This window comes from Euleptes europaea, chromosome 1 (assembly GCF_029931775.1).
Source record: "Euleptes europaea isolate rEulEur1 chromosome 1, rEulEur1.hap1, whole genome shotgun sequence".
In the NCBI taxonomy this organism is placed as follows: Eukaryota; Metazoa; Chordata; class Lepidosauria; order Squamata; family Sphaerodactylidae; genus Euleptes; species Euleptes europaea.
Window position 1 is genome coordinate 65,437,913 of NC_079312.1, and position 144,179 is coordinate 65,582,091.

Sequence of the window (144,179 nt, forward strand, 5' to 3'; positions counted from 1 at the left end):
AATGATAAAAGTAACATTATTGTATAATGTGGGATTGTTACAATTTAGCAATGAGAATGTGTTACAGCATTAATTATACTATTGAACACCATTGTATAGTAAGAAATGTAGTATAAAAACAATATAAATGTATTTTTTCTTTACAGAGGTTTCATACCTGAATAACACAACGTGGGCAATTTCCCACAAAGAATTCAGATAAATATCCAAAAGGAAAGCCAACTTACTGATGAAGCACACGAAACGAGCACCAACCTAGGGTGTCGTTGAGTTGGACTTTACGTTGTTCTATTTTGTGGTGTTCTTGACCGGGAGAACTCCGGTATGACTTTTTGTTTTGAACTTTGATGCTCACAAGCCATACAGAATCCCTGACTTTTGGCTGCAGGAAGGCAGCAGCAGCATGATTTATACCTTGGTTTGTTTTTGAATTTCATTTGGACTCTCTAGCAGTTTACCCTTGAGTAACGGACTCTTTAACAGTTTACACTTGAGTAACTGATTCTGAAATTGAATGGTGTGACTGAACACTTTGTATTATCTTGTTTAAATGTTCATTTTGATTTCAATGTATATAGTGTTACTTAAATAAGGGAAACTTGCAACTGGCAATTGGTGAATATAATCTTATGTTTAAAAGCAGAGCCCTTGTGCTGATTTTTTGGTATAACCTCCAGGTAGTGGCTGGATATCTCCCATAATTACAGCTGATCTCCAGGCGACAGAGATCAGTTCACCTGGAGAAAATGGCTGCTTTGGGAGGTAAACTCTATGGTATTATACCCCATCGAAGTCCCTCCCCTCCCTAAAACCGACCCTCCTCAGGTTCCACCCCCAAAGTCTCCAGGTATTTCCCAACCTGGAGCTGGTAACCCTACTTAAAACTCTGCATCTGGAGTGGAAATAACAGTTAGAAAGGACCTGGCAGAAGGAAAGCAGGAGGTAGGGAAAAGGTTAGATGCTCTTCTCCATACACCTTTTTTCAGTTTTAAATCATTCGCTGCCAAAGCTGCTTTTCATAAGAAGTAATTAGCAGAGTATGACACAGTACCATTTGGTTATACTATTCTAAGCCCATTGACTTAGAAGTATATACCTATTTACAATGGACTTTAAATATGTGTTAGTGTGTGTTATAGAGGTTGCCCCTTACTCCTTGAACAAATATAAGTAGTGCTTTCAACCATCTTGAAAATATGAAATATAAGGTAATGTATCAGACTATGTATGGGTGTGAAAGTTGTACAATGAAGAAAGCTGACAGGAAGAAATATGATTAGTTTGAAATGTGGTGTTGGAGGAGAATTTTACTGATACTGTGGACCACCAAAAAGACAAATCAGTGGGTTCTAGATCAAATCAAGCCTGAACCCTCTCTAGAAGCTAAAATGACCAAATTGAGGCTATCTTATGTAAGTCACATTATGAAAAGACAAGACTCACTGGAAAAGGCAATCATGCTAGGAAAAGGTGAAGGCAGCAGGAAAAAAGAAAGACCCAACATGAGATGGATTGACTCTATAAAGCACTGGTTCCCAACCAGGGGTCCGTGGACCCCCAGGGGTCCGCGAGAACTAAATTAAGGTCCGCGAAACAAAGTTATAAACCCATAATAAATTAATATTTTCAATTAAAAGTTCTCTATTATAAAAATATATATTCAAATATTATTCTAAGTTTAATGTTTAACTAACAGTTATGATTAAAGATTATTTTCAGATTCTCAGAATTTTAATTTTGAACCTTGGGGTCCCTGCACCGAACAAAAAAGTCCTAGTGGTCCCTGGTCAAAAAAAGGTTGGGAACCACTGCTATAAAGGAAGCCATGGCCCTCAGTCTGCAAGATCTGAGCAAGGCTGTTATCGATAGGATGCTTTGGAGGACATTAATTCATAGGATCGCCATAGGTCAGAAACAACTTGACAGCACTTCACACACACACACATGCGCACCAGACTAGGGCCATAAAACGGCCTAAATTCAGAAACAATTGGAAACATCTGTTCAGAAGTAAGGTCCATGTTATGTTCTAGTGGGGCATGCTCCCTGGAAAGTGCTCTGAGGATTACAGCTGTAGTGACTCAAGTCAACTGTAATGCCTGCATGTCTGAAATGATCCTCATTCTGTTTTCCTCCCTAAATTAAATGAATTACAAAACTGGGTGTCTTTTGCAAAATATAGGAAAATACGAATGTAACTGACAGTATCTAATTGTATGGAGAGAAAGCAGGAAGCTTAAATGTTAATGCTGAGCCACTAATGTTACATTCAGTATCTGTTAAATCCTGTCTAACAGTTACTTTCTTGTGAGTTGGTTTTTCACCAGCAATTATTTCTTAGGGTCCCTAAACCTTTCTTCTAGACCACAGTCAATACTAAACCCAGCCTGGCTTTTTCTCCATTAGTGCTGCTTTTACTCAGTAAGGAATTTAGATGTGCCAGGAAAACAGGTAAATTTTCAAGTGGAGCAGAGGCAGGTTTAAGTTGACTGTATAATAGCTTTTATAAAAGCAGGTGATACACCTGTGCACAGATTAGGCAAAAAAAAAAAAAAAAAAAAGGAAGACAAATATTTGGTGACAGATACTTCTCTACAAATTAAGAATTATATCAAAATTAAATAATCTGGCCTTGAACACTTTTGGGGAAATAATGGCTTACTTTAAGATACTAAACGGTCTGTTGGCTAAAACATATGCAATACTAACAGAACTAGTGTGTAGAGCAAAGTAGCAGTTACATCTGATAGAAGAAATGACAAATCAAATCTGGGAGAAATTTATAAGGCGATAGGAAGGTAGGTAGCTAGAGCTATATAATTTCAAGTACCTCTGTTAATGTTGGCATAACAAAATAGAGGTTGAAGCTGTTCTATAGGTGGTATTATACCTCAGACAGGATTTGTAGGATGTCTAAAAATTGTACTGCTAAATGTTGACACGGTTTACAAATAAAGGGATGTTCCTCACATACATGGTGGAGTTACCCAGTTGTAAAGCAATACTGGCAAAATGTATGTAAAACAATTAATAAAATTGTGGTGTGTCAAGTGCCATGTCGCCCAACTAATTCTGTTTGGACAGAAAATCAAGAAAACGTTGTGCATTTTTTATTTCTGGCACAGAGCACATGAAGTCAAATCTGCAATGCGTGGCTGCCACTGGCGTCTCCACATTAACTGTATACATCACGCGACTGATGATTTAAGTTCTGATGACTTAAGTTCTGAGAATGACAACAGAACACCTCTGGTTGTCACTTATAGCTCCCAACTAAAACCAGTCCAATGTATTATTAAGGACCTACAACCAATGCTGGATTGTGACACTTCCCTCGCTAAAGCACTGGGGGGGGGGGCGTCCCTTTCTTGCTTACAGACAGCCGGCTAACCTAAAACAACTTCTCACCCATGATGATAAACTACTTAACAGGAACATGGACTCTGGCACCAGGCCTGCAACAAACCAAGGTGCCAACTTTACCCTCATATAGATTCTAGGAACATCATCTCTGGACCCACCAATGTCAGCCATACTATCTCAGGTTCATACTCCTGCTCATCTTCTAATGTGATTTATGCCATCACATGCCAGCAATGCCCTTCCACAATCTACATTGGACAAACAGGTCCGTTTCTTAGACAAAGATTAAATGGACATAAGTCTGACACCAGAAACCACAATATTCAAAAACCAGTGGGAGAACATTTCAACCTTCCAGGACATTCTGTTGCAGATTTAAGAGTAGCAGTTCTCTTACAAAGGAATTTCAAAGGGAGATTGGAAAGAGAAACTGCTGAATTACAGTTGATATTCAAACTAAAGTCAATGCATTTACCTGGGCTGAATAAAGCCCTTGCATTCATGGCTCATTACCAATGCTGATTTCTCCACACCCATCTCTCCCCTGGACATCACAGACTCTTCTGCAGACCACACCTCATCCCACCACGCCTGCTATTCACATGTACATACTGTTAACATTTACATACTAATGCTTGTCTGAATTCACTCTCCTCTACTTAAAGACAGATAGATTCACATTCTAGCTGTATCTGACGAAGTGAGCTGTGGCTCACGAAAGCACATACCCTGCCAGAAAATATTTTTGTTAGTCTTTAAGGTGCTACTGGACTCTTGCTCTTTTCTACTACTGCAGACTAACACGGCTACCCACTGTGGATTAAGTTCTTTTTGTAATTGATCCGTTGAGAAAGCGCGGCAACTATACAAAAAAATAAAATAAAAAAATTGGCCAGGAGACGCTGCAAGCGGAAGGAGAACAGGGGAACTCTTGCTGTCACCCCTTCTTCACGCTTCCTCTCCTGGACTCAGCGGTAAAGCGAAAGAAGCCCGAAGCCGCTTCAATTAGCGGTGTTGAAACAAAACACACGTCAATGTGCTTCCCCAGGGAGGCGTCCAGTGTCCCCAGCCGCCGCCACGTGACATCAGCGGCGCACCTGCTGCTGCTTCTCTCCCCCGCCTGGGGCAAAAGGCCTTCCTTCCTTCCTTCCGTCCGTCCCCTGAGGAGCGCTCCTTCCACGCCCCCCCCCACGCCCCCCGGAGTCCAGCCCTCGGCAGGGTCTCCGTCTGCGTTTTGCCCGCGCGGTGACGTCCCTCGAATAGCAGCTCGAGGCGGGTGATTCTTGTGCCGCGGCTGGTGCAGGCGCGCTGCCCTCAGCTTCCCTTTCCTCTGGCTCAGGCGCCGCTCGGAACCGGGTCAGCGGCAGGGCACCCCCAGTCCCAGCCGGACCCTGACCCCTGGACCCTGCCTTAATTGCAGGGATGGCGGCAGCAGCAGCCGCCCCTCCTGCTCCCCAGGGGTTGTTTTGGCTGCTTCTTCTCCTGCCGGTTTCCGTGGCGCCTTCCAAGCTGAGCATCCCCAAAGTGCTGCTGCCGTTTACTCCAAGCACCACCATCAACTTCACCCTGAAAGCGAGCGAGGGCTGCTACCGCTGGTGAGTGCGGACCGTTTGGTACGCGGGGCGCCGCCGAGGCGCGTGGCGCAGGTGTGGCAGCGCGCGGTGGCTCTGCCGCCTGCAACCCGTAGGTCGGGAAGCCAGGATGGCGTCCTGACGAAGAAGCCTTCTCCTCTTGCCCGACACGAGTAGTTTATGGAGGGTTGCTCGCATAGCCTGGACAACTTCTTTTTTGGCCGCCCCTCCGCCCCCGGTTGTCTTTTCCACACGTGCTCGTGCCAGGCCATTTTGGAAACGGAAATGAACAGCCTGCAAGAAACGTGCCATACAGCCTATGCTGTGCAGAGTTAAATGCTGTTCCTAGGATCAGGTTCTTTTGTATGGACTGGACCTGAAAAGTCATCCTCTCCACTCAAGAATCCTGAATGAACTGTTAAGTTTTGTACCGTTCTCGCCGTTAGCCAAAGGCAATAATAGTACCATGCCAAGCAGCCTCGTATTGGTGGCAAACATCCCACTGATATCAGGGTGACAGTGGACATCGGTGTGTGTTTTAAATAAAATCCCACTTTGAGCAGTCCCTGAAGTTTCTTGGAAACAATCAGTTTTTCATAACCTGAGAGGAAAACTGAAGGTCCATGAGCAAAGAGGGACTTGGGAGTTGCAAAATAGTTGGCATCTGTTACCTTCCAATCCTTTTTTATAACTCTTCCTGTTGCATGGCCATGCTGTTGAATTTAGAGGCACAGGGCAAACCATGACAAGAGAACGTTAATATAAATTAGGTAGCAACAGGGTTGATTCTTCCTTGTGAATATTAACTTTTTAAGTAAAGTGTTTAAAAGCTTGAAATTTCAGTACAAACTTATTTATTTAGGAGACTTCTGTTACCTTTTATTATACATAGGGTATGCATTTAGTAATTAATCAAATTAATTATTAGAGAACACTCCTGATTATTTTATTGATTCTGCTCATACCCAATAAATGGAGACAATTTTATTTCCAAGTACCTATTGCTTGGAAATAAAACCAGTGGGAGAACATTTCAACCTTCCAGGACATTCTGTTGCAGATTTAAGAGTAGCAGTTCTCTTACAAAGGAATTTCAGAGATTTTTTTTATTATCTCTCTTTACCTCTTCACACTCACCCTCATTCTTGAAGCACACCAGTAATAGAACATATAATGACATTTCTAAACATTTGAATTTTTGCCTTCATAAAGTTTTAATTAACTTTTTTTACTATCATCTTTATCCTAAATGTATGAATATTCCATTGATTTCAATGGAGATTGCTTGGCATAAGTGTGCTCAGGGTAAAGCTGAATAGCACAGTTCTAAGCATGTATATTCAAACCATCCATTTAGTTCACAGGAACTTATTCCCTGTATATGAAAAATACTTTATTCCAAATCCAGACCACGCTTGGATCATGATTTCATCTAGCTCAGTATGGTCTACTCTGATTGGCAGTGGTTCTCTAGGGTACCAGGCAGATAGAGATTTTTCCTAGTATTTGCTACCTGAGACCATTTAACAGAAGAAACTGGGGATTGAGTCTGGGACCTTCTAAATGCAGAGCATATGTCCATACACTAAACTCCAGGTCCTCCTGTAATTTCCAGAGACATAGAATCTCCATAGGGAGGTCAAAGGCAATCTTGAACTCCAGACTCTGCATCAGAAGCCTTAAACTCCAAGCACTTGCTAGCTTGAAGGACTATTGTGTGTTTAGGATTACAGCAAATAATGAACCTGGCTGGGAAGTTCTGATAGCATGTCGACTGCACTTTGAGTGTAATTAGCAGACTTGTAATTTTAATTACCATTTGAAAATATAAAACTAGAGCATCAGTAGTTTACAGATACCACATGTGAAAAATGCAGGCATTATTTGAGGGCATATACATGTGTACATTATCGCATAATCCAGAATGTGCATGAGAACTGGGTATCTATAGCTACGTTCCTTCACCACATTTCTTTCTGTTTGTCATGAGAGGTGTATGAGGCAGGGATTTGGCCAATATGGTAATTGTGAGAAATTGTGATCATCTGTAAAAAGTAATGCATTTAGTAACCAGGCAATGGAAAAAAATTGCCCCCCCTTTTTTCTGGCTGCCCATAGGCCACAATGACTAATGGGTTATCGGTGGGCGGGCTATTAAAACATTTTGCTGGCTAATAACTTTGTGGACATATGTGGAAAGTGGTGTAATTGGCCTGGCTATGGGCCATTCCTTACAATCACAAGCTGGCGAAAAAATAACTTTGTTCTACAAAGTCACCATTTGATCATGTTTAGTGAGTACAGAAAGCATGAAATTAATTGATTTAAGACTAGTATTAAACTGTAATGATATGGCTATTTTAACTGGAGGGGGTAAAAATTATCCTAATATCATTCAGAGCGGGATCTAAAGGTGGAAGCCACTTCTGATCACACAAGGGGGTGGTCCGTGATTTCTGTGTGTGTGTGTAAAGTGCCTTCAAGTCGCAGCCGACTTACGGCGACCCCTTTTGGGGTTTTCATGGTAAGAGACTAACAGAGCTGGTTTGCTAGTGCCTTCCTCTGCACAGCAACCCTGGTATTCCTTGGTGGTCTCCCATCCAAATACTAACCAGGGCTGACCCTGCTTAGCTTCTGAGATCTGACGAGATCAGGCTAGCCTGGGCCATCCAGGTCAGGGCTACAGAGTTCCTATTCAAGCTTTAGCACCCCATTTCCTAATTGTATCCTTGAAGACTAGCTTTTTGGGTGATATGGGAGTCTTCAAACCAGAGGGGAGATGGGATAGATCTGTTCCACAAGTAGAACTTTATTTGTGGTTCTGTGGATCCAACTTAACCCTTACAGTATGCTCTAATATTTTGGTTCCCAAACTTTTTAATTTTTTTTCCATTTACAGCCTGTTAACATGGTTCAGCTGAGCCCTTCCCCAATAGCTTACATACAAATAACATACCAATCACGTAGTCCTAAACAGAGTATACTCTGCCAAATTCATTGAAGTCAGTGGACTTAAAAGAGTGTAACTCAGTTTAGGATTGCATTGTATAATGGCTTAAGGGAAGTTAAAGCATTGTATCCTAATAAAATTGTGAAAATTATGCAGGTAAGTACATGTAATATATCAATAAACTGAAGCTATCACATATTTCTATGTTATAGTTTTGCCTTGATGTTTGTTGCTTCTTGCTTTGGTATTTTGCTTATGAGTGTTTGATAGGATTTCCTAAAAGGCTTTTTAAAACAACTACATAGAAAAAACCAGGAAGCAGTATTGCATCAAATGTGTTTATTCTTGTACTATATGCAGAAAAGAAACAGGAAGTCGCTTTTTCAGTTAAAACTGAAATATTGTTGGTTACAGTTTCATCAAGAATGATTAAGGCAGCAAAAGTTGACTTCATTAATGTTTTTCTGTTATAATTTTGTTACGCAGTGTCTGGCAACAGACTTAGTTGAGCTAATAAGAGAATTTGCAACACACATCTCCAGTGGGACTGCATCCACTGTACATAAGACAAACTGATATGCTATTCATACCTACCTTAATGTATGTAGAGTACACGCTTACTTGAAAGTCACATTCCCCCTTCCTGATGCACATTTTCAGTTTGAACCTGGCATGCAGCCTCTCCGTTTCTGATGAGTACGTGAATTTGGCCCGTAATGTTGAACTTCACTCACATAGGCCCTATTTAAATATTACATTCAGTGCACTGATCAAAGGGGACACCAGATGGGTGAGAATGGGCAGCAGTGTGTTCCTGCTTCCTCATTGTGTACATATGCTACTCCTATTAATGATTGGAGTACAATGGAGATCTAATTCAACCTCTGTTCTGTTGGTTAGAAAATATAAGTTACCAAGTCACTGTTATCAGGCATCACAATCAAAGGTACTCTTCACTTGAACCATTGCTTCTGTTGTTGCTGCCAATAATCATTAAATTTATATTCAAAATTTAAGTTTGTTTATGGAGACTTTGACCTAGGTTAGTAAACATAGCCAGCAAGGTGTAGTGGTTAAGGGCAGCGGACTCCAATCTGGAGAACTGGGTTCAATTCCCCACTCTACATGAAGCCTGCTGGGTGACCTTTGGCCAGTCACAGTTCTCTCAGAACTCTCTCAGCCGAGGCAGAGGCAGGCAATGGCAAACCACCTCTTGAAAACCCTACGGGGTCTCTCACAAGTCAGTTGTGACTTGACTGCACTTTACACATACACAAACAGAATAAATATTATTTAATATTTTTACTGCTTGTGCTTTTTAGTATATGATAGTGTGCTTTCATCAACCCGGAGATGCCCACTGACCATAAGAATAAAATATAGACAGCACAAAGAGTGAATGTGTCAAAAAAGAGTTTAGAAGGATTTTACAAAGACATTTATAAGCACACCCAAGGGGGCTATTTGTGTGGTTGGCATCTTATTTATTTTTGGTACTTTGCTTGGCTAGTAAGAACTCATTTATATCAATGGACATTTTTGGTGATTCCCAAAATATCAGCAATTTATTTTATGCCCATTGCACCTGCATCTTTTCATTCTCAAATTAAGCAAACTAACACTTTGCAGTTCAGGGTTTAAAGTGCACTTTCAAATGGCAGTTTTGTTTTCAGCATTAGATTTGCTTTCTGAAACACAGACAGGATGTGTGAGTGGTACATCTTTTGGTATGTGAGAGAGTATTTGGAGGAAGTTGCAGTATTCTGTGTTTTGGCCTTCCTAATCTGGGTTTTAATCTGTGCTTTAATGTGTGTTTGCTCAAGAGCAAATTGAGCTGGCACATGAGTGAAGCAAATGTAGAGAGTCTGGGTAGTTAAACAGTGCAAGTTGCGTATATCTACACAACACCCTTAAAATCAGTTTTCTTTCCATTTAACTAGCATGTGTTCACTTATAGTAGACTGTGAACTATAGTTTCCATTTAACTAGCATGTGTTCACTTATAGTAGACTGTGAACTATAGTTTGGCAAAATGCTAAAAAAAATCTGTGTTGGGTGTCCCTTATCCACCCCTCACAAAGCAACAGTGTCACTTGTTTAAAACATGTAAATATATCAGTGTCTCATGCTTATTTATTTCCTACATTTTTTTCATCACAGAGGCCGAATGTACAGTGTTCTCTGGTCTCCTATTGAGGCATTAACCAGACCCACATCAGTTTAGCTTCAGCAAGTTTGGTGTGTCATGTTTCCTCATACTTTACTATGAAACAAAGAGAAGGTATAGATGTTGGCACGTGTAAGAGCATTCAGACAGTAGTATAGTCTATCACATTTCCATCTTGCTCTGTGTGGTTTTACAGGAGATTTATTGCTCTTGTATCTGACTATACCCTTTCAGTTGCTGACTTGTCTTTTACTGAATGCTGGGTAGAATCCACAGGTCATTAGTTACTGTGCAATTGAATTTTCCCATGAGGACAGGAGAATCCATGAAGTGAAGATTATGGTAGTACAATATCAAATGATGGGTGGATCTAGTCCTGGGGTCAGCTGCTGCTTTCAGAGCAGATCATAGGGCTTTGTGTCGAAATGTCTTTCAGCCAAGCCAGTGTAGCTTCAGGTATCTCCATGGGAAAGGGTCAGTTTGAAGATATGTATCTGAAATGCAAAGAAGGAAAGGGGTTTGAAGTTGTATAGGTGGTTTTCTTAAATGTTTTTTGAGATATTAAAATTTTAGCATGAAAATGCTTTACTAGGGATCATTGGCTTATGGTCCAATTCATGCTCATATGCTTAAGAAAAAGCTTGAATAGAACTCTGTTCCAATAGTCCAGAAGAGGGAAGATTTTGGGCAAATAGAAGATTTGATGCCGGGGGAAAGTCAATAGCATTCTCCTTTCCCATCCAGAGCAAGGGTGCAGAAGGAGGAGAAGAAGGAGAGGTGGATGGGAAAGGGAACTGATTCTGTCATGTTTGCATCCAGAGCGAAAATGCATTTATGAGCGTACCACTTTTACACAAAAGAAAAAGCTGCTGTAGTGGCTTTAAAGGGAAGGGTGAGAATGTGATTACTGGAGCACTGGGAAAGTAGCAGAGGTTGCTTGGAGAGATATCGTTCACTCCCAAGAGGCTATTGCTTACCACTGTCATAGTTCAGAAAAGGAAGATTGATTCAGAAGATAATCCAACAATGATCCTGATATTCAAGTGGTAACAATCTTACATTCTTTGCAAATGTAAGGTAGCCAGCAAAGGTTAACTTGTTACTGAGGTAAATATACATTTGTACTCACTGAGGGTGTCAGAAATCGTGTACACATGATGTTGTAGGCAATGCACATATACTTGGACTGAGCATGCTGACCCTATCTCCTGTCTACATCTGTTTAATGCACTGTGGGCATAACAGCTATGCTAATGCAGACTGTGCATGCTCAGAAAACAGCAGGAGAGGCTCTTAGTTCTGCTCCACTTCTAAACAATGTATTCTGTACCTGCATATTTTGTGTGTAAAGGGTTTGACAAACATTCTAAAATGTGATTAAAAGCGTTTGAACAAACGTTTGCTGAACAAATCTCTAGTAATTGATCAGGAAAAAGGATGTGTGCTTCTATTTATCCTGACCTTCACTGTGAATATATAAAGCAAGTCAGACCATTGATTCTTCATAGCCCTGCTACCTGAATATGCCAATAACCTCTGTGGATAAGCCTTAAATTCTGTAAGAAGCCACACAGGTGCTGGGGGCTTGAATCCCAAGGTTTGCATCTAGTGTTTCTGAACTGGACTTTTAACACAGGATCTGAGCTTGGAAGTTTAGTGAGGAAGGTCAAGGAGAAGGAGGAGAGAACCCTTGTAGTCTGAGTTTCCTGGATAAGGACATACAAGCTCTACATTGGCATGGAGGGCACTGTACCACATTATCTCTCTTGCTATGGAAAACTGCACAGATTCCAGTAAGTACCCAGTTTTAACCTTAAAACACCCTTTAAGCAACCAGTTATGAAGGTGGAAAGTCAGTAGAGGAGTGGGGCCTACCCATTGTTCTGTATGATTATTTGCCGACTGGGCAGAAATTGTGAGTGTGTGCTCAATGCATGAAACTTGTGGTTCTCAGGGAACAAGTTTGTTCTCTTGAGGTTAGGGTTGCTGACCTGGAGAAGCTGTATGAGAGAGAGAGGTAAGTGGACAAGATCTTCAGGGTCCTACTAGAACAGTCCCACTCCTGTGTTGACCACTCTTTTGCTGTCATGGAGATTGAGGGTCTTGAGGTTAAAGAACATCAGGTTGAGGAGGAGGGACATGATCCTTTAGATGGGACCTCTTCCTTGTATGATGGACTAATATCCTCTCATATTGAGGGTACCCCTCTAGGGTTAGGGCAAAGTGGGCTTTGGGTAGTGAATGATTCAGTAAGGATTAGAGATCCTGGTAACAATTGAGCTGTAGCATTCTGCACCAATTTGAGTCTCCAAGTTGACTTTGAGGAGAGTCCAATGCAGTGTGCATTATACTAGTCTCAATGTTACTGTGGCATGAATCCAGGTGGCCACATTGGCACAGTTAAGGTAGGGGGCCATGTTCTGGGCTAAAGTAAGTTGATATAAAGCATTTTTGCAGTTGTGTTAACTTGCTTCTTCAGCAGTAATGTTGGATCCAGTACAATTCCTAATCTTTTGAATCAACGAGGGTCAGATATTGCGAGCATATTGATGATAGCCAGCCCCAAAAGTATGAATGATTTGTCATAAGGGCTTTACACAGAGGTTGAATAGAATGGGGGATAGGACTGCAACTTGTGGAACCGCAAAGTCTTTACCAGCAGGTCCCACACAGATAACAGCTGGTCTCCAATTGCAGCCTTGTGAGTCCAGTCCATGAGGAATTTGAACCAGTCCAGAGCACGTACCCTGATACCTGCACCTCAACATGTAACAGTCCACTGTGTCAAAGGCTTCAGATAAGTCCAGTAGGATCAACAAAGAAGCATGGTCTTTATCTTCATTCAGACAGAGGTAATCTACCAAAGGCACCAGGGCTGTCTCTGTCCTATAGCCTGACCTGAAGGTAGACTGAAGGGGGCCTGGGGCAAATACGTTATCCAAGAAGACCTGGAGTTAGTTGGTCAGTTACTACTCTCTCAAAACTTTGCCCAGAAAAGGGCAGATTAAATACTGGGTGATAATTGGCCTCATCATTTTTTCTGTAGGGATGAAGTCTGAAGTAGTGAACAGGTAACAACCTCTTTGAGTAGCTGAAGGAATGTGCCCTGAGTTAGTGATTAATTCATGATGGACATCATGGACTTGTTGATGTGGTCCTTATATGAGTTTAGTGTCCAGGATGGGCAAAGGTCCAGTGCATAAGTAGGGGTCTTCATAGATCCCACGATCCTGTCACCATACATCATGGTAATTGGGTCAAAATGGTTCATAAACAGTCAGTTTATTATACATGATGAAATATAAGTCAAAGTAAATCTTCTAGATCAGGTCAAATTCCATTTAGGGCATTGGAACAATTTCCAGTTCATATTTTCCCAGAAAACTAATCCCTGGATTTTCAAGAACCAGTACTTTTGAGGCACCAAATATGGCAATGCTATCTCAAATAGTTCGACCTGGACAGCTTGCAGGACAATGGGACATTCAGGAATCATGTCTATTTTTCTACAAATCTAGTCTATTAACTCTTGAAGTCCTAACATTTACTAACTTCGCTTAGGGGGTAAAGAGATTTCTGGTGTGTTTTGAATTTTTACTAACTTTCCAGCAGTCAGCAGTCAAAGACTTTACCAGCAGTTTTTACTAAGTTTGGGAGCTCACATTCCTGAGCACCTTGTAAGAATTAGTTCAGCATTAAGACTGGTTTTGTACAATGGAGTGCTTCACTGGGTCAGAGAATTATTTGCTGTAGTAAAAATCCAGCACAGACCTATTTTCTACTTGGTAGGGTAGCTAATCAAAAGAAACAAGTACTGCAAAATTCTACATGGTACCAACGTGTTTGTAATAAGTAACAATGAAGCAATAACTAAAAATTGGTTGTCTTGAAAAAGATAGTAAAACTTTTATTTAAAATTAGCATTGCTGATAAGACAAACAACTTCTATTTATTATTTGCTAACCTGTAAAATTATTTCTGCAACACCTTACACATTTAAAGTTAATACTTGGAATAATATCAGGATTTTTTTATCAGCCAAAATACCTATATTTCCCATGCCTGTGTACATATTAGTATCCATATTAGGGAAATATGGGCATGATGTCTTTTAAAAGACTACTTCAGGGGTCATGGCAGAGATCTGCCACAGGAAGAAATAGCCTTTAAGCCAAGAAAGAAGATTATGAGCACTGTGTGTGCAGCTACCATAGCATTGTACAATTTGCCTCTTGTATGCAATCCTCTACACAATTCCCACTTTCTTTAAGTGAGCAGGCAAGTGGCAAATTGCAAGGATTTAACATTTCTCTCTACTTGGTTGTCTTCTCTATTTTATGCTCTTGCAAACCTGTGGGGTGGATTCAGTTATGAGACAATTAATTGTGCCAAGGTTACCCAGTGATCATCATTACAGAATAGGAACATGAACCCAGGTTTCACTAGTCTAAGTGCTTTCAGCTCACTGTACCGGTCTTCTATTAAATAACTTTTGAAAAAGTCACTGAGAATTAGGTGGACAGGGAACTGGCTAGAGAACCACACTGAAAGAGTAATTGCCAATGGCATTTCATCTGAATGGAGGGAGGTGTCCAGTGGTGTGCCACAGCGTTCGGCGCTGGGCCCGATACTTTTCAATATTTTTATAAATGATCTGGATGAGGATGTGGAGGGATTACTCATTAAATTTGCAGATGACACCAAATTGGGAGGAGCAGCGAACACGCCAGAAGACAGAGATACAATTCAACGAGACCTGAACACACTGGAAAAGTGGGTGGATGTGAACAAGATGCAATTCAACAAGGATAAGTGCTGAGTTCTACATCTGGGTAATAAAAATGAGAGATGTGCATACTGGATGGGGGATACACTTCTGGGTAGCAGCGTGTGTGGACAAGATCTTGGGTATGGGTGGACTGTAAGTTAAATATGAGCAGCCAATGTGATGCACTCCAAGATCGCACTAGCTTTTTTTATTACTGCATCAACAGAGGCATAACATCCAAGTCACAAGATGTCATAGTCCCGCGGTACACAGCATTGGTCAGGCCACACTTGAAGTATTGTGTGCAGTTCTGGAGTCCTCACTTCAAAAAGTATGTGGACAGAATGGAGCATGTGCAGAGGAGAGTGATGAGGATGATCAGGGGCCTGGTGACCAAGCCCTATGAGGAAAGGCTGAGGGAGTTAGGAATGTTTGGAGAAGAGGAGGTTGAGGGGGGACATGATTGCTCTCTAAGTATTTGAAGGGCTGTCACTTAGAGGAGGGCAGGAAGCTGTTCCTGTTGGCAGCAGAGGATAGGGCTTGCAATAATGGGTTTAATTTGCAGGCAGAGAGATACCGACTGGATATTAGGAAAACATTTTTTACAGGAAGAATTGTTTGACAATGGAATCAGCTACCTAGGAAGGTGGTAAGCTCCCCCTCAATGGCGGTCTTTAAGCAGAGGATGGACAAGCACTTGTCACGGATGCTCTAGTCTGTTCATGCATTAAGCAGGGGGTTGGACTAGATGGCCTGTATGGCCCCTTCCAACTCTATGATTCTATGTAAGGAAAATCCTCCTGGATCAGGCCCAAGGTTCTGTCTAGTCCAGTATCTTTTTATCACAATTGCCCTGTCAGATGTTTTTTTTAAGTCTGCAAACATCATATAAAGTCAATAGATCTTCCCAAATGTGGAATCTAAAAATCTCTGAATTTCCTCCATCTTGTTTTTTTCTGCTCTATATAATTCTTCGAAAAACTGCCTAAATTCTTCTACTCTTTGATAAGGAGGATATAACAGAAACCCTGTTTAATTTCCCCATTTTTGTCTTCTGAAAGGTGTGGCAAAACATTCCCGGCTAATTACCATATTTTAAATTATTTTGTTTCAAGTAAAGTAAGGATTTAGCTCTACGGTAGGTATAATTTAAGCTTGTCCTTGGTCTGTTCCATTTGTACTTGTAATTGCAAGGCCTATTGCTTCATGTTTCTCCTCATGCCTTGTGAGATCTTCTACTCACTTGTGAGATCTTCTTCTCCTTTCTTCTTTTAAAAATGAACCTGCTGAGATACAAAATATCCTCTGAAATTGTCTCTCAGAATACTGTGAATTGAACTTCTTGAGTGTAATTGATTAAAAAAATTCTTTATCTCCTTATTTGCTAAATCTACATTTTAATAGATTTATTATTTAATTTTCATCCTTGTCTCTGTGAAGCTTTCTTTAATTAGAAATCCAGTATCTAAGGAGAATGGTCTACACATTGGACGAATTATCATTGTCTCTAAAAATAATGAATCTCCAAAAATATAATCCTTGCAGTAAGGAGAACTGCAATATCTGTTTTTCTCTAGGGTAGTGTTTGTCATGTTGTTGTTGATATTTGTTTGTGTGCATGTGTTTTATTGCTAGGTTTTTATAAGCTGTCTTGATTCTCCTTTGGGGAGAAACCATGAAGTATGAATGTTTAAATTAGAAATTGACAAAACCTGTTTTAGATATGGTTCTTGGATATATTCTAAATAAGCCTGGGTTTGTTTTACTTCATGTATAGTCAGTATATACAAACATACAAGCTATAAATGAATATTGAGAGGACATACCCTTCCAAGTGAAAGCAGTCGGAACTTGTTCAAGCAGTTTCCAGTAGTAGAGTCCGTGGGATTCCAGAGCTGTAACCGTGGCATCCACATGAAGTGGATATTTATTTGCAAAGGGCTAACCAATGTGTCACAGTGGGCTATTGATGTGCCTATTCTTGAAGTGTCTTAACAACCTGAAATAGTTCTGTTGGATAGCAGTACATAGTTACAGCGTTAGCAGAGGAGTAATATTATTTACTGACTGCACTGGACTCTATTTTCTTGGATTTGGGACTCGACTTTTATTTCAGAATGATAGTAAAATTCAAAGTATAAGCTGTCTTCTAGAGGTATCTTAACCTGACACAGCTGTGTCAAATTGTATTGTATATATGCAGCATTGGCAGAGAAGGGACAAGGTAAAACCTTGTGTATAATCTGCAAGGGAATGAGAATTTAGCTGGTTGTTTAAAATCAGTTCAGTTTCAGCTCCTTCTCTCATCTCTCTCTTTAGCTTCTTTGCCTCTCTGCCATCTTCACAACCACAGATGTTCCCGGGTCCATGTGAAGTTTAGACATGAGAGATTTGCTGTGCTGATGATACAATATTTAAGTTTGATAGGATTTGTTACTATAAATTGAAACATCATATTGCTTTACTTAAAAAGAAGAAATCTTTCATTGGTATTTGCCATTACAGTTGAGTTATATTCTAGTAATTTTAAACATATTTTCTTTGAAAAATAGGTCTTCTACCAGACCAGAAGTCGCCAGCATAGAAGCTGTAGAACAAGACAGTCGGCAGTGTTCACAGAAGGCTATTGTCCAGGCACGGTCATCACAATCAGCACGTCTTACAAGTATTATTTTGGCTGAAGATGTTAGTAAGTATAATGTTAGGCTTTTTAAAGCCTTTTATTATGAATGAATTCTGGGTTTCTATAGGGTTGGTACACACAACCCTCTTCTCCACAAGACCCTTAATGAGTACATTGAGTGTAGTAATGCACTTTCTCGCTTGTCTCTTTCAAATTTGAAAACAGTGAGAGAAAGACCTAGAACAAATGGATTAGTACTGAAATTGGCACAGGTTCATCTATGCATCCTGCTTATTTCTGCTAGCATGCTCTACTTTCTACCGAGACTGAAAGACTTGGAATGATTTGAGGAGAGACATCTGTACCCATCTTGGCTTTCCTGCCATTTGATAGACAGAAATGCAAAATATTTGTAGTTGCAAGCACAGATTTCCCACAGATTAGACAAGACTGTGAATACTTCATATATGTGCATAGATGAGGGAAGGGAGCATGAAATAGCAAAGTGTATTTTTGGCTGTTGTAGAAAGAAACCTAGAAAGTAAGAAAAGGCAATAATAACAATAACAACAGCAACAATAATAATGGAACCAAATGCTTCCTTCCAAGGCCATGGCCTCATCTTGAGCCACTGCAAGGGAGCATGAATTAGCAAAGTATCTTTTTGGCTGTTGTAGGAAGAAACCTAGAAAGTAAGAAAAGGCAATGTGTTTTTAAGTCAAGAAAGAGGCAGAAGAAAAATAAAATGGAAAAATGTGTGATAGATTTGCCTTGGTTAAGTGTAAGATGTAAAACCATGTTGAGCTGATGATAGAACCTGGGCAGCGTGGATGTATTGATGGAGACAATATAAATATGAATAACTGTTAAATGCTAAACGTATGTTATTTGTGAGTATTCAGTTCTGGGAATGACATTCCAATCTTATGCTTATGCAGTAGTAAGTCCAACTGTATTCAGATTAAATTTATTGTAAGGTTGTATATGAATCACCACTTTTTAAAGAAATGGATACATGAAAATGGTGATCTCTTTTTCAGCCTTACAGTCATAAATACAAGAGACACACAAGAATGAAACATAGTGAAGCTAAGATAATATTTAGCAGTTACATAGCACTGATACATAGCATAGTCCACCATGAGGACACAGCATCATCTTAGAGCCATTTTTTAAATGTCTAAAAACAGCACAACAGCTTGATCCTGCTGGTGATCACAATGTGGGGAGAACGAGGAGCTCCTGTGTCCCCACGCACTGTTTTCCGTATCCAAAATGGCTGCCCATTTTGGCTCTTGAAAATGGTGCAGAAGAGAGAAAGAAGCCCTTCATCCCCCTGTGCCTCGGTCACCAGGACAATTGAGCCCTCCACCATTGTTTTTAACAGAAAAGGTGTAAAATGATGTCATGTCCCTGTAGTAGACTTGGAAAATATGGTATTGTCTAGTTTGGACCTAAGCCAGTACAGTGCAAATATAGAAAAGATGGTGCAATTTTCATGAAAGAAATTTCCTTGTGTGTCTATCTGTTTTACAACTTTGAGATGCTTTTATCAGAGTTAATAGTAATGAAAGAATTAAAGGGATCTTTCACCTCATCTCAACATTTCCTTGTTAAGATTAAGCAGGCAACTTCCCCTTTAATTATCCAATAAGAAACAATCATTTCTTTTACATGTCTATAATTGTAAGATGCTTACATTCATCCTTATGCTGGTATTTATACCTCTTCATTAAATATGTTAAATTACCTTTTCAATAGCAGTTGTACCAATAATATTTTAAACCTATATCAATATCTGCAACAGGGAGTTTACAGCTGTTAATAAAATGTAAATCTGTTTGTTGGAATACAAGGGTGTTCTTATACAAAAAATATGTGTTGTAAAGTTTTGAAAGTAATAAGCCTTAATTTATGCCAAATCTTAAAGTTCTGGAATATATGAGGTAAGAATAAGTGAAAATGCTTCTAAAATGGACATTTTCCTTCCTTCAAAGGAAATGGAAATGGGGGCAGAAAAGGAAACTGACTATGAGTGAAAGAAAGGGACATCCCACCCCTAAGATGTTGATTCCAGGCAAACTTCAGTCCCAGCATCTCCTTTTTTCTAGAACTAATATTTATTTAAATATTTGCATCCTGCCTTTTCTTGTGGCGCAAGATGAGGCCATGCCCTTGGAATGCAGCATATGGTTCCATTATTATTATTATTTATTAATAATAATATAGTTTTTATATGCTGACTTTCTGTACCACTTAAGGGAGAATCAAACTGGTTTACAGTCACCTTCCCCTCCCCACAACAGACACCCTGTGAGGTAGGTGGGGCTGAGAGAGCTATAAGAGCTGTGACTAGCTCAAGGTCACCCAGCTGGCTTCCTGTGTAGGAGTGGGGAAACCAACCTGGTTCACCAGATTAGTGTCCACCGCTTACGTGGAGGAGTGGGGAATCAAACCCGGTTCTCCAGTCCACCGATCCAAACTACTGCTCTTAACCACTACACCATGCTGGCTGTTTGCTGGGAAAATGTTGAGAGGGATCAACATGTCCTTTTCAGTTTTATATAATCAATATAACGGCATTTGTCCTCTTCTTGTCAAAAACATTTGTCCATATTGTTTGAGAGACTGGCTTGTTATTGCACAATGATTGCTTGCTGAGTGACCTTGGGCCAGCCACACACTCTTGGCCTAACTTATTGCACAGGGTTGTTGTGAGAATAACATGAGGAAGGGGAGAATATTGTATAGAAATTTGAATCCCCATTGGGGAATAAATTGGGGTATAAATGATGTATAACATCAGATTGAGTAACACTGTTTTCCCATATTTCATCAAGTGACTGGTCAGGTGCTTCGCTGTGATGCTATAGTTGACATAATTCATGATATTCACATTGTGTCCACAACCAAAGAACTGTATCTTGAAGATTCACCACTGCAACTGAAAATTCAAGCATTAGATTCTGAAGGTAAAAGTTTTTCGGTTATATGGCATTTCACCTTAGCTCTTTTGCTGTACCCATGGTTGTGAAGACTGCACTTTTGTTTCCAAATTTAGGGCTGCTGTTTTGTTTTTACTATGAAATTATGAAGGTTAGCATGAATGGAGCTTTAAAATATCTAATTTTCAGATATCAATTTCTGTACTTAGAAGCTGTGCTTTAAAGATTGAAGGGAAAATGAATTAAAGGAAGCCATGGTGTTGATTAATAGCATCAATATTGTCCTACATTAGATAGCAGTGATGCTTTCTCATAAATTGGCTTAATGCTCAAATGCTGGTGTAGGAGAGCGTTTCAATTTCCAGAGGCGTCAAACTGCCTGAGGCATATTGTTCTAATAATACATGGGCTATCACAGTTCTCTGGCCAGTGTCAGAACAGGAATTTCACTCTGCTGAATATCTGCAGCAAACACAGCTCCAACACTGTTCCATATTTTGACATCCAAAAAAACCCTATTTGATTTACTTTTGTGTTACATTTCATCAATATTAACCAAGGATTTGTCGAGGGGCAGCCCTTTCTGAGGGAAGGGGTTGTGCTGGTGGCTGGAAGCAGCGCCACTGCGCTGCCTCCGAAGGAGGATTCAGCCCCCCCCCCCATGAAGGAAAAATCCTGCCCTTACCTTTGAGGCTCGTGGAACCGCTCCATTGGGTACCATGGGGATACGCCACCTAAAAAGGCCCCTAAGAACCTAAAAAGGTGGCATATCTGGAGGTAAGGGCAAAGGGGCCGTTCCAGACCCAAAAGGGCTTAGGAGGCCACCTAAAGGCAGTTCCTCCCCTGGAGTGGCCCAGGAATGTCCCCCAGGAGGATGGTGTATGGAAATGCGCCATCAGGATGCCAGCATGAGGCTGTGCCAGTGTCCTTGGGCTGTGCTGCCATGATGTGCACATCCCAATGCTGGTGTCTGTGTCACTCTGAGCGGCGTAAGTGGCTCGGACGCTGGTGCAGGGAACCCAAATGCTGGCACGGGCCCCTATGCTCCTAAACACTTTCAGCCCTCAATGTGAGGAATGGGCTGTAAGTGTTATACTGTTAAAGCATGTATCTGTGTATTTTTATATATACTAACTTCAAGCACTTTGAATTTGATTGTATTTTTAAATAAACGTTTAAGATGGGAAGGCAGCATATGATATTCCATGTTCAGTTGTCATCACTCAGGATCCAAAGTAAAATACATTGTAGAATTCTTTGGTGCAAACTAGGTAAGACTAAAGGAAAGTTAAAGCAAATAAGTGGTTTAAATAGTGTCATGAGATTTTTAATTACAGGAATTTGGCAGTGAAATTGCAATATTTAACAATGAACACACAGGCAGAAAATATTTTTTAAAAATGGAAATAGACTAAAGTGATGGCTCAAAACCCAGATTTGTCAGATCGAGGGGAAAGAAACCCATTTCGAACTGGTGAATTTGTGTTAGGGATTAGTTGTAACAATCTGATTTCTGCCTTGGGAGTTAGTAAGAAAAAAGTATTAAAATTGTGTAGTAATAAATGTTGATATAAAAAGACTGTAAAAGAAATGGTTTATGAACAGTCACTAATAACCCAGTCCTAAACAAAGTTACACTTTTTCTGTATCGATTGAAGTCAGTGGGTTTAAAAGGGTTTAACTCTGCTGAGGATTGCACTGTAATAGTGTGGTTATATCACCCAGAATGTTTTCTTAGCTTTAGATTAATGTCTGGATGCCCTTTCCACTCTTCACATTTCACTAGTTTTGGCCACGTGATTAGCATTTATAGATGAAGAGCTACACAGCCACTCTATACTTCTTCTGACTGAAAGTTATAACATGATAAACTCAAGTATAAATGGCTTGATGGAGAGGGAGGAGTAAGCATCCATGGTTTCTTAAAAAAAATTATTTCCATCGCTGGGTGATGAGGTGTCAGTGTCATGAAGGGATGAGGAGCTGGCCTTGAATAATGATTAGAAATCACCTTTTCCCCAAACAGGCAGGGATTGATGTAATAGCTTCTAATGAATTATGTGCAACAGTAGTTCTTGAGATTTCAGATACTTGCAAATTCCTAAGGGTTACTGCGGTAACACAACTATTTGTGCAGCGAGGTCTGTGAACCAGTTCCAGTGTTACTTCCATTGGCTCATTTGGACAAACAGCTGCTCATGCAAGTGGTCTAATGCCATGAGCAATGTAACAGTTGGCAAAGATATCTTTTTAATTTGCAGTATTTGATTTGTTTCATCATAATTCATATGCATAGGCTAGGAAAATGGAACAACTTGAAGTAGTTACTTACTGACATACTGTCCACTTATCAGTGCTAGGAATCAGGACTAGATTTTCAAAAGCCAGATATATGGTGTGGAGCATGTGTGCATCAGACTTCTGGAGACTGTGAACTGCCTTGCAGTCAGATTGTAACTCTTCGTATGCAGTATTAAATGAAAAGAAAATGTACGTCTGAAAGATTAAATAATTTAAATTTAATCTCCTAAAAGTTAATTATACATTAGTGAAAACCAAGCCTTGATTCAGATTGCTTTTGCACCATTTCTAATTTCCCACAGCTTGCCTTATCAGTTTTTTTATTTTTTTTAAGTTAAGGTTACATTGTATATCATCCCATTTCTAATTTCCCACAGCTTGCCTTATCAGTTACTTATTTTGTTTAAAGTTAAGGTTACATTGTATATCATCTCAGCTGTACATCACAAAATGATTTGTATAATGCACTTGGCTTCTGTTAGTCAAGCGAAGGGTGCTGTGACCAAAATTACTCTCTCGGGAGCTCCTTAAATTTAAGCAATAGAAATTGTAAGTTAATTCTGCCACGGATGTAAGTATTCCACCTCTAAAATAAAATTGTGGTACTGAGTCTTTAAGGTTCCATTTCATTTACCATCTGTTTTCCTGCTTATTGTGCTTGTACAGATCATTTTCAGGGTGTGGGAACAGTGTTTTATTATTCTGGTTTTTGATGCTTAATTTCTTGATCTGTTCAAAGGGAACACTTTTAGCACTTTGGCAGGGCTTGCTTTTGAATGGACAATCATGAAAGATCCAGAAGCTAGTGGAGTCTCAGATTCCCATAATGCACTGCGGTAAGCATATTTGGTATTTGTTTTTATAGACCTTTTCAAGTAATTTTTGCATAGCTGTCTTTATGGATAAAGGTGGGCAATAGCTGAATGGCTGGATAATGAAAACCCTTGCGTACACTGTACCCAACATTGTCAAGAAAAGGGCATGTGGGTGGTGCATGCATCTGTGAGTACAGGTGGTGAGAAGGCTCACTGGGGATTGGGGAAGGATGCATGGGCACATAAGTTGGAAGGGAGGAAGCAGCAGAGATGATTGGAGGTTGGAAGAGGAGGGGGCCTTGGGCACTCCAAATCTGGAAGAATCCCTGCTAGTCATCCTCTTTTAAGTCCCTTAATGCCTACATCTTTCTCCTTTCCTAATCCACTCCAAACTGCCCCTCCACAATTCTTTTCTTGGTTGCTGCTTCCCCTTGCATAAGCTACCTTGAGTCCAAGGAGAAAGGTGGCATGTAAGCATTTTTAATTAATAAAATGTTAAATACTCTTTAGCTCCTTTCTTAGGCAACCCATTTTACCTTGTCAGAAGGCAACAAACAGAAGTAATGTGCTATTATCTCGTGCTCCCACTTTCCCCCCTTCTTTATTTTAATTCTGTTCTGCCAGTGCCTGCAACTACAGGCAAAATTTAACACACTACCTCATCAGGATGTTCATGGACCCTGTCCAAAACTGTGGGGAAAGTGTCCTGCTTCTCAAAGTCCTGCATTTCATATTACCCCTATATGCCATCATGATCTGTTTGCTGTCCCATTAAGCATTATCTTTTGCCTTTGTCCAACCACATCAGAAATTAGGGAACAAATGTTAGTTGATAGGCTAGGTGTTTTTTTAATACCAGCATGGGCTTTATTATGTTTACATCCTGCTTAGGATTGCTCTCTTTATTTTCTGTCCATTGTTGGCTAACTCAGATAGTTCAAGGGGAAATTACAGGTTCTGGAAAGTGAGCAGAAACATTGAGCTTGCATGTTGTAGCATAGTAAAAACTGCCATGTAGCATGCAAAAAGAATTATGTAGAAGTATGCCTCTTTTAGAGGAATCTGCAGTTAAAATGTTATTCCCTAATGCTAGATAACTTCAGTAATAATAAAAAATTTAAGGATCACTTCAATTTTATTTATTTTAAAAAATTATACCCTGCAGCTCTTTCCTTACAAGGGCCACGAAGGTAGCTAACAATTTAAAACATACATGATAAAATCACATTTTAAAACCATTAAAATCACCCTCCCACGAACATTGTTAAAACAAGTAAAATCAGAGTTAACATACACACAAACAGCAATCATAACATTGGTTAGGAAGGAGGGATCATTGAGAGAATGCCAAATGAAACACAAAAGTCTTCACCCACTGGCAAAAGACAGCAGCAGAAGGCGACAGACAAATCTCCCTCAGAAGAGAGTTCCAGTACTTTGGTGCCATGACTGTGAAGGTCCTTGCCCGGGTTGCCACCTGCCTAATCTCTGAAGGTGGGAGCACCTGAAGCAGAGCCTTCAAAGATGACCATAGTGGTCGGGCAGGTTCATAAGGGAGTAGGGGGCTCTTCAGGTGGTTCTTCAAGTACTCTGTAAAATAAAGGGGCATGAGTAATTATAACCAAATTACAAACAGCAAAAGGACCTGTTTATACTACAACAGACATTCAAAAGGAATTTGTATCTTTTTATACTAAACTTTACCAAAAAGAAGAAATATCAATTAGGAAGATGGAAAATTTTTTACATTCTACAAATATTAAAAAACTATCATTGGCCCAACAGAAACTTATAGATGAAACAATTTATTTAGAGGAACTAGAAGAAGCTTTTAATAAGCAAAAAACAGATAAAACTCCTGGACCAGATGGAATAACAGCTTTGTTTTACCGTACCTTTAAACAGCTTCTGCTAAATCCATTTTTGATGCTTTGTAATACAATAATGGAAACAGGAATGTCACCTGAAACATGGTTGCATGCTTTTATTTCATTAATTCACAAACCTGAAAAAGTAACTAATTATAGACCTATTTCATTGTTGAATGTGGATTACAAAATTTATGCCTCAATTTTATCAGCTAGAATCAAAAAGTTTATTGAAGATTTGATTCACGAAGACCAAGCAGGATTTCTACCGGGAAGGCAAATAAAGGGTAATGTCAGGATACTTTTAGATGCTCTGGAATACTATGAACAGAATATTCAATATAAAGCAGCTTTTGTCTTCCTAGATGCAGAGAAAGCTTTTGATATGGTCTCTTGGGACTACATGAAAAAGACTCTGGAAGTAATGAATTTTGGAGAAAATTTTAGAAGAGGTATAGATGGTATATACACTAAACAGCAAGCAAAAATACTGGTTAATGAATCAATGTCAGGAGAATGTAATATACAAAAAGGTACAAGACAAGGATGTCCACTTTCTCCTCTACTTTTTATTTTGGTTTTGGAATCTTTGTGTAGTAAAATCTGAGAATCGAAGGATGTAAACGGCTTGAAAATAAACAGGAATTTAAAATACGGGCATTTGCTGACGATCTATTATTGATTCTAGATGATCCCAATCAATCTGCATTCAAATTGAAAGAGGTACTGGATTCTTATAGTAATGTCTCAGGATTTAGAATTAACCAAGAAAAAACTCAAATGATTTTTAAGACTGTTTCAGGATTAGAACAACATCATTTTGTGGCTATGACAGGATGGCAGAAAGCAAAAAAAGTGAAATACTTGGGAATTTGGATTTCTATAAAAAATGTGGATCTGATTACGAACAATTATCTTAGATTATGGGAAAAAAATAAAGAAGGATATGATGATTTGGACCAACAAAAATCTGTCCTTGCTTGGCTGCATTTCAACAATACAAATGAATGTATTGCCAAGATTATTATTTTTGTTTCAGAATCTACCTATAATATCCCAAGTATTTTAATACTTGGAAGAAAGACTTATTGAACTTCAACTGGCAAGGTAAAAAACCAAGGATTGCATATAAATATTTGGTGGATTCAAAAGAAAGAGGAGGTCTTGCACTTCCTAATTTTAAACTATATGCTGAGGCGGCTACTTTAGTATGGCTGAAAGATTGGATGGACTTAAAAAATACACGTTTATTGGACTTGGAGGGTTTTTATAATAGAAGTGGTTGGCACGGTTATTTGTGGTATAATAAAGTTAAAACACATGCATCATTTCAACAACGTATGGTTAAATCATCCATTTATAGGATATGGATTAGATATAAGCATTTATTAGAAACAAAGACTCCGTTATGGATTTCTTCTCAAGAAATGTTGACACTACGTCCATTAAGACCAGCTCAATTTGTAATATATCAGGATCTTCTGAAATGGGAAGGTACAAAATGTTCACTAAAAGAATATGAAGAAGTTAAAGACTTATTATCTTGGTTCCAGTATCATCAAATAAACTCGGTTTTTTTACAGGATATAAAAACAGGATTTTCTAAAACTAAATCAACTTTATAGAAACTTTTGCTGGATACAAATGATCATCTTATTTCCAAGATGTATAAATTACTGTTAGAACTTTATTGTGAACAAGAATGAATAAAACCTACCATGATTGATTGGGCACAAATGTTGGGTCATGATATAATGCTACAAAAATCGGAAAGGCTTTGGATGAGAGACCTGAAACTTATATCTTCGCAACTACTAAGAGAAAATGTATATAAAATGATGTATAAATGGTATTTAACACCGAAGAAATTAGCAAAATCGTATGCTTCAATGTCACCGAACTGCTGGAAATGCAATAAAGAAATAGGATCCTTTCATCATATGTGGTGCACTTGTGAAAAAAGCTAAGAAATTTTGGGAGATGATATATAAAGAAATAAGGTTGATTTTACAACAAAATATTCCTAAAACACCTGAAATGATGCTATTGAATATGATACCGGATACCATTTTTACTCATAGAACTTTTTTGATTTATGCCACCACAGCTGCTCGATTGATATATGCAGCTAAAATGGAAGACAGTTGAGATACCAGACAAAAAAGACTGGATAAAAAAGATGCTGGAACTGACCGAGATGGCGAAGCTTACTGCTTTGATAAATCAGAATGATAATGAACAATTTTTGGGGGAATGGGAGGCTTGGAGAATGTACTGTGAAAAGTATTTGTCAACGGGACCATTTAAAGGATACTCATTGATCTAATCCCTTATTCACATTTTGTATGTACGACAAGAATAGATTAATTAAAATAATAGGGATTAGTTCCATTAGCAAAAGATACAATTTAATTTTAGACAGAAGAGGGAGAGGGGGAAGTCATTTGATTGTTAAATTAGAAAAATTATTCATCTTTTTTTACTATTAATATATTGTCTTTATGGATATATTAAATGACGAAAAATTTAAAAAATTTTTTAAAAAAAACAAAGATGACCATAGTGGTCGGGCAGGTTCATAAGGGAGTAGGGGGCTCTTCAGGTGGTTCTTCAAGTACTCTGTAAAATAAAGGGGCATGAGTAATTGCATTAATTTATTGGGCAATTGCCTCATTAATTTGTCTTCTTAATTTGGCCATAGAATAAATACTTAAGATACAGGATTGGAGCCACTAGAGGAGTTTATGGAAAGTGGTCAGGGAGTGGATTACTCTCCACCCTTCCTTTCTCCAGCAGCCTGACATTTGTTAGAAAACTCCGCTCCGATAATCAGCAGAGTCTTTCAAGTAAAGGTTGAGAGGGGGAATCAAGTAAGATCTCTTTATCACTTTTCTGCTTTCAATTGCATCAGCAGAAGAGCAGGAAAATGGCAGTTCTACTTGATTCCCCCTCATCACTACAGCCTCCCACCTATTGATGCAGATCTTCAGTGAAGCTGAATCACTTTGTATATCCCTATTCAGTTAGCATCCATCACCATAAATGAAACAGGTGATCCATTTGCTTAGTTTCTGTGGAGTTTCCAAAATACTGTTCTGTTATATTTTGGAATTTCTGACCATATTCAAGGAGTACTCAAAGCACTAAATCATTTTTTCTCCTGCTTCCACACATTAGAGCCAACAAGAATATTAAATTGATGCTCTTAATCAGGAAGCAAACATACAGTAAATTTATATTTCACTTCAGCATTGCCATTTATTAACAAATGAGCTTGGTGCAAGTGAAGTTGAACATGTTTGCTTTCAACAGGAAGATTAATCTTACACTTTACTTTCTTGTTAACTGCATTGGGATTTAGATGTGTTCAAGCTTAGTTGAGCCATTAAGAAATACTATGCCTTTCCACCAAAATTCAGACACCAAGATGACTTATTAACAGTTATTTAAAGCAGTACAACAATGTAAAATAGTTAAAATTAACCACAGAAATAAAAAAGCCCAATTTGAAGTCGCTCAATAAAGCAGGAGATAATTTTGTAGCCCATTGTAGCATGGTTACTCATCATTCACTTAATCCTCACAACAGCCCTGTGAGGTAGGTTAGGCTGAGAGGCTGATGGGCCTAAGGTCACCTGGCGGGCTTCCATGGTTGAGTGAGGGATTGCAACCTGGTTATCCCAGGTCCAGTGCCCTAACCAGTACATCACTTTACGCCACTACATCACACCCATATGCCCATTAAATATTACTGAAGTCTTGAAGTTCTTGGATAAGTTGATATGGGACCATGTGGTTCTTCACTGGAGCACCCCGGTCATAGGCCATTTCAGACTTCATAGGTCAAAACAGCAGTTTTAATTGCATCCAGAAGCAGACTTGATCCTCGCAATAACAACAATGAGGGTAGGTTAGGCTGAGAGATTGTGATGTGCCCAAGGTCACCTGGTGGGCTTCCATGGTTGAGTGAGGGATTGGAACCCGGTTACCCAGGCCCTAGTCCAAGGCTGTCACTATTACACCACACCAACATGCCCATTATATATTGCCAACTTAGCAGCAGTTTTAATTTTATTCGGAAGCAGATTGGCAACCAGTGCCAATTTTCAAACACTAGTATTATGCATTCAGCACAGTGAGTACAAGTTAGTAACCTCAGTGTTCTGAACCAGTTACGGTGGCCAAACATTTTTTCAAAGGCGGACCCATGTTTACATTGCAGTAGACCAAGGCATGATTTCTGTAGCTCACAGCTGTTTCACCGACTTTTTTAAAAAAACATTTGCCCCCAATGGGGACCCAGAGCAGCTTATATCATTTTCCTCTTCTCTGTTTTATGGTCATGACAACCCTGTGAGGTGGGTTAGGCTGAGAGGGTGCGACTTGTTCAAGGCCATGCTGCAAGGTTCCACGACAGAGTGCTCCTTAAAAACTTGGGTCTCCCAAATCCTCATCCGACATTCTAGCCATCGCACTATACTCTCAAAAACTAAATAAACACTGTATTGGCTGAATGGTGCGGTGAGCTACTAATGGCACTTTGGCATCCATAGCAAGTTTGAATCTAATAGCACCTAGGTACATACCTGATCTTTAAGCTGTGAATGAATTCGTGTCTGGAATAGGCTGGCTACTGTGTCTGCTCTTTGTATCTGATTACATATGTCTGCTCCAGTAACTGCTGCATGCTGTTATATCTGGAAGAGATTTGAGGCTCACTAGGGGATGCTTCGCATCTTACAGATTTTTCACATATTTGGCATGGTATATATGTGGTTGTGTTTCTTGTAGTTAAAAATATTCATAAATGTTAATATCTAACATTTATAGTATCCTGAAGTTCTCAGAATCAACATATACACCACCTTCCTATATACTGAAGATGGAAAAAGTTGCCAAACAAGGAGACATTGTTTTAGTGTCTGGCATGAAAACAGGAAGTTCAAAATTAAAAGCAAGAATACAGGAATCTGTTTATAAGGTAAGGTATCAGTGTGATCCATTTAGAACTGCATTATCCTAACAAGATACATTTTCTTTGTTCTAACTCAGGGGTGTCAAACATAAGGCCTGGGGGCTGGATCCGGCCCCTTGAGCGCTCTTATCTGGCCCGCGAGGCAGCCATCCTCCCAGTCCCTATCAAGTGACATTTGTGTCATATCCAGCCCTCGTAACAAATGAGTTTGACATCCCTGTTCTAACTATTGTCCAATGAAGTGGCATTAGTAAGCCTGGTATAATTTTAGATTTGTATGCAAAGTAAAATTTAACAGGAGGCCTGTAGTACCTTAAAAAGTAGGACATTTATTGTGTCATGAACTTTAGAAGAAGAGTTGGTTTTATATGCTGACTTTCTCTACCATTTAAGGAAGAATCAAACTGGTTTACAATCACCTTCCTTTCCCCTCCCCACAACAGACACCCTGTGAGGTAGGTGGGGCTGAGAGAGTGTGACTAACCGAAGGTCACCCAGCTGGCTTCATGTGTAGGAGTGGGGAAGCCAAAATGCATGTTCTATAGATACACATATATTGTGGAGGGAAGTGAGATTAGGAAGTGAGATTTTAGAGAGCTGTATCTTGATGTTTTTAATGTTCATCTAAATGTGTTACCACTAACTTGACTTTGTTCATATAATCTATATTTGAGCATTCAAAAAACTCAGTTGGGATTGTCAGTTGCATGTGAATATCAACTTTCACCAAATTCTGACTGTACAAGGTACTTTGTTGCTGATCTTCTGCCCCTTTCCTGTTCTTTGTTTTTCTTTTACCATATGCTTTTGCGCATTACCCATGTCTTTTGTGTTATTTGAGCTGCTTTTTTGCATAAACCTTTGGATTACCCCTCTCCGTTGATTTAATCTGTTAGCGGTTTGGGGAGTTTAAGAAGCTGAAATTGATACATCTCTGTCCATATCGTTGTAGTCATTTCTGGCTAGTTTTGTGAATCTGTTATTGATGTTCATTGATTTTAGCTTAGTAAAGGGTCTTGTGAATATAATATAACATTAAATAAGGAGATAATGGACTCCCTGCTCTTGAGTTCACAGGGATTAAAAATTGCAGAATAATGCACTGTTTTCTGAACATTACAGTTCCTCTGGGTATTCAGATGCCTGACAGATAAAAATATGTATCCATAATAAGTGTGGATTTTGCAGAGCCAACACCACTGTGGCAAAGTCAGCAGGATTCTATTCGGGTTGAACATTATCAGCAGAAATGTATATATTTGGAGGATTTGTTACTTTAAATCAGCAGCAAATAAACTCGGGCTCTCATAGAAAACCTGAAGTAATGAAATGAAAATGTACTCAATTCTCATTTAGTGAAAATCTGTAACACTAGTAGAGTTGCCAGCCATGGTTAGCATTTGGATAGGGGACCACCAAGGAATACCAGGGTTGCTATGCAGAGGAAGGCACTGGAAAACCACCTTTTGCCTTGAAAACCTCATAAGGGGTCACTATAAGTCGGTGGTGACTTGATGGCACTTTACACATGCACAGTTGAGTTGCAGATTTTTCTACTAGTGAATATGAGATGCTTCGGTACTTATACCCCAATTTGAAATGAATTTTCCTTTGGGATCTTTATTAAGTATTAACTGCATAACTGTTCAGTAGCATTCTAGTGTAATCAGCAAATGAATTTGAAATTACTATATCCACACAAATCCCAGGATATATTGCTGTCTTGCATTTATGTTTTTATACACAATTTTGTACCACACAAAACAGGCAAAAGCCTTTTGAGCAATAGCCCTGAACAGGTATCTTGCACTGATCTTTCTAGCCAGTTTCGAACCCTGACTTTTTCAATTTCAGCACCTTTTTTTGTTGTTGTTTAATGACAAATTTGTACCACTGCACTTAGGCTTTCACATATGGAAAAGCATATTGAGGCACCCACATATGGGGGATGTGCTGAGTTTTATCCTGCGTAACTCTTGTCCCACATTCCCAATCAATCATCACCCAACCCATATTAAAACATTAGCTACCACCATCTGTTGTTTCAAGCGACCAGAAAAGTTTTTTAAAAATCTTCCTATATAAGGATAAAAAGAATCCCAATATTATTGAGTTTTATTCTGGTAGTATGAACTAAAGTGAAATGTAGGTATGTAGAGAGTATTATGAAAAATCCTAGGCATTGAATTAAAACCAGAAAGTTAAAACAATGTATCACAGGAGTTATCAGCATGTATGACATTACATTAAAAGGTAAAAAAATCAGAAAACTCCTCTAAAAAATAGCAAAAGGCAATCTAAAGTTGATAGCAGATGTATTGCGATTACCATGCAGTTTGTACATGCAATTATAACAGGTTATCCAGACAACATTGTTATCAGTCTGGGAGCATATAGGGGCATGCCTATTATATTAGATGCTGTGAAACACAGGCAGGATGCAGCTGCAGTCGTCTTTTTGTGGGCTTCCTAGAGTCATCTGGTTGGTCACTGTCGGACTGCTGGACTTGATGGGCCTTGGTCTGATCCAGCATGGCTTTTCTTATTTTCTGTTCTCTTGTTCTTTCCCTGCCATGGCCCAATTTTTCTAGGAGCTGATTTGTTCTGCTTGTTTTGATTTTGCATGGAATAGAATCACACTCTCTGTGGTGTGGGGATTGGTTTGTGCACTGCTATTACACAATGTTCTCAGGATGATGTGTGTTTCGTACAACTTAGAAAATAGTACCAGCTGGCAGCCACCAAACTGATTGCTGCAGTCATCATTTTTAAAAACCTTTTTGGTAGTGCTGCTGAGTGCTGTGTGAAACAGCTATGCTGATTACTCCTATAATACATATAACCCTGTTATAAAGAACAGAGTGATATGAAGGTTACATTAGAGTAGCGGTGATAGCGATAATAGCAGTGAAGAGTTAGTTTTCAATTACCATGTCATAATTTAATTTGTAAACACTAGTAAGTTCTCAACAGTGTAAAAGGTTGAACTCTGTGCTGCCTTTCATCCTATGTGATAGTTGTAGAAAACAATAAGAGGAGCTCCCAGGAGGATGAACCAAAGTATGACTCAACTGGCATAGGAGCGAACAGACTGGCCCTATGGTAGCCAGAATACATTGCTCTCTTATTGGTACGGCTCTAGCAAGAATACATAGCTATCATTGGCTAAAGGCAGGCAGGCAGCTGTACTTTTCCATGTGGGTTTTTTTTTTTGTAATAAAAATGTACACACTAGATGAAGAACAGATTAACAAAACAGTTATACAGGAAGACAAAGCCAAACAAAATTATAAATAAAGGGAATTAACTGTATCTGAACACAAATACTTTTCTGCCACATCCATAATTTTTAATGCTTAAAAGTGAAGAAATCACAAGTTATGGTTCAGTAGAAGATTGTGGGTTAAGGAAGGGAATAAACTTTGAATTGCTCAAATGAAATTCTGTTTCCTGTCCCCAGCGCAGTATTCAGCTCTGGGGCTACATTATTAGTTTGCTTCTCACCTACCCAGGCTTAACTGTTCAGTCTTTCCACTCTCACCAGTTTTCTTTCTTGTGGTGGTGATGATCTGTAAAACCTAGGTGCTATTGGAACAACTGAAGTTTATTTACCCTGATTTCTGCACATTAAGAAGATATTGCAATGTTAGTTCTTAATCCCAAACTTTGAATAGACACTTGTCTATTTTTCCTCCTTTAAAATTTACCTCATGACTGGAGGATTTATCAACCCTTAATGGTTTCTTTCCTGTTAACACCAGCATGTATATGGGAATAATGTTATTCCTTCATTCCCCAGGTCTTCCTTTTTTAAATGTTTACCATCAGTGGTGGACAAATGAGCATAAATTTGCATGAAGTCACTTGAATGAATTCAAGTCAATTCACTTTTAAAATAAATTAATATTTATTTATTTTCTTTATTTAGTATTTTATCTTATTGTGAAAGGTAACAAACTTTACTAATTCTGCATTTTAACTGATTCTTCTTGTTAATCTTTTCCTGACTATACAGAGTGGATTAGAACTTCTTTAGAGATGTTCAGGCATCCCTTCTCTCTATGTTCCTCATAACCTTTGAGTGAGCTCAAAGAAAATTGAAAACTATTCTTCGGTCATCCACATGGCAATTATCATTGACAAGTTGACATCCGTCGTCTCCCAAACCTCTTGTTCTCAAGAAAATATAATTATACCCATAGAATTTAATAATATACATTCATTCTAAAAACTTCTGATTATAATAGTGTTTTTCAGCTGTTTAGATAGATAGCTTGATATAGTTTTTTTAAAAAAAATATGGACCAATTGATAAAACATGAAAACTGAAAATCGCCAATTGTTATAAAATTTAATAAACCAAAACAACTTTTTCTTCAACAGATTTAATCAACAATTGTGGATTTTTGTTACTTAGAGAGCAATAATGAGTAAACTTTGGGCTTTCTTATGTGTCCAGACATAGTTATGCTTCAGAATGGTGTTACATTGTGCAGATGGCATTTTTGATTTACCCATCAATGCATTGTGTTCTGTCTTTTGGCAAGGTCTTGGACTTTTATTTCACTGTTATAAGAAAATAAAACTTGCCAACGTTTGTAGGAAAATGGACATGTCAGGTCAGAGATCTAGTTTTACTTGCTCTTATACGAAGTCATGGAAGTTCAATGACACCTGCAAATTCATGCAAAACCAAAGTTCAGCTTGTATGGTTAATAGTCTCGTAGTTAATGTTTTTGAATAAAAGACATTTTTGTCACTTAAGGTTCATTGTTACAGAGGGTAGCCATGTTGTGGGTGAGAAGTTGTTTAAGTGTAGAAGGCTGCCTGTGGGCAAAAAAAGGTTTGCGTTCCAAAGCCTGTGAAAGAGGGGTATCATTTTCCAGCCTAGGTTGTAGGTCATTAAGGATGCCTTGAATCGCTGAGAGCTGTATGTGACCGCCAGTGGTGTTCTATTGTTGTTTTGTTTTGGCCTACCTTGTAGCAGGTTATCCTTTGGTGTCATTCTGGCTTTATTGATCTGTTTCCTTACTATATAAAGGTGGGTATTTCACAGTGGGTAGCCGTGTTAGTCTGTTTGCAGTAGTCAAAAAGGGCAAGAGTCCAGTAGCACCTTAAAGACTAACAAAAATATTTTCTGGTAGGGTATGAGCTTTCTGAAGAAGTATCTGAAGAAGTGAGCTGTGGCTCACGAAAGCTCATACCCTACCAGAAAATACTTTTGTTAGTCTTTAAGGTGCTACTGGACTCTTGCCCTTTTTGACTAAAGGTGGGTATTGTAATTCCAAAAATGTCTGTTGTAGATCCTGCAGGTGAGTATCTCTGTCTGAGGGACTGGAGCAGATGTGGCTGTTGCATAGAGCTTGGCAATAGGCAGTGGATTGTTTGGTATGTTAAAGATGGTGAATGGAGGCATGTATATATGTTCGTGAAAGTTCAAGAAGCTATTATTTCTTTGGAAATGTATTCCTTTGGAAAATGTATACTGAGATTTACTTAATTTATATCTATTTTTCTTTTTACCAACAGAATGTACCTGCTGCAGAAATCAGATTGTTTATTTTGGAAAACATCCTTCTAAATCCAGCTTATGATATCTACCTGCTGGTAGGAATGTCCATACAATACAAAGTTCAGAAAATAAGGCAAGGGAAGATTACAGGTTTGTATTTTTCCAAATTTGATGTTTTATATTCAATGTAAAAAAATATTCTAGAGGCTGAAACTCAAACCCACCCTATGTATTCACAGACTTGCTATATTGGTGGAGTCCAATTTACATCTATACCAGTACAGTCTTAAGCAGACTTACACCCTTTTAAGTGTGTAACTCTGTTTAGGATTGCACTGTAAGTCTGCAATAATGTTTAAAGTCTGCAAGTTGCTGCCTGTCACATTTTGATGTCTCTTTTAGTATTCACTCTGCTAGATATTTCAAAGGTTTTATTAAGCTCAGATCAACTTGAGTGCCATCCTGCTCTGTGTTGATATTATACTGCTCTGTGTTGATATTATAATAGGCAGTGTGGTTTGTCTGCACAAAAAAGTAACACTCCTCTTTCTTACCAGCAAGACTAATCTGTGTTGTATCTTGAAGTAGCAGGACTTGCCTTTACCACTAGCAGGTTGAGCAGTATATTTTGACATTGTGATTCTCTTTTAGTTAAAAATATTTGCATATTAAATTTACATAACCCCGATGGCTCAGGATTATTGACAACTCTTAAAACATTCCGAGCTTATTTTTTACATATTTAAATCCTATCCTTCCTTCAAATAGCTCAGGGTGGCATATCTGGGGGTCTCTCTAGAACGCTGGTTCCCAACCAGGGGTCCGTGGACCCCCAGGGGTCCGCGAGAACTAAATTAAGGTCCGGGAAACAAAGTTATAAACCCATAATAAATTAATATTTTCAATTAAAAGTTCTCTATTATAAAAATATATATTCAAATGTTATTCTAAGTTTAATGTTTAACTAACAGTTATGATTAAAGTTTATTTTCAGATTCTCAGAATTTTTATTTTGAACCTTGGGGTCCCTGCACCGAACAAAAAAGTCCTAGTGGTCCCTGGTCAAAAAAAGGTTGGGAACCACTGCTCTAGAACCTTTTAGAACCCTATGTTGGATGTAGGCTATGTTGTAGCCTGAAAGAGTCAGTAATCCCGAAGTCAGCCCTTGAGCTTCATAATCCTAGAACCAACCGTGGGTGTGACTGAAAGAGCAGAATCTAATTTTTTGAAACCAGGATCCCGAGAACTACTTTAGGGGTGTCCAAGGACTCATGTGTGCCTAGTGGGATTTATTTTTCTTTTTTTTTTGTTGATCAACAGACCACTGCCCATCCATATATAGTAAATCACAAATTGTACTTAAAATTATGTGCTTTCACTTCTTAAAGTTTGTCTGTGGGAGTGTGGCTGTGTCATACTGTTTTGGAAATAATGTGAGAATTTCTAGCACATTGTTTTACAAACAAAATCAGTTTTTCTGATTGTGTAACGTCTTTTTTTAATACCATTGAATCATTAGCATTTTTATTTGATACAGTTTCCTTGTTGAAAACATTGTTCCAATTACTCTCTTAGAAGACTGGAAAAATTTGCAAGAGTGATCCAGTGATTGAGAAAATAATTGTGGGAATTGGGTTATAATCCTGTAAATGTGAAAAGAGCTAAAACAAATATCCATAATCTAATTTATGGGACTGAGGCTTCCTGGCTGCCAAAAAGGGAGTTTTGGGTATGAGTTTATCTTTCCACTTGGTCATCTTTGGAGGCTCTGCTTCAAATGCCCCTGCCATCTGAGGCTAGATGGGTGGCAACCCAAGAAAGGGCCTTCTCAGTTGTGTCACCAAACCTCTGGAATTCTCTCCCAAGGGAGGTTTATCTGTCTCCCTCTATCATTGTCTTATGCCAGCAGGTGAACCCTTTTTTGTTTCATTTGGCATACCTCCAGTGACTCTTATTGGCCTTGGTTGTGTTCGTTTTGTATGTCTAGGTGAAGCAGTTAACTAAAAAAATTCGTATATTGTTTAAATGTTCTTAAATGTGTGCTAGGAGTACTAATTTATTAGTGGTTACGGTGTTATTGTTTGTGTCATCAGGATCCAAATAGTGATTCTTCATAGTTGTTATTGGTTCTCATGGTTCTCATGCCTTCTTGCTTTATGTACAGAATTAATGATGCCTTCTGATCAGTATGAACTGCAGCTTCAGAACAACACATTCAGCCCTGAGGGAGATACAGCCTGGCCCATTGCCAAGCTGGATCGTGCAACATCCACAGTTACTGCATTGCAGCGGGGACAGACTAACATTGTACTTGACCACAAAAATATCCTTCTGTGTGGTGTTATTCAGAACAACAGATTTCTGACCTCAGCCTAATAGCTGCATAAAGTTAATATTCTGATACATGCAATAGTCTGTGAATTGTGCATTCAGAGACCTCTAGGTGATTGTTGCAGCAACTGCCAAAAGGAATGACTATAAGCATCTGTAGTAAGCACCCATCTCAACACACCTAATATTCACCCAGTAGCATGCTGTCTAGTAACAACTGGTTTCTTCAGACAACAGAGTAACATTCAAGTCGCTGACTTCTTTATTCTTCTCTGCCATTAGAAGAAGCTAGGCAAGTCAATGTAACTGGCCTGTATCTAGCCTAAAGAGCCTTCATCCAGAGGCATAACCACATAAATTGGAGAAAGGCTCCTTAGGCTGGTAGAAGACTTCAGCCTTTGTTGAGCTTAGAAGTAGGATACAGGCCAGTGACATTAAGAGGGGCTGCAAGGGAACCCAGAGGACGCTTGTAATTACAAGTGTCACCGCTGCTGCTACAGTCACCTGGAGGCCTCTTCTCTGTGAATCAGACCACAGTGGCTATGAACAATTTGATACAGTATATGAAGCCACATATTACTGAATATTGCCATATCACTATTTCTTTGGTAGTTTCCTTCCTTCACCTTGAATGGAATGAAACAATGTCATGACTTTTATTTAAGCTTAGAGCAGATTTTTAAATAAAACCTCTGGGGCTTCGTTTCTTTGTTGGAATATTTGTTCCTTGACTGATTTCCAAGTATTAGTATGCAGGGTGCTTCTAAATTACCAAATGGTAGCGTTCATGTTGTGGACACAGGATACTTAGGTTGGTATTGCATGTTCAGTGTTAAACCTGTCAGTATATTCTTGTTTACTTTGGGAAAATATATTTAAATTTCATGTGTAATTTAGCTAACTTCATATATAAATTTATACAATAGTGAATTGAAATATCATATGCAGGGGTAGTCTTGAAATCTGCATGACCAAAATTGCATTCTCATACTTCAGACATTGGCAAGCCTAGAACCCTAAGAATTTCATTTTTAAATAAGTTTCTTTACTTCCCCATGCTCTGAAGTCCCTTTCCCCCTTTTGCAACTAGGGAGGAATATCAAATAAATGCACATGATTTGAATAACTAATTTTCATCATTTGAAAATTTGAAAATCTGCAGGATTTTCTTCCTATGCCAAAATCTAAGCAGTATATGAATGTTAGAAGCCCCTTTAAACAGTTTTCTCTTGGTATTCTAATGCTTGTTAATATGTGCTTCTCAATGCATTTCTGCTATTTAGGGTTTTCAATTCACCCTGGGGACAGATGGGTCCTGGAAACAGAAAGGCTGTATGAAATAACGATTGAAGTATATGATAAATCTAGTAATAAGGTGTATTTGTCTGATGTAAGTAAAATAATGGTATATGGTTTCTTATAAATGCTTTAAAGCATGTGTGATTAATAAAAATGTTGTACATTGAAGGATTTAATTTGGTTTACATTAGAATCAACACATTCTTTTTTTAAAATTGTCTTGTTAACTAAGTAGATGAGTATTCCCTTGTGTGTCAGACTGTTGTTTAAAGGAACAAGAACAGGGCAAGTAAAAAGATGCTGCCCTTGGTTGAAATGCAGTCAAGCCAAAATTCTGATTTATTACTGACTCTAAAGCGTTAAAAAATCAACCTCAAGTGTTAAGATTAAAACAGATTTGATTTCTTGAAATGTGTGCAGTCAAAATTAACTTTTTTATTTACATTTTAGTTATTAAGAAGTAGCCTAAGTTAAAACTGAAATTTATATATTAGAGAGTAAATTTATACAGGTCCCAATCATGCACTTTAAGAGGTGGCAGTGGATTAGCCAGAAAATATGATCCACTCTTGAGCAAGGGAGCTACACTCACAGACTGCTCTGGTTACCCTTGATGTGAATCTGGGAAGGTTTTTTGGTGTTCCAGTTTTCGTATCTGCCAGCAGGTTGCCATGATTTAACATTTCTTATAGTGCTTCTTCAAGCTGGAGCTCTTAATTGGCATCATAGTATGGGTACATTAGGAAGGAGTGAATAAATTCAGTTTGGCTGTTTGGTGTATGTTTATTGTTTTGTCAGTTAGGTGCAGATTTTTATCAGATGCAGTGTATATGTATGTGTGTGTAAAGTGCCCATCAAGTCGCAGCCGACTTATGGCGACCCCTTTTGGGGGTTTTCATGGCAAGAGACTAACAGAGGTGGTTTGCCAGTGCCTTCCTCTGCACAGCAACCCTGGTATTCCTTGGTGGTCTCCCATCCAAATACTAACCAGGGCTGAACCTGCTTAGCTTCTGAGATTTGATGAGATCAGGCTAGCCTGGGCCATCCAGGTCAGGGCTGCAGTGTATATATTATAAAAGTATAAAGGGGGGGAAAGCAAACTGATCGCTGGAAGTGTCAAAAGGGACCCATTCCAGGCTAGTTCTCCAGTTTAGCATAGTTTGCATGGGTTCCCTTCCACATTGTTTTCATTTGATGCTCAGTTGCTGCTAGTCATGTTCTTCAGCAATGTTGTGGCCAATTAGAATCTCATATGTTCCTTTGTACCAAAACAAGAATAATAATACATGATCTAAGAGTGACAGGAACACTATTTCAGATTGTTCCATATCACAGCATCAGAAATGCCATATATATCTATACACACACACACACACACACAGTAATCATATTTGCCTGTCTAATTTCAGAATCTCAGAATTGATACATACTTTGCAAAAGAATACTTCACAGTTCTGCAGTCCTCTCTAAATGGATCCTATCACCATGTGAAAGCAACAAGGGAAGGCCAAACTATTATCACTGCTTCATTAACATCTATTGTGGATCAGGTATGTCGGCTTAAAGAGAAACCCATTTCAGTAATGAAGCATTTTTTTCTGAATTAGAAAATGGAAAATACAGTAGTTTGTGGATCAAAGTTGATGCTAACAAAAGTTTGCTGACTTCAACAAAACTGTTCAATCATAAACACGTTTATTTCAATAAGATTTACTTCCAGGTAGTTGTCTTTACAAGTTTGTGACCCATTTGTAAATTACTTTGGAACTAATGGGACATTTTGAAGCCAGTGAATTTATGACCGATTTGTAAAGGTATTGCTCGGATCATCATGACATATTTCTAAGTGGTGTGTTCAGTATCAAGATGTTAAGCTTTTCTAGAACTGTATTGCTGCAGGCTGTACTAGAGATTGTATATCTGAAAGTTACATCACCAATAAAATAGAATAAAAATTCCACTGTTCGTGTAGAAAAATAACATATCTAGGAGAAAGGTAGGCTGACATGAAACAATAATAGTAATCTACAATATTGTTGTAAAGAACTGATGAAACATTAGGACAGCCCAGAGTTGAAGTGGGCTCCCATAGCCTGAGTGTGTAGGTTGGATCCAGGTTATGTTTTCCATCAGTGGAACAGAATTCACCGGTCTCCCCCATCTTACTGATCTCTACAAAATGCTGGGTGATAGGGGATCGTGAAGAACAACTTGAGGAGGGTCTACAGCAGGAAGGGGAATTAGTGAAAATTGTCAGTTTACTCTGGATCCAACTCATTGGTTCTCAAACATCTTGCTTACAATTTACCATGTGAAATAAAGCAATGCTTCAATGCTGAAGCTCTTGCCAGACAGGTCTAATCAATCCCAGATAGCTGACAGCTGATTTACTTGGACAGTGGTTAGGAACATTATTTCTTAGGAAGGAAGAAGACACTCTTAACATATAGCATAGGGAGTAATGTCTTGGTTTAGAAGAAAGTTGTTTTGTATAACAATATAATTTTCAATATGGAATTAATTAAAAATGCCACCTGTGGGGACAATGTAGCAGTCTTTTCTTGTAATATATGTATTCTTTGTGGTTTGAAGTTCAGTGACTATGACCCAATCACATGTGAAAAATAAGTAAATTAAAATAGCGCAGCAAAAGCTTGGGATTTGTTTTCATCCCTATTTACTGTAACTCTGAACAAACTGACTTTTATGGCCTTTGATTTGTATTAGTGTGAGACATTGCTTTGTCCAGGCCCACTTGTTGGTGTCAGCTCTATTTTGAGTGGGTTCCCCGGCGTGTGTGTGTGTGTGTGTGTGTGTGTGTGTGTGTGTGTGTGTGTTAAATTGCACCCCAATGCTCCTTACCCTAGATGGCCGAGCATGGAACCCTTCAGCTTGCTTCCTCCCCAGTCTTCTGGAAGCCCTCCTATTTAAACGGAAGTTGCTCCACCCTTTGTGTCCTGGGCCCCAATAGGGCAACCGAATTTCTGCTCTGCCCTCCCACTTCCTTCCCCTGCTGGCTGCAACTCCCACCATCAACCATGGGCAGGTGGGGTTTCCCCCAGCTGCTCTGCCTTTGACCGCGTGCTTCCTGCCATGCCTCTATCAGCCCTGGGACATGCCCTCTTGCTGGGAGTTGTCTCTGGCTTCTCCCCTGATCCATACTTGGGTGGATTAGCTCCTCCACCCCTTGCTGGCTCCCCTCTGCCGGCCTCTGACTTCTCTGGCCGCCCTATTCACAGCTCCATGTGAGGCACCTAGGTGGGCCCTTCCTGCAGCTGAGTGGAATTTACTTCTGATTAAGCATGCACAGGATTGCATTGTTCTTTTTCCAGCCTATTTCAAGCATCTCTAAAGGAAGAGGTCTTTTCAAATTCTACCAAGAGTGGTAAAAACAAAAAGTTTAGTCCTTATAGAAATGTCATTGTTTCTTTGACATTTAAGGGTTTTTTAATGTGTGGTTGCTCAGGCCTCTCCTGTTGCTCTCTATCCTCTTAGTAGAAGGAAAACCTTTTTGAATCAGATCTGCCGTGACAATTGTATATATCCAGAAACAAGTTCCTTTTTCTCCCCTGTAATTACCGTGTTAATTTCCAGTATCCTAGACTATCTCTTTTAAAATTTAGTGTGTAATTATTGTATTATTTTTATAGGATGGAGGTGTTCACACATTACCTGTTCCTGTACTAAACCAGCAAGAAATAGACATATATGTTCCCATTTCCCTTTCACCAAACATTTTGACGTTTCCATGGCAGCCAAGAGCAGGAGCCTATCAGTACACAATAAAGGTAAGTGTTGACTGTTTTCTGCATTTAGATGGCTTTTGATAGCTCTCAGGTACTTCATGATTCTCATTAACTCTTGAAGGTGCCACCCTATTTCTGTTAGAAACTGGAATTTTCTTACAGTTCTGCTGCAGTTTGGTGCCTGTTGGTTTAAAAGATGCATTTTGTTTTATGGCACATGCTTATGAATAAGGAGCCTTTCTCTAAATGGAGTATGATTTCAGAACATGACCTGTGCTAGCATAAATTGACAAATAAAAACAAATAAAATGCTTTTGGTTTACTGCATCCAAGTTCCATAAGTCAGCAGTTGCATTGACTGCCAAGAAAATGTTTGGGAAAGAATGAGCATCTCCCCCTAGAGCAATGCCATTGACATACTTCACTTCCTCTGTTTCATTCAGTAGAGCAATAACATTGTTATTGGAAGGCAAAGGCCTTCACATTATTTATGGTAGATCTTCCAACCATGACTTTTCTTCTGCACTTTTCATGCTTCCTTCATTTCCAAGGGATAAGGTTACCCAGAACCATCTTTTGATGAAACTTTCCTGAGGAAAAACAAACTGCTACAAAGGTTTTGTTGGTTTGTTATTGTTTTTTTACAGGTAACATGAAGTTGTTGAAACCTTTGATAGTGTTTATAAAAGTGTTCAGCTGTTTTTAAAAATATTTTTCACAAAAAGAGAAGTATGTAGTAAACATACCTTTACAATTAGAAAAAAGTACTTCAGTCTATGATCTTTTCTTCTCAAACTGTGCAGATAAAGTCTAAGAAAATAAAGCTAATGTACTTAAAAGGAATAATACTGTTTAAAATTTGAAGTTAATGTCATGCGTTCTTTTTCTCTTCCAACTTCAGTCCAAATTGATAGGATAGTTTCTTCTAAGTGGTTTCCCCAGATTTGTAGCGAAATTCTCCCCTATCCATACATACCTGCAGTTTCTGAATTTGAGGGCCTTGTTCAAAAATAGCTGTATTGATGTATAAGGAAAAAATCAGATGAGTTGGGGGTGTGTGACTCAACAGGTACAGCACATGCTTTTCATGCAGAACATCCCAGGTTCAATGGCCAGCATTTCCATTCAAAGGTATTAGGAGTTACAAAAGACTTTTCTCTGCCTGAGACCCTGTTGAGTCCTGCCACTAGACAACAGTACTGAACTCTATGTACTAATAGTCTGGCTGGTGATAAGGCAGATTCACTTGTTCATAAAGGTCCTGTGTGGTTCTTGAATTTACAAAGTTCACATAACCGTTCGTTGCCTACTATGGTTCATAATATACCTCTTTCATATCCTTTAGGACCATCTCAGTAGCAGTATTTTCCATGCTAAGTATTTATTTGAAATAATTGGCAAAATAAGGCTACAATCCTATGTTCACATACCTGAGAGCAAGCATCACTGAACACAGTGGAGCTTAATTCTGAGTAAAACATCCATAGGATTGTGCTGCATGCTGGACTGATTCCTTTGCAGAAAGTTAGCTGTGTATTTCTCTCTGCAAAAGTTTGCACAAGTGCTCTAAGTGTATCTTAGTGTCTAAGTGTCTCCCTCTGTCATCACCTTCCATCAGCAGGTGAAGGCTTTTTTGTTTGGTTTGGTATTCTTTAACTGTTATTGGCCACCTCCATTATTGCGTTATGATGCCTTGATGTTTTAATGTTGAAATGGTTTGATATTTGCCACCATGGTGACCCTGTTGGGGTGGAAACGTAGCATGGAAACATTTCACATCAATAAATAAATATTTATGTTTACTTATTCTGAAACAGTATTCAACCCATCTCTTGAATTAAAGCACTGTGTCTTGAGGTAAAAGTCACATTTTAAGTTCTGATCTCTTGAGCAGTCCTTTCCTAATGCTTTATTATAACAAATGCTTTGAAGAACCAAACAGGATTTTCTCCCCTTCAGAAAGTCTCCCACTCCCACTTGTATAGTTAGCAAGTGGCCATTGCTGCATCAAGAATGATGCCATGGTAATAACAAATAGAAAGTCAATTCTCTTGATCTACAGAAATAACATCCCTGTTTGTGGACTGAAATATGGATGTGGGCAGATCTGCTAATTCATTGAACCATAAAACTGAAGTATCTTTAAAATGTCTCTAACATTTTATATGATAAATATGAATCACACTGAAAAATCGGGCCATTTAATGCTGCTTTGCGTGAAATTGTGCAAGAGGAAATGAAGTAGCATCTTCTGTACTATTTATAATTGTGAAAGCTGTCTTTCATGCTCTTGACCTTAGCTGTATCTTGCTGCTGAATTTTTTTTGGTATATTGTTTTATTCCTCTGTAATAGTTGATTCACAAGCTAGCTGTAGAACCTTTATGTAATTGACAGCCTTGCTCAGGTCTTGCAAACTGAAGGCCATGGCTTTGTGTTTTCTGGATCTTTAAGCTACAGAAATTAGCTAATTCTAAATGAAGCAAATCTATTTCTGTAAAGCTTCCTGCATGTATGTAATGGTATGGCAGGGGCTGTGGCTCAGTGGCAGAACATCTGCTCGACATGCAGAAGATCCCAGGTTCAATCCCTGGCATCTCCAGTTTTAAAAAACCTGGCAGTAGGTGATGTGACAGACCTGTGCATAAGAGACCCTGGAGAGCTACTGCCAGTCATGAGTAGACAGTACTTACCTTGATGGACCAAGGGTCTTGTTCAGTGTAAGACAGCTTCATGTTTTCAACCATATTAATTTAGGATTTATTTAAGTTATTGGGTAGATCTGGTCTGGGAAATAAAGAGAAATATTTAATTTTAAAAGTTTTTTCCCCCTTCAGACCATTTCCCCCCTCTGCTTTCTTTAATATGCTAGGTTTAAAAATAGTTCTGTAGCAGATTTATGCCTTCTCTGTATATGCAGCTCTCCACAAGCAGAAAATATACCCAGGAGGAAATTTAGCATACAGGAGCACTGCAGAGAGAGTGGGTGGGTATGATTCAGAATTGTGCCATTAGTGTTTTTCTCTTCCCCATAATTAATTACACAGACTAGATTTACATTGCCAGTATGTTTCTTATGGGGTCAGGGAAGATGTATTTCAAGATTTTATGTGAATACAGAACTGAAGCAGATGATGTGCATCTTTGCTATCCAGGGTATACCAAGCTACCTTGCTGCTTGATGCATGAGGTCATTCATCATAGTCACATGCTATGGAAGTATACATTTCATCTTTGTGTTTAGCCCACAAAAATAAGGCTAAACTTCTAAAGATGTTCTTAAACATCTTCTGTAGTTCTGTAGCCTGACAAGTTTTGATTTCAGGAAAGACACATAAATTGAATCTTTAAAAAGTCTGACAAAGAATGTAATATGCAGAAGTGCACAGACCTCTGTGAGTCTTGTGGTAAATAGAAGTGCTTTTCATTGTTGTCAGTCCCTGACTTCTGATGAGTTTCTGGAGCCATGAATATATACTGCTAACCTCCCCTTAAGGCTAAAAATAAAGACACAATGACAGCAAGAAGTCAATTTTCACTCTTTTCTCTGCCCCCTTTTGCCATTTATACTTTATAGCAATTCCCATTGGTAGAACACACTTTCAGCAGTACACAGGTTAGCTGTACTGAGACTTAAAGTCATTCAGTTGTCTGTCTTTGGCTTTTAGTAACAGGAAATTAATCAAGAGTCCTAAAAATGCAGCAATTGTATAAGCTGAGCCTCTTGTGTGCTGACGTGTGAAATGATATGTTGACTACCGACACTATTAATCACTGAGATATGTCCATGAATCAATTTTTTTGCAAAAGAGGGACAAGCAGTGGGAGTGATGTGGGTGGAAGTTACAGTAACAAACAAAACGGCTATGTGCAAGGGAATGAGAGAATAAAATGCAGCGGAGGGTGGATAGTTGATGTTTCTGGTTTAACAGAATGCTTTCCTGATTCTGACTTGACTAGGGATGTCACAGATTTTGCAGAAAACCCACAGGTTTGTAGTTGAACATACCCTTTTCTACAATCACAGTCATACTGTGAACCAATCAAGGATATGTTCAGCTCTAATCAAGCAACTCAAACATCTGTTGAATAAGATGGCAGATGCCTATTGATCAGAGGCCAACTCCCAGCTGATCTGGGTATCAGCTGGGAGTTGGTTTCTGATCCTCTAGTGCTTCCCTAGCCTTGTTATGCTGGGACACAGGACGGTTTTGTGTGTGTGTGTGGGGGGGGGGGGAAGGCAGAATTAGAAGTCAGCTCACAGTTGATAGGGGATCAGCTAGAAATGGGCTTTTGATCCCCTTCCCATCAGAAAAATTGCTATACCATGATGTTAGAGATCAGAATTTTTTAGCTTCTGTTCTCCCATTGCAAGAGAGAGAAAAGAAGCAGATTGTTTCTCTACCCATCCTCTAAGAAACCAAAGCAATGTTTCAGAGCTCCCCATTGCAACAGAGAAAGAAGGAGATTGTTTGTCTTCCCTCTCCACCAAACTGAGTGGGAGGACATAAGCAAGCAATGCTTCTAATCTTCCCAGTTGTGGCCCAAGCCAACAGCTTGGGGTAGCAAAAAAGAAATGTGGTCTGTTTCTTGCATCCCAGCCCAATTGTGAAGGAAAGGAGTAATCCTTTCTCTACAGTACATGCTTGACAGCTAAAGATAAGGAACAGAGAATGAGAATCATCTGGGCCTCTGTTCAGCACCTCAGTTTGCTGCACCTCAGCAAGTCTGAGACACAGCAAAACTTAGAAGTTGGGAGATCAGAAATACCTAATTTCCAGCTGACTTCCATGAACAACTGGGAGCTAGTTCTGATCTCCCCCCCCCAAAAAAAAAAATTCCTGGTAAAAAGCAAAAGTTTCCTCAGCATGAGATCAGAAGACAACTCCTAGCTGATCCCTCATCAGGTGGAAGTTGGCTTTTAATGGTTGCGACTAGCTTGTTCCTGCAAATGGATGTGAACAGGTTGTGAACTGAACAGCACTGATAAATTGGCTAGCTAATTGCCTCTGGTGAACAGGATGCTAACTGAACTGGCAGGTGTTCAAGCAAACCGAGATTTAACAATTCCAGGCTAGGCTATTATATTATATACACTCAAGAAATATAAATTGTAATGTCTGATTGGAGTGTTTGCATGTCTCAAGGTATTTGTAATAAAATCATACGTTTTGGTTGATTTCTTTATCATTTATTGTCTTAGGCTCAAGGTGGAAGTGGCAATTTCACTTGGTCCACATCTAACCAAAATGTTGCTACAGTGACAGTTAAAGGACTAATGACAACTGAAAATGAGATTGGAGTCAGTGTGATACGTGCCAGTGATGTTCAGAATCCATTACACTATGGGGAAATGAAGGTAAACAGTATTTACTTTGTTCTTACTTGCAATAAGACCTTATCAGAAGCTGCAGAAAAAGGCTTCTGTAAGCTCAGCGAAGAACCAGAAGAGTTCTTAAACAATGAACCTTTTTTTGTTTAGGGCATTCCACTTGTGAGGTTCAGAGCAGACAGGAAATGCTGGACATTTTTTCTCTCCTCTTCCATGAGAGGGTCCTAGATGAATTATTGATGTTTCTTAAAGAGCAGCTGCCTGAACTAAGCACATTAACGCTAACTGAAAATATTGTGGAAGCAGTTTTGTATGGATGGTATTTTAATGAGCTATTATTACTTTCACATCCAGTTAGAGAATCTGGATTAAACAATTTTGAAAAGGTCTTTGCCTATTCAAACCATTTAGTGGCAGATTTCTCCAGGATCTGTCTATTAAAGGTTGTTTATCAACCTTTAAATCTGATAATACAAACAAATACGATGTGAGCTCTCTTCCTTGAACTATAACCAGCAAACTGGACCGAAAACCTTCAGAGACTTTTATCTTTTATTGAAAAAAGAAATAGTACCCTTTATTATGCAAGACAGTAAGATCTACAGGCATGTGAAAATTAAACCTAAGATTACTGTAAAAATAAGTGCTAAAATTATCAAAGTTCCTAACATTGTTTAATCATATCATAGTGGATAATATTTTTAAAAGCAAACCAGGTTACATGTTCACTTTATCAGCTGTGTGAATTGTATATTCCTAAGGCCAATCAATATATCTAATTCTTAATGTGTCCTCACCTGTGGATCCTTAAATCCAGAGACTGGAGCCATGAAAAGACATGGCACATCGTTCTACAAACCTGAGAAGCACCCCAAGTTTGCGGGAAAATCTGAAAAAGTGCATTGTAGGGAGGTTAAACACCCCAAAATCAGGGAAGCAGTGCCTGTGTGAGAAATGGATGCCCTCTGAGATTTCATAGGCCATTGTGGGGGTTGCCACAACAATATCACCACTTAACCTTGGTTCTTGTCACTAAAAAGCATAGGAGGAAGGGAGGAGCAGGGCTCTTTCCAGTGCTATTTTGGCCTCTCAGTTCACTTTTGCTTTTCTTCATGCTGCCCTAGAGGGAAGACTTATCATGGCCACGGCCAGCAGCAAGCACTGGACAACTTGCTGCCATGCAATCTGTTCAATTTACTGGGAAGCAGTGGTTGCTATGACTGAATGCCACACAACTCACTTGCGCAACTTGGCCAAGCCCAGCAGTAGCCACCACACAACTCACCTAAACAATTTGTCACCACACAATGTTTGCAACTTGCCCAGGTTTTTTCCCAGGGAGAGGCTGCCAGGGGAGGGGAAGATGAGAAAGAAGAGCCAGTGTTGTATAGTGGTTAAAGAATCAGACTATGATTTGGGAGAACCAGGTTAAAATCCCCACTCTGTCAAGGATACGTACTGGGTGCCCCTGGGCCAGTAACAAACTCTCAGCCTAACCTACTTCACAGGGTTGTTGTGAGGATAAAATGGAGGAGAGGAGAATGATGTAAGCTGCTTTGGGTTCCCACTGGGGAAAACAGGTGGCGTATAAATGAATTAAATAAATTATAAATAATGCTGAAGACGGAATGGAAAATAAAAGAAAGATAGGTTGGTGAGTGGGAAGGCTTCTGCAAGTATAGGGGGCCACCATTTGATCTTATTGCATGAAAACTCTGGAGGTAAAAAATCAGGACCAAAGGCTTCTCCTAATTTAAATGTATTGATCAGATTTACTATCTCTAGTGCAGTAAACCTGGGCCAAAACGGCAAACCTTGGACTCAAAATTATGATGGAACAATCATTGGGTGTGTTTGCGTAAAAATATTGAACCTGCTTTTGAGAAAAAATTGAGCTCCACATTGAGGGTTGATGATGCTCTTTAGATATCAGGGACCAAAATTATTTTGGGTCTTTTTTCGTAGAGGCATCAATAGAAGCATCAATAAGGCATCAAATCCCACTCTTTTTGGATATACTGCTTTTTTTAGTTTTATTAAGTTTCTGTATTTTCTTTTAAGCTGGAGTAACAATCTCAAATGCTCATAATTTCCAGAGGACCTAAAATTCCTGCCAGATCTTTGGATAGCCTTCCATAACTGATGGCATTCCCAGTCATACAAGTCGTGCGTTCCCTTAAATTGGGAGGGTTGCAAAGATCCTTCAAATAGTCGTTTAAAGACCTCCAAGAGGTCCTCAAATTATTTTAAAGCAATAAGTGGGTCAGAAGCATTAACTTTGTCTGGAATTAGCCTCTTAAATAAGTTTGAAGATAGTAGGGTATCAACCTCCATTCCATGCCAAAGAGTCCACTTTCTTGGTATTCTGGAGAAAGTTTCCTGATCTGCAGTCAGTTTGGACAGACTTGCTCTCTGGAGATTAGTTGATCATGGCAAAATGAGTAGTAGATGATCACTCATAAAAAAGGCTCAACCTATAATCTCCTAACCACTCAGACCAAATTAAAAGAGACTAAAAAATTATCAATTAAACTGCATCCATTTTGGGAAATAAAGGTGTATTCACCACATGCATCCATTCCTCTCCTACAATTCAAGATGATCAATTCATTATCTAATATAAAGGGTAACATAAATAAGCCAGCTTTGTTTATCTTACTATCCATAGTGGATCTATTATTTAAAAGGAATAAGGACTCATCAGTATAATCATTCCCCAACTTTCCACTGGCTAAAAGCCAGTGCATGTCATCCGCTCCAATATGAGCATTAAAATCTCCTGCTATGATTAAGAAAGCCTCAAGATACGTAGAAGACAGATTTCTCAGTTGTTCAGATAAGGATTTCAATTTCTCAAATGGAGGATGGAGGAAGATAAAAAGTAATAATTATCAATTTAACATCATTAAGATGTATAAAAGGCAGCAGGAAAAGAGGAAGACCCAACAAGAGATGGACTGACTCAATAAAGGAAGCCACAGCCCTCAGTTTGCAAGACCTGAGCAAGGCTGTCAAAGATAGGACTTTTTGGAGGACTTTCATTCATAGGGTCGCCATGAGTCGGAAGCGACTTGATGGCACTTAACACACACACACACAGAGATGTATAAAAACTGGCAAAGCCAAAGGTGAAGAATCTAACTGCTCTAATCTGTCAATTTTAAATTTGTCTAAGATCAAGCATGCAAGCCCCCCCTTGGGGCAGCCCCCCTTAACATTAATTTGGGCCCTAACAGAGAACCCCGTAAACCCTGTAAAAAGTGTTTCCCCTGTCACCCAAGTTTCCTGGAGGAGGACAATGTCTGCTTTATTCAGCAGATGTTGCATCTCTGGAAGGATCCTCTTAGAAGCCCACCCCGCCACATTCCAAGAGAGGATATGCAGATTATGAGGTCTGAGTCAGTCTTGATTAATTTTATCAGGAGCACTATCAGGTAGTAAAACATTCTCTTTTGGAGCTGGTCTGCATTTATTTACTACAACTACTTTTGGTTCTAAAGGGACAAGAGAACATGAAGCTGTAGGACTAATTCTTGAGGAGTTTGGACTTGGGTGTCTAGGAGTATAGAACACATCCTCAGTTGTACGTCTTGAGTTCTGGCCTTTTGTTGGATAGCAACCAGTTGTTGGAGGAACTGGAATCTTTGGGTTAAATTATTTTGCCGTATTTCTGGAAGTGTTGAAAAGGAAGAGAAAAGGTCTACCTCCACATTGCTCAACACCAGATCTTTCCCTGTTTTTGGAGGTGGTAACTCTTTGGGATACCTGGCGGCTGTTGGGATTGAGTGGGAAGAAGTAAAGGAATCAGGAAAAGAGAGATGACAGGGGACTACTAGATGGAGACAAAGATTAAATATTGTGGGCAAGGGTTACAAGCGAGAGAGAAAAGTACCCAATCTAGCAAGGATTTACCACATATGTAGAGTCAGGTGCTGTGTGTGTGTGTGTGTGTGTGTGTGTGTGTGTAAAGAATTTTTCATACAACGAGATCACAGATGTGCAGGCATGCACAGGTTGGTTGATGGACTGGATTAATTAGGGAAATGCAGCCACTCAAGGTAAAAGAAAACAAATGAGTTAAGTACCAGGCCAGAGGTCTGGGCAGGGGCAAAGAAGTCCTCAGAAATATATATTTCTGTGCCCCCCAGGATGTTTTTGCCTTTCCTTCCACAACCACGTACCCGGTGTTACATCGGAAGCTTTCCTGACTTCCCCTCATTGTTGAGAATGGCTTATTGTATGGATGTCTGTATAAATGTGTAGGTGGCCCAGAAGTGTTCCAGTGCACATGGAACTTGCTGCCCAGTCCATCATTTGCCAATTCTTTGTTGCATTTATATGCTTTCTGTCGTCCATTGGCATGTCTGGTATTTTCCATAGTAAAGTGACTGTTGTACTTTTTACTACATTCAAGTGCTTGTGTTGGATTATTGAAGGGCTTTCAGTGTTCTGCTTTTATAACCAAATTTAGTTCACATTAATTCCTCTAGAAGTTCAGCTCCTGATGTTTTCATATGGATTAAGAACAAGTCTTTTTTTAAAAAAAGCAGTGACTTTTTAATTCAAAACATTCCAACAAAACCTGACAGAGAGAAAAATCATTACTTTATATCTAACAGAATGAGCAAAAGATGACTACTGTGAGCAACCAGTAAATGGTGCTTTCACTTGAACACTCTGAGATGTTTGGAGTGCTCTCTTTCTCTCAATCCCTGGAGGCAGGAAGTAGGTGGTTCTTTTCCATCTCCTGTAGAGAGGAAATGCCCACCACCCTTAATTTTTCCTCTCAGCCTCCTTGCAAGCACAGGGCACCAAGTCAGAGCTCCATGATTTTCTTTCTTCTCGAACTCTCAGTCTGCTTTCTTTTTCTTTTGTGTTTCTCCCAAGTCTTCTGTCTCCAAACTATCAAAAAAAGCTTCTTTCTGTAATTTTTTTCTTGGTCCTTGTTGGGTCCTTGTTGGGTACTCTTTGTGGCAATTGCCTTCACCACCTCACTGGCAGAAGCTTCAGATGCAGCAGCATCCTTGTCTAGAGAGACAGATCAAGTCATCCCTGGCACAGTGGCCAGACGTCGACTCTGATGCAAACATCTCACTGCACCTCCATGCCTGCCTTTTGAGGAAGAACCACATGTTCAGGCCTAGAAGAAGATGAAGGCGGCCACATGAATTTTGGCACACACAAAAAAGCTAAGAGCATCCTGCAGAAGCCTGCAAATGGCAAGGGAAGTCTGCCAGGGCTTTAGATAATATGGAGCAGATGTCTTAGATGGGGAAGAGTGGTAAGCAGACAGGGGCTCCCTGCAATACAGCCAAATAGGGGGAATAGGATGTCTTCTATGTGCTCCCAGGTGACTCCCTTTCAAGAGCGGGATCAGTGCAGTCCTCAAGAGGCCATAATGTGGGAACGATAGAGATGCACCCAGCCCTATCACCGAATAGTGATGCTGAGATAAATAATCTGCAATGCCCCAATAATGGCTGTGTTTGTTCAGAACACGACAGGGCCCTAATTACAATATCTGAACTAGACTGACTAAATTTTAATACTAAAAAAAGGTGTAGAATTCAGGGTCAAGTTTGTCACTTTATATCTTGGAACATTGCTGGCTGGGGAAGCAAAAGCAGGGATCCTGACTTGCTAAACTTTTTGAAGGGTTTTGATATTATTTTTTTACAGGAGACCTGGTCTCTTACTAATATTTCTTATTATGGCTTTACTTCATATGCCCTCCCAGCTCATAAAACTAACATCAAGGGCCGCCCTAAAGCAGGCCTGTGTTGTTTGGTTAATAACTCCTGTAAATTTAAAGTTAGGCAACTAGATACTTGTCCCCCTTTCGCTCAGGCATTTCTCTTACCCACCAAGGAACTGTCAATTATATTAGTTAATATTTATATTCCCCCTTTTATTGACAGTACTGCATCCTCATCAGTTTGGAACACAATAAATGCCTATCTGAACAAACTTTTAGATTCAAGACCTGAAGCTGCCCTTTTACTTGCTGGGGATTTTAACGCCAGGTTGGGCCATAATAATATGCAGTTGATTAATTTTATGAAATGGGATGCTGAAGATTTCATACCATTCCCATTTTTAGCCCCTAGGTCGTCAAAAGACTCTGTTATAAATCAGAGTGGTCATCATTTGGTGGAACTTTGTGTGAATTTTAATCTATGTATACTGAATGGTTCTTTACAATATGATCCCTTTGGCCAGTACACTTATATCTCCCCGCGCGGTTGTAGTGTTGTTGATTTTGCAGTCCATTCAGCTGACCTAAGTGATCACATTGTCAATTATGTAGTTGGCAATCGATCAGAAAGTGATCATCTACCCTTGCTCCTGACTCTTAAGACTAGTTGTGAACCAGCCAAGCCCTTTTTGTCGAACCAGGATCAGGATCACACTGTCAGCAAGTATAAGAGGATTAAATGGTCTCCATCTACTGCGACCCAAATTCAGCAATGGATACATAGTGATACTGGGCAGCAGTTATTTAATGAACTACTAAATGCTGAAACCCCAATGGTGGCATTGTCAATATATAACAATATTGTTGACAGACTTGGCGACTTTGCTCAACCAATTAGTCATAGGTCCTCTAAATGCCTAAATAGCACCTGGTTTGATGTTGAATGCCTTGCTGCAAAGAAAGAGCTTCGCCATCTGTTTAAGTTGATGTGTTTAGGCCTGTTACCTTGGGTCCCTTCAGTGTACTGCGAAAAGAGAAAGGGGTACCAAATTTTGCTAGCCGGAAAAAAACATGCTTTTGCTATGGAGAAATGGTCGCAGTTATTCCAAGCATTTAATAGTAAAAATAGCAAAGCTTTCTGGTCACTAATTTCAGGACTTAATTATTCAGTTAGCGGCAACTCTGCAAGTTTAATTCATGCTCAGGCATGGTTTTTGCACTATTCTAATGTTTTTAATGTGAAGTCCCCAGGGGTTTCTATCAGAGAATCTTTTATAGCCCCTGATGTTCCAGAATGGCCTCCTGTCACTTGTGACGAGATAAGAGAACATATTATTAGCTTAAAATTGGGCAAAGCCCCGGGACCCGATGGTATTCTTGCAGAGCTCCTAAGGAGTAATTCCGATTGGTGGGCCCCGCCACTCGCACACCTCTTCACGCTTATAGACAAATTTGGTATCCTCCCAGATTCGTGGCTGAATTCTATCATAATACCATTGTTTAAGAAAGGTGATCCCAGCAAACCAGAAAATTACAGACCAATTAGTCTTTTGTCTATTATAGGAAAGCTCTATGCCAAGCATCTCCTCAAGAAATTATCTGAATGGATGGCCCTTCATAATCTCCCAGGGAAAGAGCAAATTGGATTTTTACCTAACCATTCTACAACAGATCATTGCACAGTTCTTGCATTTTTGGCAGAAAAATATCTTAAGTTCCCTAGAGGAAAGTTATATGTTGCTTTTATCGACCTTCAAAGAGTGTTTGACACAGTCAATAGACAGATTTTATGGGAGAAACTATGCCATATGGGCCTTGACCAACGCCTTTTGTTTTTATTACGTAACCTCCATACATCCAATACCTGTCAAGTTAGATTCGATGAGGGGAGCCTTTTAACCCAAAAAATCCCGGTGACAAAGGGCGTAAAGCAAGGCTGTGTACTGGCACCATCCTTATTTAATTTATTTATTTCAGATCTCCCTGCTTTTTTAGCTAATACTGATGGTCATGCACCTAAGCTAAGCTCTGAGAAAGTCCCTATTCTGTTATATGCGGATGACGCAGCAGTCCTATCCCTTTCAAAGATGGGTCTTAAACGTTTATTAGCTTCTTTTAACCTATTCTGTAAACGGAATTCTCTATCTATTAATTTTGATAAGACCAAGATCCTGATCTTTTCTAAGACTTGGAAGCAATCAGTTTGGAAAATTGAGGGAAGAGAAATCGAACAAGTGAAAACGTTTAAATATTTGGGGGTCTCTTTTCATTATAATTTAAAATGGATTGCACACCGTAATCAGTCCCTAACCTTGGCAAAAAATAAGATGGCTGCAATAACTCGTTTTTACTATAAGAAGGGTAACCATTTTGTTCCGGCCGCCTTACAGATTTTCCAAGCCACTGTGATCCCGCAACTTTTGTATGGAATCCCAGTTTGGATCCAGGGTTTTAATAAAGAAGTGGAGCGTCTCAGGGCAGTTTTTTTGAGACGCATCCTTGGCGTCACAAACTCTGTTTGTTATTTCTCTCTGTGCGCTGAGCTGGGACTGCACACGATAGAATCTGGTGCTTGGATCACTACAATCAAATACTGGTTACGCTCTCATTTTCGATCCCCCCCCAAGTAGTTTATTGGCAGCTTTACATACTGACTCAACTGTTTCTTGATGGTCTCGGCTTATCTTAAATAGGATCAGATCACTCGGGATTGATCTTGATTCCTTGTCCAATTCCAGTGAATTATATATTTTTAGGACAATCCAAAAAAGGATATGGGACAGTGATTCCCAAATAATAAAAGCCGGTGCTGAAGGTATCTGCTCCCCTCGTTTTTTAGGCCTTTCTTATCAAACAAATTCTATGGCCCAGTATTTTTTTAACTTAACTATACCCTCTCACCGTAGAGCATTTTTGTTGGCCAGATTTAATATATTCCCTTCAGCTGTTGTTAGTGGTAGATACAAGGGAATACCACGTGAAGCAAGATGTTGTAGGTGTCAATGCAAAGAACCTGACACAATACAACACATTCTCTTGTACTGTCCACTTTTCACACAGCTTCGATGCAGCTTAATTAGCTCCCTTCCTCAATTTACTATTGCAATGACTACTGGAAACATAGCCCATTTATTGGATGACAAAAGCTTTGAAGTTACCACTCAAGTAGCCGAGTTCCTGGCCAAGGTCCTAAAGGAGGGAGAAAGAAGGAGGGGAACCCTCATTTAATTGTTTATTATAATATTTGCCGATGAACTGTGTATTCATTCTTTTTGGATCCATGTCTAGCTGCTTTGCATGTTTGCTTTGTTAATGTTAATCCCAATAAAGATTCTGTTTTCTGTTTTCTGTTCTGTGCTCCCAGGTTTACAGACTTGTATGGAGCTGTTTGTTACTTGGCAGTGGGAGATTAAAGAGCAGCAGGCTTGTCAAATGACAAGAAAAACACCTCAGTAGACAGCCTGTTCCCCCTCCCTCCTGAGTTCCCCTAGGGATCCTCCCAAAGGACAATCTCTGCAAAGAGATTCCAAACAGTTCGTCTCTAGCTTATCTGGTCCTGCCAGGACTGCTAGAAAGCACTCCATAGTCCACCCTTGCCTGGAATCATCCAGAGACAGCAAAAGTGGTGCCATGATCCATAGATCCCATGAAGCAATGGCTGCATCTACAAAGGCTTCAGTAGCCACTTCCCTCATAGCCAGAGCTTCTGTCCTTTGGTAAAAATAATTGCTCAGGGATTTGAATCTCTCCACATCTCTCCACATCTGACAGATGGGCTCAAGAGCATCTCCCATGGATACTCAATTGAACTCATCTCAACCCCACAGGACAGATTCCTGAACTTCCTGCCTCTGAAGTCCATATGGACTTTGGAGGCAGCCCAGCATTCTCTCAATGTGCAGGTGGACTGGCTCAGTCACAGTCATTTGGGCCCTGTGGAGTGGGCACTAAACAGCCAGCTTTTTGAACACCTGGCAACAAAGTTTGGGCAGCCAACAACAGATCTGTTCTGAACAGCAGAGAATACTGAACTTCCACATTTTTGCTCTTCGTTCCACTGTCATATGGCAGAACAGATGGATTCCCTGACGGCATCATGGCTGCTGTATGCATTTCTCCCCATCCCATATCTCACCAAGGTCTTGAGAAAGCTATAACAAGAAGCAGCTGATCGGATCTGCATAGCCCTAGCATGGCACAGGAGACTGTGGGTCTCCAGTCTCTGTGCAATCTCCATGGATACTGCCAATTCACCAGACTGCTGACACAAGATCCAATTCCCCATCCTGATCCCGGATGGTTCAGTTTGACAGCTTGGAGATTGAGGAGGAAATCTTGCTGAAAGAAGGTTTCTGAACCCAGGTGACAAACCATCCTTGCTTCCAGTAGACACTATTACTTTATATGACTACACCAGCAAGGCTTATGTTAAGTGGTGTAGGAGGAAACATGTTGATCCAGGGACCTCTAACCTATAATGGCTGATCTCTTTTCTCCAAGGATGGGGACAGAGGGCAGCATTGGGAGAGAGAACGTCAACCTGGCACCCCTTTATATGCGGGGTGCCTCAGGGAGCTATTCTTTCCCTGACTGAAATTGAATCCATCAAAGGCGGAGGTTCTGTGGCTGGGCCAGGGAGGCCCAGGACAGGCAACCCAACTCCCTACTTTGGACGGGATACAGTGGATACCATCTTCCTTGGTTAGGAGTTTGGACACGACTTTGGATGTTTCTCTCTCCTTGGAGACCCAAGTCAACAATGTAGCCAAGGTGGCCTATTTCCATCAGGCCTGGCAACTCTTGCCCTACCTGTCCTGCAGGGACCTAGCCGAAGTAATCCATTCAGTGATCACCTCCAGACTTGATTGCTGTAACTCCTTTATGCAGGGTTACCCTTAAGGCTGCTCTGGAAGCTGCTTTTCCAGAATGCAGCTGCTTGGTCCTCACGAGGGCCCTCTGGAGAGCCCATGTACCAGTTCTCTGGCAGCTGCACTGGCTTCCAGTTGTTTTTTGGATCCAGGTCCAAGGCATTGGTACTTACCCTCAAGGCCCAAAATGGTCTAGGACCTTCATATCTTTGGGACCATCTTCTCCAATATACTCCTCAAAGAGCCCTTCATTCATCCAGTGGTAAATAATATGTTAGCCGTACTGTAAGTTGGCCCAGATTGTGAGACCCTCCTCCGCCATTTGCCACCCAGTCTCTCTGCCTTACCAGCTCTCCTGACTGTCATCTGGGCTGCCACTAGCTGCTGTAAACCCCCCACCCCCACCCCAGTTCTCTGTAGGGTCAACACCTGATATTTTAATCCGGAGTCTGTTGATTTTTGTGAAGTGCCCTCTGTCAGGCTTCAGCAAAACACAGCTTTTCAGGCAATAGACCTTCAATCCAGGCAGAGCAGCGATTCAAAGATTTATTTCAGTAAGGCAGTGATTTCAGTAAGAGACACGCAAGGCTGGAATACATGACTGGGGGGGAGTGGATACATTTATAGGGCTGATACAATAGGGTTACAGGAACAAAGAGACAATGTAGTCGTTTCCTGCCGGTAACGACTTAAGTAAAACTAAACCAGAAACAATCAAGAGCAATCAGTGGAGGAGATGGCCGAGCCCTCGGCTTTGTGCGCGGGACCCGATATCAAATCGGAGATTTACACGGGCGGGTCCCAATACAATTGTAAATCCCTGGCCGGAGCTTGTGTGCAAAACGAGGGGGGGGGAGGAGTGCACGGAGAGCTCCATTTTGTTTGCGGGGAAACCATCTTGTTTGAGCATGGAGCTGTCAGAAGCCCTATCTGACACCCTCTTAACATAGTTTTAGATGCAGTAACCTGAATTCACTTGTTGGGGTTTTAATAGTTTTAAATTCTACTGTTTTTATGTTTGTGTTTGTTGTTAGCCGCCTTGAACCCTGCTAGACGGGGGAGAGCGGGATACAAGTATGAACAATAAAAATATAATAAATAATCTACCCCAAATCTCATCCTTTCTATAAGATGGCACAGCTCAAGGACTCAGTTCCAACGTGCTACATATCATCCGTCCTGCCCCTATCAAAGGATTTATTATTTCAAACACCCTAGGCTGAAGTGCTTTTTGCTGCTTCTCTTACACATCTTGCAGCTGCATTGCATTCCCTATTCTGGAGACTACATGTAGTGTTGCAAATCCTCACTAAGGCTCTGTTTGAACCAAAAACAGAGGCTTCACTCAAGTTCCTCACTCTCAAGATGTTTGTTGTTCTTGGTAGTAGTTACGTCAACTAGAAGGTTGTCAGAATTGGGTGCACTTTCCAAAGCTAGGGGATTATGCATGTTTTATAAGGATAAGGTGGTTCTCTGTCATCTGCAAGGTGTCCACTTGGGCATCCGTGTCCACATTTGTTTGGCATTATGAAATTGACTCCATCACCTAGCTGTTGCAGCTTTTGAGCAGCAGGTCTTGCAACAGATTGTGGAACCCTAAGGGGAAAGGTTGGCTGGTTTTTCTCCCTCCCATTTTGGATGCACTACATCGTAAGATCTCAAAAGTCTCCAGAGTGTCCTCCTCTTTTCAAATGAAAACAGAACATTGGATTTACTGTGAAGGTGCCTTTTATCTGAAGTAGAGGAGGATACTCTGGAACTGCTCTTCTATAGGGGGACCATCCTTTGGATGAGGTTCTATGAGTTGTTCATGTTGGGGAGTGGGGAACAACTGTTCATTTTCAGTGTTTCTTCCACAACAGTTTACTGTTCTGTGGTTCCCCATTTTACCAGTTGAATAGTTTCTTTCTGGGTTAAAGGCCAGGGATTCTGGTCTCAGCCAGTCAATTGTTGAGCTACGAAAGTCTCCACCTGAAGGTAGCAGGCACTTCCTCCCACTGGAGACACAAAACAGCGCCTCACTTCCTGCCTCCAGGGATCATGGGAAGGAGAGTATTCCAAACATTTGCAGAGTATCCTCCTCTACTTCAGGTAAAAGGAATCTTCACAGTAAGCCCAATGTTCCATTTGGGATGACTGTTTCAATCCTCTTTGTGTACATAAGCTCATGGGGGGTGGGGTGGATTTTGCATCTGGACTAGCATTCTTTTCCCAAACAGGGACCATTTGCAATACTTTGTTCCAGGCTGGGTGGTGGTTATGTATCTCCTGCTTGTAATTCTAATTATACACTATTGGAAACTGCAAAGTTGTAGTGGTTTTTAAAAGTTGTTCTTTAAAGCTAATATGTGGTTCAGGGAAAACTTTGCTTTGTATAACCCATCTGCACTGTCTTTTGAAGCTTCATCAGCTTGCTTTCAGTCTATTACAATTATTATCCAAATGTAGCTTAAATGGAAATTAACATAGTGGGTAAATATTAACATGTAGTGTTCTCCTGCTTGTTAAACTAGTGTTAAAAGAAGAAAAGGGTTAGCTTGCAGTCTCGTACTGGTGCATAGACTTTACAGTATCTGTGTTCCCAAAATGGCATTTTTAGCAGATGACAGTTGCCTGCAGGAGACTCAGAAATGATGTTTTTAATTAAAACTTTATTTTCAGATTCATGATTCAGGGCACATAGCAATAGGAGTACATTTCAACCCATTTGAACTTGCAGCAGCAAGCATTAAATGAAATGAGCATCTTTATTTTAAATATTTTAACTGTGTCTGCTCAAGCTTTGTGTTTGAAGCAAACGTCTGTCTGCTGACCTTGGCTATCAGGTTATGCGAGTAGTCTATAAGTTCCATGAGGATTACAATTTTAACACTGTACCATATGGTCCAACAATTTAACCTGAAGCAGTAGGCAGATGGCTTAAAAAGTTAAACATGCCAAATGAAAAGCTGTGATCAGGCAGTTGTTATGAAATGTTGCTACCACATCTGCAATGGTTTAACATTAGAAAGAAATAAAATATAAACATGCAAATCAAGAATCCAATTATCCCCATGTCTGAGGTAGCATTTCTGTACCTTGTATGTCACTGGAAATATAGAAGATCAGTCTGCTTCATAATCTGTGGTGAGCTGTTAGACACACTTTCTTCTTTAGTTGATACAACTTCACTTTTTAGGTATTTTCATTGACAGCAGTTGTGAAGAAAGAACTCCAAACATTAAAATTTGCTGGGGGTTGGGGGAGAATAGGCACCCAGCATAGATTATATTAACAAAGATTTATTAAATGTTCAGCAGTGTGCATACAGTAGGACATGTTAATCCTAGTGTATGTATACAGAATTAAAATTTTAACAGGTTGCTAAAATTAGAGGCTCTTAACCTTCATGAAGGATCACTTCCACAAGTACAAAAACAAATTATTATAACCTGCTCAGTTATAACAAAGACCAAAAAATGGATCAAATAGAAAAGTCCTTTCTTCTCCCAGGTACAGGGTTAGCAGCACAATCCTTTGCGAAGTTACACCAGTCCGTGCCCATCAGTTTCTATAGGCGTACATTTTGAGTAAGTCTGAATAGGTTTGCACTACAAGTGGATCAGTGGGAAAAAAGGAAAAAGTATGGTTATGTGGGTCTTATGAGTAGTGTTAAGGTACACAAAGAAATGGCAACTCTACAAACTTTTAGAAAAAGCAGAGGCGTTCTGTTGATTCCCTAGCACCACTAGCATAACTGGGAAAATAGACAACTGCTTATGTTATACTGATTGAAGGTTAATGGGTAGATGAGGTAGATCCATTATCTGCTCTGTTTAAATCAGAACACAGAAATGAAATATGTAGATGATGATGATAAAAATATTCCCCCAGCATCTGCTTGCTCTTTTAAAGTGTCCTCACTGGCCTAAAGTCCTCACTGGCCTAAACCTTCCATGGTTCCCCAAAACATACACCAAACCACACAGATGGCTCTTACCAATATCTGTCTTTGGATTGCTTCCTAGGTTTCATTTATTTGACTGTGTTTGTAGGTGAATAACCACAAAATGTCCTGATGTTCATCTGTGCAATGCTTGAAAAGTCAGAGAACTGACTTTTGGAATGTTTACATTTTCTAGTTCAGGTTTTAATGCTTACCGTATTTTTTGCTCCATAAGATGCACCTAGTTTTTAGAGGAGGAAAACAAGAAAAAATGTATTCTGAATCAAATGGTGTACTGCCCCTGGAAGCCCGGCGGGGGGGGGGGATGTCCTTAAACTCCTCCGCGCTGCCATCCCAGGCAGCGCAGAGCACTTTCAAGACCCCCCACTTGCCTGGCTTCTACAGACTCCCTGAAAGCTCGGTGGGGGGTCTTTAAACTCCTCCACGCTGCCATCCCAGGCAGCGCAGAGCACTTTCAAGACACCCCCCCGCCCGACTTTTAGGGACTCCCTGGAAGCTCGGCGGGGGGTCTTTAAACTCCGTGCTGCCATCCCAGGCAGCACAGAGCACAGACCCACCGCCCCCCTTCCCGGGACTCCTGGGAAGGGGGGCGGTGGGGGTTTAAACTGCTCTGTGCTGCCTGGGCAGGCAGAGCAGTTTAACCTCCGCACCCCCCTCCCCCCCCCCCCCCCGGCGCTGAGCCTCGGTACCGGGAAGCACGGGGAGAGGCTAAACTGCTCTGCTCTGGTATCTCTTAATCGTCATCTCTTGTCTGGCTACTGTGTCTTATTTCATTATTGTTTCCTAGGTATATGTGACAGAACCGAATGACATGGAGTTCATACCGTGTCAAGTTGAGGCACGTGTGGGTCAAATTCTGGAGCTGCCTCTGAAGATTAATGGACTAATGAATGCAGAAACTAGTCAAATGGTTACCCTGAGTGACTGTTCACATTTTGATTTAGTTGTTGAGGTTGAAAACCATGGTGTTTTCAGTCCAATTCAAGGTAATAATTTTTTTATCCATTATTCACATACTGTGGTTTTAAGATTTTTAACAAACAGCACATGTTTATTAATGATTACCAGGGATCATAATAAGATTAGTGTCACAGTTTGTTTCTTGAATGCATACCTGGCCTGAGTACAAAAGGCCCTTCAGGTGATTTGCAGTGCATAAATGCATCACTTCCTCTACTAGCCTTTTTACATTGAGCTTTACCACTGTTTTTGAGCTGCTTCTTATATGATTTAATCCTTTAGTATTTTTACCATCACAGTTTCATATTTCTGCATTCATGCAGGTAGATTTAATTTTTGACAAAGCTAGGAGTAACAGAAGTCTATTCGGGGATACTTTGTGAGCTAGGTTTGCCTATCTGATAGTAGAGAAAAATATGCATTGCTTTAGCACAACCATCTTCAGTGGTGCTATCTCTGACTGCCATTCTTTGCTTCATATGCTTTCCCCACCCCAACATATCACCTTGGAACTGAAGCAGATAACATTCCTTTCCTCATTGTTTTCTAGAAATTTTTAAACACAGCATGGCAAGCATCTCATGGTAGTTTGGAAAGCCCTGTTGGGCATTGAGGATTTGTGTTTGGATGCTGGCAAGGAGGTGGTCATGCTGCTACCCACTTCACAAAATGTTGTGCTGTTTAATATCTGTATTAATGAAATTATCCAAAACTTTGGATTATATATATATATGGAGACGATGCTGGTTGTAAGGCATGTGCTCCCCACTTTATATGAGCCCCAGCTTTCTTTGAAAGCTACTCAGAGCTATGTGCATGTTTAGCTACAGTTTCAAGTTTCAGATTACACCCCCCTCAAATTACTAAATTAACTTCTAAGACCTCTTTAATTTAACATAGCACACTCTTAAACTGACATAGTTTAGGGATTATTTAGGGATTTTCAATTTGTCATGCTGAGTGTGCTACAGTAACCTCGAGGCTTGACTGTTGTAACACACATTACATGAGGCTTCTCTTAAACACTGCTCAGAATTGCAGTTAGTACAGAATGTGTTTGGCTGACTGTTAATTTGGAGCTAGCTGTGGGGAGCTTATTACTCTCACTTTACAGTTTCTTTTTAGTCTAAATCAATATGTTGATGCATACCTTTAAAGCAACATTTGTGAAGGATTGTCTTTCTCAGTATGAATGTTACCCCCAAAGTGGCTTTAAGACATCCTCACCTTCTCCATTTTATCCTCACAACAGCCCTGGGAGGTAAAGTAGGCTAAGAGTGTATGCCTGGCCCAAGCTCACCCAAAGGGCTTCCATGGCAGAGTGAGGAGTTGAACCTGATTTAAATCACCCAGATCCTAGTATAACAATCTAACCACTACACCACTCCAGCTGTTACACTTTTCTGGCTGTTTGATGCATCTTATTTTAATGCTTATGTTATTCTGCTTAATATTTATTTTTATTTGTGCTGATTGTTTTTGTTCTTGTTACCCACCTTGAGTCCCCGTTGCTGGGAGAATGGTGGATAGACAAGGGTTTCAAATAAATAAAGTTTACTTTCAAGAAAATCCATATTTAAAACTTAAACAGGAATGTTGATCACTTTCTTTCTCTTGCTATATCTATAGGAAAACTAAACCCAACTCCAGACTACTGCAGCGGAGTCAGAGTAAAAGCTGAATCACAAGGATACACAGCACTTGTAGTTAGCTATACACATGGTCATATTCACCTTCGTGCTAGTATCACCATAGCTGCCCATCTACCACTCAAAGTAAGTCTGCGGTTTTTCCTTTTTAGCTGACCTTTCTGGTAAATAGATGAATTAACCTAAAATAGGTTAGAGAAAGCTGTGCCCAGATTATTGCCAAATTCCCCACAATGATTCAGATACCATCTTAAGAAAAAAGAACAGAATTATCACATGTTGAAAGCATGTTTTAAGCCTAACGTATCAGAACTAAATACAGTTGCTTAATATAGCTCTTGTTAATTTTAGTGGAATGCATTCCAAAATGCTTGCTTAGAATCACAGCAATAATGTGAATTTAAACTACCAGTTTTTCTGATATGGGACAAAACAGATTTAAAGCTGTGGTGGCCCCAGACCCCAACACATATTGGTCTTTTCCCCTCATGGGCAGGTAACTTCAGTATAATCACAAAGTCTTGATTACGAATAGGAAAAATTATTAGATGCATGAATTACAAGAATAAAATTTCAGGTTTCCTAAAACAGACTCATTGAATGTGCACCAAAATGTTGGATCAGTTGCCTTATTGATTTACACTGCAAAAAATCTCACTGGGAACATAGAAAGTTAATCAGCGTAGATTTTGTTCCAGAGTTCCATTAGAGCTTCCCAATCTCAGTCCATTTTCTCTCAATATGACATGTGGGAGAAAAGATAAACTTGTGAGCCATAAATGGTATAAACCTTTGTGCTGGGACAGGTATGACAGGTATTAATTATGATGATTTGAGCTCTAGAATTTTACTATTCTATGTATTTACTATGGTGTTAAAATGTATTTGGCTTTCAGTTCCTAAAGAAGACAGGTAGATGTCAAAGGCTAAGCATAACAGCTAAGATGACATAATCATTTTTGTTTGTTAATATATTATGATAAGATTGATTTCAGCATCATGCCTGGGATTAGATGTCATGATCTGTCAGAAGAAAGCAGTCACCAGCCTTCCTGGTGTTCAGTAGCCGTTTCTGACCACAGAATAGTTTCTTCGCAGGGTGGGAGTTGCATGGAGTAATAGTCACTCAGACTGGAAAGCTGCAGTGGAGATGAGGCCAACATCACTCCCTCCTACTTCTTGTGCTAGTGGAGCTCCACTAACAAAACATGAAAAAAGGGAGCAATTTCTGCCCCCTCCCACTGTGGCTCAGCAATCCTTGCACGATTCTCACAATGTCCTTGCACTGGATCAATCCTATAGTTTGTAGTATTTAACCTGTATCTTTCCCCCCATAGACTATTGATCCTGCTTCTGTTGCATTGGTAACTTTGGGTTCCTCCAAAGATGTAATATTTGAAGGAGGACCAAGACCATGGGTTCAAGAACCATCCAAATTCTTCAGGAATGTCAGTGCTGCAGATCCAAATGACATTGGTTTATTCTTACTAGGACCACCTACAACTAGGAATCCCTTCCAGCACTGGGTTAGGGCATCTTGCAAAGCTTTGGGAGAACAAGTGAGTACAACATATAAATGTGATAAATCATCTTGGACTATAACTAACAGAGTAATCATGAAGAAGGGGGGTGAAAGGGGTTTGGAGCTGGCATGACCTTTGCACTGATGTTAGTGCCGCTTGCACCAGCTAAATTGGCATTAATATTTGCTTGTGTATTTTTACTTAACTACTTTACCCCGCTTTTCTCCTGCACTGGGGACTCAAACTGGCTTGCATAATCAAATGTGCAACAAAAATCCACAATTAATGAAATTTTTGCAACTTGAAAGGCCCTTAGTATGCTCTTGAAGATACTTCAAGGTTGTTATGGGCTGATGCTGGTTCCGCCATTATTGCTCAAGAGCCATGGCTCTTACTGTTTAGTTGGTACCTTTGGCAAGCTCAGACTTCAAACACCTGGAAAATGGGAGGGGAGATGTGCAGCCCAGGTCTTCTTCAGCTGGCTCAGGTGTTCCTGGTTTCTTCTGTATTTTAGTTCTTTCTTTGAATATGCAGAATTTTAATAGACGGCTAAGATTTTTCTGTTCCCTTTAAAACTCTCTACATTATTTATGCTTGCAGACCAAATGATAAAGTTACATTATGAGACAGCATTGCAATTATTGAAAGGGGTAGACTGGAATTTTGCTACTGCAAGTGTCACATAAGGATCAAAATCAGCTAACAATTTAGCTACAGTGTCCAAATCTGGGGCTGGGGTCCATTTTTGAACGTACATTGTGATTCACTTATCTTGAGCAGTGGCATATTTGTTGCAGTCAATAAAGAAATGCCAAATTGTGCCTAATATTCCAGATTTACAATAACAAAGCCTCTCAGAAAAAGGTACCCCTGCAAACCTGCCTAATAGTTCCTGTAGCAGCAGCACATTTAGGAATCATAGAGTTGGAAGGGGCCATGCAGGCCACTTAGTCCAACCCCCTGCATAATGCAGGATCAGCCTAGAGCATCCCTGACAAGGTGCAACCCTCTGGTCTCTGCAGCACTCTGCAGCATATGCTCTGTTTGTCAAAATGCAGTACACTAGATTTAATAAGTTTACATACAGAGGTATATTCCATTTGCTTAAGAGATTCAAGAGGAAAACCCTATTTCTGTAACTTACTATCAACCAACTCTGCTCTTTAAAACAGTAGTCACTTGCACATCTGTTTACATGAAGGTAATCTAGTGCCCAAACTCAGAGACTGCTGGGTATATTCAGAAACAATTTTTGTTTGTTGAAATATGTCTACCCCACTTTGAATCCGAATGCCCAAAGTATACAGCTTTATTTAAAAAGACTAACAAGCTGCAGTAAAACATCTCAACAGCAGTTAAAAGGTCTGTTTGCCCTCATCCATCCCATTATTGAAACCAGATACTGATTCAGAATGTACACAACCCCTACCTCAAAAGGGCCCCAATTATGGGGTCCTAACAAAACCAGTCAAAGATAGAAAAATGGGAGAAGGGACAGAGTCGTGCATCTGAGCAAAGGCGAACAGCTGAAACCTGAAAAGCCAAATACGTAATCGGCTTTTCAGGAATCACCTATTTGGCTTTGATCAGATTCCCAAGCCGAAATGGTTACTTTGGGGTTTATTTCAGTTCAGCTTTACTGATATGCACATCCCTATCATAGCACCATCTTTTGAAAGAGCTCATTCAGAAACCAAATTGCCAGAGGGGGAGCTTCAGTCGCCATGTACGCACTGAACTTCCACTCCACACAGTTGATGCAGAAAGATATCAGAGTTGAAAAACCATTGTGGAGTGGAGGAGAATCAGTCTCCTAACTGTCTTCTTCTTTCTTCTGTTATTAATAAATGGTTTGTGCTTAACATTCACCAGAAAAGAATTACTGGACTTCCAAAGATTATAAGATTTTGACACTATAATTCACAAACACATAGATTTTTTTTTTGTAAGTTCTGACCTTCTTTTAAGGCTTGATTTTACCTTCATAAAGGGACTGGTAAAGATAATCCCCCGTGCAAGCACCAGATTGTTACAGACCCATGGGGTGACATCACATCCCGACATTTACTAGGCAGACTGTGTTTACGGGGTGGTTTGCCATTGCCTTCCTCAGTTGTCTACATTTTACCCCCAGCAAGCTGGGTACTCATTTTACTGACCTCAGAAGGATGGAAGGTCAACCTTGAGCTGGCTACATGAAACCTACTTCTGTTGGGATCAAACTCAGGTTGTGAGAAGAGGTTTGACTGCAGTACTGCAGCTTACCACTCTGCACCACAGGGCTCTTTAAAGGGACTGACACATTGCTTAATTGCACCTCTCCTTGTCCCCAGTCCAGAAGAAATAAACTGGAGCACACAATTCCTCATTTCCTCAATATTACATAAAAGGCATGTTAAACAATAACAAGTATGACATCAGGCATCATCCATGACATAATCATTCTAGTGAGTCATACATTGATATCCTATGCAATCACCACTTACCGTATATACTCGGGTATAAGCCGACCCGAGTATAAGCCGACCCCCCAAATTAGAGGCCAGAAAAGGGAATTTCTTATTGACCCGCGTATAAGCCGAGGGGCAATAAGAAATTTCCTTTACCCGCAATGCTGCGCTCTAAAATGGCGGCCGTCATTTTAGAGCGCAGGGCCCCTGCCCCAGGTCGCCCTCCCGCCGCCTCCCAGGCCCTCCCGACCCACCCCGACCCCAGTACCATCCAAGGGGGGGAGGGGGAAAAGCCCCTGAACCCACTACTTACCTGGAGAGGCGGCGAAGCGGCGGAGGCGTGTCCTTCCTGGGCTGGCAGGAGTCCCCTCCAGGCCGCTGCTGGCCGGAGGAAGGCGCCCAGGCGCGTGGGCGGTAGCGGCGCGACGGGCAGGGGCCTCCCATGGCCCCTCCCGGCGGGGAAAATGCGGCGGGGGCCGGGGGGGCCGGGGAAGCTTCCCTGCGACTGCAGAGAGGCTGCCCAGGACCCCTCCCGGCAGGAGAAAATGGGGGCGGGGGCCGGGGGGGGCAGGGCAGTCTCTCTGCGGCTGCAGAGAGGCTGCCCAGGGCCCCTCCCGGCGGGGGAAAATGGCGGCGGGGGCCGGGGGGCCAGGGCAGCTTCCCTGCGACTGCAGAGAGGCTGCCCAGGGCCCCTCCCGGCGGGAGAAAATGGCGGCGGGGGCCAGGGGGGCCAGGGCAGCTTCCCTGCGGCTGCAGAGAGGCTGCCCAGGGCCCCTCCCGGTGGGGGAAAATGGCGGCGGGGGCCGGGGGGGCCAGGGCAGTCTCTCTGCGGCTGCAGAGAGGCTGCCCAAGACCCCTCCCGGCGGGAGAAAATGGCGGTGGCTCGGCGGCGGCGGTAAGTTCCCCCCTCCCTCCTCCCTCCTCCCCCCTTCTACCGTATTGACCCGTGTATAAGCCGAGGCCGGCTTTTTCAGCCCTTTTTTTGGGCTGAAAAACTCGGCTTATACCCGAGTATATACGGTAAGTTAACAGAGGCTATACAATAGCAATACTTGAAAAAATATGTATTATGTAAGATAGCTACCTCCATAGTGTACATAGAACCTACAATAATTTGCAATGTGCTGTGGGTTGATATTTTATAAGGATATCATTTATATTGTTTCTGATAGAAAATAAAAAGGTTTTGAGCATTAAACATAAATAAATGACTCCTGAAGCAGTCATGAGTGTGTCTGCATACCAGTTACCTTACTGGTTCCTTTTTCTTGAGAAAAGAGAGACAGAAATGTCTTCTGTTTTCAAAATATTGGAAGCATAATTTTTGTTTTGCAATGTAAAGTTGGATAAAATAGCAATAAAGTATGAGAATTTGTACTTTGATAATGGACTGGAATTGCTTCTGAAAATAAATGTAAAAATTACACATCTGTATTCGTCAGCAATGCAGGTTATTACTGGAGCATAGAGTCATGCTGGCTGAATGTTTCTCCTTTAGAAACTATGCAGTAAAAATATTGCATTAGACTATGTATAACTGTACAATTAGCACTCCTAAACATAGTTTTCTTTTTTTTACTTCTTGTGTCATATTTTAATGCAGGTAATTTCATTAATAATCGGAAACAAGCCTACGATTACTAATCCCTTTCCAATTGTTGAACCTGCAGTTATGAAATTGATTTGTGCCATTCCCTCCCGATTCATATTGGTACCTGTATATGCAGATCCTCAGCTCGGTCTCTCTTGTCCTTTGCTCCATCAAAACAAACAAGGGGTAAGTGTCAAGAAAGACAGAACACTCTCCTCAGATCGTGGCATGAGATCCTTTCTATATTACAGCAGCTGTGAGGTGTTAATTTAAATAATTTGCTAATTTTAAATACGTTTTGTTCAAAAATGGAGACTTAACTGGGCCAGTCTGGGGCCCAAAATTCAAAACTGTGTCTGACTACATGAAGCAGCAGTTTTATTTATTGATTGATTTTATTTACATTTACATTTATCACATTTATCACTCCTTATCTGGCAGGCCATTCTTCCAAGTGGATACCACAACAGAAAATGCTCAGGTTCAGGCAGCTACTGATTTTACCCATTTGGAGGGTGGTACCTTCAGCAGACTTTGCTTAGATGAACAGAGCTGTCACTGCAGAGCATATTGGGAGAAGAAGTCTTGCAGATGTATAAGCCCTAGGCTATGGCTTCTCTCTATGTTGCTGTACTGATTCAAAGCCCAGCACCAGGTGGAGATAATCCAATTTCTTGGGTCTTTTCTGTGCAATAATTTGCCCACAAGAAACACCCTCTGTCTGCTTTTGAGAGACTATTCAGACACATTATCTGATGGAAAATAAAAGTTGAATTAAAATGCACAAAAAATGGCTTATGTTTGATGACTTCATGCATAAATATTCTTCCAAAAATCCATTTTTCTTTTGCTTACAAACCAAATTATTTATCTTTCAGGTTCCTGTCTCAAATTATCGCAATCCAGTACTGGATTTGGAGGTTTATGACCAACAGGGACGTAAATTTGACAACTTTAGTTCCCTTAGTATCATATGGGAATCAAGAAAACATGCATTGGCTAGCATAGAATCCAATATGCCAATGGAGCTGTCTTTGAAAGATCATGGAAATGGTCAGAAGAAAATGCATGGTACAGTTTCCATTAAATTACTCATTCAGTTTGTTTGGGATTAGTTTCATACTTGATGACATTTGTATCATGTCCAAAACCTACTGGAGGTGAGGTGATGGTCAATAAAATCTACTTTGAATCACACAAAAAGTCTGTTTAAAAGTATAGCCGATTAAAGAAAAAAATGTGCACACGATTTAACTTTAAACTCTTACGTGCTGTTCATGTTGGTGACTATCAAATAGTAAATGCTACTCATTCAGTTTTGTCTGGGGTTTTTGTTTTGTTTTAGGTTTGCAAACTGTTCTAGTTCATGGTGAATCTGGAACAACAACTCTATCAGCTACTGCAACTGGATATCGGCATTCTCATCTCAAAGCTGCTAAAATAAATAATCTGGTAATGCAATTTTGCTCTGTTTCCCCCTAGACTGTCCTAATGAGGTATATTTACTGTAGTCATTTTCGTAGAATATCTTTGTACATTTCAGTAGCTTTTAAAAATAAATCATCATAATATATACTTTTATGGGCCTTTCCTGAAAACAGAACCACTCAGATACATTTTTAGCACCCGAAGTGCCCTTGGTCTCTCTAAATTAATGATATGGATTCTCTTAAAGTCTCGAAATACAGGATTGGCACAAAAGAAGTTCTGTGTTTTCACATATTAGAGAAATGGGCTTATGTCTTTCATATTAAATTTCATCGCTGCTGAAGCTGGCCCTGGACAAGATGATATTTATTATATATTGTGGAGGAATGTAAGTAATTCAACTTGTACAGTTCCAAATGTAATACTGTCCACAATCCACAGAGCTGTGATAGCCCAATGGAACTTTTACCTCGTTTTTATAGCAGCAGCCCTTATTCCCAACAAAATCAATGCCAAATTACAAATTCCCCTGAGTTTCTTAAGCTGATTCCCATTGGTTAAGTTACTACTACAATTATTTAAAAGATGAATTGTTTTAAATAAAGGAAAAGGAGGGTTAAAAGCATTCAGAATACAAGGAGCAAGGCAAGGACAATTGCGCCACAATTTAGTTTATATGTCCTCTTTTTTCTTTCTTTCTTTGTATAGCAAGCACACAAATTTGTCCTTGAATGTCAAGGATTTAGGTTTCTGTATGACTAAGCTGAAGTGTAGAATTTGCTTCCTGTTATAGTGTAGGATTGCAACTCTGAGCAATAGAATGTGTCTCTTATTGAATTCACAAATGGATTTCATCTTTACAGATAATTTGGCCATTCAGTCTAATACTGTCATAAGTACCTGCAGTGTAAAGCGGTACTGAAAGAAGCAGCATTTTTGAGCAGACTTTGCTAATTATTTGTTCAATAAAAGAAAACCAGAATTCATAGTATAACTGCTCTGTGACTCAATAACTGATCCTTCCTTCATGCAGAGCATGGATGTAAATTGGCTGCATTCAGTTATGGCTCATGCAAGCAACTTTTAAGAGGAAAATGGGCTCCCTATCGCAGAAGCCAGCAGGTTATCAGTTGGTCCAAAACACTTCACTCCAGCTACTATAAAAGTGCTTAGTTTATTTTTAGTGTATAAAACAACACTTACTCCCGACAATAGCTTCCCCACCACCAATACATTCAGCATATACTCCAACACTGAGCTTTACATTCTACTTACTTATATACATTTCTACCCCCAGATATCTATCAGGCCACCTGCTGTTACACCCACAGCGTTACATCATACTACTGGCCATATCTGGTTTACTCCAGTTCATACTGCTGCTTCCAGGCTCTTGCAGCCTCTTGCATCAGCCCAGATCCTGCTGATCTGACAGGTAGTTGACAGCTCTTACTGACCAGCTGTCTGTCACAATATTATGACATGCTTGTATTTCTGACAGGCCCCTGCCTTAGTTTTTTACCAGTAGGCAGCAAAGAATGAGAGGGAGGAAAGTAAGCAAATGAACTGATAATGTGTAACTAACATAAGGAAATAATGAAGTATAAATTTCTGTTAGAGCTCAGGTAGGAGACACGATCAGGTGTGAGATAAATATAGGTCTGAAAGTAAGATCAATGTAACTAATATCATTCCAACGTCAACTGAAAAGTGGGTTTGTTTTGCTGAGATGTACTGAAATAACGTTCCATGGCCATTAGGGAAATCCAGGGATGACAAGCTAGAATACCAAAGTAGCTGTCCCTGCGCTGATGTTTTAAAGGTAGGTGGGAGAAGGAAGAAGCAACAGGGCTGTGATTCTGTGATGTTCTGGAATGAGCAGAGGGGAGGGATGGAAGCCGAGGTTAAAAGGTTTTTAAAAAATTATTTCATTCACTTCCAACAGCTAGAAGAAGGCTGTTTGTAGCAGGAACTCTTACATTGACTTAACTCTAGTGTAATTGTGGGTTGTTTTATTATTTTAGAAGGGTTTCAAGGTTTTGCACTTTTACTTATTTTGCAAGTGACGATGGGGTTTACAGAAGGCAGGGCAGACATTTTCCAAATAAATTTGTACAGGGCATTTGGAACTTATCTCTAGATTGGGAAGGAAACCCAGTGTTTCCTACAGTTAAAATCTGTGCTGGCTACCTCATTCAAATTATGTATGGGGCAGAATTATAAGGTTTCAGTGATGTAGAACCTTTAGCAATAAGATAATTCTGGTTTTCTAAAACTATGCTTGGTCTCTCCACATGGTACTCCAGCTGCATTGTTATGTGCAGAAACTAACAACCAGTTCATAATGTGTTCCTGCTGCACTGGTTAAGGTTGCAAAAGAAAGCTGGAAAATCAGGACTCTAAGAAATGTCTGTAGAAACATGTTGCTTAGAAGAATTGTGCTTAGCAGGGTGAAAGCCAAATCTCCACAAATTTTCCAAGCTGGAGTTGGCAACTCTAACTCTCACACAAAAAAGATTACACAAATGAGTAAGAACGAGAAAGAAATATTTATAGGGACAAACTTATACTGTGTACCAGTCCTCAAAAAAACAAGCCTTTTTGTTATAACAAAAACTTTGTTTATTGCAAATTACTTAGGCCTCAAAGCCTGTCCTCTTTCAGTCAATTGGCCATTGATCCTCAGTTTGTGTAGCGGCCAAAGGGAAGGTGGGCTATAAATATTGTAATAAAATAAAAATATAATTTGTGTATAATGTCTTACTGGCCATTTAATTCTGCTGATTTTGTTGATGGTCTTTTATTTCAGTATGAATCTGTTACACCTGTGTCTGCAACTATTGAGCTGATACTTGTGGAAGATGTAAAAGTCAGTCCTGAAGGAGTGACACTCTATAATCACCCAGCTATCAAGGTAAGGAACGGAATTTGCATGTCCTATTTTAATTAAGAAAATAAGTGGCCTGTGTGAAAATGTAAATTACACAATACCTACTTTTGTTGGCAGGTTGAACTGCTCATTAAGGAGGGCTCTGGATATTTTTTCATTAATACAAGTGTTGTCGATGTTGTTAAAGTGACCTACGAAGAAGCCAAAGGTGTTGCTGCGGTGAGTACTATAATGCAAGCAGCTTCCTACTTGCCAGGCAAGGGAAGAGAAATAATTATTTCAATAGTTATTTTTGTAAAGCAAATTGGTTAGGCCCATAAATCACATTCATTAAAATGAAAACAGTAATCTCAACATTTCAACAGATAACACTACTATACCTTAATTGCCTGTAGTTCTCCAAGAATGTTTCCCATACAAATGCAACTGGAATGAATAGATGGTATGTAGTAACCCTTCTGGGCTTCATCTCACAAAGGCTTCTGTAAAAATGTTCCTAGGACTCTCTGTGCAGTGTATTAGTAGGGCTACCTTCTAGGACTTTTGGGAGTGAGGAGACAAACCTCAAATTGTCAGCCACTATGTTATGCCTGGGAAATATAGCATTTCCCCATCTTCCTTGAATTGGAGGACTGGATTTATACGGTCATGTATAAATCCATCCTCGGTCAATTTAAGTGCTATTCTAGCCAACAAAATCAAGAAAATGTCATTTATGAATACATCACTGATTGGAAAACAGAATGGTCAAGTAATCTCTTTGTAAATATAGAAAGACCATATTTTCAATAATGTTTTTTTTAACGTTTTATTCTGAAAATAGTAAATACAAGCAATATTTAATGTCCTCCAACCCAAGTATCAAAATATTGGATTCAGTTCAATTTAATACACTATAGAGTCCCGTGGCGCAGAGCGGTAAGCTGCAGTACTGCAGTCCAAGCTCTGCTCATGACCTGAGTTCGATCCCTCTGGAAGTCGGTTTCAGGTAGCCTGCTCAAGGTTGACTCAGCCTTCCATCCTTTCAAGGTCAGTAAAATGAGTACCCAGCTTGCTGGGAGTAAAGAGAAGATGACTGGGGAAGGCACTGGCAAACCACCCCGTAAACAAAGTCTGCCTAGGAAACGTCGGGATGTGATGTCACCCCATGGGTCAGGAATGACCCAGTACTTGCATAGGGGACCTTTACCTTTAATACACTATTTCTCTCTGGCTTTGGGGTAGAATTAGACTGAACTTTTTAGGAAGTGTTACCGGTATATTAAAGGTAATCCCCTATGCAAGCACCAGGTCATTACTGACCCATGGGGTGACGTCACATCACAGCGTTTCCTAGGCAGACTATGTTTACAGGGTGGTTTGCCACTGCCTTCCCCAGTCATCTACACTTTACCCCCAGGAAGCTGGGTATTCATTTTACTGACCTCAGAAGGATGGAAGGCTGAGTCAACCGACTTGCATCGGGATTGAACTTAGGTTGTGAGCAGAGCTTTGACTGCAGTGCTGCAGCTTATCATTCTGCACCACTGGACTCATATGAAGTGTTCTATTGCAGAATGATATATCTGATTTGGCCATTTATAAAAAAAATTGACTGTGCTGAAGTATTGTGGTAGCTGAAACCATAGAAATGGGTTGATGACATTACAGAAAAATATTACTTCATGTAAAAAATAATATTCTGATATTTTAAAATATTATATTACTTTTTTATGAAGGGGCCCTCAACTTATGCATAGTCATAAAGAGTAAAATGATCACTCTTCTGTTTTCATAGATAGATAATTCTGCCATAAGTTAAAATTCTGAACCGTAAAGTGCATGATTTACACACACATTTTGGCTTTTTATAAGTCCTCCTTTTAAAAAGTGTTATTTTCTCTGCATAATATGTGTTTTGTTTTTGTCTTGCTAATATCAGAGGGAGAATCCAGGTCTAGAAGAGAACCCACTGCATTCAGATCTATTCATGCAGTTTCTCCTTCTAGGTCTTTTGCACTAATTCCATAATATCATACTGTATCTTAAAGCTTTACTTGGAAGAGACAGTTCTCATTCAGTGGGAAAATCTTAGTGCAGTTCTGTTTTAGACTTAATGGTCTCCCTTTAAGTATAATAACTATCATTATAGGAAACTGTTAAATTGGGGAAAAGGGTTGATTTTAAAGGTTTTGTAATGAAATTTTATTAAATTGTTTTAAATTGTTGGCTGCCTTGGAAGCCCTTGGAAGGGCAAAAAGGTGGGATATAAATTTTGTAAAGAAATAAATAATAGAATAAATTAAGAATTAAATTTTTGTTTCTTCTTTTCTCATATTTAAGGTATATCCATTACTTCCAGGGTCATTGTCTGTAATGATTCAGGATTTGTGTCTTCCCTCTTCTATACTTGCTAAAGCTGAAGTACGTGTATCAGATATACATGAAGTATATGTTGGTGGTGTTGATAAGGTTAGTATTTATTTCCAAGTAACGTTTGATGAGCTGGAATGTCACCTAGCTTTTGTTCACACATACATTTTCAGGTTTTCTAAAAAGAGAATTATTGAGAGCTAATGTAACATAGTTCCACAGACTTAGGCTTACTAGGTAGGATTTTACCCACGTGGATATTTCTCAGTCTTTCATCTGAAGTAAGAGAATAGCAATACTGATTTCCCTTAAAGGTTTTTGGTAAACCTTTATTCTCCTGTGAAGCTCGTTCAGGCTGCAAGCCTAACAGCTCATACCTGAGCCTGGGGGCTGGATGGGCTTAGGAGGTGCCTAGACCCCTACAACGTCCATGCTGCTTGCACTGTGTAAACTGGCATGGATGCTGGCATAGTGCCACTTGCGCTGGCCCCCCAGGACTGCCATGGCAGCATGGCCCTAGGGTGCTGGCTCGGCCTCCCGCCGGTGTCCTGCCAGAACAAGTCCTTGCACCGGCGTTCCCAGGGTGTTCTGGGGGGTGGAGCTGCCAATAGGCAACTTCCTAGCCCCTTCCAGGGCAGGAATGCCCCCCTCCGCAACAGTGGTGCTGCACCAGCTTTTTGTTGGTGCAGCATCACTGTTTTCAGTGGGGCTATTTCCCCCATTTTTGGATTTTTAAATGCTACTTTTCAGCCTTGCAGCAGCCAGGAAACCTCTTTGGAGGTGGTGCAGCACACCTCAGACATGCCGTCCCCAGCTGCTGCAGGGATCAGTAATGAACTGTAAGAATGCTTTCTGGGAAGTAAGACGCACTGAATAAAATGGAGTTGGTGTCCAATTTAGACCTGTTTAAGATTACTCCCTGAGTGCCCTTGATCCAATCACTCTGTTATGGACTGAATCGATGGCAACAGCAAGCAGAAATGTATACTTTAAACTAGCACCAAACAAATTCAAGAAAATTTAAATTATGGATTGAAATGTGCCCAAGCATTCTTTTCAGAGGGAATTTGAATGTTTGTAAATAATGTATTGCAGGTAGAGATTGGCAAAACTGTTATAGCATATGTCAGAGTACTGGATGATTCCAAGAAATACTTTCTGGCTAAATACTTTACCTTTATGGATTTAAAGCTAAAGGCAGCATCTCAGATTATTTCCTTGAAGTAAGTACTTTTTTTTGTTACAAAACATACCACTAAACCATTAAACTGTAATAATAAATGCAGTCTAATTCTCAATAAAAAGTTAATTTGCCCATCATTTACACAGGACATCATTTACACAGGACAAGATTTATAAAATAGAATGTTCTTTATTTAATAGCTGAAACTACTTAGAGGAAGAATAATATTGGGGGCTCAATATTGGTGAAACTCTGAAAAAGTTACAGCTTCAGTCCTGAACTATTAAATTCTGGGGAGCAAAAAATAAAAAATTGAAGCAACTTGTCATGACTATCTAATGGAATCAAAACAACTTTATTGCCCATATTTGAAAAGAATAATAAATTTAGATTGAAAAGCCCTTTCATAATTTTTCTCCTCATCTGATATTGCTAAAACTTTAAAGCATATAAGAATTGTACATGCTTGTGCTGTCCCCAGTAAGGACTCCTTAAAACCTGTTCATTGAGTACATTATTATTGATGGTGTCAATCACTCACTATGACACCAATGCTTCATCCTTAATAAATCTATTTAAGATTCAGCCAATATCTGAGCCATTTTGCTTTTAAACTGAGATTGTGGTATATTGTGCTACTTAGTAAATAAACATTAGCAAAGTTCAAAAATATGAAAGACTATACCTCTTGTAGAGAAAGCCCACCTTTATCTCTCTCTCTGTATTTTTACATAAACCAACTTGTCTAATTAATGTATTTTCTTATTGCAGTCTTCTCAGTAATGCTCCTGATGAATACACTGCTGCTTTTCTAGTTCATGGCATGGCCATAGGTCAAACCAGTCTTACAGCTGTTGTCATTGACAAAGACGGAGAGAGAATCAATTCAGCTCCACAGCAAATTGAAGTAAACATTTTCACTGTGAACGAAGAATGCTTTCTTAATTGCTTACTACCATGGTGATGGTTGATGGAAATAACTAACATCTCAAGATAACTAAGATACTTTAAAACTAATGGTGAAATGTTAGTATTAAAGTAGGGTGGTGGTAGGTTTTTCTAGGTGCCCCGCTCAGCTTGCTACAGCCTAGGAATAGAATCAGAATCAGAAACATTTATTGCGGCATTGCGCCAACAAAAAACAAGAACACGACAGCAATATTACAGTGGATACATTGATATTGTTTAAAAGTTGTGTCATGTTAGTTTAAAAGAATATATATAAATTAAAATGTTTCACGATTTGGATAAGAAATAAACATTTTGACACAAATTCAAAAGAAGATTTTAAACTTTGTTATTTCTTTGACTTTTATTTTACTAAACTTTGACGAAGTTTGTAGATTGCTGCGCAGAATTTGGCGACCTAATTTGTAAGGGAATTTCATCTGAGAGGAGCTTCCTAACCTGAAGTTCTTCAGAATAACCTGAGATTTTCTCAAGCATGGCCTGGGACAGCTTACAGCAGGAATCCTTATAGAATGAGCATCTGAAAAACATGTGTTCCATTGTTTCTATTTCCCCAGAATTGCATGGACAAAATCTCTCTGATCTTGTTAAGCCTAGGAATATATTATTAATCATTTAGTAGTAATAGTCTGCTGGGCAGAACAAGGCGGTAACACAATCCCTGTGTAGTGATCATTTTAAAAATTTTTGATCATGGCACAAAGATAAAGGGAGAGACAGGATTTCATAAGAGAAATGGTAAGGATGGGGATGGAGCACAAAAAATCCAGGGAGTTGCTAGAGAAAGAGGCAGTGAAGATGCTGAGGGACTTTTGCTAAAAATGTTGATGCTTTGAATTTGTAACTGGCTGCATTCCTGAAGGGGGGGCATGACCCTGCGCCAGTGTAGGTGCCACCTTAACACGGAATAAAGTGGCACCTACGCCATCCCGGAGGCAAACCCACTCTGAGCCCGGCTTGCTGGGAATGAGGGCGGGATATAAATGCAACAAATAAATAAACATTCTAGCATCAGGGAGCTGCGGTGGCCCACACCACCAGCACAGAGACGTTAGTCAGCTTCCAAACCCCTTTCGCCCTGGGTACGCCCCTTTGAGCTGCAGCGTTGCTGCCCCACCTTTTTTAGTAGTGTAGCCTCACTTTGCTGTACGGGGGGCATTTTCACTTTTTTATTTTCTGTCCTATCGGCGCGGGTCTTATTCTTCCCCCTTCAGGAATGGGCTGTTCATGTAGAGGTTGGGACGGCAGACCACAACAAGAAAGAATTGACAACACTGTGATTCCACTTCAGAGGAGAAGATTAGGAAAGGATCAGGGAGTGGGGAGCCTGAAAAGCGGACCCTCTGCCCAAGTAGCAGTGAAAGAAGCAAATTAGTAAGCTAAGTGTCAGAATCTGAAGTATGTAGGAAGTGATGGGGGACTGTGACCAGGATGTTCAGTACACAGTATTACACGTACAGCAGAAGGAGACAATTCCTGACAAAAGAACAGTACAACAAAAGAAAATAATTTAGACAAGTAGAACAAAGACTAAAACAGAGATGAAAATGTTTTATGTTCACCACTTTTCAATACAAGTATTATCAAATTAGTTTACAGCTTAAAGCAATGAAAGATGGAAGAAGGAAATCCATACTTGGGTATGGGTTCAGAAGTGCCAAGCCATGTTCTGCCCTCTCCCTAAAGGTTCGCTCAACCTGAAAAGTTGGATTTTATTTTTAAAAAATTAATCTGTGTTCTTTAATTTCAGGTCTTCCCTCCATTTAGACTAATGCCAAGAAGAGTCACATTACTTAAAGGTGCAGTGATTCAAGTGAGTTATTTTTGACTTTTATGCCAAACTAGTTGTTTATAAACTATTGCAATAAATTTATAGATAGAAAGTGTGCTACTGGTGGTTCTCTAAATGGCATCACACATGGTCTGTCTCCTGTCATGAGCCGCACACTCCCTGGAGGGCATCTTCCACATGGTGCCCTTTATTTGGAACTGAGTGGATGTATGGAGGCGCTCCTTACAGTCACCAACTTTGGAACTCCTTTTGCCTTCAAATCCAAGCTTGAGAAACAATCAAAAACTTTTTGATTTTTTATTAGGGCAAGCATTTAGTTTCTATAGAATACTTTATCATTTATTGTAAGAGAAGAACTACCTAAAAAACGTATCTGCTAACCTCTTTGAGGGTAAAGTGGGTTAAAAATCAAAATCAGTAAAAATAAAATAAATTCACATATACTGAAACAAAGAGTTAGTTGCATGTGATTGGTAATTAACTTGTTTATACTTTTTAGAATAAAAAAACCCCTATTTAATGGCACTTAACACAGGACCTTGGATAAGTAAACATCTTTGTGGTTAAGATTTTAGTACTCATCTGCCCTAGTTGCTTACAAGAGCCTGCTTCTTTTCTTCAGTTTCCTATAACCCCAATAGCTGAAAGGAAGCTAGGATGCGTTTTGTGTCATTGATGGCTGAAAGAAATTAATTTTTGTGTTTGTTTGTTTTTTTAATAACTGAATGCAGATTATTTCTGAAGGAGGTCCCCAGCCTCAGTCCAACATAATCTTTTCAATGAGTGACACCAGAATTGCCTCGGTGAATAGCAGTGGCCTTGTAACAGGAGGAGTAGTTGGGAACACTACTGTAACAGGAATGGTTCAAGCTGTTGATGCAGAGACTGGCAAAGTGGTTGTGGTATCCCAGGTATGGATTATTAAAAGTAAATACCATTTATCACATTGCAAAAGATCAGCTCTGCATAACTACATGTATTATTTTTAGGGTTGGTACATTTACAAAAGTAATAGGGTATGTCACATTGTTAAATTGCAGATTTCTGTTGTTAGGTCAGCTCCATGCGGAATCAATGTACTTCACAGGAAAATCCCACTTGACATAGCTCTGGTTCCAAATCGTTATTGAGGCCTTCAAATTTCCAGGCTGCTGAGAAAAAAAATGAGCAACTGTCTTTTTCCTTTTGATTAAAAAAAAAAGTTGCTGAAAAGCAGTTACATTAAAATATATGAGATCTGTTTTTTCCCCAGAGTGCTACAAATAGATTTCCGAATGGAACAAAGGACATATCTAAAGACATGCTGCTCTTTGTAATACAAAGAACATTTTCTGTTAAGAAGCATAGTTGAGTTTGCGCTTAAAACTAATGAATGTGAGGACCTGAACAGCAAATTCCTGCAGTTTGAAACTTGGGGTCCCCTTTGGAATTAACAGGTCAAAAGAGGACAACTTCTGTACTACCAGCTCATTCTGTTACCAGCCATATCTCTAACCCTTCCTATTGCCAACCTGCTTTTTCCTTAGTTCACCCAAGTGAAGGCCGCAGGGAAAAGGAGATGCTGACAGCGTTGTAAGCTTAAGACTGGCATAGTTTTGTAAACATATATTCAAATTAGTGCCAGGAAGCATGCAAAATACAGTTCCTATACTTTGGTGACAGTAGATGGGTGAACGCATGAAGCTGCCTTATACTGAATCAGACCCTTGGTCCATCAAGATCAGTAGTGTCTACTCAGAATGGCAGCAGCTCTCCTGGGTCTTAGGTAGAAGTCTTTCACATCAACTGCTACCTGGTCCTTTTAACAAGAGTTGCTGGGGATTGAACCTGGGACCTTCTACATGCCGAGAAAATCCTCTACCACTGAGCCATAGCCCGTCCCCAAGAGTGCTGACAACAGGGTGGTGCTAATTGGGTACAACTGTGCATGCTCACTGGAGCAGTGGGTCTTGATTCAGTGGTGTGCTGTGGGACTTGATTCAGATTAAAACTGAATTACAATCTTAATTTTTTAAAGCTCATCAAGTATTCTTGAAAATAATTAATTTTACTTGAGCCCGCTCCAAACTGAGCTGGGTCTTCCTTGAAGCTGTTCCCTAGACCTACTGCTGCTTCATCCAGCCTATGAAGTTGCCTTGGGAGCAGTGCTCAAATATTCAGACACAACTTTGGATTTGGTAAGGTTTGGAAGTTAAACTGAAACATTTCAAAGTCCATAGCTATAAGTGCCCAATATTGTGAATTTTTTTTGTTTAGAGAGGTTATTACCATGCCCCCTCTGAGGGAATTTAATCCTTATATTGTCCTAGGGCATACAGAAGAGGAGTGCTCTTATCCTTATGCTATGCCCGCAAATCACAAATGATAAATCACCACTCAACATACTTAATTTAAATATGGACTAGGAGAAAAGGCAGAAAGAGAGACTAAAATCATAAGAACATAAGAAAGGTCCTGCTGGATCAGACCAAGGCCCATCAAGTCCAGCAGTCTGTTCACACAGTGGCCAACCAGGTGCCTTTAGGAAGCCACAAACAAGACGACTGCAGCAGCACCATCCTGCCTGTGTTCCACCGCACCCAAAATAATAGGCATGCTCCTCTGATACTAGAGAGAATAGGTATTCAGCATGACCAGTATCCATTCTAATTAATAACCATGAATACCCCTCTCCTCCATGAATATGTCCACTCCCCTCTTAAAGCCCTCCAAGCTGGCAGCAATCACCACATCCTGGGGCAGGGAGTTCCACAATTTAACTATGCGTTGTGTGAAAAAATATTTCCTTTTATCTGTTTTGAATCTCTCGCTCTCCAGCTTTAGCAGATGACCCCGTGTTTTAGTATTATGGGAGAGGGAGAAAAAACTTCTCCCTGTCCACTCTCTCCATAATCTATTATCACTGGTACGAATCAGTAAAAGTCTCTCTTTAGTAGTAGTAGTGGGAATTTTTTAAAAAGTAAAAATAATACAAAAAAATTAGGGAGGAGAGGACAGAGAAGTATGGCAGACAACAAGGAAAGCGGAAGACAACTGAGCAAAACTTAATAAACAAGGAATAAGAAGCAAAGAAATTTGAACAATAAAAACTCCCTGAACAATAAAAACTCCTTCCCCTGCCAGCTTTGCCTTCAACCACTTTCTTCCTCTCCAGTTTCCAGTACCCCCTTCGATTTCTCAGTCTTCCCCCTGTCTTCCTGTCTGTCCTACCTGACTTTTCACATGCTTCTCCATGTCTACAGTCTCTCTATCTCACCTTCCACATTCTTGTTCTCCTCCCCCATCACTGCCCCACCTCTCCTCACATCAGTTTTCATTCCCCATTCACCCCCCCGTCAGTTGTTGGGTACCGTTTCGGGTTGCTAGAGCCACCGACATGCTACATGCTACCAGATGTTCATCATCATGGCCCCTTTGCAGTCCCACATGGGAACTGTGCGTTCGCAAGCCAGCCGCAGAGCAGTTGGAAAGCTTCCTTTTAACCCAGCAACAAGGATTGCTCCCCCTCACCTCTGGCAACAGTCCTTCCCACCCTTTCGGATACGTGACGGAGGGGCAGGAAGCATCCTTCTCTTTCTGCCGCCGTGGTTAGAGGATGGTTTGGAGAGCTTCACTGTTCTTCAGAGGTTTTGATCAAGAAGGGAGGAAACTTGATATAATGGACAGAAAAAATTATTCTGCAGAAGCCCTGGGCCTTAGGGTTTCTAATTTCTCAGCCCTCATGGGGAGATACCAGATGTTCCTCTGGGACAGAGGATTGAACCTCCTTTCCTTCCTTTCCCAGGATAAGGCGCAGGAGGGGAAGGTCCTTCTGGCAGAGGGATCCAAGCTGGGCAAGTACCAGTTTTCTTCTGCCCGCCGTGTAGCGGATGCTGCCAGTTGACCAGTGGCGGCTAGTGTTGTGCTATGCCGGCACTCATTGCTACGGGCTTCCAACTTCTCGGGGATGCCAAAGCATCTGTAGAAGACATGCCCTTTGATGGGAAGGCTCTATTTAATGAGAATACTGACAAATGGCATGATAACATTAGCAAAGATAGGATCACGGCCAAGGCCGTTGGCATCACCTAACCTGCACAGGCCACTAGGGCTGTCGATTCAGTTCGTCCGAACCGAACAAACAGCCGAATTTCCCCCGATTCGGGGGTTTTCAGTTCGGATGGAACCGAACTCAAAAAAAGGCGGGAAAAGGGTGTGCCGAATTTGGTGAGTTCCGGCGATCGCTGAATAAATTTTGCAGGTTCGGCATTCCCCGAACCTGCCTTTTCCTGCCTTTAAAGACCTGGGCAGGCAGCGCGGAGCAGTTTAAACCCCCCGCCCCCTTCCTGGGACTCCCAGTCCCGGCCCCAAGGGCAACCGTGGGAGTGGGGGAAGCAGCCCCCCAACCCCCACTTACCGGGGAAGGGGTCTGGAGAGGCGCCACTGCCCCGCCGCCGGGCAAGCGCACCGGAAGCTGGCGAGCAGATAGGGCGGACCGGCCAGGCCACGGCCGACAAGCGGGGCGCAGCAGCAACCTCAGCCCCCGTCCCGGCCTGTCTTCCGCCTATCAGCTGGTCGTCGAGCTGGGCTGGGGGGTATAAACTGCTCCGCGCTGCCTGAGCAGTTTAAAGACCCCCCCCTTCCCGGGACTCCCCGCTTGTCAGCTGGGTAGTCCCACCACCCAGCTGACAAGCGGGGAGTCCAGGGGGGTCTTTAAACTGCTCCGTGCTGCCAGCCATGGCAGCGCAGAGCAGTTCAAAGAGCCACCCGCCCACTTTCCTGGGAATTCGGCCGAATTTTGTTCCCAAACTCAATACCCGTGCCGAATTCCATGGAACCGAAGTGGGGGAGTTCGGACTTCGGCATTTCCCGGATCAAAACGGGCCGGATTTTGCCAGATCCGAATTGTACCGAATTTTAAAAGTTACCAACCCAGACATGGGGGGGGGGAGAAGGGTGGCAGGTCCCCTGACTGCTCTTCCTACAACAAAAAACCTACTGTGTGATTGACCGATCTGCCTGTTTCTGTTAATGTTACCTTTTTTGAAATATTGAAATTGTTTGCTGTTAGCTGGGTTCTTTCCATTATTAAAAACGGTTACTTTTTGGAGTTTTACAAGGACCCTCTGTGTGGTTCTCCCCTCCCCACAACTGTGTGAGGAGGTATCTTCCCTCCTTCAGAAGGGTGCAATTGTTCGGGTGCCTCCTTCAGAGGTTCACCATGGTTTCTATTCCCGCTACTTCTCGGTGGACAAAAAGGATGGAGAAAAGAGACCCATCATGGATTTGAGGGCCTTGAACAAGTGCATAAGAGCTCACTCTTTCTGTATGCTGTCCATCCCAGAGATTCCTCCACTCCTCCAGCCAAATTCGTGGTTTGCAGTCATTAATCTCAAGGATGCTTACTTTCATATCTTGATACACCCGCAATATAGGAAATACCTATGTTTTTCCTGTAACAATGAGCACTACCAGTACACGGTGCTCCCCTTTGGCCTCTCCACAGCCCCATGGGTCTTTTCCAAATGTATATCAGAGGTGGTCGCTTTCTTGACCTTGCACGGGTGCACCATTTACCCTTATTTGGATGACTGGCTCCTGGTTGGCGACTCCCAACAAGGTTTGGCAGACCAAGTGGCCCTAGTCCTCAAGACTCTCCAATGGTTAGGTCTTGTAGTCAACCTGGTGAAGTCCAGACTTTCACCTATGCAATCCATTGAGTTTATAGGCTCTATATTGGACTCGGCCTTGGGTAAGGCCTTCCTACCCCAGACAAGGATCACGGCTGTTACCCATTTGGCTTCTCGCTTTATTGCTTGTAGGTACCAACCAGCTGTTAAAGTGCAGAAGCTGCTGGGGCTTATGGCCTCCACCACAGTGGTGGTGCCACTGGCCAGGTTCCATCTGAGCCCCCTTCAGAACTGGTTCATATGGATTCCACCTGTCCTAAGACATAGTGTTGCTCGTCTTTTATCCGGATCCCCAATCAGACAGGTCCGTGCACATGCTGGATATCCGACGAGCCTTATTATTTTACTTAGACTGCACACACCAATTTAGGCACGATACATCTTTGTTTTGTTTGTTTTGCGGGTTCCAACAAGGGAAAACAAGTCACCACACAGGCACTGTCACGGTGGGTGGTCTCGGCTATTAAGAGGACCTATGCAGAAGCCAGTAAGCCCTGTCCACTCCCAGTTCATGCTCACTCTACCAGGCTCAGGCCTCCTCAGCTGCCTTTGCCTCCCATGTGGATCTGCAAGACGTCTGTTGTGTTGCAACCTGGTCCATGCCTTCAACGTTTGTCTGGCACTACCTGTTGGATATCGACTCTGGAGTGGATGCTGCTGTGGGAAAAGCGGTGTTGAGTTTGATCCTATAGTGACCAGCTTCCACACCCACCTCCACAGTAAGTGAGTGTGCTAATCTCCCATGTGGGACTGCAAAGAGGCCACGGTGATGAAAACAGAGTTGCACTTACCTGTAACTGTTGCTCATCGAGTGGTCCTCTTTGCAGGCACACATCCCTCCCTCGTTCTCCACTGTGGCCTGGCTCACTGCCTGATGGGTCTGGGTACTGCGGTGGCAGAAGGAGAACTGAGGGAAGGATGCTCCCTGCCCCTCCGTCACATGTCCAAAAGGGCAGGAAGGACCGTTGCTGGAGGGGAGGAGGAGCAATCCTTGTTGCTGGGCTAAAACAAAGCTTTCCAAATAATCCGCAGCTGGCCTGCGCATGCGCATTTCCCATGTGTGCCTGCAAAGAGGACTACTCGATGAACAACAGTTGCAGGTAAATGCAACTCTGTTTTCTTAAATCTGCACATGTGCATACATTACTTTCTCCAGGTTTTGTAGAAATATCTACTGTAGTTCTGTGTGGTCCCCCCCAAATAGATTTTTTGATCCACAAGGGAGCATTGTACTTGGGTATTAGATATATGATGCCCTGGCCTTTTTAAGGTGTATCAAATATAGATAGAATAATGAGTGCTTAAGCCGCAAGGGAAAAACAAACACCCCTGCTTCTCCAGATGATGGTCAGACTAAGGCAGCAATTTATTGTCTCCGCAGCAGCTTCACATGGAATTGCTGGCTGTTCAGTAAACAGGGAAGAGCCCTATTTTCCTGTCTCTTGCAGGATGAAATACTAAAATGTCATCAAACAAAACTTGAAGAGGAACAAAAGAAGAATAGTACAGAGCATAATGAGAATGATATTATAATCACTACCATAAAGTGCCTTTATCTTCTGTCTTGTGACCTTTTTTCTCTAAAGGAGCACACTTTGTTTTTTTCTGATTTCTTTTCATTGGTGCCATTCACTTACGCTAAAGTCTTGAGCAGAGGCTGTTATGATTTAGTACCATAGTTATACAAAAACCCATGAACAAGCACGAAGAAGCCTCTCTCTTTGTGCACTTGTCATTTATTATATAAATTCACAATGCCACAATGAAATGTTATCATTTCTTTTGGGATGTGTTATAAACTATACGCATAGTGTGATGTGCACATTATTTTTAAAAATAACATACTAGCTACTGTTATCATTTTATAAAACGATATTCACATAAGGGATTTACAATCCTTATTTCATTCAACTCCAGAGCAACCTTGCACAACATGTTGTATTTATTCCTGTCTCAGATGGGGAACAGAGGTTGAGTGAAAAGTACTTAGAACAAGGTCATCCAGAACAATGTCTACAGCTATGCTGGAATTTGATCCAAGTTCAGCACTTGATTTATGAATTTGATATTGGTTTAAATTTAAGTTTCCGTCTGCATTCTCTTCTTTACCATCTGTCCTTTTTCTGTCTAATAAATACCTTTTTAATGGTAAGAACTAATTAAAATGCCCACACAAACCTGAGCTCTTGAATCTGACATACTGCCTTCCTAATACTGTAGAATTTAAATCCTATTCTGCTGATGTATGGCTTTCCTTGGATAGATTCTGATATGTCATTTATGGACACTTCAGCTGACTTTGATCTATCACTGAAGTTTTTAATAGTGTCACGTCTGTCTCTCTAACACCTATTATTTCATCCACGGTGTTGAATTTATCTCCAAACATATTTTCATAAAAAGAACATAAAATAATAACATGATGCACAATAAAAATATCTGATTCCTATATTTTCTATATTTTAAAAATTCTGTATTATAAATTTGAATTTTACATAATACAGAGTTCCTTCCTTAGTCCTTACAATTAGTTGTACATAAATTTTGAAACTGTTATGTTTCTGGCATGAGCAGGTACAGTTGACTTGACATGAAGTTTTAGTCTAATGTTTTGCTTTCGTCTCATTTTAGGGGATTGCATGTTTAATTTGTAATCTGTTTAGAGGATCTAACCCCTCCTCTCAGGAATGAGCTCCCCTAGGTCTAAAGCAGAACAGATGTTTGATTGAATGAGTAAATAGGCATGGCATGTATCCTTAAGTTAGCTGAGAATTACTGACATATCTGCATTTAACTTTGTATGTAAAGCAATTAATTCATTTAAATGCTACTAAAATTAAAATGTAGTTCTCTTTCTTTAGGCCAAAGTTGAAATTGAGGTAATTCAACTTCAAGCTGTTAGAATCCATGCACCTGTTACACGAATGAAAACTGGCACTAAGGTTAGTTGAATTACAGTTATTGTGGATTTCAGTCCCTCTCCTTTCAATACCGTATATTGACCAAATAAAATAGGACCTTGGTGACATAATGTAATTATTGGTGAGTGGATGTAATTTATTAATGGCATTTATTAATTTCTTTCATGCATATGAATGTGATATTAAAAAGATATCACTTTGTATTCCAAAGGAAGGAAGAAAAAAACAAACTCTCTTTTTCAGATGCCAGTATATGTGATGGGTATCACCAGTAATCAGACTCCTTTTTCATTTGGAAATGCAGTGCCTGGATTAACATTTCATTGGTCTGTCACTAAAAGGGATATTCTGGATGTAAAGGCAAGACACAGTGAGGTGAATTCGTAATTTACATATTGTGATTTATTTTGTAAGAAATTTCAAGGAACAAAGTCTGGAGAAGTGAGATTAGGGGGAAGTTCCTTTTTGTCCTTTAGTCAGGGCTGTATTTACTTTGATGTTCCAGATGTAATTGTTGCTTGTCTTTGCCTATCACCTCACCATGTTGCTCCTTCCCTTTTTTTCTTGTGCTTCTGATGGCCATATTTGTTGCCCAGAATATATTTGGTCCAAACACTTCCATTTCCTTTTATTTATTTGTTTAATGGTCCATATTCTACCTAGAATCATAGAATCAGAGTTGGAAGGGACCCCTAGGGTCATCTGGTCCAACCCCCTGCACAATGCAGGAAATTAACAACTACCTCCCCCCACATCCCCAGTGACCCCAACCCTCCCCCCCCCCCCGCAATGCAGGATCCCACAATCAAAGCACTCCCGACAGATGGCCATCCAGACTCTGCTTAAAGACCTCCAAAGATGGGGACTCCATCACCCTCCGAGGCAGTGCATTCCACCATCGAACAGCCCTCACCGTCAGGAAGTTCTTCCTAATGTTCAGGTGGAGTCACTTTTCTATTAGTTTAAATCCATTACTCCGTGTCCTAGTCTCTATAGTAACAGAGAACAAGCTAGTTCCCTCATCAACATGACATCCCTTCAAATATTTAAACATGGCTATCATGTCTCCCCTCAATCTTCTCTTCTCCAAACTAAACAAACCCAACTCCCTAAGTCTCTCCTCATAGGGCATGGATTCCAGACCTCTGACCATTCTGGTCTCCCTCCTTTGGACACGCTCCAGCTTGTCAACATCCTTCTGAAATTGTGGAGCCCAAAACTGGACACAGTATTCCAAGTGAGGTCTGACCAATGCAGAATACAATGGTAGTATTAGTTCCCTTGATCTAGACACAATACTCCTATTGATGCAGCCCAGAATTGCATTGGCCTTCTTAGCTGCCATATCACACTGTTGACTCATGTTCAGTTTGTGGTCCACTACTTTTCCTTGTAGGCAAAGCAGTTCACAACAAAATAAAATTACACTCCAATAAAAATGTAATTCAGGATTAAGCAACAGTTAAATTTCAATATCAAAACCTTTATTGGCATAAAATAAATATATACATATTTAGGTAAAAATAAGGTTTTAAAACTAAAGTGGGACTAACAGTTAAATTTACAAAAGCAGCTCCCTTCTCAGATGAAAACTCATTTAAAAAGAAAGGTCAAAACCTTTCAAAAACTAAATAGCAAAATTGCCTGCCTAACTTCTATGGGGAACTGATTCTTAAAAGTGGGTTTAACTGTTTCTCACAGTCGGTGGTTTTTTTCCTACTACCAAGGCAAAACCTCAAGAGATGGTTGTGGTAATCTTGAGGTGCACTTGGGCTCCAGGTATGTGGTGTGCAGCCCACAAAAGGCTTTAAAATTCAAGCTTTTAATTTTAAAAGGCTTTTAATTCAAGCAGATTGTTAACCATTGAAGCTGCTGTAACATGGATTGACTGTGATCCTGCTCCTCACCCCCATATAAAATGGGCATCTGCTTTCTGCACCTCTTGAAGCTTCAGAATGGTCTTAAAGGGTACCTCCCACAAAGCATAACACAGTGGCCAAGTCTGGAGGTTACTTGTCATGAAACAGAGTGTCAATGCAATAAGAAGATGGAAGAAAAGTATGTTTGAATGCCCACGTAGGGATCTTTATGTGCCAGCATGAGCCAATGACATGAGTCTTCACAGGAGTTTAGGACTATCTGGGGACACCCAGCCATCTCTAGCTTGATAATGGTAGGGCTTTGCTGCACCTACTGGATACTCCTTGGAATCCTTTAAGTCGCACAATATTTCTGAATTACAGTGGAGGAGGGGAATTGAAAACAACCCTAGTGGCTCTCTAAGAATTTACATTTTTTGGTGACAGTAAATTCTGTTGGTGGATTTGAAATCTGGATCTGAAAGACTGGGGATGGGAAGTCAGCTGCAAGATATGCGGTGGAAGTCCTTTATTTTCTTGGGTAATATTTTCTCTTTCAGGCTTCCCTTCAGCTTTCAGCTCAATATAACTTTGCCATGGATGTTTACAGTAGGGGAAGAGGAAGAACTGGCCTGAAGGTTATTGTGAAAGCCCTTGATCCTTCAGCAGAACAATTTTGTCACATGGCAAGAGAATTGTCAGACGAAATCCAAATACAGGTATTAATTGAATTATCTATGCTATCCAATTCTGAGATCCCCTAAAAAGAGCTGGGAATACCTCTTGCCCAAATGCTTCAGATTTCCACCAATTTTCTTAAATGTTTTTCTGTTGTTGTTTCTTTCCTTACAATTACGTATCTATGTCTGCGATTTAGACTGTATTCTGAGGCTGCCTGTTCCACCTAGTTGCAGTGATACTCAAAAATCTACAGTATTCAGTGATTCTGGTACCTCCGTTTTAATATATTAACTACAATGCAAGTACCATTGGTTTCACAGGATCTGACTTTGAAAGAAGAGTGCACAGTGTATGAAAATGAAAGTAATTACACTGAAAATAATTTTTTTACATAAACTGAAAGTTGGTTATAAGTGTAAATGTGGTCTGGATAAGTTAACTCGCCTTCAGTGACAACATACATTTATCAAGATTACTTTTGAATGTTGTAAGACTGCAATTTTCAATTGATTTAAGTTTAGGATTTTATATATGTGTGCATTAAACTTGCATATTTGTGCAAGCATATTTGCCTTTAAGTAAAAATAGGTCCCTTTAAAACATATGTGTGGAAATGCTATAAACATAAACCATATGAAGGCTGCAATTTTACTGTAGTACCGTAAACAAAAATTCTGATCAAGTTACTTTTTCAGTTGCATAGAAATAAAAACGGATGTAGCAGAGATTATCAAGGCAGCTAGGAACTGATTTCATTTATCTCTGATTATCAGTTGCATCTGCTTTTATCAGGTACTTTATTTAATGTTAACCAATAAATCTGGAAGCAAAGAAAAAATAGGAGTCAAAAGTATATATAGAGTAAGGGTCATATTAGTAAGCCTGGATTGTGCCTCAAAATAAGAGGACCATAAAACTCTCATGACTTATGGTACCTTGAGATTTTGCATATATAGCATTATACTCCCATTTTAAAATAACAGCTGACTACCTATTTCATAATGACCCCTTTTAAATTGCATTGTTAGGTCATGCTGATATTAATACATATCTAGGGGTCTTTTTACAATAGGCATTAGAGCTTGGGGATGGAAGTTTCATGATAAGCCCTAATTCTAAAAATATCATTTGCTACTTATATTCCATGTTAGCAACAATCTGGATACAAATAGTTTTAGGGCCTTGACAGTGCAAAGCAATGGAATGTAATAGTAATTTTTAAAGGATAAATTATTTAATGAGCAGCAAAAGGCTAGTTGTCTTCACAGTCTTTGCATAACAGTGTTCCCAAACTCTGCAAAGTGGAAACTATCATTAACAGAAATTATTATTCAGTGTGCTACATGGGACATTTTTCTCTTTTCAAATTCCTTTTAGCATGGTAGTGCACACTTCAGACAAGGGATTGCAGTAATTTAAGAATAAGTTAAGTATAGCTTGAGAGAGGAGGCTGGAAAGTGCTTTTATAATTGGTGCTTTCAACTGCCAGTACCCCGGAGAGGAGTTATTCAGTATCTCGTGTGACCCTTAGAATGCTATCACTACTGTACTGTGTACTTTATTAACTCTGCCTTGTTTTTTAAAACACGTTCACAAGTTATGCTAGAAGAAATGCTTTTGACTTTGTACTGCTTGCTAGAAATTATCAAATTATAGATTGTGGTCCTTTAATGTTCAGAGGATTTGCTTTTAGTAACAGAAAAACAATGTTTGCGGTCATCCTTCTGTTTCCTGTTGCTTTTTCTCCAAAATTTAAATGCCAAAATTAACAGACAATAAATTGGAGTCACATCCCTAGTGTTTTACTTTAAGCTGTCATGATCTTCTAGTTAAACATTTTATTCTGGCTAGATGTTGAACGTGTTGCTACTTCATAAAATAAGAGATAAAATTAATTTTTATTTTCTAGGTATTTGAGAAACTAGTGATTCTTAATATAGAAGCAGAACAGATCTTAATGTCACCAAACTCTTTTTTTAAAGTTCAAACAAACAGGTGAGTATCTTCTTTTAAATGTTCCATTTCTCAAATTGGGCTTATAAAAGATTTCTACTGTTCAGGCTATCAAAGGGAGCAGAAAAACAACCAGCCGCACCATTCTTCCTAGACCCCAGAGGACTATCACCCCTTTCTCCAGCTTCTGTTGTTTTGTGGTTTCCTGTTTTAATTGTGGTTTCCTGTTTTTCAATATATATTGCTTTGACAACCCTTTTGCAATGAATTAATTATAGAAGTAACTTGTTAATTGAACATAGAGCATGGAGCTCAGGACAGCACATATAGATATCTTCCTACCCATTGTATTTTCCACAACAGCCCATGTGAAATAGATTAGAGTGAGAGTTATCGATCCAAGGTCACCCTGTTAGCTTTATGGGTGAGTGGGGGTCTGAACCCAGGACTCCTTGATCCTAATCTCGTATTCTGATCACTAAACCACACTGGCTTTTTGTGGTGGCACCTACTTTATGGAATGCCTTATCTTTGGAGATCTGCCAGAGACCTCTTTGTCTTTCTTCCACCAGCAGGTAAAAACCTAGTTATTCCTACTCTCAAGATTTCACAACTATGTGTTTTTAACACAAACATATATAATATTTTTTATATTTTGTGCTTTTGTCAGAGTTTGATATTGTTCGCATTTTAATCTTTAAAGGATGTTTAGTTGTAACTTTATTCCTGTTTTGTTTGAAACTGATGTCACTTGGGTTATAGACCTATTAAAAAGGGATGGTTTCATCACAAATAATAATGGATCTGAACATGGTATCTTTTATCAGGTATTTTAACAATGCATTCAGAGTGCAGTGAGTGGTGCTCATATAAGCTGCAATTTGTTCATTGAGGACTACTTTTACTGTTCAAGAACAGGTTTTAAGAGAATGTCATTTTTAGAATAGTAAAAGCAGGTTTTGGAGCATTAGCAAGGAACAAAATTGCATATAGAAACTATGGAATAAAGATCTCAAACTACATTCCAGTCGAGAGTCACAGCATGCATGTGAGGTGAAATGGTCCTTGTAAAATAGTTATGGGTTCCAAAGAATTTTTTTCATTGCAATATTTAAGTACCCTGGGGAATCATTACTGCTGAGCCCATACATGCATTTAGGGTTTAGTGGTGGTGGAAAGGGCCATCAAGTCACAGCTGACTTGTGGTGACCCTGTAGGGTTTTCAAGACTAGATGTTCGGAGGTGGTTTGCCATTGCCTGCTGTGTGGGCTGAGAGAGTTCTGAGAGAACTGTGACTGGCCCAAGGTCACCCAGCAGGCTTAACGTGGAGGAGTGGGGAAACAAACCTGGTTCACCAGATTAGAGTCCACTGCTCTTGACCACGTGACACCACGCTGGCTCTCAGGGTTTAGACAAATATGCAAATCAAGTTCTAAAACTAACAGAAATAAATTTAAGTTCCAGCTGTTAAAGAGGAAGCTGTCAGAGATTCTCTAAACAACATTAAATTTCTATCTTTATTGGTTATTTAATCCCTTTCCAAATGACTTCCAGTGAACAATCTGACCAAGTTGTACTCTGAATTTCAGTCTGTTTTTAAGATACTTTTGTGCTTGGACAACTTTTGTGCTTGGACAACTTCTCCAAAGTGATCCAGACTCTTAGCAAACCATCTCTAAGTGCCAGAACCAGAATTTTTTCCCCTCCTGCAGACACTAAGTGGAAAAAATGGTGAAGGGGTGGGAGCAAAGGCAGGTTCTATCCAGGATCAGAGGAGCATTCCGAATATATTAGGTGCTGTGAAACACAAGCAGGATGGTGCTGTTGCACTTGTCTTGTTAGTGGGCTTCCTAGATGCACCTGGTTGGCCACTGTGTGAACTGACTGCAGGTCTTGATGGGCCTTGGTCTGATCCAGAATGACTTTTCTTATATATTTAAAGGGTGGTCCACTCCCTTGCATTCCATGGGATTTTGCTCTGTTGAAGTCTGCGAACTTTGATAGAAGATTTTTTGATTGAATCCTACAGAATGGAGAGGATTCACACCTTAAACAGGACAAAATGGCAGAAATCTGCTTATCCCTAGGAAATTATAATTGCTGAAAGAAAAGTTATTTTCAGTGGTGGTATCTCTGGAGACACTGCATGTGTAAGGCAGTAAGCACAAGGAGAAAGGGAATTACCATATTACCCCATCAACACTTGTTCACTCCAGTATGAGTGTACTCCCCATGCACATGCTAACTGTACACATGTAGCATCAAAAAAGCAACTTTCCTGATAATGCATGTGTAGAGGACCACACCCACAACAGAAAAGGCTAAGGATCCAATCCTTGGTTCAAATCTGGTTATTTGAAAATTAAACTGGTTCTTTGCTGCACCAAGGCTGTTCTCTGCTCTCTTACTTTGCCTGTGGTCATGGGCAGCATTGCAGTTTGGCCTCATCAGCCAGATCTTTTGCTTCACTCATTTATTTTGCTCCGATGAGATGAAGATTTGGTTGATGGTGAAGACCTTCTAAATTATGTGTTTTCTTTGACTATATAAACGGTGACTTCTAATAAAATAGAAGTACAAATGCAAATGCTCTTTTCTGTTGTTTGATTCAGCCCTAATTATTTTCTCATGCAATAACCCTAAAACTGAGTGATTCTGACCAGTATTTATTTAACTTATATTTATAAGTAATGTCTGTATTTCTGGCTGAATGGAAAGGCAAGTACTATTATATGCGATGTAGAATATATGTAAGTCATTCTGCTTTTCTTTCCTCTATTCATGTTTGTGTTTTATTAATACAGCAATGGCACGGAGAAACCTTATTTTAGAAATCCATCTTATATACAAACAATTTTCCAGGAAGCTACTGAGATATGCTTAGTCATGTCTCTGCCTGTATCTTTAATACCATCACTGACCCTGCCAGACTAATCCCACTCAGAAGACTCTTTATAGAAAATGCCTCTGAAGGCAGCATCCTGTAGTCTTGTCCATTAGTATCCTGAATCAAGTTTACATCAGTGAATAATGACACTGCAGGGCAGCAGTCAGCAAGTAGATTTGTAATATATGTAGAAGCACTGATAAGATGTTCTACAAACAGGCTTCAATGAAAATCTGAACACTTGAATCTTAAATAAAATTGTTTTGGGAGTATATAGTGGTGAGGCAGAAATGTGCTCTCAAATGGTAAAATATTCTATATGAAATAATGTTGTAAATATTATGTCTCTGCTATAAAGCTCTTGTGGTAGTTTTATTTATATTGTTCGTTTTTGCTTTATCAAGGGACCGGGTGGCATCTCTGAGTTACCATGTACTGGACGGTCAAGACAGGATTCCTGTTGTACAGATTGATGAGAGAGGCCTTCTTCAATCTGGATCCCTGATAGGACTGTCAACAATAGAAGTAATTTCGCAAGAGCCATTTGGAATCAACCAGACCCTTATTGTTGCTGTCAAGGTAGTATTTTTCAGGCTCTTTGCAATGAGATTAGAATGCCATCAAGGTTGAATGCCATTTGCTGGTGTTTAAAACTGTAATTTAACATTATTCCAACTGGGAAAGGTAACTGAATCTTCCACTGTTGAAAGCATAAAATAAGCTGAGTAATCAACGATTCTTTTTAACAGAATAGCAAAGTGTTCTAAAATTTTAACACAGTGCACTGAATTTTTCCAAACCTCTTACTGATGACCAATGTGGATACACACATGATGGAATGCTTTCTGATATTTGAATCTTTTTTTACTGCTCAGAAATCTGTCAACAATACCGAAAGTACACATGATACGTAAACATCATTTTGTGTATTGCATAATGGATAGGCCTTTCAGACCAAATGCAGTGGCATTTTTTTTTTTTTTTTTGGTCTTAAAGCTTTTGTGTTTGAAAATGCACATATATCTTTCTGGATTGACAGTGTGCTCAAGCTGGTGATTAATGGAGATAAAGAATGCACAGCACAGGACACAGCTCTAGTCTCTATAATATATTTTAACATTCTGTGCACTGCATTAGAACCTTCTTCTTTGGATTGATGATCCAGAGAGAGAGGATATGTCCACAAAAAGGCAATCCAGGGTTTCCCCCTTATTGGCCTTTTTTTCCAAGAAGGGGCTTTATTCTGGTCAACATGCAAGTCTGATAGCACCTTAGGACGCAACCATGGTTTCAGATGGAGAACTGCATATTTAGTGGTGCATTTTCTCAGGTTGAGATTATCACCCTGAAGCAATGGTTTCCAAAAATCTACAGTTGTTTGGATTTTGGCCAGTGGTTGCTTTGCTTGCTCTTGTGTCTTTGGCTATTCTTGGTGCTGGAGAAAGCATGGAATCCCCCCCTCCCAAAGAAACAATGGAGGAAGTCTGGGGTCACCTTGTTCAGGGGCCCCATAACTTGGGGGTTATTTAATGGACAAGCACCAGCAGCTCCCCTGTACTTTGCTGCCATTTACTCAAAAAACAGCCCTTCCAGTACTTTGGAAAGATTCCCCATTGGGAATAATGAAGCCAAATAGCATTGGAATCCAGAAAAATAAAACCCAGATCCGCATACCAAACCTGGATAACTAGGAATACCAATATTTTTGAGGTCTCTGATATCTGGATCTGAAATATACAGACCCCCCCCCCCCCCGAGATGCACATCTTTATAAGTAACTCTCTTTCGTGCTTCTCCAAAGAAATGCTTGGGTCTCTTCTGAAACATTCTAATAGCACATCCCTAGAACAGTAATTTCCAAACAGTGTGTAAGATACGCTCTTATTTGATGAGAAAACTGCTAGACTTTCACAATAATTAATTAATTAATCCAAAGTACCCTCTAACTGAGTAGTCTGCTCGGTGCCTCTGTATTCATTTACACTACAGCATTTAATGTCCGTTTACTATCATCCTCCTTCAGGGGAAGGAGAATTCTGCTCTATCTTTGCATTAACACCTATTGCAGGGAATGCAGAATTACCTGTCCATAGAAAATGCTGTTAAAATTCTGCATGAGTCATTGTTCTGTCCTGGGCTCCTTAATATTGGAAAGCAACCCCAGATCAGTTACTTTTGCAGAAACAGAGAAAATCAGTTCCTGAGAATTTCTTACTCTTGCATGCTTAAAAAATACATATCTTGGGCAGAAGTGTACATACAACTCCAATTCAGAAAATGTGTCCCTAAACTGTTAGACACTTGGAAACTCCTGATATAATATTTAGAACAACATACTGTCTACATCTCAGTAAGAGGCATATGCGATCTCTACCCCCAATTTGTTGAAAATGTGCTTGCTTTTTAAAGACATAAATGTGTAGTAACATAAGACTCATCTCTTGCTTGCTCTGGTTTTGAAACTTGCATTAACATGAAGAACCTGAAAATGCTGTAGAAATGGAACTATGTATCTCCTTAAGAAAGGAGATAGATACTAATAGCGCAGCTTGCAATATGTATGAGTAATTCAAAAAGCCATATACACCAATATTTAGCCACATTTTAGAGCTTCTAAAGATGTCGTATGCTTTAGGGCAAATCTATCCTTTCCTTTCAGAGTTTTGACATGTAACATAAAATTATATCAGACCCTCTTAGGGCAGAAAAAGGAAAAGACTTTGCTACAAGGTGGATTTAGAGGGCGGGAGAGAATTTACCATGCTGCTGTTGTAGCAATACTTTTTTTCTTTTTGTACCGTCTCTATTTTTTCAAACCAATATGAAATGGCTCAATTTCTCTTTCTCTGTTTTTGATAGTCTAGATAAGTGATCTTTGTTAATCTGTTGCATATTCATAGTGCTGCAGGCCCATGTTGGCTTTTTGAAAGGTAACCACTGAAGAAATGGAATACTGGACTAAAAGGAAGAAATATGAACTGGGTATATCAGGCCTGTGCTGCCTGACCCATAGAATCAAGTAGAGCCAACAGCAATGTACTGTCACTTACCATCTGCTTTTGCAGTCACAAGCAGACAGCAAAGCAAAAGATTTACTGAGCCCTGGTAGATTCCTTCAGGTCAGGCAATCAGAAGTTCAACAGAGGATGTCAATCCTGAGAAGGATGTCAATTTAAAATCAGTTCCCTGAAGGATTAATCTAGCCCTGTGTCTGAAATGTAAGGATTAAGGGGACCTATCCTTACAAGACAATAATGTATTAGAAGAAACTCCTATTTTCACATATCCTTGCGTAGACACTTGATAAATCACATCACAAGGAAATTTTGAACATTATTTAGCTAGCATGTGCATCTGCAGTTTACGCCTTTTAAATTGATTAATGACGTATTAGCTGAAATTTGTGCATAATGTACTATCCACAGTTTATAAACTTTGCTTTGATGTTATGATATGAGAATACAGGCTGCCCAACAAACTTGTGCTAAACTGGGGCTTTTCTGCATTTTATTTTCATCTGGTCCCATATGGCTTCAGTTTATCCTGATTTCCACACTCATTTTTGTGTCTTTAGTTTTTTGCTTATTTTTAAAAGGTCTTTTATGCATGTGCTGGATCTCCCTGCTTGGACCTGGGTTCATTGCACATTAAAGAAACCCGGGTTGGGGGAAATTGTATGCATTCACTTGAATGATCAGGGATGAAACTGAGTGCTAATCGAACCATGAATACAGAAAAGCAGTCTCCCAAGTTCAAATCAAGTCCCACCCCTTTAAATGCTGCTCTGTAATTGGCTTACCTCGCAGTGCTCCCCGTGAGAGAAGATTTCCTTCCCCCCCAAACCCAACTGCCGCATAAAAAAACATTTTAAGAACAAAAAAACGGAGCAATCTGTAAGAAGGGAAGGGAGAAATCCAAGCCTTGTTTTTAAAAAAGCCTTTCTTTTGCTCAGAAAGAGCTCCAAGCTAGCAGGAAGCACTTGAATCCCGGCCTCTTTACACACTGCTTTGTGATTGGCTGAGAGAGAATCCAACCTTCTGTTTTCCCCTGCATGCTGCTTTGAAGAGGGGGTTGGAAAAGGGTGGGGCGTGATGGTGTAGAGAAGCTCAACCCCCAGAACGGAGTATGCACGCTCTGTGACTCCGGAATGAACCAGGATGAACGGTTTAATTCAGGCCAGAAGAGGAACGGGAAAAGCCGGGTTCGTTTTGCGTCAAAACAGCATTGAGCTTCCAAGGAATAAGATATCTTGCATACCGAAAAATTTGATCCTGGCTGAAACAGGGAATAAATGAGGTTAGAGCGACCATGCATAAAACACCAAAATGTGTCCCCAGTTTTATTCTGGTTCTTTTGAGACCACTTTTACCGTGATCTTTTTCTAGAAGCTGATTTTGATTCACATTTTTCCTTGTGCATAATGTTTCTGTTGGCTTTCTTTGTACCACCTACTTCCAGCCACCTCCAGCCTACCTTTTGATGACTGGACTGTTGTCATCGTCAAACTGCTCTCTCTCCTCCCCCCTTGCCCCAAAGACGAGTGAATTTCTTTGATTTTTTTAAAGGCACTAAAATTTCACTATCTCAATATACAATTGTAATGATAGGTTAAGCATGTTCTCTGGATTCCCAGCTTCCATTTTTTTAATAAAAAGGTAAGTGTCTATTGCCTTCCCTTGTGGAAATATAAGGAAAAAGACGTATCTCCACAAAGGAAGAGGTTGGAGAGTTAGTTTGTTAGTTTGTTTGTTGAAAAGAGGCATTCCTGGCTGTTAATCCAGAGTTTGATTTGCCCCAGTCCAATTATGAATAAAACATGAGGCCAGTTTGGCTACAAGTCAAAAGCTGCCATCTAGTGGGAAGGATGGAGGGAGAAGCTTTTATTGCTGTTTTTCCCTCATGAAGCAGCTTTTGCACTTAGCTGACCTACGTCAGGGTCTACCCGATGTTATAGTTGGCAGGTGAAGCAAGAGGTGTTAAGCAAGGCTAACACCCTTGTTTGGCAGGGATAGGGTGGGTTGCTTATGGATTGGTGGGGAGCAGCGGTGAGCACCCTGAGCCATCGGGCATGGTGGAGGGCATGTTCTAAACAGACCATCACTTGCTTTATGGCAGGATGGGGCATTGGAAGGAGCATCTTTGGTGCTCAGCAACATCTGGTAGTGGCTTCACGGTGCATCAGGGAAGGGGGGTGGGAATGGGCACCTCTTCACACAGTATATGTACAAACAAGGCCGGCAGCAACTGCTGACCAAGTTTGGAGCCAGGGTGGATTTGCCAAAGCAAAAACCATCCAGTGTAGAAAAGAAAAAATACCCCAGATATTGAAATTATCAAATATTATTACACAATGCCTACAAGTTAACACATGTGTGTAAAGGAATACAAATAGTGATGGATGGAAGCTAAAATGATATAACTACTGAAGGGCTTTATGTACCAAATAACTGAGTTGCGTTTTGTTTTTTAAGGCACACTAGGAAACTAGAAATATTGTTTTAGATTTTGTTTTTTGTTGGTCATACCATACAGGTAGCTCCTGTTTCCTACCTTAGAATATCCACGAGTCCAGCTCTCCACACAAAAAACAACGAGGTATTAGTGCCCTTACCATTGGGTACAACCATTACTTTGAGTATCCACTTCCATGATATCTCTGGAGACATCTTCCACTCACAAAATTCTGTGATCAGCTTTGCAACAAACAGGTAATTGTCAGTAGCCGCAAGTATGTGCTTTTACACAAGATATAATGCCTCAACAAGTGGTGTCACTTTTGGGGCAGTTGCATTAGCAAAACTGAAAAACTGAAGGTTGTGGCATTTTTCTTAAGCACATTAAGTGCAGCTCCAGGCAGCAGAAAGTACAATAGTATGGAATTTAAATGAAGAAACTCCTTGAGTACATATGAGTAATAAGGATTCAATAAAATCTTGCCCTTTCTTTCGACTTTGTGGGCAATACTGGTGAATCAGTGTGCTTTGAAGTTCTTAACCATATGAAGTTTTTGGTGTGTGGGCCTCAACTATAAGTTGATTGAATATATTTGCTTTTGCCTGGTACTGGTCCAGGAGGAAAGAGAGTACAGCAGAAGCAAGTATGGTTTTTAAAGTGTGTTTTAAACATTTTTAAAGGATTCTTTGAATCAGAATTAGGACTCTGTCAGCAGGGAACCCACAAGGACTTGTGGAGGAAAGCATCTAATTTCCCCTCTTCCACTATTTCCTCTTTCCCTCCCCCGACAACTCCCATATCCTCACCTTTCCATTTATCTTTCTATGCTTCCCACCCACCAACCAATCTACTGTTTTCTGCCCCCATCTATTGCTTATTTACTTCATGTATACCTTACCTTCTTCCGCAGTGGGGACCCAAAATAGCTTACCATCATTATCCTCTCCTCCGTTATATCCTCAAAACAGACCTTTGATGTAGATTAAGCTGGGAATGGGTAAGTGGCCCAGGGTCACCCACATATTTTCAAACCTGGGTCTCCCAGATCCTAATCTGACACTCCACCATGCTAGCTTTCATGAGGAGGCTGCTGTTGAACAGTAGTAAGCAGCTGGTCCTGGTTGAATCATACAAGTTACATGTCAAGTATCTTATTTGATGCCAGGCCCGGCCATGATGAGTCATCCCTCAAAAGCCAGAACAGCCCTGGAAATGAGCCTGCCCCTTCCTTCTATTGACAGAAAGCAAGGCCTGAAGGCTGGTAATACTGTTGTGGTTGCTAAGCAATCCCCACAATGCCTGCTGAGAGGCCATTCATTTTTTTAGAAGTACAGGTATTTCTATTATTTTCATGTGAGTGAAACATCTCTTTCTGTATATGTGTAAGTGACACAGCCAATAATATTGCCCTACCATCTTTGATTTTTTGGGGCTAAGGGATAACACTAAGGGATAACATAAAATGCTCTATTGGTTCAACAATATCTCTATTTTGTAATTGTTTCCCACAGAGATGACTTTGTACAGGTTGGGAAAGGAGTGTCCAACAACACGCTGATAATCCGCACAATGAATGTAGGGCTAACGTTGCTAATGGTTTGGGATACAGAGCACAGCAATATTGCAGATTATGTGCCCCTTCTTGTTCAACACGTCATCTACCCTGAACTCAGAGACATTGTTGTAGGCGATGTCATTTGCTTCAGTTCTTCACTGGTAAACCAAGAAGGTGAGAAAGCAATGAATCAGAGCTAGCATTATGAAGAAGAGAAGGGACACTAAACAGTAAATTGCTATGGAGACATTGTTCTGTTGTATGTGTGACACATCTTCAAAACAACTGAATGCATTATTCATTATGTTACTCACTATCAAATGTCAGTCCCTATTCTTCTTAATGAGATAAACAGATTTAATCAGTTCTTCTGCCTTTAATGATATCAATTCACTATTTAATTTGTTCTGAATGGTATGGTTTCTATTAATCCTAAAAATAATGGATGGAATAAGTTACACGTAACTGTGTTTTATTAGTTATATATGAAAAAAAAACAGTTAGAAATGTTTTATACAAAGCAGGGTGTGAGACAAGTTGTTATTCCACTGATGTTTTGTCAGCCACACTGAAGTTGTTCTGTATTTTACATAAATGTGTTATAAAACATCATATACTGGTACTTGAGTTTGAGAACATGGCTTAAAAGCTGGCATGCTGCCGGTGGAGGTAATGGTATGGACCTAACACATTGTACATACTCCTGGGCCTAGCCGGCAATAGTGGAGACCAGGTAATGCACAGACTAAGATGTAGTATTATGCAACATGCCAAGTAGTTCCATGGCACCAGAAATAGGATCCATGGAAACAAAGTGACTAAAATATTCCCAGAAAATAACCTTCTTTTATATTGTGTGGGCGCGAAAAAGTTCTCAAACCAGTTAAAGAAAAATGGTGTGGTAAATGCATAATAAAAGAAAGAGAAGGAAGAGGCAATCAGAAAAGGAAAAGTCTGTGGCAGAGGCGCAGGACCATCCAAAAAGCAGGAATTCTCAAGTGAAAATTATCTGAAATGTGTGAATACCAGATAGGAGGATATGCCAAGATCTCAAGTACAAACTCAGGTTTTGATATCCTTCTGATATTTTCCTCAGATTCGATCAAGAATAAGGACCACACTCATACAAGCATGCAGTAGATGAAAACAATAACCTCTTGGTGGTTCATGGACGTGTGACAAAAGCAACAGAAGTCATACTAATACTAGACAAAAGCATAGTAATCTTACAGATGTGAAGGTGGAGAATCATAAAGTTTTAAATTGCTGTTACGAGTCATTTCCTGAGATTAAAATTGAAATCTGAGTATTAACTCCACCCCAAAATGAAGTTCCTGTCTTCACAATTAAGTTTGAACTGCAGAGTCAGTCATCAGGTTTCGTCCATCCTACGGGAACCATTTACATGACAAATTCTGTTGTGCTCAGTGGCTTAACACAGGATGTCTCTAAGAGTTCAATCCTTTTTTGTCAGATGATTGTACTGGTTTGGGGAACCACTCAAGGAGGTTAACCTGCACATGATGTCATTACTATGCCATAGCAGCCAGAGTATGGCACAATTTACAGTTCAGCCTAAGCAGAGTTACCCCATTCTGAGCCCATTGACTTTCTAGTGGACCTAGAAAGGTGCAACTGTGCTTACGTTTGCACAGTTATATCTGCACCTCTGTGACAGCCTTGCGATAAACTTAAGTAAACCAGTCCTGAACTAAGCCTGTCTGCTTTTTTCTGTGCCCAGTCAATATGAACGATGGTTGTGGCTTTGCTATCAATTTTCTGGAAATATATTGCGAATGCATTAACTTTCTTTCCACCGTGAATAGTAAAGAATGGAACTCTTCTCCATTTTCTTTGTTGCCCAGAAATCAATATGTCTATTCCCAGCTGAGTAGCAGCAGCAACAGTTTTAAAGCTGATGTTGATTAGAGTAATCGTGTAAAGGCTTTTGCCAAGTGTATGTTGCGATTGGACTAGATATAGAAATTCCAGCTGAAGAGGGGGAGGGGATAAACTGTTTTGCAGGATGAGATCCTTTTTTTATTATAAGCTTTTTGCTCAGCACTTGACAATCAAATATAGGGCTTGAGTGTTACCCAAATGGCCAACACATGTACAACTCACCACATTTGGAGTGTCCCCCTTGCATGTCAAGTGCAAAAATGTTTATCGAGGTAAAATTAAATTAGGAACCACTGCCTGTGTATACCAAGGGTCAGAATTTGGTAGTAGCACCTCACTATGGAAATATGGACATTCCTAGAAATTACTTCCCAGGTAGACTTATTCAGGCTGCTTCCCCTTTCTTAGAGTAGCCTTCAGGTTGAGAGGAATTCTCCTGGGGCCCCATCTTAATTTTACCAAAATATGGGGGTTCCCTCATGGATGTCAATATGCTCTAATATCAGTAGCTGTTTAAAATCTACCAGTGGACATAAAACAGATTTTTGCATAGTTTTTCTGAAAGTCCATTGTACTTCGCTGGAGAAGAGTCTGCCCTTGTTTACAAATTAAACTGGTGTATGTGAGGGAAATGTGACTCCATGCCAACATGTATGTATTTGTTCAGTTTGTATCAGACTTGGCTCATAATTCTTTCTTTTTTTAAAAAAAGTTTGATAATTATGTACTAAAGAACTTTACAATCTTTCTTATAGTTGGCAAGCTTATGTGTAAGCAGTAGAGGTACTCATGACATCCAGGTGATTGAACCATTGTGAGATCGTCTACTCCAGCCTGCTTAAATGGTTAGCTTTTTCTCCACAGGTTTGTCAGGGATATGGAGTTCTTCTTTAAATGGTGTTCTTCAGGTTGACCCAAAAACTGGAGTCGCTGTAGCAAGGAATTCTGGGACAGTTACAATATATTATGAGATCCCTGGGCTACTGAAGACATACAGAGAGGTGAGACATCTCTGAATTCTTTGTGCTGTTGAAATGCAGGGTGGAGACTTGCTGTGATCACAGATTATGGATATGTTTAGCCTGAAGAGGAGAAGACTGAGAGGGGATATGATAACCATGTTCAAGTACTTGAAGGGCTGTCATATAGAGGAGGGTGCTGAGTTGTTTTCTGTTGCCCAAGAAGGTCGGACCAGAACCAACGGGTTAAAATTAAATCAAAAGAGTTTCCGTCTAGACATTAGGAAGAATTTTCTAACAGTTAGAGCGGTTCCTCAGTGGAACAGGCTTCCTCGGGAGGTGGTAAGCTCTTTTTCCCTGGAGGTTTTTAAGAAGAGGTTAGATGGCCATCTGTCAGCAATGCTGATTCTGTGACCTTAGGCAGATGATGAGAGGGAGGGCATCTTGGCCATCTTCTGGTCACTACAGGTGTGGAGGGGGGAGGTAGTTGTGAATTTCTTTCATTGTGCAGGGGGTTGGACTTGATGGCCCTGGTGGTCCCTTCCAACTGTATGATTCTATTCTATGATTCTATTACTCATGCACTCCTTTCTGATCACAGCATCAGTGATGCCACAGAACCCTCAAACAATCATTTCTAAGTCCTCCAGGTTTGCAAAGAAATCTGAAATTTGCTATGAGAGTAGTTTAAGTGAAAGTTACCATTTCGTCATAAACACTGTTGTGTCCATTCAAATAGTTCTACAGAGAAATCTCACTGTGTTTTCAGTAACTTCACTGAAAGGGAAAAATCTCTCAAGAATGATGCTGGTGCAGGCCCAGCCTTCTGTATTCTAGCCATCATGTATGTAAACAAGCAGAATAAACATTTTAATTCTTTGGTTCTTTTATTCTTATATGGGAACTTTAATTCGTTTACATGGCTGAAGTACACTAGCTGGCCGTTGCGTGAATAATTAAAGCAGCAAAACCAAACCACCCAAAGAAAAGGTAAAAGTCCCTCAAGAACTCCCCAGGAAAAAAGGGAACGAGGAAGATCCAACATGAGATGGATTGGCTCTATTAATGTTAGGACATTTTGGAGGACATTAATTTATAGGGTCCCCATAGATTGGAAGCAACTTGAGAGCACAACACGCACACCAACACATTTTTAAATGACATTAATGCAATTTTTTTTGAGAGAGCCATTTTTATCATGTTGGAGAATATTCATCTTGCAGTTACTATGCATTCCGATTCTCTGCATGGACGCAAGTTGCAGTCAGTGGGTTTTGTATCCAAACAAGTGTACATAAGATTACAAGGAAAATCTTTCTGTGTAAATTAACTTTTGTTTTGCAGTCTTCAGTAAGTGATGCTGTGATCTCTTATTATTATTTAAGGTGTTGGTTAATGTACCACAGAGGATCACTGCAACACGTGTAAGTGGAATGAAAACGGGCTTGGAGGATATCTCATCTTCAAGAGTTATTGTCAAAATTGGGCACAGCAGCAAAAATATGAAAGGTATTATTGTTCTCTTTGCTTTACTGTTTAGTCCAAACTTTTAAAAACTTTTTAAAAAACCCACAAAAATGTTTTTGTTTATGTGTGCGTGTGTGTATGTATAAAAACATTTATTTCTGTCAATACTCCTTTTGTATAACTTACTGAATTCTGAGTTTTATTATAGAAAAGATTCTGAAGAATTATTTTAGTGTTTCAGCTAACTGAACTGATAAAGTGCATAGCCTTTAGTGGGAAACACATCTTTTGCAGAAGAACATAAAGTAATGTCAATACCGGGCCATTTATTCTAGAATGAGCATGTCTCTGCACTTGAACCATAATCCCACCTCAGCATTATTAAAGCAGGTCCTCTCCAAATGTTTTAATAGGAAGCAGAATATAAGCTTAATAAAGAAGTCAGTCAGCTTCACAATATATGGCTGGTTCAGATGCTCATCTCATTGAGGATCATTTTTCTGTTCCAAGCTGAGCACTTGGAATGTAGGCCACATGTATGGAAGCTAAACTGATTAAAGGGAGGGGGGAGATCTCCACAGTCGAGCCTGTGAACATGCAGGCTTATGTGTTGAGTTCCTGGTTTAGCAATGCCTTATGTTCAGTGGGAATGAATATATTCACCTGTTTTGTTTTCAGCACAGAGATATAGCTTTTGGCTGTGTGAGAGAGACTTGGTTCACTGCCTGCCAGGCTTCATATATATCAACCATATTTCTTTTCATTCCTTCCAAAGAAGTATTAATTCATTATTATGTTTGGTTAGGGAACTCATTTGTTTTAAAATTATCATCAGGAGTGGTTCAAACACATCATGAATAATATCAATCGCCATTTAACAAATATTTAATGACTAATAAGAAAGTGTGTCTTTAACAATGCATTGAATCGCGCTCAGCAGTTTCTGATATACTGAGTACATTTCCACAGAAACTAATGCCCCGTTTCAATCCAGTAAAAAAATGGCATAATTTATCTTCTTAACAACCTCTGGAAAACACATTAGCAAGGCTTCTATAATATACCAGACTTACAAGGTAACAAGGTCTTGTACCAAGATTTAAATGAAGAGAAGTTTCTGGTTGTTCAGTGTGGCATATCCCTGATAGCACTTTGTATCACATTCATTCTTAATTATTGTAAACTTTCTCAAGTTAAATGCTTTCAAATCACATGTGGGGAAAGTCAACTGTATAGATCTTCCTAATCAACATTTTTTGTTGAAATACTTGGAAAATATAAGACAAACTGCACTTCAACATGAAATAGTTTACAAGAGCTAATTATTAGATATGTTTTCCCCCCTGTTCTATTCCAACTTTTGTACACAATATTCTTTAGGGGAATGTTCACCTGCACAAATTGAAGTAATTGAAGAAATGAAGCCTCAGTCTAGTATCAGTTGCCATCTTCATTTCAACAATAATTTATTTGATTTCCAAGCCTCTGAAATGTTCAAAGCAGAGCCTGGGTTTGAAGCATTGACAGGTAAGATTAAATTGTTTTAAATTTACAATTTTGATTTCTAATTATGGTACCAAGAATTTTATGGGTGTAGTTAGACTGGGGTAGACTAACAGCGCATTCCTGACCAGAATGCCTGCGCCGGGCTTAGGGGGCAACTCACTGCCTCCTAAGGAGGTTTCAGCCCATCCGAAACCTACGACCGGTGCCAAAAACCTAAAAGGTGACGTATCTCGGCCAAAATAAAAGGGGGCATTCACGGGAATGGCTCCCGAGTCGCTGCCATGGCCTTTGCTGGCGTCTGGATGCCGGAAGCAGGCTTCGGTGGCATCTGGGCCCGGCGCTGCCATGGCAGCGGCCAGCGACCGGCGTCCAGGCCTGCACTCCTGCACTGGGGCCACAAACACCGGCTTGCACCTCCCGGACGCTGGCGCTGTGGGCCTATGCACCGGCGTGGATTGTCACCAGCCTCCAAAGGCCTTTGGGGCGGGGTTTCCAGCACAAGTCAGGAATGCGCTGTAAGATAGTGAATTTTAGAGTTTTCCCTCACAATTCATAGCACAGATTTGCAGGAGTAATGATAGCGGTGTACAATACATTTATATGTAATGGAATACTGTGGGTGTTGGGTATTTAATATAACTTGCATTGAATTTATTTATTGAGTTAGTTTTATATCTTAAAGGCTCAGGGAGAGTCATAATTGGTGATGGATTAATCCATTTATTATACTTCAGGGATAAAAGTGAACTAGTTTTCCAAAGCCAGGGGTGTCACCAGAAAGACAGGTGCCACTCTGCATTCATATACAATAATGGCCAGTGGCAGCTTTCAGATGAATACTGATGTTCACATTTTGTGTAATGCCATTCTTTTCCTATTTCTGTGAGCAACTATGGAAGTTTTTCCAGGCTCCATTCCATCCTGTTCAGCCAGGCCCTGACTAGGAGTTATTAACAGATGAAGTTTATTGCTCTACCTGGCACAAAGTCCCTTACAATAAAGGGCTTAAATTTACTGGAACTTGGGTCATGGCCTTTTTATTTGTCTCTGAGACTTCACCTTTTAGGCCATGTGCAAACAATACAAACACTTTAGTTAAACTTGGTTTTGAAGTGTTGCTGATGCTGTTCTCACTGTTTTGAGGACATTAGTGGATGGAGGCTATTGCGCATGTGTGGCTCGCCATGTACTTCAGTGAGGAAGTGAGGAAGAATAGGGAGGCTTGGGTCAGCCTGCTTTAATCAAAATGGAAGGGTCCCTGGGTTATGAACAGTTCATTCGTGAGCCTTGCGATGGCCAGGGACAACATTGCTGAGCTGCCACCGCCACACCTCTAAAGAGGTTCCCCAGCTGCCGCAAGATTTCAAAAAGCCTTTTTTCCCCCATAGAAGACAGCAGTGCTGTTGCTGGAGGGGGGTTCTCAGGCTGTGGGCGGGGGGGGAGGGCTTTGGAAGCTGACTACTATCAGCTCCGCCCCCCAAGAATGCCTTCCCCCACACCGGCGCTGCATATCTCTTCTGGAATTTAGGTCCCAGAGAGACTGGCGTCAGTGACCCCCGCTGCCTCCAGAGAACTTTCGCCCCCCCCACAACCTCAGGAATGCACTGTAAGGCTGAGAACCACTATTTGAAAGCTGTTTGGTCTGTCTTACACTCTTTCATATTTCATTGTCGACATAGCTCCACTTATTCTTAAGCAAGAGTCCAGGTAGTCTGACATTCTAACAGAAGCCAGCAAAACAGGGCTGTAAAGATATTTCTCCTGTGCACTACAGCAACTGATGTTCAGAGGTACACCGCCTCTGAACATTGAGTCCCATTAAACTGTCACTTCTAATAGCTGGTGGCCATCATCATATCTTTTATTACAAATCCCCTAAATTAATTATATATTGTATAAACAGTATTACTCTTTTGGCTGTACTGAGCATATGACACATTTTCATTGAGTGACTTCAGAATTAGGAAAGAGGGGGGAAACCTTCTCTCAAATCATCCTTTTCGCACCATTAACACAGGACACTGAGAATACATGTAAGTTTATTTGAAATAGACATGTTTTCAGTGTTTTTAAAAGGTTGTGAAGAATCAGCTTTTTTAACAATGTTTTCCAGTTGGTTCACTCTTCCTCTTTTCTGTTGTGGTTGTGCTCTGCTTTTCAACTGTATATAAACTGCAGTCATTGTACCTGAAATATCTCATTCCCATACCCAGATAATACACCCACCTAACATGTTTCAGGTTTATGTTCAATTTTATAACCTTCCCAGCAACTTTCATGTAATCCTCTTACATGCAACCTGTAAGTTTGTGTGTGTGTGTGTGTGTTTCAGGTATATATGGAAGTGAAAAATAGTTAAGGCTTATATGTATATGATAATCTTACCTAACAACTCTTCAGTTAATATTCTAGTTTAACATATTATTTATGCTACTAACATAATAGTGGGTATTGAAGATGAAAGAGTGAAAATAATAATCCAGTAGCTAAATAGTAATGAGCAACATAAGGATATAAAAGCACAAATATACCAGACAAGCATTAATAATGATGATGATCATTGGCTAGAATTACAGTGCTAAATGAAGAAATGATAGAGGGTGATAGGGTTTGATTTTCAGTGTCAGCAAACACACTCATGCCAGTGTTTGAAATGGCGAAAAAGTTGAACCTGACAATGTTCTTCCCTGTAGGCAATTTAAATTAAAAACACAGAACATTGTCTCAAACATCAGTTGCCAACTATAAATATGGTCCCATTTAACTGTAGTGGCTTTGTACAGACATTTTTCTGAATAAATAGTGCAGCACACTCAACAACAAAGTAATGTGGAAAGCCAGAAGGAAAAATAAATTTAAATTTATTAATAATCAAATTCTTATTGATTTTAGGACACTATACTTGTTCCATCATAATGCACAGACTTCCTGACAAACAACTAAAGCAACTTAGTACGAGCAACACTGTTCTGGCTGTAACTGCATCAGTCCAGAATGGCCATTTCTCTGCAGAGCAGATAAGTGCTGAAGTGCCATTCAATCCAGGATTTTATGCTAACGAGACTGAAATTATCTTGAGTAATCATTACCCAAGTTCTGATGTGAAAATTTTTGGAACCACTGAAATTCTTGAGAACCTTGAGGTAAGTCATGACAAATATTTACTGGTGACTTATGTAGGACTTTTGTAAAATGAAATATCCAAGCACACAAGATTTCAGACTCTAACAATAATTTGAATACAGTATCTCTATCAAATTGCTAGTCTTTGTACATTGAATGAACTTTTAGATACATTATAATCACTAGAGAGGTCATTGAAATAAAGTCAGGCATTTATTTCAGATTGTATAATATAACATTAATCGTCATGGCTTCTGTGCAGCATGGTGAGGAAGGGGGACTGCACAGGCGCAAGCCAGCCACAGGAGAATAATTTTCTAAGCTTTCTAGTAGATTTGCTCTGTTAGGAGAGTTTCCCCTCCCCTCAATCTCACAGCCAGCATTTTCCCACCAAAATCAACACGGGGGACTTCTCATTCTTTGCCTATGGATAGAAAGGGCAGAAAATGCACTCATTAGGCTGAAAGATATATACCTCAGGAGCTCTAGGGCAGTGATGGCGAACCTTTTAGAGACCGAGTGCCCAAACTGCAACCAAAAACCCACTTATTTATCGCCGAGTGCCAATGCGGCAATTTAACCTGAATACCACCCCCAGAGGGGGCCCAGAGGGAGAGGCTAGGGTTGCCAAGTTCCTCTTCGCCATGAGTGGGAGGTTTTTGGGGTGGCGCCTGAGAAGGGCGGGGTTTGGGGAAGGACTTCAGTGCCATAGAGTCCAATTGCCAAAGTGGCAATTTTTTCTAGGGGAACTGATCTCTATTGGTTGGAGATCACCTGTAATAGCAGATCTCCAGCTAGTACCTGGAGATTGGCAACTAGTTCCTTAGTGTTTTCTCTCTACATATCAAGACAAATGGAAAGGTGTTTGGAGGATAGCTTGTGGGCACTTCAAAGGTGGAATAGGACTGCACGCCCCTCCGCCCGCACAGACCCAGATGGTGCCGGAGAAGCCGCTGGAGGGAAAGAAGGAAGGAAAGAAGGGAAGGGAGGGGGAAAGGGAAGGAAGGGAGGGAGAGAAAGAAAGAAAAAGAGAGAGAAAGGGAGAAAGAAATGGAGCAAGGGAGAGAAAGAAAAGGACAGAGGGAGACAGAAAAAGAAAGAGGCCATTTATGCATGGGAGGTTTTGCCTTGGATTTGCCACTCGGTGGGGCGCGGCGGCAGGCTTGTGAGAGGCGAGCAGGGTGGGGCAGAGGGTGCCTCCTTCGCACCCACCGACCAGCCATGCCCCTCCGCCCGCACAGGCCCAGAGGGCGCCGGAGAAGCCGCCGGCCATGCCGAGTGTGAGCGCTCGGCTTCTGTTCCCCGCTCTCCCACCCGCCTGGCTGGCCACGCACGCTCCAGCGGCGGCAATGGCGGCAGCTTCTGTGGGAGAGTCCGGGGGCCACCGCCAATGATGTCGGAGGTTCCCCACCCCTCGGCTACAGCCTCCCCCATCCGGGGTGGGGCAGAGCCGGAAAGGCCAGCGGCTTGGAGGAACCGTGCGTGCCGGCAGAAAGGGCTACGCGTGCCGGAAGTGGCACCCGTGCCATAGGTTCGCCAACACGGCTCTAGGGATTAGAGTAGCTAATTTTACAGCAATTATGGGCTACCAAATGTTTTTGTGGGACAAAATGGCCCAATATATGGAGCACCTGCCTGATTATAAGAAACCGCTGGCAAAGTTGTTATTTGCCGATGGACACAAGTTAGGCAAACAGCAACTTAATGCAGCAAGACATGTTGCTAACTGTAGTAGCAGAGCCATAGGGTCGGGTATAACTCTTAGAATGCATGCATGGCTCAGATCTTCAGCCCTCCCTTTGGATACTAGGTCAAAGACTGAGGATCTTCTTTTTGAGGGGAAGGAATTATTTAATGATCAGATAGATTCTGTGTTAGGCTGAATTGGAAAGAATAAATTGACAGCCAAATTGCTGGGCATTGCTCCTCCAATGGGGACCCCATATAAATAGAGATATTTTCCAAGACACTATAACAAGTACCAACAGGGGAAAACATACAGGTATCAAGATTACAGGTTTCAGAACACACCATACCAACACAAACGTTTAGACCCTCCTATGTGCAGTTTCCTCAAGGGAGAAAGAATAATAAACAGAATATCAGTTTCTAGTATATTTAAATTATACACAGTGGGTAGCCGTGTTAGTCTGTCTGCAGGAGTAGAAAAGAGCAAGAGTCCAGTAGCACCTTAAGACTAACAAAAATATTTTCTGGCAGGGTATGAGCTTTCGTGAGCCACAGCTCACTTCTTCAGATACAGCTAGAATTATAGCTAGGTAAATTAAATTATAGCTAGGTAAATGACATTCTAACAGAGATATAATACTTCCAATGGCGCAACAACTGGATGGAAGCTGGGATGGAGAATAGACAAACAATCACTGACATACAGCTAAAATAAACAAAGATTAATACATTAAGCAACATTCATACGGATATTCTCATCAGCACAAAGCAGAATTTATACTGCTGTTAAAATAATTTGTGCTCAGGTACTTAAATATAACAAAAATGTTATCAATCATCCCCGTTCGTTGTCATACCCTGTTTGTATTAATTAATTTTATTTGTTTAACAAAGTTTATACCCCACCTTTCTGCTTTCACGAGAACTGCTGAGGCAGCTAACAATATATACATAATAAAATAACATCTTAAAAAACATCAAAAAAATAACTGGCCCCAGTTTTATGCTGGGGAACCCACATGGACTTTCAGTGGGGACCTCCCTTTCCCCTGTATCTCCCTGCCCACACTGTTTCCCCTTTTCCTTCTGGCAGCCCCCATATCATCATCTTCCCCTGCTTCCTATTCTCCTTCCTGCCAACCAACCAACCTTTTATCTGCCCATACCTTCCGCTATATTTGTTATTTATTTATTCTTTCTCTACAATGGGGACCCAAAGCATCTTTCATAATTCTAGACCCCTCCGTTTTATCCTGACAACAGCACTTTGAAGTTAGTTAGACTGAGAGTGTATGACTGACCCAATATCACTTGGTGAGCTTCCATGGGGCATTCTACCTGGGTCTCCCAGATCCTAGGCTGAAACTTTAACCACTACCCCACACTGGCTGATTCACAGACCTTTTGATTCAAGTTCAGTGTGATTCAGCTCAAAGGCAAATCACAGAAGGATTCCTCGGGAAGGTTAGTTACACCATGTATTCAGTAATAACCCACATGGCCATATGAACATGATATGGTCCCACTGGAAAAAACTAATGGAATCACAAAGTTTGAAGAAATAAGGGGTTAGCTACTTGGTCTTCACTACTATGAACCAAAATAGGACTTTAGTAAGATCAGTTTTAAAATACATGTGTAAAATTAAAGAGGAACGCACTTGTGGATTCCTCGGCAATTACTTTCCTATGATAATTATAGTCCTCTTACATTACAAGATACAGTATTTACACCAGTGTAAGACTAGGTTTTTTCACAGGTCTGCCATGAAAAAAGAAAAAAGAAAAAGAGGAGAGTCGTCTTATATTTACATAGGAGTTACAGTTATATCTCCAATTTTTGTGTCTGTGTATAACATTTTTAAGGGGGTTGTCTTATGTTCATGGTCATCTTCCTTTCAAAAAAAATATTGTAGTCCCTTGCTTCCTCCAAATTGAATGATAATTTTCCTCAATGTTTACTGAGAACCTATTCTGAAAAAAACTATTGAGTGTTTACTGTACAAAATACATTTTACCTTCCAGGTGAAATCAGGCTCACTTATGGTAGTGATCTCTGAGAAAGACAGATCTTACGGCTTGCCTAGTTATATAATTTACACTGTCCGATTATCAGATCCAAGACTGTCAAGCAAAGGTTCTTTATCTACCATGCTCACTATAACAAGCAGAGTGACTGACCAGTCTTTCACTATCCCGGTGACAATGATTTATGTATCTGACAGAACTATGTCAGTGAAATGTAAGTTTATATTTTCAGTATGTACAATTTATATTGTAATAAGTCTGCTTGATAACACTAAGCATTGTTGTAGACATATTCAGAACTAGAATGGTGCAAGTTTCTTATACCAGCCTGTGTGTAGTATTTAGAAATGCTGGCACAGTATTGTCACCATAGGTTTGTACAAATATTTCCCTTTCCTTTCGGTGTGAAGGCCAAAGAATCAGTTCCAGTCTTAATTGAATGTGGGATCGAAAGGCCTCATCTGTGGTCATCATAAGTCTGCCATTTGTACTACAACCCAGTGTGGTTCCCAAAGTTGGAGGACCTTCAAAGTAACAATCCTGCATCTGAAAAAGGCCACTGTGAAAGCCTGAAAACATGCACACATGTGCTTGGGTGCATATAAGAGAACTTGGGGCACAACAGCAGCACTGTTCTCATAGGAAACATAGCACTGTTACATTTAGAGCTACACTTAATGGTATATGGTTAAACATTTTCAAGAACAGTTTGTTGTGGGGTGGGGGGGCTTTGGAAACAGTAGATGTTGTTGATTCAGTATATTTTTGACCACACAATCATATTGAAAATTGAACATTGTATTGAAAATTCTTACTGAACTCAAATTCAGCCATGCTGTTTAAATGTATTTATTACTAATAATGTTGGGGTGGGGAACCAATTTCAGTAGCCACAGATTAGGAAGATACATTCATATTTACAACATTAATATCAGAATCTCTTTTTTAAATTGGTTCTACAGATGGAGCCAGCTTATTCCATCACTTCCTTGAGTCCTACCAGATCATTTTCTTCACACTTTTTGCACTGCTGGCAGGTACAGCTGTTATGATCATAGGTAAGAGAGTCATATTCTATTAAAATATTTTTATCTAACCTTTTCAGCATTTTCACTGTGATTTTAAATGATTGATTTCAATGCTGTCATTCATTTTGCAATGTCTTTCAGTTCATTATGCCATTTTTTCACCAAAAGAACAGACAACTCATCCAGCTTTTACTCCAACCAGAAGCCCCCAGCCCAGCCCAAATGGTAAGCAGACATTAATCAGTTAAAAATGAAATCTTAAACTTCAGCTGAACAGATATTATACCTAGACAAAGGGTTTATCTCACACTATAAAATGGGTGGCCTTCTTTGTCCAATGCATATTAATGTAAACAGTAGTTCTCTGGGCTTGAATAGTTGAAATCTTAGGGGTGTTACTCCTTTCTTTCAAGCGTGTAAACATGTGCCTCTTTGTACTTGATCTAGGTATTCTAGCACTAAAAAAATGAATTTCCTGCTTAACAAGGTCATGTTATCTTATGGAAGACAATATTGATTCTCATTAAAAGAAAACTGAATCCAGAAATTGGAGATGTTAAAATCATTTTCATCTCAGGGCTAAACAATATATGACTCACAATCAATTGTGTCTTTCCTCCCTTTAAAAAAACTGATAATCAGTAGACTTGTCGAGAGGGAAGAAGGTAAAGCCCCCCCCCCATTTGATTTTGTTCCTCACACCCACTTGTAGCCCACAGAGCAGCTTTTCATTAAAATCAAACCAACCGTTGACAAAAAGGATGTGTCCATATGCCACATCTTGTTTGGCCTTGTGTTACTCATCCTAGTCCTAATTCTCTCTGAAGAGGTGAACCTGTGTCTAGGCCGTACCAAAGTGGCAGGAACATTAGGGTTGCCAGGCTATCACCTATCACCCCGAGAGCTTTGGAGGTGACCCAAGGGGCAGAAATGATGTTGCATGATGCATCGATGTCACTTCCAGGTAAAACCCTGGATGTAAACCCAGCGCATTAGGCAACGCTCCCCACCTGTAATCTGAAGTGGTGAAGTCCAGACAAAACTTTACCACCTGGATGAGAATTAAGTATTACCTAAAAGCAATTGTTGAAAATAGTTGGTAGAAGAAGAAGAAATAATCATTTCTGTTATTTGTTGGTAGGTGTTGGATTTTCTGTTCCATCTGCAGTTGCTTTCAGCCCTATACCATCAAGCAGAGAAAACAACTCTCCTACCAGGCTATGGAGTCCCCGTTATGCTTCACAATAGAAAAAGCTATTTTCTACATAAGGATTTTTCTTTGGGTTTTAAGTCAGTGCCTTCGATAACATATGAAACCGTGTCAGGGTATTATTTACCTTAGTGCAAATTGTTTTTGTTAAGAGAACAATACAATCACTGTATGTTTTTAGTGCACCGTGCTGATAAAACATGTCTGGGTTGCTTTGAGTTTTACAACCTGTGTTCTTATACAGTCTGTCATTATGCTCAGTGATATTGGGAGGGGGTGGAGGTGGGATGACCAGTATTTGTTTTTAGCTAGCTTGCTTTCCCCCCTCACTTCTGCATGCTTCAGTTAATTTCAGTTTTACTTCTTAATTATCTGTACAGATGCACAGCCTTTATTCGCTTATTTCTCATGGATTCCATTTTTGTTTTGCAAAGAGACTTCATGCTATTAGAGTAGTGACATAACTAAAACATGAGCCAAACATATAACCAATGATTATACGGTTCTACAGAACTAAAGTTTTAGTTTCTCATTTTATAGTTTTATTTTATTTGAGACTCAGGTATGAATGTACTGCAGTGATATATTTTCTCCCTGTTTAGCCTTACAAATCTTTTTTAATTGGTCAGTCCAGAAAGCAGTTATGCTGTAATAACTGTGAAGAGTTTCTTCTGTGTAAGAATTTACCTACTAATGGTCAATTCCTCTAGTTGCTGCTGCAAATGTAATGAGCATTCAGCATTTCTTTGTGAACCAAATTGTTTACTAAAGCTACTTTATAACTATGCAGACTGTCTTAAAAATAAAGACAATTTATTTTAACCAGTTTTTTTTAAAAAAAGCTTTAATATAAAAGTGGAGGAAAAGAAATCTTCATTAGCACTGTTTGTACCTCAACAGAAGTGGGGCCTCCACGCACATCTGCTGACCTGCCACTATAAATTGAATTAGGAGTCTGATCTTTGAAGTGATGTACAGAAGCAAACACCACTGAAATTCAAGAAGAGTAGCTCAGCAATCAAAATCTGGAACATGCACCAGTATATTGTTTTGTGCTGCTTTCTTCAGTATTTACTATAGTACGACCCTGTCCATCTATTAATACCTTATCAGGGTATGATCATAGGCTAAAATGCTTGCCATAGCTTCAGCTTCCCCTGGTGTGAAACCATGGCAGTATTCAAGGCAATGCAAAGTTACTGCTTGCTTCAGGTGGAGTAGAATTGCTCCCATGCATTTCCATGATATAAAGGGTAAATATATCTGTTATTAATTATACATTACCAGGATAGTTAAACGGGTATTTACAGTGGAGTCCTAAGCAGAGTTGCTCCCTTCTAAAATAATTGTTTAATGGGCTTAGAAAGGTGTAACTCTGTATACTATTGCACTGTTATATACATATACATACATATATACATATATATACATATATATATATATATATACACACACACACCAAACCATACTATGTTTTCCAGCACAATATTATATATAGGATCAAGTTTAGGGCTGAATTTACTTTTAGAAGTGATAACAGTTTCATATGAGTTGTCCACATTTTGTTTTGCAGATTCCACACACACACACCCCAATTACTCCTTTTGGGGAATTCATGCTTCTATTTCCAGTGGCTGCAGCAACCATTAACTTTCTCAGATATTGTGGTAGTACGGAACTCATATTCAATTAAAGTAATTGCTTATAAGTTCTGATTCACTAGCTCACATCTTCATGAATGCACAGCTGTCACATATCTCAGAAGAGCTTTTTATTACACCCAGCAATAGGTCACTGTGTAAATGCAATCTCACTAACCTATCACGAAACAAGGTTGTCAGTAAAATGCATGAGGTTTTAGCTGAAAGAAAAATAATGTGGTGTTTACCAAAGGAATGTCCTTAAGTCTTGTTTTGGGATAAGCCTGTTTGTATTATAAGATGCTCTTTATCTTGGGAATTCTAGTAAAGCAAATTTTCTTGAGCCTTCAGGCTAAATGTTATAGGTCTTGGAGATTAGGAAGTCTTCTGTTCTAGTACTGTGAGAATTATGTCTGTGAATAATCTGCTAAATTGTGAATTCTTTAAAAAAAGTGTTAAAGAGAATAATATTTAATAGACTAAATGATGCACAAAAGTACTGTGACATAAAGCTGTATTCATAAAGTATTAATTAAACAATACAGTTTATGCTTGGATTTGTATAATCTGTGCAGTTTTGAGAAATAAAGATGTGCCTTAACTTGACAGAGTTGCCTGGAACTAATTGGATGGATGTTGATGTGAACATTTAATTTTTAAAAACATGGTTTTAAAGCATTTCCATAATAAAACTACAACTTTTAAAAAATGAGAATATGTTTACATTGAAGGAAATGGAAAACAGTACAAAAGGTGCCTTTACATTTCCTTAAACACTTTCCAAGTGCCTTTGTTTTTCTGCCCTAGTCTTCATTTTTGGTGATAGAAATGTGTTTTAGATGAAAGGCACAAATTATCTACTGACTTCATGGCAGGGGACGCCCTACTGTCCTAGGAGGATAATTATCATTTGAACAGAAAGTAAGGTATAAAAGAAATTCAAGGAGCGCTCATCCCCCCCCCTTTATTTAAAATGTTGTTTTTTGCTTTCTTCTCCAGTCCTAAAAGTGAGTAATTCGGGAAGGTGGAAAACAAAGAGAAGGCTTTTCTCCTGGTGAGAATTGTGCCAATTATTCCTCCTGTCCCCTGACCTGTACGTATCGTGCTTTCTAAGGCTGGCCAACTTTACATTACTAGCTTGCTTCCATTGAAAAGAAGATAAAAATCCATTTTGGCAGGCAGTAATGCAGCTGCCTCAAAGCTTTGTTGAATCCATATTTTGTCACCTAGACAACAACTGAAGAGATTATAGCTGCAAATTCCCCAGGGGAGTATCAGGTGAAAATTTTCACCTTCCTAGAATTTATGGTTGAAATACTAACAACCCTAGGTGAAAAACAAATGACTTTGGTTTGGCATCATTCATACCTTCAGCAGCTCTAATTGTCTTTTAACAAGGCCTGCCTCTCGGTCTTTTAAGGGACTTGTAATATTTTGGTTGGCCTACATCTATAGGTGGCATTTTTTTCTGTTCCCAAGAGGGTTTTTAAATTAAAGAGAGTCAGATGAGGCTGGAGTTCCCTGTGGCTTCTTTTAAAGTTTGCTGGTTTTTGTATGAAGTGTGGCAGGAAGTGCCCAAGAATAACCTATCAAATGGGGTTTGTGCCATTCTGGATGCTTTGAAATGGCCTGAAAATGAATGTTAGAAGACAGGCAACCAAGTCTGTAAGCACCTTGCCACACATGGGTGTGCAATGAAATCAAATGGCTGTGTGCTTTGTCTCTTGATTTTAAAAGCCATCCATTAATGGAGTCACTTTACATATTGAAAGTGGCAGAAGAAGAGCAGTGGACATGCACAGGCCTTGACATTTTGATGAGTGTTGGATATATGTACTACTGATGGTTTTCACAGCAAGCATTTGTTAGTTGTGGTTCACTGTAATTTATGTGCCATTCTGCAATCTCACATTCTCATGGTTTCCTTGCTAAGCTGCCTTGCTTGGCTGTTTCAAGTGTAAAAAGCTCTTTATCAGTGGTCACTCTCCACACCTTAACCAAGGCAAGTGCCCCAATAGGCTGCACTAGCATTTTAATGGTCAAGGATGAATGAAGCAGGTAAGGCTCAGTAGGTGATTGAAGTTCTCTGTGGGCTGAGGTACTACAATCAAGCCAGAGAAAATAAATGGCCAGACTCCTAATAGACATTAGGAAGAATTTTCTAACAGAGCTGTTCCTTAGTGGAACAGGCTTCCTCGGGAGGTGGTAAGCTCCCTTTCCCTGGAGGTTTTTAAGAAGAGGTTAGATGACCATCTGTCAGCAATGCTGATTCTGTGACCTTAGGCAGATGATGAGAGGGAGGGCATCTTGGCCATCTTTTGGTCACTAGGGGTGTGGAGGGGGGAGGTAGTTGTGAATTTCCTGCATTATGCAGGGGGTTGGACTTGATGGCTCTGGTGGTCCCTTCCAACTCTATGATTCTCTGACTCTGAAATACTAATGTGTTGAAATGGTTGTTTAATACTGAGCACTCTTCCATTACCACAACAGTCTCTGTTATCGGGTTTTAACTCCTATCTGGTCACTTCCGTAATTAAGCCAATATTGGTCAAAAAACTGGCAAAAGAGTACAATCGGATTTTGCCAATGGCTGCTAAGAAAAATTGTCAGCAACAATCTCAATTCCTAAACATGTTTGATCTTATTATGTTAACTTAGAAGTAAGTCTCACTGAATTCCACAGGTCTTAACTTTGAGCAAGTGTGCATAAAGTACTAGGAATGGGCAATGTGTGAGACTACTCAAAAGAAATTTTTAAAATCTAGTTTTTGAGAGCTAATAAGGGGGGAGGTTGGCTGCATCCTGCCTTGCTTTTTCAGGCATCCTCATATTTATTATTATTTTATATATGCTGCAGGAGTGAGAAGTCAGATGGGGAAAAGAAATAGAAGGCAAGTGAAGGTGACAGAGACAGTGAAAGGAAACGAAAAGAAGTGACAGAAGGAAAAGGACACGGAAGTGAGCAAAGTGGCACAGGAAATAGAGGTTGAAAGCAGGTGAGAGTAGGTACAAAGAAGGCAGTTGGCAGAAACAGAAGGTGATCGAGAGAGATGAGGTAAATAAATGAACCAAGGAGTGAGGAAAGACATTGCAGTGTACAAGAGTAAGTGAAAGAGGGTGACAGGAAAGAGAGGTTTCAAATGTGTTCAGGAGATTTCAATAATCAAGGAGTATTAGGAATACTTTCTTTAAATAATGAGGGAATGCATTATTAGGGTTGCCAACTGCCAGGTAGTAGCAGGAGATCTGCTAATTCAACTGATCTCCAGCCGATAGAGATCAGATCACCTGGAGAAAAATGGCTACTTTGGTAATTGGACTCTATGACATTGAAGTCCCTCCCCTCTGCAAACCCCGCCCTCCTCAGGCTCCGCCCCAAAAATCTCCTGCCTGTGGCGAAGCCGGACCTGGCAACCTTATGCATTATGGTAGTGATATCTCATCTTGCCTAACACCAAGCCCTGCTAAAAGGAGAAACTGCAGAAATCAAAGAGAAGAAATAGCAACTAGTGTTCTCAAGTCTGACCAACTACTCCACTGAAAAACTAGCCTGCCAATACCACATTGGCTCAGTTCAGACTTAATGTAAAACCCTACTTTGTGCAACCAGGATTCATCTCACTGACAATCACTGGTTTGTCTCAACAAATGCTAATTTCAATTCCCTCTCTCACTAGCCTGGAAAGGTACCTCCCAAAAAAGAAGCCAGGATTAAACTAGGATGACTGCATTCAGACATCACGTGAACCCACAGCTAACTGTGGGCAATAAACCATTCTGGCCTCCCAGGCCCTAACTAACCATAGTTAGTGAATTGGCCTACATTCAGACAATCACACTAACCATGGTTAGTTTAATTAAACCTTGGTTTTACATGATGTCTGAACAGATTGGACATCTGATGTGCTGAAATATGGCAATTTCAAGTTTGAAGTTGTACCAGATGTTGAAAAACTCAGCGATAAAAAAAAACAGTGGGGTATTCTTCACGGAGATTTGCTGCTGTTTCGACGCTGATTTGCGTCAGAGTCAAATTTTGGTTATTCACTGCAGATCCATGTTTCCCCCCCCCCCCCCTGAGCAAAATAAGCCGGGTTAAAAGAGAGGCAATCCAAACCACTTTTGAGACGATCTTCCCTGTGGATGCGTGTTTTGTTGTCCAAGAACGGTGATTGGCTGGGGGAGTTTTGCGCTCGGACAAGAATACCGCCCCTTTGGCTGCCTGCCTAGAATCCTGGCACTTCTCTCCCTCCGTCCCCGCACGCCTTCCCCGCCCGTCGCCCGGGATGGGCCTTGGAGCTGGGCCCACACCTCCAAGCCCAGGGGGACGTCGGACGGACGGCTCCAGGGGGAGACCGGTGGGGCCACGCCATGTGCTCCTCGCGCACTGGGGGGGGTGGCAGCTCAGTATAGGGCAGCTGGACCCATGGGGGGGATGTTCAAGGGAAGGGGCTGTTGGCCCCTCTGCCCCAGAGGGGAGGGGGGATTTTTGAGAAATCGGATGGGAAAAATGTGCATCCTGAGAGCGGAAAACCCAAGGCGAAACTCCCATCACTCTTATATCCCTCCTCTCTCTCGATGCACTGTGGCCGGATCATGGCCAGTGTGCAATCCAGGGGCCTCCTTTCCTCTCCCCTCCCCCCGCCATGCACACTGGCTGGATCGGGGCTGGTGCGCAAGCTAGGAGCCCTCCTGTCTCTCACGATGCAATGTGGCCGGATCATGGCCAGCGCGCAATCCAGGGGCCTTCTCTCCCCCCCCCCATTCCCACTTTCAGCTAAACACTTCTCTGGGCACATGGATTCCCTGCCCCCCCCCCCAATCCTGTCTATCATTAAAGGGCAATGGGTTCCACACCTATAGAAAATAGAGGGAAGCTTTGAGGAAAGTGCTGCCTTGCCCCCCCTCCCAGTTTGGAATCTGACTGTTCCAAAAGCAGAACAGAGCGACGGTGGAAGAAAAATGGAGGAGACCAGAGGGATTGGTGCTTGTTTTTTGCACTGGGGCTGGTGAACCGCACGAGGTAATCTGCTGGGCGGAGTTGGGGCAGAGCTGGGGGCAGGTATAAACAATGAGCCTGTTGGAAGGGGAGGCCTCCTGCAAAAGGGACAGACCAAACCGTTGTCAAATACAGCGTGCTTTGTTCCCATGAAAAACCAAAACTACAGATAATTGACGGGGATAAATCGCGGCCATGAAAAAAACACTTAAATCGTGTGGTTTTTTAGTCCGTGGCAAAACAGAAGCAAAATCTACCATGAAAAATGCCCATGTTTTTGAATGCATAACCAGTTTGCAAACAACAAGGGAACTGTTTTCTATTTTCTCAGAAAATGTACTAAATCCCATTTTGTGTCTCATATCAGGTTGCAAAAAGAAAAGATTGTACAAATTAGAGAAAAATTATTCCCAGCACACTGAAATGATTGATAAAGCAGTGCTTTCAAAACTGAAATACCGGTATGTATCTTTTTCAGGCACCACTTTAATCAGAGAATTGATAACATTTCTGATTATTTGAAACTATTAGTTGTTCACCATACAAAACCAAACAGGAATTTTGCATTACAATTTAATGAGTCAAGAGGTGAATCAAATTATGTCATTCATGCATATTTGAGATGTGTGTGGGAAGGAGAAATTGGAGGAAAAACTTATTCTACAAAGAACATTTTCAAAGTGTTGGACAACTTCAGGTACACAGTGAAATAAAATGAAGTATTTGTGTCAGGCTAGCAACAGAAGGTATGGCAGGTATGAATGGCAGGAAAAGTGAACCGATGCAACTTGTTTCCAGAGATGCTCCTCATTCAAAATGGATTCATTGCTTCTTGCATCACTGAGCATTTATTCAATTTATTTAAAATATTGATAGGTTTAATCATGTAACATGTAACAAAATACAATAAATATCAAATACTTTAGAGCTGCATTAAAATAGCCAATATAGAAGCAGTCTATTCACTGAAAACCATTATGTTTTCTGCCCGGATTCAAACTGCCCCAAACATTTTAAGGAGTAACTCCATTTTGCAGCCTCACTGAAGAGCCAGGAGGATAACCCCCACACACACACATTTTCTGTGAGGTCAGTCTACAAGTATGGGGCAACCACTGAAACAGACCCTGCTAAGAAGAGTGAAACCGCTGCATGGGGACATGCAGGTAGATATGAAGTCATGAAGGGCTTTAAACCTAAGAACCTGCACCTTCAATTGGATCCAGAAACAAATAGCCAACTCAGAACAGCAGTAATATGATATTGGTAATTAGCCCCTGATAACAAGCAGGTTATCATATTTTGTACCAGCTGAAGTTTCTAGATCATCTTCAAGGGCAACCTTTTAACTTATTATGGTAATTCAGAATTTCAGACTCAAGCTTACTGAAAAATGGATCAGTGTGGCCAGATTGGATGCCTGAAAATAGAGAGACAGCATCCTAAGTAACCATTTCATTCTAAACCGGTCTATTCAGACCCTACTAAGGTCTATTCAATTGTGTTTACTCCCAGGAAAGTATTCTGAGAATTGCATTCTAAGTGAAGCTGGAAAAAAAGGCATTTTCAATACTATAGTCAACTATTCCTCCAACAAAAGTCAATGATTTCTTGTTGGTAACTTGGTAAAGATACAGAACAAGCATGTATCTATTTCAAGGAATGCCAGATTTCTGTTGTAGAGTGGCTCTTATCTTATTTTGTTAGCATTGACTAAAACCTTGTCCTTTTAATTCTATATTTGTAACTTGTATTTGTGATGGAAAAATGATAGTGGTATGTTCAATCTCTTCTAGCAGATCATTTCCTACATGGATGTTTCCACTGCTGGGTACCCAAGAGGTTGTGTGAAATAAAATTCAATTAAACAATAAAGTATATTTATTACAAAGCACTCTTGCTTACATTAAAAACAAGTCCTTATGGCAACAAATACAGGGTTGATAATCTAAATCCACGTGGCAAATGTGTTTTGGCCACCAGGCCTTCTTCAGTGGTCTAGTAAAACATATCTTACGCATGAAAACTTTCATTAACAAATAAAACTATTCTTTATCAGCCCAGGTATGTACTATAAAATTTATTCCGAATGGACTACGGTGCCATAATGTTCCTGAAACATGTTTTGAATTGTAAAAGCACACATCCAAGGAATGTAGTATGAATGTTTCTTTCTGGAACAAACTAGCATTACGTTCAAAATGTGCATATCAGTATCAACCCAAAAAAGAAAGTTTCTTCTGTAAACATAATTTGGAAATACATGACATTAAACATTCACTTGGCAATCTCGATCCATTCACCCTCCCTTAACGTAGGATATTTTAGGAAGCATTAACGATAATATGTGCATATGGTAACATATTAATCTGAATTTCAAACTGATAACACCAAATGTTTGTCCTTGGATCATGCTTCCTAGGCTCGCTCTCATGCAGCTGGAGAACTGTGGGCAAGGCTCTCACTGCTTCTCAAGCAGTGACTCAGCATAGGATCAGAACATTATTTTAACGCTCCATATGTAGTGAAGAATGCCCATCATTGCACTCCTTGCTGCAAATGAGGCTGCCCCTCCCCCAGGGGACCCTATATTTGTACACCCCAAAGAACTTTTGACTTAGCTGCCTGGATAAAATAATCCATGTTATCATAATGAGGGCATGAACACATGAAGCTGCCTTATACTGAATCAGACCCTTGGTGCATCAAAGTCAGTATTGTCTACTCAGACCAGCAGTGGCTCTCCAGGGTCTCAGGCAGGGGTCTTTCACATCACCTACTTGCCTAGTCCCTTTAACTAGAGATGCCGGGGATTGAACCTGGGACCTTCTGCATGCCAAGCAGATGCTCTACCACTGAGCCACAGCCCCTCCCAAGACCATCTGAACTTGCAAGTATTTCCCCTGGATGCTCTCATGTGGGAGTAGCCCACTTGCTGGAATACTCCAAAGAGCACATTGAGCACATCCTTGACCTCCAGAAGATGACTCAGACCCAGGAGTAACTAACTGAGGTTTCATGGGCAATAACTTGAAGCTAAAACCCTCCTACCCTGACTGGGACAGCCCAGGCTAGCCCAATCTCATCAGATCTTCGAAGTTAAGCAGGGTCAGCCCTGGTTAGTATTTGGATGGGAGGCCACCAAGGAAGTCCAGGTTCACTGCATAGAAGCAGGTAATGGCAAACCACCTTTGAATGTCTCTTGCCTTGAAAATCCTACAGGGTTGCCATAAATCAGCTGCGACTTGACAGTGCTTTCCACCACCAAAACCCTCCTCAATATTCAGTGTACTGTAATTCAGTCCCAAACCCAACAAAATGTCATCAAGCCCTGCTCAGCCTTTGTTAGACCAGCTGGTCCACCATGCTAGTAACTCAATTACTCTGCCTACATTATCATGATGCCCATCTAGACATGAACCTTCCTGCACCTGCTGTGGCTGATTTCACAGAACTTTGCCCTCTTAGTTGAATTACTGAACCTCTCACTCAGATCCCCAACCTCATACTTGGTTTTGGTTTTTGATTTTTCCCCCTTTGCTCTGTGAATTCCTTGCCCCTGGACCAACTTTTCTACCTTCTTTCCAGATTCAGTACTTTGGACTCTTCGGAATAAGGCAAGGTATGGTTTTGTTTCACCCTGTGATCACCCACAGTTAGGCAATAACCAAGGGTGTTAATGTATTGCAGTGTTGTTTTGTGTTTTTGTTTTCCTTTGTGTTCCACAGGTTCACAACTTGTAAGAAAAATAAAGATTGTTTCATGTGAGATTCTCTTTCTCCATCTTGTTTTTCCTTCTTAATTGATGTGCTTTATCAGATTGAGGCCTGGATATATATTACACTATTTGGTCCCAAAATAATTTCCCTGGTTCGGCTCAGGGAAAGAAGAAATCCAAGGCCCTCTATTAATAACTCTGCTATCCACTTTCTGTATTTTACATAGTCTTTCTGTCTTGTGCTTACAATGCAATCCTAAGTAGAGGTACACCATTCTAAAGCCACTGAATCTAATGGACTTAGAAGGGGGTTACTATATTTAGGATTGTACTGCTAATGACTCTGTACTGAAAAACTCATTGCCAACCTTAGTCTTTCTTCCTGAAGTGTCTATGGTAGACAATATATTTTCAGTGTGTATCCACTTCAATTGTATTGCACGAAGAGCTTTCAGACTAATGCAGGAGGTTTCCTGATGCCCACTTTGTAGAACTTCAGCTTTCCGCCAGGTAGATGCAGTAAATTCTAATTTAATAAATCCTTTTTTTCTACTATGCTAATGTATTTCAATGTCATCTCTGTGAGCTGGTTTTTTTAAAAAAACATTCAAGTATGAAAGTTGCAGCATGTGTAAGAACAACTCTTCTGTGTTCAGTGTATTTGCTCAGTACTTAGCATTAGTAAGGATTACAAAAGACATGGGCATAGATCATCTTAAAATAAGTCTGATAAAATCCTAGTCAAATTGTGGCATCTGCTGCCAGATGAACTCCTTCCTCAAAGGGATGGGAATGTCATGCTAATAACACTGAAGAGTGTTTACTGAGTTAGAGCTGGCACACAGTCAAGAATGAGGATAGACTAGAATTAATTAATGGTCTCAAAGAAAGAACACTGGTGATAACATAAGAATTTCCTTAGATAAATGAACATAATAGAGATCTTTCTCCACCTCCTCCCAGTTCAAATTCACATAGGATCAGTCAGCTTTTGAAATCCTTTTTTTCCTAATTAAAATTATAGTCAGGTTTTCTGTACTTTTCATCTACACACCATGGCAAAAATCAGAGCATAGGATTTCATTCTGCCCCTTTGGCAAAATGGTTCAGATCTGTTGCAGAGAATGTATAGCCTGAACTAAAGGATGCTAATGTACTCAAGGCAATGAGCATTAGATAAAATGTGTATTAAGAATAGGGACTGGCTGTTGCGATTTGATTTATTGTTAATATTTTTAACATTTCATTTATTTTCCTACTTGGTCATATTCATAAAAACTGAGCAGGGAAGGATCCTGGAGTAGAATAAACAGACACTGGTACCTCAAAACTGAATGGTATTATGGAATCATCAAGTTTACGTAATTGTGTTAGTGATGGCACCATCAAATCCCCTGATTATTCCCTCCTGTCCAATAAGGTACCTGCCACACTCAGCATATCTACTCATGCAGTGCATTCCTAAAAGTTGCTGGTGCTGCAGCAGACAGCCACTGGTGTAACTGGCGCCACTAGTCAACTCCCTAATGGATCTGGTTAGTAAGCGGCCAACAAGAAAACAGTTCGTAGCTGGGTTTTTGAGGCAGCAACCACGTCATCATCCCCAGCAACAGTGTCGTAGTGTCCCATCCAGGTGTTGTGTTGTGATGGCCAGACTGTGATGGACAGGGCAGGCAGAACCAATTATGGGTTGGTAAGCCTAAGGACATAACCCAGTGTTCGTCACAGCCCAGGGGTGGGAAGGGGCATGGCCAGGATGTTGGCTCCGTGTCTGCAACACACATCCTTAAAGGGACCAAGTTCTGTCACAATTCCTTGGGCAGCTGACAAAGTTGGCAAGGGCCCCAGCAATCCTGCAAAGATCTTAAGCAGGCTGAGCAGCAGCAGCTCCTCACCTCCTCTTCAGGAGGATTCACCTCCTGATAGGGCTCCAGACAATGAGATCACCTTCCTGCTAGAGAATCTTTCTTCCAATGGAAGAAAGTCCGACTATAAAAGAAAATAATAAATACGTTTTGTGATCCAACAGGCATGCATTCCCATCACCCTCCCAAAGCTGCTCCAGATCCATCACACATGTCTTTCCTGCTGTTGGGACATTCACTAGTGCTGCTGTGGGGGCATGGACACAAGTCCCATCACCCCAGTAGATAGGCTGGCTCTGCTGTTCCAGATAGCCACACTGCAGTGGCAGCTTTAAAAGAAACCTGGCATTAATTGGCTTTCAGAATCTCCATATTTGTTGACTTTAGTCATCTCTAGCTGCCATGATAAAACATGGAGGCCTTTCATTTTCATATTACTCATTTTGCCCTAACATAATTATTTGGAACTTCCATTCATTTCTGTAAAGAACATCCATGTAAACGTGCTTTGGAATTGTTTGTGAGGAACATAGTTAGATCTTGCTTTATTGCCTTGCTTTATTGATGGTTATCGTTTTGGGTGGTGTTCCTTTTTTAAATTCTTGCAGCTTTGTAATATTTATAGATTCATCATTGATGATGACTGCTAAACATTGCCAGTTAGGTTTATTAGCATTATTTAATTCTAAAGGACTATTTATGGGCAGTAGTACCTTTGCTTGTAACTGGCTAGGTTTCTGTTTATTCTTTCTAGTCTCCCAGGAAACTGAGATGGTGAAACCAGTCCGCCGGCATTGAGAAATCTTGCCTCACAGGATACCATTGTAATTCAGTAACCAGAGACAATATGAGCCAAACTTGGAGATGTTTATGTAGCTGTTCCTCATTCCAATTGACATGAAAGTCAATTTTACCATAGGACCTCCAGTTTCATTCCTAATACACAGGCTTTACAGTGCTCTATGCAGAAGTCAGGAACTGGATTCTCCTGTACTAAACCCAGTTCCCTAGAGTGTGCCTACTGACCCCTTCATACTGCTTTATACAAATGTTAAGCACTGGATAAAAATATAGTATCATGGTTGTATGGTACTCTAGAAGATACAAAACAGACACTTTTTAAAACACATGAAACCACTTTATACTGAGTTTGAACCATTTGTCCACCAAGTCAGTATTGTCTACTCAGACTGGCAGCAGATCTCCAGGATCTCAGACAGAAGTCTTTCACATCAACTCCCTCTGATCTTTTAACTGGCCAGGGATTGAACCTGGGACATTTTGTGTGCCAAACACATGCTCTACCACTGAGCCATGGCCTCCTCTCCCAAACAATCCTATACCACTTCATAGTTCATTTATACTTCAAGGATAATGGGGTCAGTTGTGGCCCACTGTTTCAGGTCCTCTCCAGTTTTCTTTTCTCTTTTTTAATGGAAGATACCCAAACTATATAGGGGTTAGGGCTGTCAATTCGGTTCGGCCCGAACTGAAAATCAGCCGAATTTCCCTTGATTCGGCGGTTTTTAGTTCGGGAGGAACCGAACTCAAAACTGGCGGGCAAACGGGGGGGGCGAATTCAGCGAGTTCGGGAGTTCGCGAATAAATTCGGCCAATTCGGGGCCGTCAGTAAGCAGCATAACCTTCAGTAAGCAGCATTCTCCTCCCCCGGCCAATCGGTGGCCAAGCTGGGTCTTCTTCTGGCCAATCAGTCAGGATTGAGTACTGGAGGAATCAGCTGATGTGCGGCCGGCCGGGGAAAGAGATAGAGAGAGGGAAATCCTCATGTGTGTGTGAGGGGGTGCTTGTGCACATTCGCTCCTTTCCGTGGCTGCAGGGGGCGCATTTTTGGGGGTACAGACCCCAAACTTTCAGGGGATATTCAGACAAGTTTTCTTAAGAGACCACCCAAGTTTTGTAAACATGGGTCAGGGGGTCCCGAGATATGGGCTCCCCCCTTTTTCTTTCCATGGCTGCAGAGGGCGCATTTTTGGGTGTGCCGACCCCAAACTTTCAGCGGAGCATCAGACAAGGCTTCTTAAGATACCCCCCAAGTTTTGTAAACATTGGGTCAGGGGGTCCCGAGATATGGGCTCCACCCCTTTTTCCTCTCCCCTCTTTTCCATTTTCGTGGCTGCAGGGGGTGCTTTTTTGGGGGTGCAGCCCCCAAACTTTTATCATAGCTTCAGACAATCCCTCTTAAGAGACCACCCAAGTTTTGTGAAGATGGGTTCAGTGGGGGCTGAAATATCGGCTCCCCCCCTTTTCTCTTTCCGTGGCTGCAGGGGGCGCATTTTTGGGTGTGCCGACCCCAAACTTTCAGTGGAGCTTCAGACAAGGCTTTTTAAGAGACCACCCAAGTTTTGTAAACATTGGGTCAGGGCCCCCCGAGATATGGGCTTTCCCCTTTTCCCTATTGGGATGAATGGATCACCCTCGAGAGATGCATACATATGGATCTTATATTGGATACAAATGGAATCATATTGGATTACCCAGCCTCCCAGCCCCTCCTGCTGGAACAGAAGACAGCCACAGTAAGACCCCTTTGGGGGCTTTAATCTATAATTTTTCTTTTCTGTGTGTGTGGGGGGGGGGAAAGCAGAGTCTGTGTGTGTGTGTGGGGAGGGAGCAGTTTCTGTGGGTGGGTGGGGGAAGCCAAAGAGGGCTTTTGCCGGTTCTGCCTGGGGTGTGTGTTCCCCCTCCAGTCTCTCTCTCCCTGGTTTGAGGGGGGGCTTCATTTTTATTCTTCAGGTTTTTCCTCATTCATAAGATCAGTTAGGTTATTTTGATGCTTGCTCAAAACTGGTTTTCAAATGGTGACTTAAAGAATGCATCTGCCTGGTCCCAAGTCCAATGCAAAAGGAGAAATTCCACCCCCTCCTGCTCATTATGCATAGCTAGCTGCCTCTGTCCCTTTCCATGCAAACTCCCAGGTGTCAGGTGTTGCTTTGCACTGTTGCAAAGGTGTTGCATTGCGTGCTTGTGTTGCTTTGCAGTTGTATTGTTTTGCAAAATTCTTCACACCTGCCCCACCCTTTGCATGTTTGCAAAGGTGTTGCTTTTCAGTTGCGTTGCTTTGCAAAGTTCTTAGCACCTGCCCCGCCCTTGCTCTCATCAGCTGTTTGTCGGGGCTGGGAGCTTTGTGCGTGGGCGGCAAGCTCTGCTGAGAGATGCACATTAAGGGTGGGGGGACCCCTTTCAGGGCCCATATCTCAGCCCCCCCTGACCCTATCTTTACAAAACTTGGGGAATCTTTCAATATACGTCCTTTGAAGCTCTGCTGAAAGTTTGGGACCTCTAAGCCCAAAAATGCCCCCCCAGAGCCACGGAAAGGCGCGATTGTGTTTTTAATGGCTTTATTCGGCCGAATTTTTTTTCCGAACTTTGAATTCCCGCCGAATTGAACGGATCCGAAGTGGGGGAGTTCGGACTTCGGCACGTACCGAACCCACAAGGGCCAAATTCGGTCGAATCCGAACTGTACCGATTTTTTTTTTTGACAGCCCTAATAGGGGTATATTTGATCTTCATTAGAACGAAGCACTAAACACCCACTCTGGGTTCTATTGAATGAAAGACATTGTAAGACTCATCTGTTATCATAGTATGCCATTTTCTGCATATACAGAAAAAAGTTCACTCATATTGCATTAGGACCAATTAAACCTGAGGTGGAAAACTTCAGACACAACCCAGAAGTTTATATTATCTTTATATCCTTTACCGTTAACTCTTCCATAGTGTGAAGCATCAATAATGTTTTGTTTACTTGAAAAACTGTGTTGTGTGTTTGGCTTATGGGGTCATTTAGTGCCCCTCTATTAGTTTTTATGTCAGTTATCTAAATCATTGCTGCTAAAGCCTCTGTTCCTCGCAAATTGAATGGGGGTCATAGTTGGGTCACCCTGAAAGTTGTTGTCTGCAGTTAAACCAGGGTTTGTTTTACAGGCATTCAGATTCCAGAAGTTTGCAAAAGCAGGGAAAGAAAGAAAACATTTCAGAAGTCTCAACAAAAACAGATATGTTGCTGAAATATTTGTAGCTGACAGAAGGCTATGGGTTGTTCTGACCCCAAAGCTCTTGGACTGAAACAAAGTTTCATTTTCTAATATTAAACTGGAGTCATTTTAAAATTTTCAAAAATCAATGGTAACTTATTTGGGGTATGCCCTACCCCACTAGTCAACTAATGCAGTATATCTTAAGGCAGAAGAGGTTTAAGAAGCTGAGTAAACTCTCTACCCTCAGCAAATGTCACCCTTTTTCACCAGACTCCCGGTCAGATTCAGTAGCACAAAAACTCTGGCAGGATTTCAGCTTGGTAAACCACCTGCAACAATCTGCAGATTATCTATTGTAATTGTACGTGAGACTGTTTATTCAACTTGCCCTCTTTCAGTGTAAGTTATGATATATGTGCCCATATATTTTGTAATGGAAAGAATCCATTTGGATTTGTGGCAGGCAGATAAATATTTAGTATCACATTACTGTATATTGAATAAGACCAAAGATTGCTCTCTAGAACAACCGCATACCATCATAATCTAGCACTGGAGTTTATGACTGTGCTTTACAGGACCTGTATTGAACATTCATCTTCACTGAACCTCTAGTACATAGGAAGCCCACCTTATGAGCCACAGTGTTGTTGTTTTTCCCCCTCTTGATACTTTGATAAGCTGTTGCTTCACAGAATAAAGGTAGGGATGGTTTCAATGTGTGTTTTTTTTAAAAAAAAAACCCACAGAGAATGTTTTTCATTAGCTACTGAAACTACAGAAGGAGCTGTTTATAAACTTAATAGCAGAACCACTTAGGAGAATTTATGCTTCAGAATCCTTTCCCTCTCATTTCTCTTTTCCTATATGTATTGTGTCTTTTTTTTTTTTTTTGGTGAGCCTTTGGGCAGGTGCTGGGGCTGAGGCTAATGTGAAGAACCTCATTGTTGGCAACCACAACAGCAACCACAACAATAATAAATATAATGAAAGCAACTTGTTATATCAGTCCAGACCTTCATGTCAATGTAGAGTCAATATGTTGAAAGCAAAAGAATAAACTTGATGCCAGAGATTATGACCCTTTAAAGAACTGTGTGGCAGTCACAGCAGCCCTTCAAGACTGGAGCAGCAACAGGAAACTTCAAAAAGCCTGACTGGAAGACAAGGGTGAGGAGATGCATGGTGGGGGAGGGGAGGCAGAACCTACTTGGGCGAGCTGCAGATTTAAAAAGAGACCATGAGCAAATGAGGGGGATGGTGGAGACCATAGCAAGAGACGCTCAGGAGCCTGGTTGGGGGGGGGGGAAGAGAAAAGAAACACCTGAGATGAGTGAAGCAGCTCTGACCTGTCCATTCTTGGACAGGTGCCAGCTACAGCTGGAAAAGCCTTGGGAAGGGCAAGGGAAGATGACAATGCTCACTGAAGATGACAGAGCTCAGCCAGAGAAGACAAGCAAGGCACAGGCAGTCCTGGGAACTGAGGTCTAAGAGGAGGCATGGGTGAAGAGGTCTGGGAGAGGAGCACAGTGCAAAGGCCCAGGAGGACACCCTGGGGAATGGAGCCCAGGTTTAAAGGGCCAGCTCCCAGTCTGAGGCCACAGCATGTTTGCCACAAACTGTAAACAAAGTGAAGAAAGCAAAGTTACACCCTTAGAACACTTAAAACTCTAAGAACACTTTCCTGAGAGTAAGGAAAAGAACTGAAAGCAGACTTGCCTAGGAATCAAGAGACTCATTGCTAGAAAGGGATTAATGAGGAATCAACAAGGTTGTTCCTCTGATTCTCAACTTCCTTTCAGTCAATGGGATTTCAAAGCAGATGGGCATAGGCATTAAAATTACTGTGATGGATTATCCAAGATAAAGAGGAGGTCCACCAGTGTCTCAGTATAGGAAGAGAGGTTTTCCAAGTACACATAGGGAGGCAGGAGCTAGTTAAACAAATATAAGAATAGCCAAATATATCTTAGACCTTCAAGGCAGAAGCAAGCTAAAAGTCCACACAAATTAGGTTTCCAACTTAACCCCAAATAAGTTTCAGGTAAATAGAATATGCTTAGCATAAGAGGATCAGCATTAATAAGAAGCAAACTCAAAGTGTGAAAATAAAGATTTATGTTGCTCTTACAGTGAGGGAAAAAAGTATTTGATCCCCTGCTGAATTTGCCCGTTTGCCCTCTGACGAAGAAATGACCAGTCCATAATTTTAATGGTAGGTCTATTGTAGCTGTGAGAGACAGAATAACAACAGGAAAAACCCCAGAGACCCAGAAGACAAAAGTCAGAGATTGATGTGCATTATAATGAGTGAAATAAGTATTTGATCCCTTTGCAAAAGATGACTTAGTACTTGGTGGCAAAACCCTTGTTTGCAATTACGGAGGTCAGACGTTCCTTGTAGGTGGCCACCAGGTTTGCACACATCTCAGGAGGTATTTTGTCCCACTCCTCTTTGCGGATCCTCTCCAAGTCAGTAAGATTTCGAGGCTGATGTGTAGCTACTCGAACCTTCAGCTCCCTCCACAGATTTTCGATGGGATTAAGGTCTGGAGACTGGCTAGGCCACTCCAGGACCTTAATGTGCTTCTTCTTGAGCCACTCCTTTGTTGCCTTGGCCGTGTGTTTTGGGTCATTGTCATGCTGGAATACCCATCCTTGACCCATTTTCAATGCCCTGGCTGAGGGAAGGAGGTGCTCACCCAAGATTTGACGATACATGGTCCCGTCCATCGTCCCTTCGATGTGGTGAAGGTGTCCTGTCCCCTTAGCAGAAAAACACCCCCAAAGCATAATATGTCCCCCTCCATGTTTGACAGTGGGGATGGTGTTCTTGGGGTCGTAGGCAGCATTCCTCCTCCTCCAAACATGGCGAGTTGAGTTGATGCCAAAGAGCTCGATTTTGGTCTCATCTGACCACAACACTTTCACCCAGTTCTCCTCTGGGTCATTCAGATGTGCATTGGCAAACTGCAGACGGGCCTGTACATGTGCTGTCTTGAGCAAGGGGACGTTGCGGGCTCTGCAAGATCTCAGTCCTTCACGGCGTAGTGTGTTACCAACTGTTTTCATGGTGACTGTGGTCCCAGCTGCCCTGAGATCATTGACAAGTTCCCTCCGTGTAGTTCTGGGCTGCTTCATGACTGTTCTCATGATCATTGCAACTCCTCGAGATGAGATCTTGCATGGAGCCCCAGACCGAGGGAGGTTGACAGTTATGGTTAGGGTTAGGGTTGTCACCTTCTCACCAAGCTGCTTGGCAATAGTCTTGTAGCCCAGTCCAGCCTTGTGCAGGTCTACAATCTTGTCCCTGACATCCTTGGACAGCTCTTTGGTCTTGGTCATGGTGGCTAGTTTGGAATCTGATGGATTGATTGCTTCTGTCGACAGCAGAACCCTAATCATAACCCTAACCCTAATGTGGCTGGTTGATAGGGGATCAAATACTTATTTCACTCATTATAATGCACATCAATCTCTGACTTTTGTCTTCTGGATTTCTGGGGTTTTTCCTATTCTTATTGTTAATAACAATAATCCTATTCACAGTGGGTAGCCGTGTTAGTCTGTCTGCAGTAGTAGAAAAGGGCAAGAATCCAGTACACCTTAAAGACTAACAAAAATATTTTCTGGTAGGGTATGAGTTTTAGTTATTCTGTCTCTCACAGCTACAATAATCCTACCATTAAATTTATGGACTGGTCATTTCTTCGTCAGAGGGCAAACGGGAAAATTTAGCAGGGGATCAAATACTTTTTTCCCTCACTGTAGTAACTAAATATGGACTTGGTTGATAATCTTTTTTGCTGATGACCATTTCAAAGACAACAAAGGTACAGTGGGCTAGGTTTCACCTCCTGTCCTATGTGGTCTGTTGGCCAAACTATTCATAGCTCGTCCCTCTTCCTCACATACTGGACCATTTTGTCCTGCCCTCCTCTTCCCCCTCCCCACCTTCTCCTACCCATGGGTGGGTGATGGAGATGGCAATGCTGAAAAGACATTGCCTAGTAAGATCCTTGCATACTGCTTCTTGATAGTCTAGATGTACTATATAACCTGCACAGCATGAAAGCTGATGACCTAACAATGGTATTCGCATGTCCATTCTATAACAATATATACATGTATAATATTTTTAGCATAGTATATTATATTATTGATCCTCCTCCTGATGGATCAAAGAAGATATGTTAGATGGGCATAATAATTATTGTTCTTGCGTTTTTAAAAAACTTATTGAATGTTATAAGTATTGAATCGTACATTACAGGTTATGTTGAACAAAATGTTGCTTCAGTGTCTTCATTATTTCACACTGTCATATTTAATAGACAGCAGATTGTAACCTATTTTCCCCTTCTTTTTGCATGCTGGGAAAATAATCAAAATTACTCATTGAAATGTGAGCATGGTAGTTAAGGATCTTAATCCTGGAAAAGAGCTGTGTTCAGCCCTGTGATATCTTGTGCAATCTGTTGCTAACAATCACATTAGGAAGAAGCAATATATTAATTGCATCCCATGATCTATCTCTGATTGTGCTCATCTTCTCTCTCTCTCTGTTATTGCAATTGTACAGTTCATTCAAATTGTGAGACCTAGTCATAAGCTTAATGTTGTAAAGTTTAAAAATTAAAAAAAAAGTCAGATTTCTTGCAAGCTGAGAAAGACGGAGAAGAGCATTAAAGGGAGGCTATGATAAATACAGGAAAAAAATTCAGTCCGGTGAGGAGAAGATCAGGAAGGATAACAACAAAGAAAAGAAAAACAAATACGCTCAGTTAAGGCCAACATTCATAGTCCTTTTATTATGTTGGGACCACTTGAAACAGTTTCAGTGTGACTCTACATTGGTTACTAGGGGTATACATTGAGGGAAAAAAATATTATAATTTCAGATTCAGGCTCTGAGAGGGAAATGTTTTACCATGATTGCTTATTTCTAGATAGGGCAAATCCATGTTGTTTCAGAATTGGAGATCATTATTGGCACCAAATTTGGACAAAGGATACTCCTCCCTCCAATCTAAAGAACATCCCTAAGTAAATTGGACCAAGAGGATCAATTTTGTAGACTCCTGAATAATAAGAATAAGAAGAAGAAACCCCTCCGTACAACAGACACCCTGTGAGATGGGTGGGGCTGAGAGAGTGTGACTAGCCCAAGGTCACCCAGCTGGTTTCATGTGTAGGAGTGGGGAAACAAATCCAGTTCACTAGATTAGCCTCCGCCACTCATGTGGGGAATCAAACCCTGTTCTACAGATCAGAATCCACCACTCCAAACCACCACTCTTAACCACTACACCACGCTGGCTCTCCAGTCGATTTTGCCCATCTCTATCAAAAGCCTTGTAATTCCTTAATTAAAATAAATATATATAAATGATTTTTCAAACTAACAAATGTGACAGCAAATTTAAAGTCAGGAATAAGGATCAAGGCCGGGGGAGCTGGACAATGTGGAGCACACCTTATTAGTGGGGCTGTTGCAAAAAAAAAAAAAATTCGGTAAAGTTCGGCTTTGGCAAAATTCGGCCCTTTTAAATTCAGGCCGTGCTGAAGTCAGAACTCCCCCGCTTCGGATCCCTGAAATTCGGGCGAGATCCAGAGTTCGGGGGAAAATTCGCCCCCCGCGCGGGCCTTCACAGGGCTTCCATGAAGACGCACGGGGGGCTCTTTAAACAGATCTACGCCTTCCAGCTGGAAGGCGCAGATCTATTTAAAGGGCCCCCCGCGCGCCTTCAGGGAAGCCCATGAAGGCGTGGGTGACAGAGGGGTTTAAAGACCCCCCTGCCCCTCTTCCCGGGACTCCCTGGAAGAGGGGGGATGGGTTGTCAAGCCCCTCTGCGCAATCTGCGCAGGCAGCGCAGAGGGGTTTAAAGACCCCCCGCCCCTCTTCCCAGGACTCCCGAGAAGAGGGGGGATGGGTTGTCAAGCCCCTCTGCGCTGGCTGCGCAGGCAGCACAGAGGGGTTTAAAGACCGGGACTTCCCTGAAGGCGTGCGGGGGGGGGCTTTAAATAGATTTGTGCCTCCCGGCCAGGAGGCACAAAATCTCCACCACCACCCCCCCCCCCGCGCGCGCGCCTTCAGGGAGCTTCCCTGAAGGCGTGCGGGGGGGGTCTTTAAACAGATATGTGTCTCCCGGCCGGAAGGCGCAGATCTATTTAAAGGGCCCCCCGCATGCCTTCAGGGAAGCCCATGAAGGCGTGGGGGGCAGAGGGGTTTAAAGACCCCCCTGCCCCTCTTCCCGGGACTCCCTGGAAGAGGGGGGATGGGTTGTCAAGCCCCTCTGCGCAGTCTGCGCAGGCAGCGCAGAGGGGTTTAAAGACCCCCCGCCCCTCTTCCCAGGACTCCCGAGAAGAGGGGGGATGGGTTGTCAAGCCCCTCTGCGCTGGCTGCGCAGGCAGCACAGAGGGGTTTAAAGACCGGGACTTCCCTGAAGGCTTGCGGGGGGGGGCTTTAAATAGATTTGTGCCTCCCGGCCAGGAGGCACAAAATCTCCACCCCCCCCCGCGCGCGCGGGCCTTCAGGGAGCTTCCCTGAAGGCGTGCGGGGGGGGTCTTTAAACAGATATGTGTCTCCCGGCCGGAAGGCGCAGATCTATTTAAAGGGCCCCCCGCGTGCCTTCAGCGAAGCTCCCTGAAGGTGCGCGGGGGGGAACAGATCTGCTCCTCCCAGCTGGAAGGCACAGATCTGTTTAAAGGGCCCGAATTCACAAAATTTATTTAGGAACAGTGATGAAACAGCCCAGAACTACACAGAGGGAACTTGTCAATGATCTCAGGGCAGCTGGGACCACAGTCACCATGAAAACAGTTGGTAACACACTACGCCGTGAAGGACTGAGATCTTGCAGAGCCCGCAACGTCCCCTTGCTCAAGACAGCACATGTACAGGCCCGTCTGCAGTTTGCCAATGCACATCTGAATGACCCAGAGGAGAACTGGGTGAAAGTGTTGTGGTCAGATGAGACCAAAATCGAGCTCTTTGGCATCAACTCAACTCGCCATGTTTGGAGGAGGAGGAATGCTGCCTACGACCCCAAGAACACCATCCCCACTGTCAAACATGGAGGGGGACATATTATGCTTTGGGGGTGTTTTTCTGCTAAGGGGACAGGACACCTTCACCACATCGAAGGGACGATGGACGGGACCATGTATCGTCAAATCTTGGGTGAGCACCTCCTTCCCTCAGCCAGGGCATTGAAGGATGGGTATTCCAGCATGACAATGACCCAAAACACACGGCCAAGGCAACAAAGGAGTGGCTCAAGAAGAAGCACATTAAGGTCCTGGAGTGGCCTAGCCAGTCTCCAGACCTTAATCCCATCGAAAATCTGTGGAGGGAGCTGAAGGTTCGAGTAGCTACACATCAGCCTCGAAATCTTACTGACTTGGAGAGGATCCGCAAAGAGGAGTGGGACAAAATACCTCCTGAGATGTGTGCAAACATGGTGGCCACCTACAAGAAACGTCTGACCTCCGTAATTGCCAACAAGGGTTTTGCCACCAAGTACTAAGTCATCTTTTGCAAAGGGATCAAATACTTATTTCACTCATTATAATGCACATCAATCTCTGACTTTTGTCTTCTGGGTTTCTGGGGGTTTTCCCGTTGTTATTCTGTCTCTCACAGCTACAATAGACCTACCATTAAAATTATGGACTGGTCATTTCTTCGTCAGATGGCAAACAGGCAAATTCAGCAGGGGATCAAATACTTTTTCCCCTCACTGTATTCCTGGCATGGTACAGCAATCATTTTATTTACTTTAATGTTTACATTGCTCTGTTCACTGTTTTCAATATGATTGCTGACAACAATACTTTTTCCCTTTCAGAAAGCTGACAATGTCAGCTAGTTTAATTATTCAGAGCATCTGACTTTCAACCTTGAAAACTCAGAAGCATTACTTCTTTCTGGCAAAAATCCAATCTAGGTAATAATCTTTAAATCCAAGCTTTGTGGCTTTGCCTCTACCTGCAAGATCTATTTCTCCAAATTCCACTGCTGTTCTGTTTGACATCACTTTATCATTCAGTAAACACCTTGAGGACAATCTATCAGGAACTTCCTGCACAGATCCAACGGAGAGCAATTTCTATAGATTAAGTGACACATAGTATTATACCAGTTTGAACTAACAAAATCTCACATGGAACCTTCCATCGATTTAAACATCATCTTGCATA

The 144,179-nt window shown here is 40.7% G+C and overlaps 1 protein-coding gene across 1 annotated transcript; it reads left to right on the forward strand.

Moving 5' to 3' along the window:
- Positions 1 to 4,785: 4,785 nt before the first annotated feature.
- NUP210 (nucleoporin 210) lies at positions 4,786 to 119,789 on the forward strand. The gene is made up of 40 exons (XM_056847075.1): positions 4,786 to 4,958; positions 17,372 to 17,508; positions 20,283 to 20,414; positions 23,428 to 23,524; positions 30,202 to 30,352; positions 35,876 to 36,008; positions 38,023 to 38,191; positions 38,933 to 39,000; positions 39,473 to 39,579; positions 40,898 to 41,038; positions 43,139 to 43,276; positions 48,437 to 48,592; positions 63,862 to 64,060; positions 65,664 to 65,809; positions 67,021 to 67,242; positions 71,260 to 71,433; positions 72,126 to 72,318; positions 72,593 to 72,699; positions 75,485 to 75,589; positions 75,683 to 75,784; positions 77,888 to 78,016; positions 79,013 to 79,140; positions 79,872 to 80,007; positions 81,820 to 81,882; positions 82,593 to 82,772; positions 90,392 to 90,472; positions 90,695 to 90,826; positions 92,871 to 93,029; positions 94,901 to 94,986; positions 98,236 to 98,410; positions 103,364 to 103,539; positions 104,797 to 105,014; positions 107,607 to 107,743; positions 109,087 to 109,210; positions 110,549 to 110,695; positions 113,567 to 113,817; positions 117,511 to 117,727; positions 118,476 to 118,571; positions 118,683 to 118,766; positions 119,683 to 119,789. Exons 1-40 carry the CDS (start codon positions 4,786 to 4,788, stop codon positions 119,787 to 119,789), a joined length of 5,676 nt encoding a protein of 1,891 aa, XP_056703053.1.
- Positions 119,790 to 144,179: the final 24,390 nt, after the last annotated feature.

Bases quoted from the DNA above. Each gene is read 5' to 3' on its own strand.
- NUP210 (XM_056847075.1), top strand. From the start codon at position 4,786: ATGGCGGCAGCAGCAGCCGCCCCTCCTGCTCCCCAGGGGTTGTTTTGG. The intron at 71,434-72,125 runs GTAAGTGTCAAG...TTTATCTTTCAG, and splicing joins TCCATCAAAACAAACAAGGG to GTTCCTGTCTCAAATTATCG. The intron at 93,030-94,900 runs GTATTAATTGAA...TTTATTTTCTAG, and splicing joins CAGACGAAATCCAAATACAG to GTATTTGAGAAACTAGTGAT.